Source organism: Microtus oregoni, unplaced genomic scaffold (assembly GCF_018167655.1).
Source record: "Microtus oregoni isolate MIOR12 unplaced genomic scaffold, Mior012 000032F_ref0000030, whole genome shotgun sequence".
Lineage (NCBI taxonomy): Eukaryota > Metazoa > Chordata > Mammalia > Rodentia > Cricetidae > Microtus > Microtus oregoni.
In genome coordinates, this window is record NW_024543091.1 from 14,360,260 (window position 1) to 14,504,438 (window position 144,179).

General features: G+C 44.0%; 1 protein-coding gene across 2 annotated transcripts; it reads right to left on the minus strand.

The window, feature by feature from the left end:
- Nucleotides 1-10,713: 10,713 nt before the first annotated feature.
- Nucleotides 10,714-107,964, minus strand: Nedd4 (NEDD4 E3 ubiquitin protein ligase). Of its 2 annotated transcripts, XM_041679407.1 has the most exons (29): nucleotides 107,823-107,964; nucleotides 99,732-99,896; nucleotides 98,742-98,815; nucleotides 91,672-91,750; nucleotides 91,536-91,574; nucleotides 80,772-80,825; nucleotides 52,029-52,079; nucleotides 50,713-50,774; nucleotides 48,517-48,619; nucleotides 43,057-43,223; nucleotides 40,607-40,724; nucleotides 40,352-40,516; nucleotides 37,233-37,298; nucleotides 34,806-34,925; nucleotides 30,667-30,747; nucleotides 30,354-30,408; nucleotides 30,204-30,262; nucleotides 28,926-28,991; nucleotides 25,738-25,967; nucleotides 24,156-24,277; nucleotides 23,998-24,068; nucleotides 21,331-21,426; nucleotides 20,952-21,025; nucleotides 20,621-20,681; nucleotides 19,191-19,250; nucleotides 18,294-18,401; nucleotides 17,286-17,382; nucleotides 13,898-13,970; nucleotides 10,714-13,449 (listed from the first exon to the last, which is right to left on the minus strand). In XM_041679407.1, the coding sequence occupies exons 1-29, from the start codon at nucleotides 107,865-107,867 to the stop codon at nucleotides 13,347-13,349; spliced, it is 2,664 nt and encodes an 887-aa protein (XP_041535341.1). In that variant the 5' UTR covers nucleotides 107,868-107,964; the 3' UTR covers nucleotides 10,714-13,346. The 2 variants fall into 2 exon arrangements, with proteins under 2 accessions (XP_041535341.1, XP_041535339.1); XM_041679405.1 differs by lacking the exons at nucleotides 80,772-80,825; nucleotides 91,536-91,574; nucleotides 91,672-91,750; ... (1 more) ...; nucleotides 99,732-99,896; nucleotides 107,823-107,964 and adding an exon at nucleotides 71,127-72,581.
- Between the last annotated feature and the right edge of the window lie 36,215 nt (nucleotides 107,965-144,179).

Below are 144,179 nucleotides of genomic sequence, written 5' to 3' on the forward strand. Positions count from 1 at the left end.
GACGTTACCAATGAGCCACCAGAGGGTGTGAGTGCTGGGAGTGTGAGCTCTCTGCAGAAGCAGGTGTGAGCATGCGCTGGTGTGAGCATGGAGGTCAGGGAACAATCCTCAGGCATTCAGTTTTCTCCTTCTGCTATGTGTGTTCCAAGGGTTGAATTCATCCATGGGACTGGGTGGCGGGGGGCTTTACCCACTGAACCATCTTGCTGGCCATCATAATGCTGATTTTCAGGCACTGAATTTAGTCAGCAAGCAATGTAAGAAAAACCACATTCTGTTTTGGAACCCAAATGTTAGCACCTTAAATCTTGAAAATATAGAAGGAAAAGTTAGATGAACAGTTAGGAAGAGAAGCGGGAACCAGCTGGAAGATAAAAATATGAGGGTTGCTAAAAATTTAATAAAAGGAATGCCACCCACGGCATGTGGCGGGGGAGAGAGGAAAGTATTATTTAAACATTTTCAACTTTGTGTGTGTGTGTGAGTGTGTGAGTGTGTGTGTGTGTGTGTGTGTGTTAGCCTGTTTGTCTGTAGTGTACCATGTGCATGTAGTGCCTGCTAGCGTCAGAAGAGGGCCTCGGACCCCGGAACTGTAGTTATAGATGACTGTGGCCCCCTAAGGCTGTGGTGCTGGGATCTGCAGAAACAGTACATGCTCTTGTTTTGTTTTCTGAGACAGGGTTTCTCTGTGTAGCCCTAGCTGTCATGGATTTGCTCTGTAGGCCAGGCTGGCCTTGAACTTAGAGATCTACCTGCCTCTGCCTCCGGAGTGCTGGGATTAAAGACGTGCACCCCCACTGCCCAGCAACAGTATGCACACTCTTATCCATTTCTTTAGTCTCAATAGCGGCATTCCTTAAAGGGCCCGTCTTTGCTCTGTGATTTGAGACATCACTTTAAAAAACTGATGAATTTTTTCCCTATGTATTCAATCATTTCCTGACTTTCCTTTGCTTTTCACTAGTGTTTGGGTGTTACACCATCATGCCTTTAATAATAGATTAGCACTGCATTTTGATGTGGGATTGGCCTAGTCACATCTAGTAGCTTTTTTCCCCCCAAGCTTTCTCTAAATTTCTGTTTCTTATATGTGAATGTTAATATCAATTTGTCGGGGCTGGAGAGATGGCTCAGAGGTTAAGAGCATTGCCTGCTCTTCCAAAGGTCCTGAGTTCAATTCCCAGCAACCACATGGTGGCTCACAACCATCTGTAATGGGGTCTGGTGCCCTCTTCTGGCCTGCAGGCATGCACACAGACAGAATATTGTATACATAATAAATCAATAAATATTTTAAAAAAATATCAATTTGTCTTTTTAAAGGTTGCTAGTATCACACTAGATTTTAAAAAATATTTATTAATTTTTAAATTTGTGTTGTGTGTCTGCACAAGTGAGTGCAGGTGTGCATGGAGGCCAGAAGAGGGCGTCAGATCCCCTGGATCTGGAGCTACAATGGTTTTGTAATGTTGAATCATTCCCTGCAAGAATAGGGGCATCTTCCATTTGTTCACCTACTCCTGAGTTCTCCGGGAGTGTCAAATTACATTTCAAAATATACTTGCTTTCAACTCATTTCGAGGCTGTGTTGAGTGAAGTTTTAGGAATGTGATAGCCAACAAGATGGAGACAACATACGTTGTATTCTCTGTAGAAAAAGAGATCTGCATCTTAAATAGGATTCTGCCTCACACACTAAGTGATGTTTTCAAAGCCCACAGTGAGGCTGGCCGATTTCTTTGATGAGCCTTTTATCAATGTCAGCTGCGGGAGGCAGGCCGTGGGCAACCAGGAAATGCCAGGGACACAGGATTGCTTTCTTTCTTAGGTCTGCCTCTCAGTGCTCTGCAGGAAGCCAGATCTTACCACCTACACCATAAAATTTCTTGAGAAACATAAACAGCTGCTCTCTTCTTGAGGCGAGAAGGCTGATGTAACCCACAGCCAATAATCTGAGACAGACCCTTTCAGGATAGAGCGCAGGGGGAAAGAGTGTAGGGATGAGCGGCCTGGCCATGATTTGTAATAACCAGACACCAGCTGTGCTGCAGAGAACTGTGGATAGATGTGCACATATGGGCGTGAACATACAGAACACATGCACACATGTGTATACACACACATATACATGTGTGTACAGACACAATATATGGACCTATGCATACACATAGTGCACACACACATATATATGCAAACATGCACATACATGTGTACTATACAAAGTGCATGGACAAACGTGCTCACATATGAATGCACACACACACACGGACTGAAGGAGAGATATAGCAGAAAAAAATTTATCTGTGCACAAAGAATAAAGAACCAAGGGGACAGAGTGAGGTCCTTCCCTCAGCAGCTTGCATTAGAGAATCATTAGCAAATTGTGAATCACATTTGGGGATCCGAGGCCACAGCACCCCAACCCATTAGGTTTCTGATGAGTCATGTTTCCTTATGATGTATGTCATCGTTTTAGGACTCACTAAGACTGTATAAAATGCAAATCCAGTAAGGTCTAGCTGTCCTTAGTTTATCTGTGCCCTTCCCATGTGGTCGCAGAGGAAGGGGCCCTGACTGAGACTCCAGATTGAAGGGTGGTCTCTGGCCTCACCTACAGGTCAAGCATGGGAGATTAAGGTGCACGCATTAGGCCTCCTCAGAGGTGGAATCTGTCGAAAGCCGGAGTCCGGAGACCACCCAAAGAGACTGACCTCACTTCTAGACCTGCTTCTCATTTACTCAGTGGGTGAGCAACGGCGAGCCCTGACGGCGCCTAGCTTACCTTTCTAACTCCCAGATGAGAATGAGGGTGTGCGCTTTTACCAACTTCTTTGGCACTCAGTGGAATGAGACAATAAAAGGCGAAACGTGTTAAAGAGAATTAAAAGCACCATATAAATGGCTGCGCTGCATGCTAGCGCTCTTCGGTGCCGCTCTCCAGGAAGAATGACCCACAGTTGGGGCTCTCACAAATGATTGTCCCAGGGTTTGAAACTATCCACTCCCTCAGGGGCCGAGTCACCCTTTCAATCCAAGTACATAGACGGGTCATTGTGCGCCTGCACGCGGCCAATTTAAAGTGCGAACAGACCTGGATCCCACCAGTCGAAAACACTTTCCAAGCCCCATAGCTTAGCAAACAGGCTTCCGAAGGAGGCTGCCCCACACAGCTGGCAGGGCACACCGAAGCTGAGTCAAAGGAAAATGGTTATTGTCACCCTGGCAGGGATTCTATAGCCTCCAAGAGACAACATTTCTTATATTCAATTAGGTAACCGACATCGTTTCGAACCTCACATTTGCGGCTGCCCGTTAGGGTGCCAGGCGCATTTGCTCTCTGCACCCATGCCCGCGAACACTAAGCATCTTTGGGGTAATTCAATATTCAGGAAGGTTTTGTGGTGTTGAATTGTGAAATACTTCTCCCACTCAGAAGCCCTAGGGGAGAGCTCAGGCAGATGGCACAGTCCGGGGTCCTGCGCTGTGTGGAGAACACACCGCTCGCCCGAACCTCTGTCCTGGCTGTCCCTCCCGGCCCAAGGTCAGCTTCAGGAGCCAAGACAGGGTGTCTGGGGTAGAGTATGGCTCCCACAGACCTTGGGGGCTCTTTTCCAACTTGGGCAAGTGTCTCTCTTCTAATTAACCAACTCTGGAACAATAGTTGACTATGGGTACTTTTGGGGCCAGGAAATCTGTTTTCCTTTGGCTTCTAATTTCTTTCCTTTTGCTCCCTGACAGGGTCTCACGTCCAAACGGATATGAATTCAACAGGCAGCCAAAGACGACCTGACCCTCCCCCCCCCCCCATGCCGTAGTAAGAGGTGCATATTGCCACGCCCAGTTTACATAGTGCTGGGGATGGAAGCCAAGGGAGGGCCTGGTGCATTCTAGGTGAGCTCCCTACCAGCTGAGCCGCATCCTCAGTCAGCCCTGGCGCGTAATTTCAGTGTGGAATTGAAAGACCTTTTCTGTTCAGGTCAGCTAGCAGTAAATAGGTGGGAGTGTATACCCTAGCTCTCAGATCTCACCCTTCGGAGGCCTTTGCGTTTGTACGGTTACCATAACTCTTTTCCGGGCTCGACTTCTCTTCTGCAAGACTTCCTAAAGGCTCCGAGAGCATCTCATTGTTCTTCCCGCCTGGGCCACCTGGCCTGGTTGATTTCTCTATCTGCCCAGTCACCTCATGGAGGTAATAATATGGCTGTGTCTGTGTGCCTTCTCCAAGTCCTCTGCAGGTGCCGTGTCCACGGACCCTCCCTAAGTCCTCTGTAGGTACAGGCTGGGCTTCCCACAGCAGCGACCTCCTAGCCTTAGACACTAAACAAGACTGTCTTTATCTGGGATGCTCAGGCCCAGGGGTTGGGGGGTGACGGGCGGGGGTGGGGAGTCTCAGGTCTGGATAGGGGGCCCAGACACCCTTAGAGGGGGGTGAAGAAGCACAGGAGACTATGAACACTGGCAGTCAGTGGACATCAGGCTGCCCAGGTGTTGAGGTGTGTGCACAGAGGATGTCTTACCGGCCTAGCGGGAAATTCTGACTTCGTTCCTGCTGCCCTTAGGTAACGGGAGAGTCACCTAAGAGGTGAACAAATTGCCCACACGCACAGATCGGCTGTTTCCATAATCGTCTGTTTCTATTTTTCCTCCCCAAGACAATCTCTGCTCTTCCCCCGCTGGGAGGAGCTCATAATTATCTGTGAGCAGCCCCGCGTCTTACTTCACAGGCCACACGCGCCGCTGAGAATGACTGAGCGGTTCCAGTTCAAAGCCTCCAGCTGGACCCAGCTCCCAGCCAGCGCTCCATCTGCACCCCATTAGCCCTCCTGGGCTGGTCGCATCTTGTTATTATCCTCAGACCCAAAAAAACAAACAGATGTCTCTCCCACAGCCTCTGCCTTCCCCTGCATGTCAGAGGTTTGCTCCCGGGTGACCCCTGCCACCCCAGTCTCCAGGAGCTCGGGCCTCAAACAGTTGTTTTCACCAGGCGTTCCGTCACTGCCCTCTGTCTCTTGCTCCTACAGACAAACCATCTCCTTCCTGGACACCTCTTTCCCTGAGGCCCGTTTCTACCCACCATGCCCCCTGCCCTAAGCATGGCTACTGAGGACAACCACAGCTCAGCATCTCTCTCTCTCTGAATCGCGTGTAGCCAAGAACACGCTTGCTGTATAGCCAGGGATGATCTTCAACCTTGGATGCTCCTGTGTCTGCCTCTTGAGTGTCAGGATGGCGGCAGCGGTGTCCACCATACCCAGTTGGCACTGAGGAGCAAACCCAGACTTCCCTGTGTGATAGGTAAGCATCCCATCAACTGAGCCGCACCCTCAGCCCTAGAAGGCTTCTGGGGAAACACGAACCGCTTCTAACCAAATAGCCATTCTGAGCCCTCTCAGTGTAGATGTTGAAACTGCAGAAAGTGACAACCAGTTGAGCTTGGCTTAGTTCTCAGCATTTGGTTTTCCTGGAGCCTAAGGGAAAAAGTGGGTCCAGTATATCAGCTTCTCGTTGTCTCTCTCCCACACAGTTCCGCCTTCTTCATCAGCGCCAGGGCTGTTTGATCCACAGCACTGGGCACACGTGGCTATTTGGAACGTGGCCAGTCTGAACTGAGATGTGGTATGGTGGGAGGCCATACTGAATTTTGAAGGCCTAGTACCTTAAGGTGAAAACCAGCTAGCTCATTACCAACTGCATATGGATTACATATTAAAATATACAGTATACAGTGGCTTCAATAAACATTGCAAATGACTTTCCATTCTATTATTCACTTGCTTGAATGTGGCTATTAGGAAATATAAAATTATATATCGCATATACGCCCATGGGTTAGGGCTGCAGTTTGGGACCCTCACACAGGTCTCGGTAAAGCTTCCTTCCCAAGCCTGTGTTATTTCTCTTTTCTCCCTAAGGTCCCTACCTTGGCAATGCCTACATGACTAATCACAAGTCTTTTTCTATTGGTTTTGAGACAGGGTCTTATGTAGTTCAGGCTGCCCTAGAACTCCTTATCAGTTAAAGGTGAGCTTGAACTCCTGATCTTCCAGCATCCACCTCCCCAGTGCTGGGATTACATATGTGCACCCTCATGTCTGCTTTCTGACTAGAGGTTTTGACACTAATCCTCACGTTCCTTTCTACACTGTCCCCAGAGAGCAATGCAACAAGCAAGCAAACAGAGCTCCTGGTGAACAATAGACGATCCTAGAATCCTGGTAGTGACTGTCTTCCTAGAATTTTCTTTTTTTCTCTTCTCACAATTCTTTTGAAGAGGCAGATGAGGTGACAATGTCTCTGAATCCTCCTGGCTCTAAAAACCACATATCAGCAACACCAAATCGCAAGCACTTCAAGCAACAGCAACACTAAGGAAGCAAACGCAGCGGGTGGTTAGCCATTCATCACCAAGAATGTGATTATTCCATCAGAGGCTAAACATAAGATATCACACTGTCATCAGCTGGGAAGAATATTTATGCTGCTCTTGGACTGGTGCCCAGGGACAGAGTATTAACAAAGTCCTTCATCTGGGCTATGCTTTCAAGTCTATCATCAGTGAAAACCCTGTTTGTTTAAATGAAGATTAGCTGTGGTTTGCTGTGCTTACTGTCCTTAGTAGTTTGAGTGACTATTCTTGACTTTCTCCTGTGTAAAATGTACTTGTTTGGGGACTGGAGGGATGGCTCAGCAGTTAAGAGCACTGACTGCTCTTGCAGAGGACCCAGATTTGGCTCTCAGAACCCATGTAATACAGCTCATAGCCACCTGTAACTTCAGTTCAAGATCTGATGTCCTCTTCTGGCCTCTGTGGGCACTGCACACAGGTGGTGCACATACACAGACTCTAGACACACACACACACACACACACACACGTTTAAAAATATTCTTGTTAAAAAGAAACTATGTCCAGGAACACAGATGACTTACCTTGATAATTATTTACCACTGAACTTAAGGGACTGGATGGTGCTGCTGTACCTACAGCCATGCATTTAGCCTCTGGCTAACTGGACTAGGAGGAAGATGTCTGCTCCAGAGCCACTTGGCTGCATGGATGGTCCAGCCATGCCAGGGCTGGAAGTCCACCACTGCCCTTCTCCCTCATGCTTTCCTCCTTTCTGGACTCTTGTTTTGACTGGGACCCACCAACCAATCCTGCAAAGAATACCAATCTCCAAATAAAAAAGGGACATCTCTGGCCTTTCCTTTCCCTACATAACAAGGAAGCACCCGAGAGTTAAGTTGAACCTCAGGTCAACTTACCCTCCGTGGTACTGAGAGCAAGCGTCAGGGGCTTTCTTGGGAGGAGTGAGTTGAGCATGCAGTGTTGAGTCCCAATTGTTGCTGTTCGAGTCAGTTCATGCAACCTTGAGTTGACAGCGGATGGGATGCCCTGGTTAGGGTTTCTTTTACTGGGACAAAACACTATAATCAAAAGTAACTTGGAGAGAAAGGGTTGATCTGGCTTACTCTTTCTCATCACTGTTCATCATCAAAGGAAGTCAGGGCAGGAACTGAAGCAGGGCAGGGACCTGGGGGTGGGACTGATGGGAGGGTGCTGCTTATTGGTTTGTTCAGTTTTCTTTCTTACAGACCCCAGGACCACAAGTCAAGGGTTTCCCTACCTATAATGGATGGGGCCTGCATGTATTACTCACTAATTTAAGAAAATGCTCTACCGACTTGTCTACAGCCTGATTTTTTTGTTTATTTGTTTGGTTTTGATTTTTTCAAGACAGGGTTTCTCTGTAGCTTTAGAGCCTCTCTTGGAACTCACTCTGTAGATCAGGCTGGTCTTGAACTCCCGAGTGTTGGGATTGAAGGCGTGTGCCATCACCCGGTTTACAGTTGGATCTTATAGAGGCATTTTCTCAGTTGAGGCTCCATCCTCTCCAATGACTCTAGCTTGTGTCAAGTTGACATAAAACTAGCTAGCACACTGCATATTACTGGATTGTGAGCCTAGCTAATGGCTGACCCACCATCTTTCCAGTCCGATCTCTGTATTTCTAAAGGAAAATCTTCAATCCTTCCCTTCCTTTTTTTTCTTTTTAATTGTGGGGAGGCAGATTTTCCTAAGAACAGTCTAGTAAAGTGTCGCAGTCAGGCATACCCATGGTTTGCGATGAAGGGTCTTACTTCCGACCATGCTATGCAGATGGCTTGGCTAATCTGGAAATGCCGAGTGCCCAGCCAGGTGGGCCACATCTGGCCAAGCCCTGAGGGAGGGGACTTTCCACATTTGTGGCAGAGAACAAAGCAGAGACTAGAAGTTTGAGATGCATCCTCTTCTCGAACAGAGACGGACCAGTGATGAGCGACACAGATGAGAGTCCCTCCCCCAGCTAACTGCCACCACAAAAGAGGGAATCCAGACTCAAAGACCCTAGAGGGATCCTGGAGAAGGAAAAGCCTGGCTACCTGACACCTGGGTTTTGATGCCAGCAGAATCCATGAAGACTTCTGAACTATAGAGCTGAGATCAGGGCAGGTCTGGTCTTTGATGCTAAGTTTGCAGCAGCTTGTGTAAAAGAAGTGCAATACACCTGGGTAAGCTGTCCGGTTGTGTCTGTCTTTTCTTCCATTTACTACTTTGTGTTAGGGTTTCCTCACAAATGCAGTTATTACCAATGGTAATGTGTTATTTAATCATCAATGCCAGCTTCTTCACCAGGTACAGCTGACAGGAAAAAATTCCTGCCTGCTTCTTGGGAAAACAAAAATGCAATAGGTTGTGAAAAAAGATTTCAACTATCACTTATCAATATATCTGAAAGAACTAGGGAATGGAAAGATGGCTCAGTGGTTAAGAGCACTGCCTGCTTTCCCAGAGGACCCGAGTTTGCTTCCCAGCACCTAAACAGTAACTCACAACCATCCGTTTACTCCAACTCCATTTCGGATCAGCTGACCTGAGCTTGTGGGAGCTCATGGATTCTAGACTAACAGTTAGGGATCCTCCCTGGTACCAACCTAGGCCCTTTGCATGTGTGAGACAGTTGTGTAGCTTGGTCTCTCTGTTAAGGCTCCCAGCAGTGAGGTCAGGACCTGTCCCAGGTGTTTAGTAGGATTTTGGGAACCTGTTCCCCATGCTGGATTACCTTGCCCAGACACGGGGAGGAGCTTGGTTCAGCTTGAACTTGATGCCCCATACTCTGCTCAAGCCCATGGGAGTCCTGCCCCTTTCTGAGTGGAGACAGAGGAAGAGTGGAAGGACAGGAGGGAGGGGGAAACTGCGGTTTCATGTAAAATAAATGGAAAAAAAAGTGTTATTTAAATAAAATAAAAAACTAGTACAATCAAAATAATATAGACTAAAACCTAGCCATAGTTTTCCTTTTTAAAATAAAATTTACATTTAAAATTTTTTAACAAACTATTGACTTCAACAGAGTAGCTTTTTTTTGGAGATGGGAGGTTATTTCCTGGAGCATGGTCAACATATCCGTGCCTACACCACCTCCTCCCCAGCAGTAACTATCAGGAACACTCGTTTTTGCAGAGGACCTGGATTGTTTTCAGCACTTACACCTGGCAGTTCCCAACTGTAACTCCGGGGCCAAGGGATTTGATGGCCCCTTCTGGTCTCTGAGGGCACTTGCTCTCAGGTGTGTTCTACAGAAATAAAAACAATTTTTTTTTAAAAAGAAAAAGATGCACGAAAGCCTTCTTTGTCCCTAACTGGCCCAAATGTTAGCAAAAATCATGTAAATAAATGTTAATTGGGTTACTGGTACTAGTGTATACCAATGCTGAGCTCACTGAGCCCAAAGAAGTGATGGAAAAAAAATAGGAGGTGAGTGTTCCAGGAAATCCAAGCACTGAGGAGCTTCTGTGATTGGGGTGGAGCATGCTCAAGTGAGGTCTGATATATACTTTTCAATGATTTTTTTTCTTATGAGCAAAGACAGTACTGTGAAGATTGACAGGGGGCCATATGAGCCAGAACATTCAAGGGCCCAGGCTTCAGTCTGAGGTCTTTTTTTAAAATTGGATCTAAAGGAAGGAGGGGCTGGCAACTAAAAGCTGTAGTTTGGGTGGGTCCCTACTTTGATTGACAGATTAGGTCATATATTCATTTTCTCACTGTGGTATCCCATCCTATAATGCATCTGACTTTAGTCATATCATATGCACACCCAATATATATAGACATAGAAGGTAAATAGGACATTCTCCCCAAAGTTTACTAGAAGACAGTTTTGCCTTCCTTACTGCATGTGCACCCCCAAACCAGCCCAAGCTGGGCCAGCCCTTCTAATCGTTGCACTTGAGCATGTTGGGTGTACATGAGGATATGGACTAAATCTGTTACCAGGAACAGCTTACCCTTTCGTTCAGAGAAGCGAGAACTCAGTGTGCAGCCCGGTGCAGGTGAGGCTCCCAGGGGGTCCTTGGGTAGCTGGGGGCATCCTTTGGAGAGTGGTTTGCACACACAGTACATGCAGAAGGAACTAGGCTGCCGAGCTCATTATTAAAGGCAGCTGTGTATACCCCTAAACCAAATGGGGAGCCCTAAACTAAACTGCCTCCTACACTTGGCTGCCTGCGGTCAGAGGGCAGCTCTGGACAGCGGAGATAGGCTGTCTATCAGAGGGTCAGCAACTGCAGGCGGTGTTCACATGTCAAGTCTGTCTTGAGAACCTGAAGCCACCCCTAAGCAAACCAGTCTGAAGACATTTCCAGGTAAAAAACGAGCCACAGCTTTGTCTTTAAAATTAGAATAGAACTTTATTTGTGGAATTGAGATTTTGAAAATGATTTCATAGTTTATGCAATAAATTTTGATACATTAATCTGGATATACATTTACCATATAAGAAAGAATTTAAAAACAATGTCAAATAGCTTATCATCAAAACCAATTGTGTTTAACTTGATATTAGGAATAACTTGGGCGTTATAAATAAAAAGCTAAAACAATTATCATTGGGTTTGCATCTGTAATGCAATTTTGTGTTTCATTTGTTGGGGGGAGGAGAATTAGAGAAAAACAAAGGCTAAAATGCTTTTCTAGAAAAGCACAAAGCCTTCGCCTCGTGGTGAAAGTGACTCCACAGCCCCCCGGCAGCAGAATGCCACAGATATTTTCATGTGAACTGGCCTGAGGGCTGTGGTGCTCTCTCCAGACCACTGGGCCACCAGACTCACGTCAAGGCACCGGACCACCCCCAAGGACAGCGGCCTGACAAAGGACAGCTTGTGTTTTCTAAGCCCTGCTGTGATGACTTCTCAGAGGCGGGGCTCAATGACCATGCACAATTCTATTTCACATGAAGTTTCGCCCTTAGTTCCATACAATGGGGACATTCCAGGTAAGACACCAGCCAGTATTAGTGTTACTTTGTACTGTAGAGGAAGCGAACTTGGATGCTACAGTCCATGCGTGAATCCGTATCTATGCCAGCACACTGGGGATCAGCAGGGTTCTTCGTCCTCACCTACTCTAAATCACTGGGAGGAGAGCAGCTTGGGTGCCTGACTCAGACCATGGTGGTTGGCAGGAAAGCCTGATCTCTCAGCATTTCAGAACTTACTATAGCCTCAAAAGACAAAAGGGTGGGCACAGCTATTCATACCTGACAGATGAAGAGACTGGAGCCTGGCAGTGCAGGTTCACAGATGGCCAATAATAAAATCAGGACTGCACAGGCGCTCATGCCCGGCTGACTCAGGAAAGACACTTGGGAAGCATGCTCTGGCCTGGGGTTACTTTCCCTGACCCAAGTGATGATGTGGCCTATGGAACTGTTTTTGCTACTCTCACCGAAATCTCTTCCACGGGCTGACAGGCACTTGTCAAGCCAACAAGCTAAAGCCAATGGCCCCATACATTTCTGACAGCTCCCACAGGGCATTTATATGTATCTCAGAAAGTTTATAACATATGCTTACATTAATTTATAATACCACATTGAAAAGCAGGCTTAGTTTTTTTCATAGGTATATATATATAATGGGCATTTTCTGTATAATCACACCAATGTCAGGATGAATAAAAGGAGTCTTGGCACACATGCCCTCTGCAGGTGGAGTGGGACCTCGCTTCCCTTTCCTTCTGCCTTGGTCTGCTCACCCTTCCTTTCCACTGTTTACTAAGTCATCAACATAGCTCTAGGTTCCTCGAGGATGAAGACAGAACTGGATCTCACTGCTGACAATTTTCCCCCAGGAACCGGTACATAGCTGGCACTGTCTGCGTGTGCGGGTTCACGCATGGCTCTCTTCCTAGACTTACTTCCATGTGGTTTCGGTGGGATTCCACCTGTAGCATCGGCCTCAAGGAGTTTTGACTTTTAATAAAACATAATTTTCATAGTAAACAGTATTTTTTAGAAAGCATAAGAAACCTGGTAACAAATTTATACAAATTATGCATTGAACTACTCTTTGGTTATTTTAAACAAATTCTTTTATACTAATGTGGTACTAAAAATATAAAAATGCAACTACAGAAATTCGCTTAACCTGTAAACATAATGAACTCCGTAAACACGTATGTACTACGTGACTGCAAGCGTGAAGAGAGGCTGGTAAGGGCAAGTCATACACGTAACTTGGTTCTTCACGGCATGCTTAGAAACACTGCTTTGTGGAGCTTGTTTTATCTGAAGGAATTCTACACACACTAACACAAAGTAACTGTAGCCTGTGATAAGCCTTGAGGATGCACAGGCGAGAGGGAGGCCTAACACTCTACACATTGCAAAGAAAAGCTCGCTCCACTCGTCTTCTGAATCGCTGGACTAAGCGGCATGCTAACAAACGCGAGATACATCCCGAGTGAAGGGGAACTTTTTTTTCCTTTTTTCTTTTTTTCTTTTTTTTTTTGCAAGTGACTCAAGTGACTAAAAACATAGGTGACACATTTTCCAAAGTTGTTCCAAAGATCTAGGCAAGAAGGTACACTAGGCAAGTTCTACAGGATATGTAGCGACAATAGGGCTAGACTGTCGCAGTTTACTCAATAGTAAAGACTTTCTTTGTCCAAATTTCATCTCAAAAAAGCATCAAATTTTCCCCACCAGATACTCATTACAGATATTTCACAGTTGGAATCTCAGTAGTTTCAGAAAGATGTGCCTAGCAAGATGAGATGCGGTCAGCATTCAGACACTCAGGACTCAAACGCCCTGTCGTGTGAACCCCAGCGACAGGACGAAGTAACGGGACAAATGAACACTTCAGGATGGTGGTGGCTGAAACCATGGATAAACCGCCCTCTGGTCTCCCGGGAAGAGCCAGTGACTATCTTTTAGAAGTACTCTGGAAAATGTTAAGATGCAATTTTGCTTTTGCTTAAAAGCTGTGGTGTTTAAGACGCCACAGCTTGTTCCTAGTAATCTAATCGACCCCATCAAAGCCCTGAGTGTTTTCAATCGCCATCTGAAGTTTATCCCAGAGTTCTTCAAATGATTCATAGGGTGGCAGGTCCAGGCGATTAAAGCTGAAAGGACAGAGGATCAGGTTAGAACTGACAGTGATGCAGGAGACATACCGTCGCTACTTGTCAGGAATATGTTCCATCATTGTTACAGAGGTCACAACAGGCAGAGAGCTCACCGGACTCCCTGTGCAGTCTTATCCTCAAACCCCACCCCTCCAGGTAAGTGGGTTCCTTGACTGTGTTGGCAAGATGCAATGTTCTAGCATGTTTTGGGGTAGAGGCCATCACCCATGGAAAGGGAGTAATATATACAGCCAACAGTTCAGTTGGGGTCTCTGTCCTTAGCTACCTGGATTTTGAGTTCAAGCAGCATGAGTTTCTGGGTTTGTGTTTGTCTCTTCCTCTTCTCTAAGGCTGGCCCACACCCATCCCAAGAGGGCCTGGCAGGGGTGCTCCTAGGCCAAGAGGGAAGGGAACCCCGCCCATCAAGGATAAAACAGCTACTCACCAGGTATGCGCTCTTGGCAGCTTATCAGGGGTGCCCCACTGTTCGACTGTGAAGGACTGTGGTCCATTCGAGCCTACGGGAAACACGGGTTTCTGTGGTTTAATGTATTTACCCACAAGACCCTAAACATTGCAGAAACACTTTTCCTATATGCAGAGCTTGCACACACAGAAGCCCGTCATCTGACCTGTGAGTGCCATGCCCCTCTGTCCCACCATGGCACACCTGCCATCTGCTAACCCTGACCCAGATGCATCTCCAATTAGGATTTTCTTCACAGGTACACAGAGGAAGTGAGGACTCTCTTTCTGCTTCTGATTCCTATGGAAAAGTTTTTTTTCTTTTCCCTTTTCTGATCACATCACTGTAAAACTTGAAAATAACAGAATAAAATGGATCTGAAGAATATAAATCATTCATATCCTAGCTCATAAGTTTGAAAAGGGCTTTTTGGGTGGTTTTTTTTTTTTTTGTTTTGGTTTTTTTGAGACAGGGTTTCTGTGTAACTTTGGACCTTGTCCTGGAATTAATGCTTGTAGACCAGGCTGGTCTTGACTCACAGACATCCTCCTGCCTCTGCCTCCTGGGTGCTGGGATTAAAGGCGCGCGCCACCACCCATCTGGGTGGTTTATTTTCTTTTGTTGTTTTCCAGTATTAAACTTAGGTCTCACACATACCATAAAAGCACTTGACTACTTAGCCACAGTCTCAGTCTTGAGCTTTAAAACACTTTAAATTAGATTTACTCATTATCATTTTCTGGTGTATCTTAGTGTACATGTGTTAAGTAAGGTGCGCGTATGGAGGTCAGGGAAGAACGGTGGGAATTCTCTCTTTACCCTTGGCAATTCTGGGGGCTGAACCAAGGCCATCTAAGCTGACCAGTGCTTTGATTGCAGTTTCAGGGGCCCTGTTTCTTTGTTCGTCTATTGGTTTCACTCTTAGTCCAGGCTGGGCTTGGACACATAATATAGCTGATGCCGGTTTTAAACGCCTGTCAACCCTGGTGCTTCAGATTCCCAAGTACTGGATTACAAGTGTGAGCCCACATACCCGATACAGGAATCTTTCTGAGCATGTGCACACTCGTATAGGGCCGTGGTTCTCAACCTTCCTACTGCTGCAGCCCTTTAATACAGTTCCTCATACTGTGGTGACCCCCCAGCCATAAAATTATTTTGTTGCTTCTTCATAACTGTAATTTTGCTACTGTTATGATCATAATGTAAATGTCTGATATTCAGGATATCTGATATTCCACCCCCAAAGAAATCAAACCCACAAGTTGAGAACCGCTGGCATCGAGCATTTTATGTACACATGATCCTGTTACATGATCTACAATTGTTCTCGTTATGGACATTTTAGAAACTGCCTTTCTTTTTCTTTCAGAGTTCCCACTTAGCTCTCTCCAGCCCTCAGTACCCCAACCGCCAGCTAATGAGGCTCTCATCCTGATCTGTGACTTTCCATTCTTCTCACAGCGCATAATCTCTTCCAAATGTGCGTGCAGCTGCCAGGGGCAGGGAGAGAATATTCTCAGAGTAAGTTTCATAACTCCAGACCTCACCCCCACAACCAGATTCACAGCTTAACGTTTTAGTACCGGGCCGGGGAGAGCTCAGCTGTGAAGAGCCCACACTGCTCTTGCAGAGGACCCGAATTTGGTTCCCAGCACCCACACTGGGTAGCTCTAACTCTTGGGGATCTGACATTCCCTTCTGGCCTCCATGGACAACTGGCAAACATGTGATGCGCAGACATACATGAAGGGAACACACTATTACACATAAAATAACATGAAAAATTAAAAGAGAGGGAGTTGTGTGTGGTCTTCTCTGGGGCCCTGCCATGTCCCACAAGAATGAAAAACCTACTGACAGCCTCTACCCCACAGTTCACATCAAACCACACAAGGAAAAATAAGATTCCAAGATTTAGAAAGCTAAAGCTTTGGAAAACCTGGCCCCCACCTCTTTTTAAAACAAGTTGCAAAGAAATCCTTTGAGTTCCTCTTTATCTGTAGAAAAAATGCTTCAAGTCTGTGGATGCCTGGAATAGTGGGTACTACTGAACCCCATATTTGCTGTGTTCCACAGATATACACATCTCACACTAACAATTAACAAAGTAGTAACAACGAGCAAAGAGAACAATGTAACAAATTAGGGTAACCAAAGGCCTGAGACTGCCATCACTGCTTTTTTCATCTGTTGTTATTTGAGACAGGGTTTCTCTGTGTATAGCCCTGGCTATCCTGGAACTTGCTCTGTAGACCTGGCCTCAAACTCACAGAGCTCTGCCTGCCTCTTGCCTCCCGAATGCTGGGATTAAATGTGTGTGCTACCACTTCCTTGCTGTCCCCTCAGCTCTTGATTGAAATATCTTATTTTTTTTTTTTTTTTTTTTTTGGTTTTTTCGAGACAAGGTTTCTCTGTGGTTTTGGAGCCTGTCCTGGAACTAGTTCTTGTAGACCAGGATGGTCTCGAACTCACAGAGATCCACCTGCCTCTGCCTCCCGAGTGCTGGGATTACAGGCGTGCGCCACCACCGCCCGGCCCGAAATATCTTATTTTTGAAGTGATGGCTGTGGCTGAAATAGCAGGAAGTTAATCTTTGGACAAGAGGGATAATTTAACTTCCTTATCCTCTGAGGCCGCTATTCATTGCTTAGATGTCGGCTAAACTCTGTCTTACCCTAGAGCAGCGGTTCTCAACCTGTGGGTCAAAACTCTTGGGGAGGGGTCACCCAAGACCATCAGAAAACACAGATGTTTACAATTCCTAACAGTAACAACACTACAGTTATGAAATAGTAATGCAAGGGTCACCAAAACACGAGGAACTATAATAAGAGGTCCCATTATTAAGAGTGGAAAACCACGGCCCTAGAGGCACTACTATTTCTGGGACCACAGAGAGAAGAGAGCTCAGTGCACAAGAATGGAAGGTAACTCAACCGGTTCCCAGTGTATCCTTCACTCAATTCTCCGTGCGTGCATATTTGCATGTGTGCACTGGAGGACAACCCCAGGGGCTGCTCTGCGCCATCCACTTCTTCCTTCTGGGTCCCAGTCTCTTATCTTGCATCTTGCCAAGCAGTCTGAGCTGGCCAGCCAGTGAACTCCAGGGACCACTGCCTCTGCCCCAGGACTGGGATCACAAGTGTGTGCCTCCAAGCCCAACTTTTTAACATTAGTTCTGGGACAGACTCAAGTGCTTGCCAGGTATGCACTTTACCAACCAAGTTGTTTTCCAAGTCCTCAACTTAAAATTTTTTAAAATTAAGCAAAACATCTTGAAAATGGCGGAAGCTTGAAGACCCTACCACCCACGAAAATGACAGTCAGTATCTGCATTTCTGAGAGAACTATGCAGAATCCTTACCATAGAGTTCGGCAAATCCGTTCATAGGCACGCGGGAGGTGCCAGTAACAAACTGAAGCAAACGGATTCTTTTTTCTGAATCCATCATTAAAACGGCCTGAAAAACAGAAGACTTCTCTTAGAGAAGAAACAGCAGACAATTATCCCGGAAAAAAGCGGCCAGAATGCAGAAAATCAATAATCACTAAGGTTTTGTTCTTATTCTCAAAAAACTTGTTTCCAAAACTTTTCTCTTGGAGCCGGAGAGATGGCTCAGTAGTTAAAAATGCTTACTGCTTTTGTACACAACCTGGAATCAGTTCCCAGCACCCACATGTTGGCTCACAACTGTCTGTAACTGAAGTTCAAGGGAATCTTGATGCCTTCTTCTGATTTCTGTAGGCAGCACATACATGTGATGTGCGTGCACACACACACACGCAAGCACGCACGCACGCACACACACATACACACCTTTAACAATTATATTTGTTGGTATTACAGAATGGCATATGTGTACGAGTTTTGTTTTTTTTTGGTGGTTGAGGAGGATTTTATTGGAGACATGAGGAAAAGCACAGCCAGACAAGAGACATTTGGAAGAGTCCAGAGCAGGGAGAGAAAGTAGTAGATTAAACAAGGCCAGTAGACTGAACTGGGCCATCAGAGGAGGAGGAGAAAGAAGAGGAGGGGAGAGGGAAAGAGAGGACCAAGATAGAGGGGTCTGAAGAGAAGGGGTGGCCAAGGACATGTAAGAGGATTTAAGGAGCCACGTTGAGGGTTATTACAAGCTCTTACAAGTTCTTACAATATTACAATTATTATGGTGGTGGAAAGCTAATGTTTCTATTTCGACTCCTTTACTGAATGCTTTCCCTACTTACGTCTAAGTATCTGGGAGGGTGGAACCACACTCAAAGGCACATCACACATCGCTGGTGTGCTTTTCTGGGTTACCCCTGTGCCATGCACTCCGAAAGTTATTCTAGAGGTATAATTGAATCTACCGAAAAGCAGGTTTCAGATTACCTTCCAGAACCACTGGATGACCTGGTGGTTGACACTGTAGCCATTTTTGTACTTTGTGTGTTCCTTCCAGTCGCTCACATCCACATCTCCCAGACCACACATTAGAAGCTGCAGACAAAATGTACAATCAGAACTTCAAGCAGGAAAAACGGGGTACAAAGCTCTGTTTTTTTTGTTTTTCTGAGACAGGGTATCACACATTATGTAGCTCTGGCTGTTCTGGAACTCATTAGATAGATCAGACTGGCCTCAAACTCACAGAGATCTGCCTTCCCCCAAGTGCTAGGATTAAAGGTGTGCACCACTATGCCCAGCCAAAACTCTATTTTAACATAAAATATTTCTCTTTGCTAGTCTTTTTATTCCATCTGTTTATTTAGCTGGTTATGTGGGTGTGGCATGTGTGTGCCATGTCATGCCTGAGAGTCAGAGGCACGCTGGCGGGAGTCGGTCTCCCTCAGGGATTACTCAGGCTGTCAGGCTTTTTCCACTGAGCCATCTTGTTGGCCCTTCAGTTCTCTTTTTAAAGACAGGGTCGCCCGTAGTCCCAGGTTAGCTTCAAACTTATAACGTAGCCGAGGAAAATAATGAAGTATTGATCTTGATTCCACCTCTCAAGAGCTGGCTAATAGGTGTGCATCACCACACCTGCTTAGGCTGTGCTGAGGGCGGACCCAGGGCCTCAGGCATGCTCAGCAGCACTCTCCTTCCTCCCCACCTCCTCTCCATAAACTCTACCACTCCACCAACTGAGCTGTATCCTCGCCTCCCCTTCCCTTTCCACTCCTCTGCCTTCTTTCTCATCCCCAACCCCATCCTGTGGTGCTGAGGACTGAACTCAGGCCTGGAGTTCTTGCCACTGAACTACATTCCCAGCCACACACAAATACTTCTTACCTCCAATTCATTTTCATCGAATATCTTGATGAGATCCTGTGGTATCAGCTCAAAAAATCCCTGGAAGGAAAGGAAAGTGTAGAGCAGGTTAGCAGGCTTGGCTCCTGCGCCTGAGCATCTTGAAGCATGGGCGCACTCTCAGGTCTACAGATGCCACTACATACGAGCGTTTCACTGTGGTCCCAATGTGAGAAAATGGACGGCCCTAGTCTACTCTCTGTCTTTATTTCTCAAAGTGTCTGCATTAAAACATTCCATTACTTCTCAAGCCCTCATCATTCCTTCTTCACAGTACTGAGAAGGAAGACTGAGACACACAAAGCCCAACCCCCACCCTGGCCCACTGCAGAAAAGGGAGGGAGGGCCTCTGCGGACCTCAGCATCTTCTGCTGCTTTCTCAGCTCCCTCCTAACTATCCTCCACCCACAAAAGTCTGTCCAAGCCACACTGGCCTTAAAAACACCCCTCTCTGCATGCCTTTAATCCCAGCACTTGGGAGGCAGAGGCAGGCGGATCTCTGTGAGTTCAAGGCCAGCCTGGTCTACAGAGTGAGTTCCAGGACAGGCTCCACAGCTACAGAGAGAAACCCTGTCTCGAAAAACCACCACCACCACCACCACCAAACAAACAAAAAATAAAACAAAACCCCCACCTCTCTCTTCTTCCTTTCACAGCCAAGTACATACAGTATGTAAAGTTCATACCCCACTGGCCCTCCACTATAATGCCATCTGCACGGCTGCAGATTGAACAAGGTCAGCTTTGCAGCAGTTTAATAAACACTTGGTATTTCTATCCTGTCTCATTTTGTCTGCTTCTAAAATATTACAATTGTGTGCACATGTCTACATAAATGTATGTGCATACCATCTTAAAAACATAACAGGGAGTCTTGAGGGGTGGCCCCCATTTCTACCTAACAAGGCTGAATTACAGGTGGGCTGCCGCACACACCCAGTGTTTACATGGGTCCTGGCATCAGAACTCTGGCCCTTGCACTTGAATGTCAGGCACTTTTGATGGCTCGGCATCTCCACAGTCTTCTCAGTGTTTGCTGCTTAGAATGATTGTATTTTAACCATTTATCTACCCCAGCAATATTTTGTTAATTTAAATATATGCTCAAGGGGGCTGGAACGATGGCTCAGTGGCTAGAGTAAACACTCTTCTCGCAGAGGGCCTTGAGTCTGGCTCCTGGCATCATGTCGGGCATCTCACAGCTGCCGGTAACTCTAGCTCCAGGGGACCCTTTACTGGTCTCCACGGGCATGCACGTGCACATCATTTTAAAAACGTAAAATTAAACTAACACATAACTGTATAAACATACTGAGAATGGCTTTACAGAGCCCACCACATCTTATCTGTCTCAGACACAAGGGGGCCCAAGGCTTGAAAGTTATGGGCAGCAAGTGGAAGACCAAGCGTACCTCTTTAAAAGCAGCCATTTGCTTCTGGATTCGGTTCACAAATCGCCATTGTATTACAAGGCTAAAAGAGAACAAATAAAACATTTTCTCTCCACACACAAACCAAGAAACGATTTTAAGACATGTTTATTTCAGTTAGGAACAGACAGACTAGCTGGACTACGGCAAAAGCTGAAGAGAAACAGAGAGGGCTGAGGTATACCTTTTTCTAAGAAAACTGAGATTCTGGCCATGGGAACAAGGAACAAATTAAGGAAAATCTCAAAACAAACAAACAAAACAATAACAAAGACGCACAGAACTGTTTGTAGGAAATAAATGAAGTACTCACTAAATGTACTCCTTCTTGTTCTTATTGGTGACAACGATCTCTGTTCCACCAGTTTTCAGTTCATGCTGATGTGTCTAAATTAAACAGGATATGTTGTTTTAGTGAGGAAAATGAAAAAAAGTATATGTGAGTTATACCAGAAGCCTGGCGCTTTAATTTAAATCTATCCAAAAGGTAAAAACTAGGAAAACTTAAATATTAGTCCTACTAAAATAAACATGGAATGAGTCAAACGTCAAAGCAAGCACAGATGCCGGCTGAGCAGCCGTTGCTTCCAGAGTAAACAGAAAGCAGAGCGCAGAAGTCTCTGTGCGCAATGGCGCCTACACTTAGGGGACAGCGCCGGCTTTGATGATGTGTTAGCTGAGAGTCCACAGACCTGTCCAAAAAGCTCCTCATCTATGATGAACCTGAGGTCCAGCTCTGTCGGGTCATTTTCAAGAATCCATCGCAGTGAACTGTAATATTCACTGTCCTAGAAGGGAAATGATATTTTAATTAACTAATTTTGCAGTGCTGGGAATTGAACTCAGGACCTTGTACATCCTAGGCAAGTGCTCTACCACAGAGCTACATGTAAAAGTTGCACTTTGAAAAAAAAAATCTGTATACAGAGTTACTTGAACATGGCAGTCAGTAAAGTGCTTGCTTACAGGCTCAAGGACCTGAGTTTGGGCCCCTGGCACCCATATGAAAAGCCGGGCACAGGGCATAGACCTGAGATCCCAGGCTAGGGAGGCAGAGACGGGGGTCCCAAGAGCTCACCGGTCAGCTGGCCTGGCCAATCAATGAGCTCCAGGTTCAGTGAGTGAGTGCCCCTCTCTAAACAAATAAGGTGGAGAAAAATGGAAAGAGACACTGACATCGGCCTCTGCCCTCAAGAAGTGCACACCATATGCAAACGCATGCACACACACACACACACACACACACACACACGCACGCACGCGAGCCAGTGAGCACAGACATGCACACACGGCACCAAGGATCTAGCGAGTTGGGGAAAAGATAAAGTGCTACTCACACATCTTTTCCACTCACATCTAAGCACATTTCAAGGGACGGATGGAGCTAAGCTGCACAAGAGAAAACAATGCCAGCTGCTAACACGGGGCCCACTTCTCTGTGTGCAAGCAGCGGTCGTAGAGATTTTATTGTCTAATCATAGGGCTAAGTAAAACATCTTCCAAAGAAATCTAATTTTCCTGGATTTCCAGACACCTCCCTCCTAGGACTGTGAGACTGTATTCGAAATGTCTAGTTCATTGCTGGCTCACGCTAAAGAAAAGTTTTGAATTGAATCATGCTGGAGTTGGGGCTCAGGGGGTGGAGTACTTCCTAGCATGTGCAAAGTTGATCCTGAGTTTGATCCCTAGGAAAGCACAAATCCGGTGTGGTGGCACACACCGTGACCCCAGCACCCAGAAGACAGAGGCGGGAGCCTCAGAAGTCACCCCTGGCTGGGTACATAAGGAGTTTGAGGCCAGCCTATGCTCTATGAGGCACCGTCTCAAACAACAAAAAACACAACAAAGAATCAGCTGGGACCTGGAGAGGTGTTTCAGTGGCTAAGAGCTCTGGCTACGCTTGCAGAGGCCTGAGCTTTGATCTCTAGTATCTACACTGCAGCTCACAACCATCTGTTACTCCAGTTTCAGGGGACCCAACATCCTTTTCTTGCCACTGAGGTCACCAGGCATGCACATAACACACATACACACATGCAGGTAAAACACTCATATGCATAAAACCATACTATATATATATATCAAGAAGGAACAACAATGGACATAGTGCTAACGCACTGACATTGGAGCCCATGTGTACCCACAATGCACGGGCCACCAGCAGCAGAGACAAACTTGATTCTTCGGCTTCTGTTTTTTAAAGGAGCCCACCACAACACCCTGTCTTTGGAGTGCCAGCTTTAAACTTTTGCCATTCATCACAAATAATTATAACTCAAAATCTGATGTAAAAGATAAACAACTATTGTACGGCGTAAAGAACTAGTGGAAGTCTGGCAAGAAGCCCCAGTGGGTACAGATGACTGTCCCCAAGCAGGACTTGACTTCAATTGCTGGGGCCCACAACAGAACAAGCAAACTCTCCTTTGACCTACACAGGTATCTCATGGTACAAGCAATGCTCCCCTCCCCCAAATAAATAAATGTAATAAAAATAAATACACATAAATTAAAAAATTTAGCAGCAAGCCGGCTACGGAGATGGTTCTCATTAGGTAAGCCTGATGAGCAGAGTTCAAGCCCTAGAATCCGCACGATGGAAACACAGGACTGACTCTTTATATGTGGGTGCCTAAACACACACAGAAACTAAAAACATGTAGATGTGAGAGATAAATATGAAATAATTCAGCAGAAGGTGTAACTAATATTTGCAGTGCATGAGAAATCTAAGATGTACTGATGGGCACAGGCACAGGGATAAAGTCAGTGTGTGGCAGACACAGGTCTGAGCTAGGAAAAAGCCATCGCAGAAAAGGTGCAATCGATACACAAGCACTCACTACAAAGGCCTTCCCACTGGACTGCACGCTGGGAAATGCTCATGTTTACATTTCTGTGTGTAAATGACGGTGTATGTGTGTGCGTGGAGCAGGCGTCCACTGAGCACACGTGTCCAGCGTCCTGCTCTGCCATTCTCCACTGTACCCCAATGACAGAGACTCTGGCCGACCCTGGAACTGAGCTCGTGGGCAGCAAATCTCAGAAACCACAGTGCTGAGGTTACAGATACACACACAGCCATGGTCAGCTTTCTATGTGGAGAGAAGATGTAAACAAAGCCCCTTATCCACTGGGCCATCTCCTCAGTCCCCATTTGCATTTTGAAACATTAAAATTTATTAATTTCTGTTTTAAAAACAACGTATCTGGGCTGTGTGAATAGCTTAGTGGAACAGCACTAACTCAGCATGGCCCTGAATCCACCCCAGCACTGGAACAGCCACCACCCCCAAGCCCCAGTCCGCCAAGCCTATTAAGCTGTACATCTTGTAGTATGCGCGCGGGGCAAGACCTACCACGGACTCCATGTCATGCAGGGTTATCAGTTTCTGAAGCATCATCTTGTAAAAGGGGCGGATGAAAAAGCCTTGTAAGAAACAAAATATATGTAAGATGGATATCAATTAAAAACCAACAAAACCCACATCAGAAAAGTTTGCTACTCGATGCTAACCATCCAGCAGCTTGCCATGGTAAACTGCCATCCCAGCCACACGACCGATGAACTTGAAGTACGAGAGGTGATCTTCGTTACATAAGCCCGAGTTTGGATTTATCTGGAGGGTGTAATTATCCCTGTGAAGACAAACCACATTTGTGATCCTCTTGCTATTTCATAGAAAAATAATTTACCTAGGCAAGTGATTATGAAAATTTTCCCTTTTGTTATTTTTCTCTAATAATGGATCTAATAATGGTCTTAAAAATCTCCACTTTTGTCAAAAGATGGAAATAACCCCAAAGGACAGGCAAATGAATAGGCAAAATGTATCCATATTTATGTTCAAAAGACATGGCTTGGTATTAACACGGCTGGACTCTGAAGACAGGCTGTTGCACAACAATTTCCTCTCAATTGAATTAAAATATTCCTTCTGGAAGGAGGGCAGGGCTCATAAGACTCAGGAAGTGGGGCTGTGGAGATGGCTCAGCAATGAAGAGTACTTGTAGAACCCACATGATAGCTCACAACCACCTGTAACTCCAGTTCTAGGGATCTGACGCCCTCTTCTGGCCTGTGAGGGTACTGCATGCATGTGGTGCATAGTCACACACGCAGGCACCTATACACATTAAATGAAATGAAAAACAAAGAAAGGCCCAGGAAGTTATCAAAGCTTACAAGATCCACAAAGCCCTCTCCTGGGCTAGATAAGCAGCAACAACTGTGGGGAGAAGAACACCAACCAACTGGACTACCTGAAGTCATGCAGGGAGCTCCAGCGGCATAGCCTTTGTGGGTCTTCACCCAAGCTAGGGTGGCCTTCTGTTACCCAGCTGCCTTTGAGTCATCCCTGCTGCCAGGAGACTCCCCTCCTGCTTCTGAGAGTAATCCAAATAATTTCATTGGTTTGCCTAACTTTGTCTGTTCTTGGCCTCCTATCTGGGGTGAACAGAGTTTGCTCATATTTCCCAAGGAAATGTCACTTAACATATACTAAGTGAAATATCGCATAATGAGGCCAAATGCTGTATCGAATGGTCCCCTGTATCTAATGTAATGATAGTAGTCAGAGAGAGCAGACTGGTGGCTGCCAGGAGGTGCAGCGACAGGTATTTAATGGGTGGAAACTTATTTCAGGAGACTGGGAAAGGTACAGAGTTCAGTGATTCAGTGTGTACCTAAAATGCCAGCCAAGTAGCCATGTGCATGCTTACAGAGGGCTGGGGTGGGAGCTCTGGAGGGCCTGCCAGTCATGTGCAAATCACAGTGTACACACACACGCACACACACACACAAAGTTAACATGGTAATTTTTATGTTATATACATTTAAACACAATTGTAAAAAGTCATCTCTGACAAACCAGTTAGAGTCCCTCTGTGACACGGATCACTTTCTAACATCAACCTGATTTTGGAGATTGTGACTTCCCCCATCTTCTCTACATAGTTGTTTAGAGTACTTATGCCAGGTGTGGTGGCACGTGGCTATAGGATTAGCTAATCAGGAGGTGAAGCAGGCTGATTGCCTAAGGTCACGAACTCAAGGCTAGCCTGGGCAACACAAGGAGACCTGATAAAAAGGAACTTACGTAGCAGAATACTCGAACAGCCCGTAATAAGGGTTAAACATTTCCTTTGAAATGAGGAAGAACCATTCCCGAGCAACTCCTCCATAATCAAGTCCCTTTTCACCATCGAACTCAATCCAGAGTCGAGCCTTGAGGACGTCGGCTCTCTTCACACCCATAATTCTCCGGTAAGAATCCTCCAGAACATTTGCGCGGCGGAGTTTCATCTCAAATTTGTTTGGAATGTCATTCTGCAGAGCCAGGAAGAAAGAGCCATGGTGTAAGTCAGCCCAGTGTGCTCACCACACTCCGCTCTGTGCCCACAGCCGTTTCCTTTAGTAAAACCGTCAGGAAAAGCCCCACCCTCCCTGCTCAAGAAACAGGGTCCATTCCTGTTACCCAGGTTAGTCCTGCACTTGTTCAGGCTAGCCTAGGACTCAAGATCGACTCAACAGCACCCTCCTCCTGGACTTAAAGGTGTGCACCCCCACATCTAGCCGTATGGTCTTAACATTTTTCTACAGGGACAGAATGTAGGCTTTCTCCCCGAATTACATCTGATTTTTATGTCCACAGAAGCTACAGCCAGTAAGAATAAACCCTAGAAAGTATTTTGCCAGTAGTGCATTCCATGTTGTTATAGGTTTGACCATACTGCACCAACAACCCACCTACTGCTTGGCCACCGGCCTACTGCCGGCTCCTCCACCTCCCAGTCCTTACTACCGTCCTAGGCTCAGATTCTACATGTGATGGGTTCAATCATCCACTCTTCACAACAACACTACGATAGACTACCATCTCTGCTTTAACAGGAAGAAACTGCAGACAACAGAAGAGGAAAGTCTAGCTTTTCAGCCTCTCTCTTCCTGTAGGAACACTCAGCTCCTTCATCTCTCGTACGTCCTGTGCTTCAGAGACACGTGCAGGTAACTATGCCTCAGCTCCCACTGTAAATACTATAATGTATCTGAGTGTTTTATCCCTGAGTGCACAACTGTCCAGTGGGTACATTCTCAGTACTCTGTGAGCTCAGAGAAAGACAGACAAGCGCTTAGGAGAATACATCACCCTGCTAGTGTATTTAGGGAAAACAGAAACTTAATAGAAACAGCTCACAGAAGCCACATAGGCACCGCACCGGTCTCTCCTGCTGCTCGTGCAAGTTAAACAGTGTTAGGACTGGAGAAAAGTGGTGTTTAAAGACTAATACCAGGGGCCTGGAGAGATGGCTTAGTGGTTATGAACACAGCTGCTCATCCAGAGGGCCTGGGTTCAATTCCTAACACCCACATGGCAGCTCACACCTGTGTGCAACTCCAAGATCTAACACCCTCACACAGATACACATACAGGCAAAACACCAATGCACATTAAATAAAAATAAAAAATTAGTTAAAAAAAAAGACTAATTACCAGGGAACTGGTGCAAGTGAGTACCCTGTTCTGGGACAGGCCCCATAGTTGGGCTAGGGATGGGAAACAAGAACTAAAATTGGGGTGTCAGATGTACGTCCTCAAGGACGGTGCAGTATTGTGTACGTGCATGTGCAGCTGAAGTCAGTATTCGATGCCTTCCTCACTGCGCTCCACCTTATTTATTGTTTGTGTTTTTCCTTTTGAGACTCATTCTTACTATGTAGCCCTGCCTGGCCTGGAAGTCTCTATCTAGACCAGGCTGGTTTCAAAATCACAGAGACCTGCCTGTTTCGGCCTCCTAGGTCCTAGGATTAAAGATGTGCACCACCAGGCAAGTTCCCATCTTTTAAGGATATTTTGGGTTTTTTTTTTTTTGAGATACAGATTCTCTGTATAGTTCTAACTATCTTGGAACTCTCTATATAGACCAGGCCAGCCTTGAACTGCCACTGCCTCCTGAGTGCCCAGCAAGCACTTTAACAACTGGACTATATACCACCTTTCCTGTCAAATGCTTTAAAATCAGAACACTTAAAATACAAAACGATTTTTAAAATAATTAAACACAAATTAACACAAAGCTATTGTTTAAGTATATCACCAAAGTTCTGGAGAATTTAAAAGTCCTTTTCTATTTTAAAAATTCTGTTGGAAAACATAACATAACATAAAAATTTTTGTTAAATTTGTGAAAAACTCTGGTATCCAACCCACCATTTTGAATCACTTGAGGGTCACCAGCTTGGAACCCTAGAAAGTACAACACAACATTGCCACCTAGTAGCCATGCTCCTGAACTGCAGGAAAAGGAAGAGGGTACCAGCACATAAGGAAGGGATTTAAAATATTACACCAAAGGATGGGCAGATGGGTTAAATTGTAAACATAATTGAAGTCTGATAATGGGGAAAAAAGTGTAATGAACGCAGCCGACAAACATAAGAAAATAAGTAGCAATACCACCATTGTCACCTCTGTTCACTGTTAATTTTTATCCATCCTGGGGGAATCTGATGTCTCAGGTCACCTCCGGACCCCCCACAATTAAAAACTTAATTTGTTGTTTTGTTTTTTTTTGAGACAAAGTCTCACTATGTACACTTAGCCACTCTGGAACTCTCTCTATAGACCAGGCTGGCCTTGAATTCAGAGATCTGCCTGCCTCTGCTTCCTGGGTGCTAAGATGAAAGACTTTGCACCACCATATCCAGTCTTTAAAATAATAATCTTTGAAAATCATGAGATATGACTGAAGAGGTGGCTCAGAGGTTAAGAGCACTCACTCACTATTCTTCCAGAGGACTCAGGTTCAATTCCCAGGACCCACACAGCAGCTCACAACTGTCTACAACTCCAAGATCTGATACCCTCATATAGACTTACAGGCAAGGAAAACACCAATGCACATAATTTTTTTTTTAAAGGAAATAGGCACCAGATCAGGCACATATGTGGCGTGCATGCATGTATATAGGCAAAACACTCACAGATACAGAATAAATCAATCTTCAAAAAAATAATTTAAAACTCTTTAAAACACATACACCCCTTTTCCCTATGAGAAAGTGACCGCTGAGTCCTCAAACATAGCAACTGTATCTGTGACTGTGTGTCCCGTGTAGTCCCCCCTCCTTAGAGAACAGCAACTGTATCTGTGACTGCATACCATACTTCTCCCCTCACCCCCCCTCCTTAGAGAAGAGCCCCCTCTCTTTCCCCAGAAGATGGCTCCCTCTCCTCCCCCAGAACACCCCTACCCCCAGTTGAGTGGCAGTTACAATGTCACTAACCTGCTTCTTCAGCTTTCTTCGGAAGAACTCGTACTTCCTTTTGTAATCCCTGGAGTAGGGCACTGCCTTTAGTTGAAACATTTGGAAAAACAAAGTTTAGATTGGTTTTATACTGGAACAGTGTTATTAGCTCCCTCTGGATAACTTATGAATATATACAAAGGAAAAACTATTTGGAAATTAGAAGTTTCATTTGAAGAAGAGCACACAGAAGGCTTATTATTTTAAATTCTCTTTAAGATAAAATTGAAGTCAGCAGTCATTGTGGCAATTTTCTTCATGCATTTTTTTTTTTAAAGAGTCGCTCTATGTATCAATGGCTGGCCTCAAACTCTATGTAGACCAGGTTGGCCGCGGCTCAGAGATCTGTCTGCCTCCGCCTCCCAAGTTCTGAGATTAAAGGCGTGTGCCACCATTTCCAGCTCATTCAGTATTCTTAAAATGCGACATGCCAGAGGCAAAATAAGTCTTTCAGGTAGAGACAATTTAGAAACAAAATTTTCTACTTCTGAAAAGGCTTTGAAAGTGCTTTCTCTATTAAAGGAACCAATTGGAAAATGCGTTTTCCCTTGGACTTCCAGGCGTTCCCTTTCTTTCTCATTATTTTAAAAAGACTACATGCCGAGATACTAGACACTAATCTAAAAAACCTTACGTTCATTTTTATTAATTTTTGTGAATTAACCAAGTCTGAAGGACAAAAATGGAAAGAGCAGCTGTAGAAGAGAAGTCATTTTTCTGTAGTTAACCCGATTCAAGGGCAGTGTAACTATGGTACAGTGTAATATTTCTATAAAATATGAGTAAGGGCCGGGCAGTGGTGGCGCACGCCTTTAATCCCAGCACTCGGGAGGCAGAAGTAGACGGATCTCTGTGAGTTCGAGACCAGCCTGGTCTACAAGAGCTAGTTCCAGGACAGGCTCCAAAACCACAGAGAAACCCTGACTCGAAAAACCAAAAAAAAAAAAAAAAAAAAAAAAAAAAAAAAAATAAAAAATGAGTAAGGCTTAAATAGTGGCTCTTTGCAATGACTGACTAAAAACCATTCATCCTGACTCTGGCTGGCCCTTCTGTGGTTTGCACTGTTTTAGATGGGCAGGTGTCAACCCAGGCTGAGCGGCTTACTGCCCCAGATTCTGATTGAATCTCACTGCCCAAGCTTGTGGTGTGCAGTAAAACGGCGAAGAGCAGGCACAGTGAGGAGGGAGGGGAGGCCTGCAGAGGCTGTTCCTTTGAGTTCCACCTTTGACCTAGAGCACCAGGATGCCGGGGACTTACTGGTCCAGTTGTTGCCACGTTCTGGGTCCGAGGATCTTCCCACTGTGTCTTTTTTGTATCTAGGAAGGAAAAGAGAAAAGATGTTCCTCTTCCTCATGTCTACAACCGAACACTACAAGAACTGCAATAGAGAAGTCACGAGGCACGTACTGTGGTTTATATAGAAGACTCGTCCGTCTGTGTGGGTTCTCTCTTCCCATCCTGGCTGTAATGAAACATTTGTTGCAATTATTTTATTTTAGCACCAGACCTTAGATGATTATTAAAAAAAAAAAAAAAAGAACCAGAAAAGAAAAACTAACCCCCCAATACAAACAAAAATTCCCCCCAAAATAGCATTAGTTATATGCTTAACTTTCACATATTTTTAGCAGAAAGAATCAATAGTTTAATAACAATGTTAGTTATAGTTAAATAACTCCCATATTTGAAGGTATCAGGTTAGCTCAGCAATAGAACTTACAGGTAAAGGTCCCAGGTCATTAGATGAGTCGACTGGAGTCTTTGCTTTCAGATGAGCAGGGATTTTCGATCTTGGGTCATCCTTTATTTGGTTAAGTCACAAATAAAATAACACACGTACTTTAAAATAACGACAGCCACTGTGTTATAATTGCTTTGTAAAGTTGACAGATATTTAAAATACTCTCTTTGGAATGGGAGAGACAGCTCAGTGGGTAAAGCATTTGCCAAGAGAAAGTGAGGAACGGAGTCTGGATCCCCTGAACCCAACAGGCACCATGGCCTGTTGTAATTGTAGCCTTGGATGGAGACGGGATCCCCATGGCAAGCTTGCTAGGCAGAGCAGTGGCACAGACGAGCTGTGGGCTTGAGTGAGAGAGCCTGCCTCACCTAGTTATTACAAGAGCAATGCAGGATGATTTCTGGCATCAGTCAGGCCTCCGCATGCACACGCAAACACACACACACATGCAAACACACACACACACACTGTTTCTCACACATACATGCACAGAGGCAGCAAGTACATGTGTGGACACACACACACACAAAACATGCACGCACACACATGTATACATGAAAATGGAAAAATAATGAAATTAAGTATTATATGTTTTTGGCTTTCTGAGGCAGAACTCAAACAGGCCAGACTGGCCCTGGAGCCCTGATCCTCCTACTTCAGTCTCACGAGTGCTAGGATTACAGGCACATGCCATCTTACCCACTTAGCCTTAATTCCTTCGCCTGTGACTTACTTCTCCTCCTAGCAGATAGCGTGGTGAGGTCGTCCCATTGAGAGGTAGATAAGGTCACTTCCCAGGGGATCAGCACTGATGTCTTGCACTGAGACCACTTTACCCCACTGAACCACATCTGGGCCAGTGAGATAACTCAGCAGGCCTGACAACTGTGTTCAATACCTCTGCAAGTTACCCTCTGACCTCCACACACATACATGTACACATACAGGATAGAGAAATGCATGGCTATAATCAAACAAAGAAATGAATAAGTAAATAGGACCACATGTTGTGTTATTTGTTTGAGTACTGGTTATTATTTTTTTTTTTTGAAAGATCAGAGGGTAGCTTAAAAAAAGAAACTAAGATAAACTCACATCTTAAAGAAGAGAACAAAGTTCAATTTACTTGGATTAATGAATGTATAATTACTTCAATATTATTATATTAGTCAAGCTCTTTTAAATTTGTTTAAGCTTTGCTGACCTTTTGAAATAGTTACTAAGTCTCAAGTGTTATGTTTGGAGAACTTCTTGTTGGTGATGAGCTAAATACCAAACAATTTTAAGGCTTAAACTAAACTGATGAGGGCTCTGAATTAAAAGCACTGGCTGTTCCTTCAGAGGACCAGGGTTTGGTCTCTGCTGTGGCCTGGCACATTAATTAATTAAGTCATACTGTAAAACTATAGAGACCTCACAAATAAAGAATATAATTAAAATAGCTAGTTTAACCTGTGGCCCACAACCATCTGTGACTCAGATTCCAGGGAATCTGACACTCTTCTGGCCTCCATGGATGCACAAGCATATATGTAGGCAGTCATACATAAAAGAATGTAACTAAATTCTACCAACGACAACAACAAAATATCTGTCCTTCATGGAGTCTTTCTGATAATATTAATAAATGAGATAGAAACTTGAAAGTGCTTTGAAAATAGAAAATATAAAGGTAAAAACCTATTACTAAAAATCTTTCTAAGCCTTTGTGACTAATGAGCCAGAAACTAGAAACAGAAAATAAATACGAACACCTTCATAAAATCCAATATAATCTCAAAAAGAAGCATAAATGTACGCTGAGCACAAATAATATTACTAAGGCTCCCTGGAGCTGGGCAAGTGGCTCAGTTGGAGAGCAGTCACCTCCGTGCACAAAGCCCTGGCTTCCATTCCCAGAAGAATGGGATTCCTACAGAGCCTCGTGCGTGGGACTTCGGAGGTGGAGGCAGGAAGATCAGGAGTGCAAGTTCTAGGGCAGCCTGGACTACATAAGACCCTACTTCAAACAGAAAAACAAACCCACCCGAGACTTTTACAGGTAACTCATGGACTATTAGGAAAGCACACTACACTAACACATGTGACAGATGCAGAAGCAGCTCTTGCTATGATGTAAACTGAGGCGCGTGGAAGTTACCCAGGTTGTGGTTTTGGTGTTGTGGTCAATAAAGAAAGGCCTCCCATTTGGTGCATGCCGGACTTCCCAACCTTTAGGAAGGAATCCTTGCCCAGTGTCAGACGCTGAACTCGCCTGCTGAGTTGGGTCACTGGGGGGGAGCTGTGGCAGAAGGCCTGCTGAACTCTGGCTCGATGGCAGCTGACTGGTCTCCGCTGTGGCCTGGCACATTAATTAAGTCATACTGTAAAACTATAGAGACCTCACAAATAAAGAATATAATTAAAATAGCTAGTTTAACCTGTGAAGAGAACTGTTTGCACACTTGCAAACCAGTCCTAAACATATGAGACTAACTCTTTTTTTTTTTTTTTTTTTTTGGTTTTTCGAGACAGGGTTTCTCTGTGGTTTTGGAGCCTGTCCTGGAACTAGCTCTTGTAGACCAGGCTGGTCTCGAACTCACAGAGATCTGCCTGCCTCTGCCTCCCAAGTGCTGGGATTAAAGGCGTGCGCCACCACCGCCCGGCTTGAGACTAACTCTTAAAGACTTGTTTCTATTATGTGGAGGGTGTGTGTGTATGAGTGCAGAGACGAATTCCCTTGCTGGAGTTACAGACGGTGGCGAGGCCCTGATGTGGATGCTGGAAGTGAACTTGAGTCCTCTGGAAGAGCAGCAAGTGCTCTGAAATCACTGAGCCATCTCTCCAGGCCCAAATCACGAACATTTTAATTTTTTCCCTGAATTTTAAATAAACTTTTCTATAAAACTGTTTCTTATAATAATTTAGCCAACTAATTTATAATAATTTTCTCAGCTAATTAACACACAGTAAAATGACTGCCCCAGGAGCTACGGGGCAAGGAGGGCACAGAGCAGACAGCAAGCACTGCCCACGAAGACTCAGTGGGAACATCCCCCAGCGCAGGAGTGGCTAAAGGGCCAGTGAGACAGCTGCATGGGCAAAGATGCTTGCTGCCAAGCCCGAGGACCTGAGTTTGATTCCCCAGAACCCACATGGCAGAAGATGATCAAGTCCTTTAAGTTGTCCTCTGACTGACACACACACACACACACACACACACACACACACACACACACGCACTGTGGTGTCCATCTTCCATAAAAAAAGAAAAAAATTTCAGTGAAAGAAATGGAAATAAGATAGAATAAACATATTATCAGTCTGCTACATGGAAGAGGTCACAATTATAAACTTCTTTTAAAAGTTTATTTATTTAATTTTATATGTGGGTTTTGCTTGCATGTATGGCTATGCACCAAGTGCATGTAGTGTCCATGGAGGTGAAAAGAAGGCATCGAGTCCTTAGAACTGGAGTTACGGATGGTTGTGAGCCTCCATGTAGGTGCTAAGTACTGAACCTGTGTCCTCTGCAAGAGCAGTCAGTGCTCTGAACCACCGAGCCAAGGCCCCAGTCCATAATTACAGATTTCAGGGACACCCATCACCAAGACCACCCATTAACAAACTATCTGAACAAGGGCTCAGGGAGACAGCTCTGTGGATAAAGTGCTTGCCATGGCTGTGCAGACCAGAGTTCAGATCCACAGCACACAAAAAAGCCAGGAGGACATGGTGGCCAGTTTACAATCCCAGTGTCTAAGAGATGGAGACCAGATCCCAGAAAAAACTCCAAATTCAGCAAAAGAGCCTGACTAAGCAAATAAAAGGGAGAGCAACTGAGGAACAGACATGATGTCCTTTAGTCTTCCACACACGCATGCACTCTCAAATTCACACACACACACACACACACACACACACACACACACACACCAAATGAAACAGCAGTCACTGAAAGTAGTAATCATGCAATGGACTAGATTATGATTTTGCTCTCCTAGCCCCGATTAGATTTGCCTCATGTAATAACACACACTGGAGTCCACAGGAGACGGCAGAACAAACACAAGACACCAAGTGTGCAGTCCGAGCTCACCCGGGAAGCTGTAAGAAGACAAGCTAACGGTGCAGAGTACCTGCATGGTGGGCTTGGCCCACGTGGTTGTTCTAGAATTGTGGTCTACATAGTATGACCGTCCTCTTTCATCTTGTTTTTCTTCCCAACCTGGCGGCAATCCAGATGAAGTAGGCAAAAGCTAACGCATAACAGAAAAACTCCGTGTTAACCGGGGAGAGCTCCTGATGGAAGCTCAGGGCCTTTCTTCACGGCCAGTGCTCTAAAATGACCCGTAATTTATTTTGAACTAAAACTCATCACAACAGAAAATGGGCAGATGATACATTGTAAATTTAGAACAATGAACTTCATTTTAAATCATCTTTTAAAATATATACAAAACAGTAATTCATTTGGAAAGAAGGAAAAGAGACAATGAGCATGATAAAACATGTCAACACCAGAAGCCATATGCTTAGGGACACACGCGTGCACACACACACAAACTGAGGAGATTATTGCGAACGCTGGCCACTCTGCAGACGGTAAAGTGAGACTTTGGAAATGGTTCCTAAGAGAAGCAGGTGATGTCTGAACTGAAGCACACTACCCCAGAAACCACATTTAAGTACAGAGGCAGGGATCTTGGTGAGTCTGAGGCCAGTCCGACCTACTATGTGAGTTCCAGGCAAGCCAGGGGCTCCACAGTGAGACCTCATCTCTGCTAACATATGTTCTGGCATAATCAGACAAGAGAGGATGTGGATCCCAAAACAGGGTAAAAGGGTAGTCCCCTGTGCCCTCTATGATTTGGTGTCATGTGACCAGGCCAGTGGGCTTCAAAGTCAGGTGGGCCCTTATCCTCAGCATAGGATGGAAGGAATCTATCGTAAAGATATGTCTCTGCCTAAGGCGCCTTTTGATTGGTTTTAAAAAGAGCTAAACAGCCAATAGCTAGGCAGGAGAGAATAGGTGGAACTTCTGGGGAGAGAGAGGAACTTAGGAAGTATCCAAGCACGCGGGAGATGCCAGTGAGACATGGAATAAGTTGGATATACAGAATGGAAGAAAGGTAAAAGCCATGTGGCAGAAGACAGATTAAGAGAAACAGGTTACATAGATGAACAGAAATGGGTTAATTTATGTTATAAGAGCTAGCTGGGAACAAGCCTAAGGCAAAGGCCAATCTTTCATAATTAATAATAAGTCTTCATGTCATTTGTGGGCTAGTGGTTCCAAAAGAAAGTCTGACTACAGGAATCTTTTTCAGTAGGGAACCATCTTTTTAAGACAGATGAGCCAGTTCCCTAGGCAACTCTCGAGCTGATGATGCTGCAGCTTCAGCATCCCCACGATGTCATCCTCCCATGAAGGTACAAAGCTCTTTTCTCCTAACTGATATACAGACTCAGCATCCCCACGATGTCATCCTCCCACGAAGGTACAAAGCTCTTTTCTCCTAACTGATATACAGACTCAGCATCCCCACGATGTCATCCTCCCACGAAGGCACAAAGCTCTTTTCTCCTAACTGATATACAGACTCAGCATCCCCACGATGTCATCCTCCCATGAAGGCACAAAGCTCTTTTCTCCTAACTGATATATAGACTCAGCATCCCCACGATGTCATCCTGTGAACGCACTAACCTTGTTTCTCGTAACTGATACACAGACTGCCGTTCAAAGGTGGGATGATTGGTGGGAAAGCGAGGTCCTCCCAAGAGGAGAAATGGAATGTGCACACAGATGAGAGAGGAAGAGAATTAGGGTTTTGAGAATAGCCAGGCGTTTGGAAGAAGGCAGACAGGAGCCAAGGTGGCAGGCAAGGGGAAGGGAGGGCTGAAAAGGCAGGCGCCTCAGAGTTTAATTCTATTTGAAAAGACAAGTGAGGCTGGGGATATAGCTCATTGGTAGGGTGCTGATCTAGAAAGCACTCTGTGCCTGTAGTTCTAGCGCGTGGGAGGTGGAGGCAGGAGGACACATGAGATCCTGTCACAAACAAAAGTGACTACGCAAGGCAGTGAGAACTTGGCACAGTAAGAGGGGAGCCAGGAAGAAGACGGAGTGAGAGATCACTGTTCATCAGCACAGGTCTCTACTGAGTGTGGACTGAGACCAACGGGAAAGGAGGCGCCAGGAGATGAACCTCGAACCTGGCCACTGGTACACACACTGGACTGAGGGATGACATCCCTCATGGGACAACATACATAGGGCAGGTCTGGCTGTTGGGTGCCAGGTCGGGACACAGCTGGTGCTGTGGATCATGTGTGCAGTAGCAGGGGCCCAGCACCTCCCAGCAGCACGGAGAAGCCAAATTCCACCCACCATCATCAGCAGGGGCCTGCTTTCCATGAGAGGCAGTTCTCTTAGGTTGTACCCCGCGTCTCCTCAGTCCCCTGCTGGGCAGTCACTCACACTCAGGGTTGTGATATGCAATAATTAAAAAACAACTGAGCTTTCTATCTTTCGTTCTTGGCTAAGGGGAGAGGAGAAAACTCACCACAGGAAGTGCAGGCTGTTCCTCAAAGATACAGGCTTGCGAGCTGCCTCTCTGGTTGGAATGATTCTTGAGGGGAGGAAACAGTAAGGCTTTTAGGTCTCCCCTCAGGGTGCAGACAAGGAGCAGGGTGAGGGTGATGCTGGGAAGGATGAGGCTAAGAAACAAGGGAAGACCCATGGGGGATGCCTCCTCTCTCCTCCCTCCACCCCCAAAAGGGCGAGTTCTGTGTGCACGTTCTCTGCTCGCTGGCTGTCCACAGATGGGCTTGGGCTCTCTCTGTGTACATCTATGCTAACTCATCCTTCATCCTAGTTGGTCTTTCTAACTAGTGCTCAATACATTTACCTTTCCTGATGGTTACAGTGTGGTTCTTGTTCTTCCTAAATCAAATTCTCACCATTTGCCACCTTAGTTACTTCAGCAGTGGCAAGGGCTTCCTACTGCAGCCAGAGGGCTAGATTGAGTCCCCTGGTTCTCTGGCTGAAGCCTTCAACGGAGCTTCAGCTACCACTCTGACGTACAGCACCAAACACAGTGCTTCTGCCCTGGGCCCGCCTCTTCCTCAGCTCCAGTCACTTCCGGCCTCACAGTCCACCACTGGGCATTCCACTTCAATGACTTACTTCCTGGAAATCCCATAGTCTCTCTTCCCCTTTCTCTTGATATACAAGCTCTTACCACTGACTGAAATATCTTGTTTTTGTTATTAAATGACATCAAAACTTATAAACACACATACACAAAATCAGAATATCCCAAATTGTATTGTTTATACAGGTAACAAGATGGCCAAACAATCTAAGTTCATCACAACAGGAAAACAGTGGATACTTTTAGGACAACTTGTACATAAGCCATGCCAAAAGCTGAAGATTGGCTTCGGTGACTTTAAAAGAAGTACATTGGTATTCATGGAAACAGTCCAATTAGCAAGTGAAAAAAAGTTACCAAAAAGAATATATAAGACGATAGCAAGGGGACAAGAGTGAGACACATGCTCTGTATGCAGAAGACTGAGTTTGACTCTCACACCCCAAACCAACTAACACATCAACACAAATGAGAAACACATATACAAGTAAACCATTTACAGTTATGTCCAGAGGACCAGATTTTGGGATTCAGCACCCATCCGGTAGTTCACAAAGACCTGTAACTACAGTTTCAAGGGATCTGGTGCTCTCTTCTGGCCTCCATGGGTATGACACTCATGTGTACAAACCCGTATACAGATACATACAGACGTATATATACATTATTAAAAATAAATCTATAAAAACCTTAAAAGTATATATGTGTGTACATTTATGTTTACGAATATATACAAAATGTTTAGGACACTATATCCTGAGCCAGTAACAGTCACGGAGGAAACATAATTTATTGTTCTGTAGGCCTCAGTTTTGTCTCAGGTTTAAACACAAGATGAGAATACTCTTAACTGGTGACACCTATACATGGCCTAAGCATGACTCGTGTATGTCATCACACCTGGTTTTTTATTTGACATTGGTTCTGAGCATCATACTCAGGGACTCCTATTTGCAAGGCCAACACTTCACTGACTCATCTCCCCATACCTGGTCTGTAAACCTGATAAGTCCTTGACTGGTTAATTAATTAAATCAACAGGAAACAGAACAGGCTGCTGGAAGAGGGAAAGGGAAGGAGGCGGCAGGTGAACTGACGGATATTCATATATGCAGGTACATCTAACTGTGGGGTGAAGCGTCTAGAATAAGGTGCTGGAAGTCTGCAAACACTGTCCACTGGGGGCCAACACTGAAGCCAGTTCCTCTAACCGCTCGACTCCGAGATATGGTGTGAACGTGGCTACGGACAAGTAGGAATGGCTGCATTCCAATGACACCTTATTTATGGCAACAGGCAGCTGCAGATTTGGCCCGCAGGACGCAGCGATGACCCCTGCACTAGAATGGAAGTCTTGTGAAGCAAGGGGTTCTGTCGCTTTATTACAGAGGGACTCCCAGTGAGTGATTAGTTATGGTGCCTTCTTTAGGTCAGCCCACAGGAAACAGTCACTTACTGAATAAAGCAGAGAGTGACTAGAGCAGCCACGGAGAGTAAACTGCCTTCTACTGAACCTGCCTCATGGTACAAATTAGAAAAAGCCAGGCAGAGTTCTCACAAGGGTGGTGTACGCTGGGATGCTTTGCTCTTGAACCCTGCTGCAGACAGCAAGAGAAACCATCGCCTCTCTTTAACATGGCTCTTATTGACACATGTACCGCAACAGCTGTGATGTAAGGGTAAAACCTCATAGAGGGGATGGAGAGATGGCTCTATGGTCCAAAGGACCTGAGCTCAGTTCCCAACTCCCATATGGTATTTCTCAACTGTATCTAACTCTAGTTCTTGGAGATCTGTTACTTCTGGTTTCTGAGGATGCCAGGCATGTACATGGTACACATACATGCAGTCAAAACACTCATACACATAAAAATAAATTAGAAAACAAAACAAAACAAAATTCCTCATATAATCAAGAAGACAAGTAGCCTCTGTCACCCAGGAACCGGCCTGGCACACATAGGTAGGGTCATGGCAAACTTGAGATGTCTTCTAATTTGTACCTGAACCAGGCAAAATAAAATAACACTAGCTAAGCCACAAAACGACAAGCAGCTGCCACATCCTGGCAAGTAAGTAACTGCTCTTCTCCGCTACTCACTGAGTTAGTGTCACGCCAGATGAGATGAGATACCCAGCACACAGGTCTCTCCTCTTCCTGACAGCATCCAGACTGTCTCTCCGGACCCTCCTTAACAGTTACCCAACAAGGAGCCCAAATCCACTGTCCTGACACCCTCTCACCGACCATGTGTGCTTTCTCTTGCTGAAATGTTTAAGGAACTCGGCTTCTGGCTTCCACGTTTCTGGTGGGTTTGCCAGGATAGTAAGGGACCCTGTGACTACAGCCAACACTGGGGTTATCCATACCCTGCTCCATACTGTTAATAGGATGTTAAGTTAAAAAAAGACGGCCACATAATAAAGACCCAACATGTCGTCATTACACATGACTTAAGACAAAAGTTTACATAAAGCATATTTATGATATGAAATCACAAAGCATCACAAAATCTAAGACATCTTACCGAGCTGGTGACTGGCTGGCCGGTGGCCGGATTTCCATACACAGCAAGTCTGGTATCTAACTCTTCTGCGAGGTGAGCCTGCGAATCTACATGACCCGACGAAGGTGACTGGAAGGCCTGACTGCTATACACAGTGTTTTCTTCATCTCGTATAATTTCCCAATTCTAAAAAGAACAGAATCCACGTGAGCCACAAGTACACTCATCCACTGCTTTAGGATGTGCTGGAAACAGGAACAAAAGAAGGGTTCATACCTCAGGGGACTCCCGGTTGTCAGCACTGTCCACCTCTTCCGAAATCTGCCGCCTGGTGGTGAACGCTCGCTGCGCCTGCAGCTGAATATTACCGTTTTCAGCATCTGAGAGGTCATCCCTAGGGAGAAGTATAAGAGGGTATCACTCCTGCCTCATCACAGTTAGAACCATAATCAAAGAGTCTGCAGTCAGTAAATACTTCGATTGAATTTATTGGCTTTGGTCAAAAGCTATTTCAATATGCTGACCATATTGTTAGGAACCGGGGCAGGGGAGAGAAAGTCTCCTGCAAATGTGTAACTAATGGCTGATATTTACTACATCACTGTGCCTAGGACAGTGTCCTAGTCAGTTTCCTGTGCTGTGACCAAAGGTAACTCAGGGAGGAAAGGGGGAAAGCCTGTCTCAAAAAACCAAAATAAGTAAATAAATAAAATTATTATTACTATTTGGGTTTTTTTTTGAGACAGGGTCTGACTATGTAGCCCTGGCTGTCCTGGAACTCACTGTGGGTTTGAATTCAGAGATCCACCTGCCTCTGCTTCTCAAGTGCTGCGATTAAAGGCGTGTGCTACTATGCCCGACTCCTAAATATAATTATTTTAGTTGACACATAAAAAAAATGCCTATCCTGGGGCTCAAGAGACAATTCAGTGGTTAAGAGCACTGCTTCTCTTTCGGAGGGCCCAGGTTCAGTTCCCAGCACCCACAGAGTGCTCACAGCTGTCTATAATGCCAGTCACAGGAAATCTCATAGTCTTATGCACAGACACACATGTAGGCAAAACAGCCACATGCACAAAGTAAGATAAAAATTGCGAAGAAGACGACACTGGGCAGTTTGGGATACCGTGTGATTCACGGGTGCACACAGTACATGACCGCGTAACGAGCAGAGCAGAGCTCTTGGTGTGTTATCAATTCATTCGCCTGTCTCTTCTGGGTGGCCTGAACATGGGGGAGCTTTAATATTCAATACAGTCATATCAACCACAGCCATCTTACTGGTCCACAGAGCACAGTTACTGTGCCTAGCTGTCCCTCTGCCCACAGTTGTTGCCTCCCTAACCTGCTCAGCCACTAGAAGATCATTTCTTACTCTGCTGTGGCTGGTAAAGACGTTAACTGTGACTTTTGATTCTAAGGGAATGTTTAAGACATTTTTTCCCACCTAAATATTGCCACCCGATTTTGACACTAGCCACAGTGAAAGACAATTCTGCTTGGCAGGTCTGTCTGTCAAAGACAAGAGGGTGGTTTTACAGAATCTCCTACTTTGTGGTCAGAATGAGATCGCACAGATCCTGATGCCTCTATGCTGGACAGTATGACCACTGGTCTACTTTGGAGGGACTTGAGACTAGACAGGACCAAAGTTCTCAGTAAGTATCAGATGTACAGTATCAGGAAGTTAATGGAGTGGTAAGAGAAACTGTAAGTGTGTGTCAAACATCCAAAGACCGAAAACAGCTATGGGAGGCCACATGAAAAGAAAGAAGGGCATCCGATATTGAAAAGTCTGAAAATATATGCACAGTTTTTGTTGGTTTGCTCATTTGTTTCGGTGCTGGGGATTGAACCTAGGACCCTGAGCTTTCTAGTCAAGCACTTTATTAGTGAGCTAAACCTTTAACCCCAAATGAAATCATTGCACAATTCTGTACCATTTCATCCTTGCTCTCCGCATGACCAAATCAGAGAAGGGTCTTTAACATGGGATCTTTATTAGTGGTTCCTCTAGGACTTAAAAATAATTTATATTTTAAAATTGAAGTACTGGGGTTATAGTTCAGTGGTAGAAAGCTTGCTTAGCATGACCGAGGTACTTGCTCAATCTCTAGCAGCACAAAAACATTGCAGAGAATACAGATCGAATATTTTAATAGCCCACCACAAAAATTTCCATGATAGGTGGATAAACTTGTTGCACAGACATACAGTTGCAGGCAAAACACCCATACACATAAAATACCTAAGCCCAGGCTCGTCTCAACCTTGCTGTAGTTAAGAACTCCTAATCCTCCTGCCTCCACCCCTCAAGTGCTGAGGGTCCAGGTGTGCACCGCCATACTCCATTTTATGTGGTGCTAGGGGTGGAACTCAGGGCCTCCTGGATGGCAGGCAAGTATCTATCAACTGAGCCACAGCTGAACGCTCAAGTAACTTTTGTGTGTGTCTATAGGCGAGAGCCTGGCGTGGTAGATTTGCGGCGGACGGAAGACAGCGTTTGGATTTGATTCTCTTTCCACTATGTGGGCTGTCAGGCTTGCTTGCCCTCAGATAATTTTAAATACTATCATTTTTTTTTTAAATAAAAACCTCAGCCAAGGTAGCAGTTTTTCAGGGACAGTTATCTTACAGCTTAGGGATCCCTGTGCCACTATGAACCAGCTCGAGACATGGCATCAACATGCAAAGTGGCGGCAAAATATATCCAGATGGGCACATACTCAGGGCTTGGTCTCTTCCACTGTGTTCTTCTAGACTCATGGTTTACATAGTAGGTCCTTCCAAGGATATCCTGCCTCTCTTCCCATCCTGGAGGTAGGGGAGAAGGTTCTGGTGGACGCTGCAAGTGGCTAGCAGCATCTGGTTGGTCCAAAACAACCCAGCCAGGCTGAAAAACAGAATGGAAGCAATTAAGTTACACTTGACATTTTTTAAAAAGCTTTATAAATTATAAATAAAGGAAACAAAAGAAGGATTTCACATGTTCAATTCCAGAAATTATGCATAAACAGAAGTAGTACATGCTCAACTCTCGTGGCCAGAATGTTAATATTTTGTAACCAAGGCTTTCCTGCAAAATGATAAGCATTTAAACTGAGGACGCTTTAAAACCTGCCAAAAGTTTAAAATACAAGACAGAAATAAAAAGAACAAAACAATAACAACCCCCATCCTGAAAAAAAAATGAACCAATAACAAAAACCAAACCCCAAACCTTTTAAATCACTAAACAAGGATGGTGACGTTGGAAGGTACTAGGAAATGAGAAACGACTGAAACCAGCTTGACCCTGGCTGCTCTCGAAGGCACAAGCAACTGAACAAGGCATCATCTCTCCCACAGAGAACGTGCCTTGCTCATGGTGGAAATCAGCAAACACCACAGACATGAAAAGAGCTGTCAACTGAGGTCAGATCCTGAGAGGACCAACAGAGACGAGATAGTCACTGAGAAACACTCACCACACAGGGGTGTGTGGTGACAGATACAGCGCTCTGATACTCATGTCTGCATTTTCAATTTCTCCCCAGTCCAGGGGAGAAATACAGGCCCACTACAGGCACTGTGGTCACGTTGTAAAACAGTCAAATAAGGGATTTTAAAAAAGAAATGCACAGAGATTTGGTTAAGACTAAAAAGAGACAAAATGCATACATCCCTAGGGCAGTTAAGTAAAGAATTAAGAGAAAAATATTAAATATTAATGGCATACTTTGTAATAAAAACCTGGTAACAGAGCCTAGAGAGATTGCTCAGTGATTAGGAGCATACTGTTCTCGAAGCAGGCCTGAATTTGTTTCGGAGAATCCCCATCAGGTTGTTAACAACTGCCTGTAACTCCAGTTCTAATACCTTGGGGCTCCGTATGCATGTGTACTCAAGTACTTATACCGACACACTGACACACACCCCTAATAATAAAAATAAAACTGCAAAATTTCTCTTGCTAGCTGGTGGTGGCACACACCTTTAATCCCAACATTTAAAAGGTAGAGGAAGGTGGATCTCTATGAGTTTGAGGTTAGCCTGGTCTACAAGAGCTAGTTCCAGGACAGGCTCCAAAGCTACAGAGAAACCCTGTCTCAAAAAAAATCAAATAAAAACAAAAACAACAAACAAACAAACAAACAGAACTCTGAATCCTCAACAGAAGCTGGGGCATATAGCCCAGTTAGCAAACCCGTGTCTACCACACATGAGGCCCTGGGTTCCATCCCGAACACCACATATATCAGGTATGATGGAACATCTCCGCTGGCCAAATTTGTCAAAATTCTGATAAAAAAATTATTGTATGTTTTAGACTTTTAAAAATAGTGAGAGTCAATTCTCAAGTTCAAACAGAAATACATATAAGACATAACCAGTATCAGTCTAAGGAAGGAGCGAGGCATGGAGACGAGTCTGGAAGAGAAAACACTCTAGGCTGCGGTTGCTGCGCAGAGAGACGTGGTACAGACAGCTCAGAGCAACAGACTAGGAAACCCAGAACGAACAAAGCTCAGAGGAATTCAGCACATAACAAACACATTTTCAATCGCTGGGGAAATAGGAAGGTTATTTAGATAATGGGTACCTGTCGGAAAAAAAATTAATTTGGATCCCTATCTTCTACCAGGATACACTACAGACCGAGTAATATTCAAATGCTAAAGAAATAAACCCAAACGGTAGCTGAACAAAATTGGAGAAATTTAAAGCAATATATTCCAAGAGCAGAAAATGACAGTAAATCCAGAAAGCACAAAAAAGAATTATACATTTGACTTAAAATATAACAATAAACATATACGTACCCATGCCCTACTAAACCAAAACAAAGCAAGAGACACTGGAAAAGTCTTTGGTACTATAACAGATAAATACTTTAACAGACACTGGGCTTTTATTCTGGGTCCTAAAGACCCTGGGGGCACGCATGTGCAGGCAGATGCAGGCTGGGAAAGGGACACGGCCCTGGCACTGTTGGAAGACTGCACTGGACGAAAGGGGGTCAAGAAAAGATGTGGGAGGTAGGTGCTGAGGAGGAAGAGAGGAGGAGGGTTGGGGGAAGGAGACAGAATCACTTAGTGGAGGACTTTACCTGTAAAGCTAAAGTAAGTCCCTTCTAGCTTACTCCTCTCTGTTTTTCTTTTTACTTCTATGGAAGCTGATGCTTCATTTTTTTCCCTGTTGCTCAAATTCCGTTCTCTTCTTTTCCTCTCTCACTTCATCTTCATTTTTCCTGTTTCCTTTCTGTATGTGATGATAACATTGAGCCTTATAAAGAAAATCTCGGGGCTGATGGCTCAGGGGTTAAGAACATTGACTGTTCTTCCAAAGGTCCTGAGTTCAATTCCCAGCAACCACATGGTGGCTCACAACCATCTGTAATGGAGTCTGGTGCTCTCTGCTGGCCTGCAGGCATACACACAGACAGAATATTGTATACATAAATAAATAAATATTAAAAAACTATTTAGAGGTAGGAAATAGTACCAATTTTTCTCTTTACTTCATGAGTGTGTGTGTAGGGGGGGGCGCTTGCATGCCATGCATGTGGAGATCAGAAGGCATGGTTTTGGAGTTGGTTCTCTCCTTCTACCTCACTGTGCAGGGTCTTTCTTGCTATTTCTGCCACTGAGGTGCACACACTGGCTGGCCCTGGGGCTTCCAGGCTAGTGTCCGGTTTTTCCCATCCTGCTGTAGGAACACTATCGCGTGTATTCTGAGGATGGAGCTTCAATTCGGGTGGTCAAGCTTCACAGCCAGTGCTTCTACCCACTGAGCCATCTCCCTGGCCCCAGAATATTTCCCTTTTTAAAGATCTGCTTTAGTGTTGTTCACGTAAATTCAATAAGAATAATGAAAAAAATGTAACTTAATTTAGGGCTTTAAAAAATGAAATGGTTTCAAGTTTGAGAAAGTACAATTGTACCCCAAATACTACTGGGAAAGATAATGTTTTCAGTTTTTGGGTAAGATTCCTAAGAAACATGGATTATCTATTTTCTCATAAAATAATTTTCTACAAGTCAAGGAATCCTAATTACTAGTCTGAAAGCCAATATGCAAATACCTACAATTTAATGCAGTCAGCGGGGCCGGAAAGCAAACACAGAGTGCTGAGACAAACATTTTACACTAATCATGTAAAACCCCGAGGCGCAAAGAGCACAAAGGAAATGCATTACATAACTGCTCCTCAGAGCCACTCTGCCCAGAAAGCAGCTCCTCCAGCACTACAACCGTTTTCTTCAAATGCAGAATTTTAAATATTTAGTCACAAACTAGATGTCAAAGAAGCAGGCAAGACTTCTCTGGTCTTTGGCTGCCCAGAAGATAAACAAGCACATTTGTGTGTCTGAATTCCTTGGCCTTTCCGTAAACAAACGACACGCTCCCATCTCCTGAAATTATAAGGTGGACTCTGAAGGAATCCAAACATTGCGATGGGAGGCCACAGCATGAAGCAAAGCCAGTCTACACCACAGGGGCGAACCGTGCATGAGCTGCCTGTGAGCCATGTGCAGGTTCCCCAGGAATGAAAGCTGCAAAGTGTTTCAAGTCTCTAGGAAAGTCTTTTCTGTCTTCATAGCAGACACCCTTCCTTTCAAACAGAATTATACAATGCAAGATACCCTCTGCACTACTATGCCACGTACAGACTTAGATACCCCACCCCCAATCTCTTGAGAGCTTAAAATCTGGGCCAGTGAGGTGGTTCCAGAGATAAAGAATCTAGCTGTCAAGTTTATGTCTAAGTTCGGTCCCCGGGACCTTCACAGGGGAGGAGAGAGAATGGACTCCTGTCAGCTGTCCTCTGACTTCTACTAGTATACCATGGAACACGAACGAACACACACACACACACACACACACACACACACACACACACACACACAGTAAGGGAGAGAGGGAGGGAAGGAAAATGAATGAACAGGGGCTCAAAAGATGGCTCAGCAGTTAAGTGCACTGGCTACTCTTCCAGAGAACCCGGTTTAATTCCCAACACCCACATGGCAGCTCACAGTTACCTGTAGCTCCAGTCCCAAGGGATCTCAAACAGCTCTGACGTGTACATTCATGTAAGCCAAACAATCACACATAACAAACACAACAAACAAAATATTTAAAAAGTGTACATCTAAAAAATTATTAGAAGGAAAAAAGAGACAAACAGATGAGAAGCAAGGTTAATCAAAGAGGTGGATGCATATTTCAGAGAGGGTACGTAACAAGGTTCAGTAACCAACTTAGGGGTCACCTGTGTTTTGTGACTAGAAAAAACAGCTATTTTCAGACATCCCCCCACAAAACAAAATTTCATTATTGCATTTGGTATTTATTATACCAAAAGCTTTGCTAATTCACTCCCTGCTCCAGACCGTTCTTCACAAGGCATCCAGGCACGTGAGCTGGAGTCCAGGCCCCAGGGAGGTCCTGGTTTCATTGCTCTGGTGGCATTCAGAGCCAAACAAAGACACGACTGAGGAAGAAAGCACACACAACCAAGAACCTTCTTGAACAGTTAGGCAACACACACACACACACACACACACACACACTACGTGTGGCTGAATAGATGGTGCTCCCTTCAGATGAGCTCTGCCTTCTAGGGGACCCCAGGAAGGCAGTACTTTGTACCCCAATACTCTCTTCCTCCACACACCCAAGGGTGTGGAGCTCTATCCAGGCTTGGACTGTCTGTTATTCTTGCAATCCATGAAAATCATGAACTTATACTTATTTCAAATAAACACAAGAAAAGCAACAAGAATTACATATCCCAAGAGTTTCTTTTATAATATGACAATTCAATAATAACATATTATAGTAATTTTAATATAGTCATATGTCTACATATTTAGCTTTACAAATACTAAATTATTTTCTTATTCTTAAGGAGACTAAGATATGGTTTTGAAAAACTAAAAATAGTTAATGATATAACTATAATAAACACTTATATTGTTAACTATTGCATTTCCTATTTTCTAACCTTTAAGACCAACAACAGCCACTCTACAGAAATAACTCCAGCGGGAAAACTGCTTAAGGAACATTCGGTGAAATCAACATCCCAGTGACTTTTACTGCATGTGTTGGTTTCTCTGAACAACATTATTTTTCCACCAAGTATGTAGAAAGACAGCAGACAGCTCCTTTGGCAGCGTAAGCAAACATCTCTGGACTCTCACCTCTAGTTCCTCAGCCTGATCTGCATTGTCATCTTCTGAGCCGTTGGATTTAGGTAAATAAGTCATCTTCAGTCTCAGATACCCTTTAACTCTTGATTTGTGGCTGTGGAAAAGAAATAATTATTCACGGAACTTGAATACCAAGAAGAAAGTATTTGTTTGGGGATCTACTAGTTGGGGCTCAAGTTCTGTGAAGAGGATATTTGTCAAAGAGAACAGGGGTGGAGAAAGGAAAGGGGTGGGGTGGGAAGGAGGGGAAGAGGGACGGAGGAGAAAGGGAGGCCACTACATTACAGGTAAGGGGCTTGGGATGGCTAGAGGTAGGATCAGAGACAATCCAGGACCTTCAGTTGGGCTCTAAGCTGCGGGGGTTGGGGGGAAGATGACATGGACATGATCCGTGATCAGAGACATAGCGGAAGCCCAGGTGGCTTTGCAGCATAGTCAATGCAGACAGGAGACAGAATTTTTGTTGCTGTTGTTTTGTTTTTTAAGAAAAAGGTAGTATAAAGAGTTTCTAGCAGTTGAAAGGCCAGCTATCAGGACAAGCAAACAAGGAAGAAAATATCTCCTTAGCTATTCCCGGTATGCATACATTGCAATCAGTCCAAAATTAAAGGAAGAAAAGAGATTGAACCCCAAGATTTCTACAGGAATTACATGCAGGACTGTTCTCAAAGAGAATAAACAGCAACACAACCATAAAGCAAGGGCTCCTTTATTTTGTTTTAATATTTGTATTATAAATAAAAAGTTTAAGGAGTCATTTTAAATGAATTTTTTTCAAGTGCCCATAACACAATGCTCAAATGCATTTCTTATTTTGAAACAAAAATAAAGCAAATGCTATGGTTTTCCCAGATGTCCTTGATCTGCTATTTGGACTCATGATGGTAAATCACACATTCTAAATCGATTTTACTTGGGCTATGTGGCACAAAAGACCAAAAGGAATTTCATTTACAACCTAAAATTTAAATTTTGGAAGACTGGAGAGACAGATCAGTGGTTAAGAGCACTTTCTGCTCTTGCAGAGAAACCAGGTTCAGTTCCCAGCACCCACATGGCAGCTCACAGCTGGCTGTAACTCAAGTCTCAGGGGATCTGACGCCCTCTTCTGGCCTGCCTGAGCATTGTATGGATGTGGGGCACACACACATAAATAAATCTTAAAAATATTACACTTGACTAGGTGGGGGTGGTGGCGTGCTCCTTTAATCCTAACACTTGGGAGGCAGAGATAGGTGGATCTTTGTGAGTTCGAGGCCAGCCTGGTCTACAGAGAGAGTTCCAGGACAGGCCCCAAAGCTACAGAAAAACCCTGTCTTGAAAAATCAACAACAAAAAGATTAAATTTTTTTATTAAAAAAATAATAAAGGGGCTGGAGAGATGGCTCAGTGGTTAAGAGCATTGCCTGCTCTACCAAAGGTCCAGAGTTCAATTCCCAGCAACCACATGGTGGCTCACAACCATCTGTAATGAGATCTGGCGCCCTCTTCTGGCCTGCAGGCAGACACACAGACAGAATATTGTATACATAATAAATAATAATAATAATAATAGAACCATGTAAATCATGTAATCCAGTTCAGAAAAAATGGAATAATTATTATGTTATTTGGGTTTTAAAATCTATGCTCTCTTCATGATGTTTTCTCTGAATATATGAGTCTTCTAAAATATTTTTAATTAATATTTGAACAATGTAGTTAGATTTTTCCTTAATTTGCATTTGTACATATCAAGTTGGACGTTTGTTTTACAGGAATTACAGTTATCTATGTGATAAATATGGGGGGGCTTTTCCTTCCTACTTTCTATATCTATTTTAGAATTTTATTTGCAATGTGAACCAAGTACTTTACATTTTGTAAAGAATTATTTTCTTTTTATTTAGATGCACATATCTGTGTAGGTGTGTGCTTTGTATGTATGTGTGTGTGTGTCACCACAAACACCAGAGGAGGGAATCAGATCCCTTGAGACTCATTGGTTCAATTCCCAGCAGCCACATGGCAGCTCACAACAGTCTGTAATTCCAGCCCCAAGGGCTACAACACCCTGTTCTGGCCTCCTTGGGCACTGCACACATGTAGTAGTACACATTCAAGTAGACATGCATATATATAAAATAAAAAATAAATAAAATCTCAAAAATATTATGCTTAATATGCTATAATTATATATTTACTGACCTTCTTGGATGAAGAACGAAATCCTTAAATGTATATGGTCTCTCCATTCTTGGGTTCTCTGTCTAAAATGAGGAAAGGGAATCAGGTACTTTTCAAGAATATTTATAAACCATAATGAAAGACATAACTGCAGAATGAGAAAAGGCAGCGTGAACTTGTTAAGAGGGTTAGCTGGTAACCACGTGGTTTTGCTTCCTGCACAGGAACTGCAGCAACACCAGAACTAGGTTGTGACCCAGCAGAGCAGGAAGATGATGGGTAGTAGTCAGGAGAGAACAGGGCAGTGTGGGCAGAGCCCTGGCATCAGAGAAACATGTGATATGCAGAATGCCAGCCCGAAAGTCAGAGTAGGTCAAATGTAGTCACGAACGCTTATGAGCACTAAACACTGCACGGAGCTACGAGTCTCCCTTCTCTTACTTAAAAGTTCATCAATCCTTTGCTTTTTATTACGTCTCTGCTTCTTTGCATTAACTAGTCTCTATGCCTTGTAACTTATAGGAAAGTTCTCACTATGAAGTCAGTTGTAATCCTCTGGCCTCAGCCTCTCAAATGTCACAATTACAAGGATGGACTACTACACATACTATGAAACCATTTCTTTTCTTTGGTTCTGTACCCCTCTACCTTCTGACTTACCTTTGATCCACCCATGCTGACTAAGGCTTTCCATCTGGTTCTTTATTTTGCTTATTTGGACGGTGAGAACAGAACCCTGCCTATTTCTTTCCCTACACAATTTACTTGTGTACTGCTACTAACTGCCTCTTTAAACGCTCATTCCTCCGACTTTAAATGTGCACCACACATGCGCAGGATCCATGAGAAGCCAGACGAGGGCACTGGATCCCATAGACCTGTGGTTTTTGGCTGTACCAGAGGCGTGCTAGGAACTGAACTCAGGTCTTCGGTAACAGTTCTCTCAACTACTGAGCCACCTCTCCAGCGCCCCAGAGACGTTTGATTCTAAAAGGCTTCCTAAGCCCTTCCTCCGGCTGTATCCAACTCGGTTCTTAGGGTTTCACATTTGCAGTGTGGCACAGTCTCTTGCTTCCCTTCCGTGAGCCTAGGCTCTTGCTGCTCTATTTAGTAAGGTGATTCCACCCCCCCCCCCACTTTAAACCCTGTTTCCATCTTGCTAACCAATCCCAGCAGTTCTGTTTCTTGTTGGAGCTCATGTAAGGAAATCTTATAGACAAGTGAATAGAAAATTGAGATGAATTTCTGGAAAGAGCTCATATATTTAAGACTCATGTTGGTCATTATAATTAAAAATTATAAACACAAAACCCAAAATTATAAACACCTATACTAACCGGTAAGGGATAGAGTGGGACATCCACTTGACCAAGGAAATCATCTCTTGTCTGTAAAAGGAAGGAGAAACAGCATTACAGATACATTCAATTTCATTATTATGCTTTAAAGAGAAACTCATCATGCCCCTACAATAAAGTAAGATGTTGTTTAATCCATTGCAGCATCGAGAGAAAGTCAATGAAAACAATTCAAGTAATGCGGCGCAGCGTCTGGTGATGACGGGGTAGCAGCAACAAAGCAGCCCTTCTGCAGAGAAGGACTACGTACTTAGACAAAGCAACACACGCAAATGCAGAACAGAATGGCAGCGGCAGCAGGAGGGGCCACAGTCACACAACTACACAGACCACGTGGAACTGTTTAATCCTAAAGCGCACATCTGCAACATTCTGGCGTGAGGGCTGGGAAACCCGAGTGTAGAGCTAGCAATGTTACTGCAAAGTGAGTGAGGGTGTCTCAGAAAAAGACAATGACTCTCCAAATCTCTGCAGAAAGTCTACCTGACCCTCGCTGATCCCTGGACGGCCGCAATTAAAGGACCGAGCACAGGTAGCAGGCAATGCTCGTCTGAGCGGAGGCAGCATTTGTAATCCAGCTGGGTTCGACTGCTAGCGTGACAGTGAGCACAGCGCACTCTCTCCATTAACAATCATGAGCAGTGAAGTTTACCAGGCGTGAAACAAAGGGGAGGAATAAGGCAGGAAATCATTTGTAAAACTAAAAGAAGGCAAAGTTTCTCCATGCTTGGGAAAACAGAAGCTTAAGTTCCAATAAACTCAGCAAACCTACACCTGATAAGTATGAAGATGGAATGAAAAACGCACATCTTTATTAAATGCTTGGAGATATGGGGAAAAATTGAAAGTTGCTAAAATAAAACAAAAAACACTGTACACAGGGAATGAAAACATACACGGTGGGGCTGAAGAGGTGCTTGGTGGTTAAGAGTGCTTGCTACTTCTCCAGAGGACCCAAGCTTGGTTCCCAGCTCCTATACTGGGTGGCTTACAACTGCCCATAACTCTAGTTCCACGATATCTGATGCCTTCTTCTGGTCTGCATGGCCACCTGCACTTACAGTATATACTTCCCTACACACACACACACAATTTTAAAAAATTGTTTTATTTTAAGCATATGGTTGTTTAGCTAGCATGTATGTAGCGCACTGTGTGCATGCAGTGCCTAGGGAGACCAGAAGAGAGCGTCTATTCTCTTGGAGCTGGAGTTGCAGACAGCTGTTAGTTGCCATGAGGGCCATGGGAACCAAATCTGAATCCTCAGGAGAAGCAGACAGTGCTCTTAACCATTTGAACCATTTCTCCAGCCCCCATATACATAATTTAAAAAAATATAAAATATAAAAAAATATAAATGATGGCAGCCCCCTGAACTTGGGGCTGACTCGGCCTAGGCCAGCCAACATACTCTGGGGCTCTTCCTGTCTCTGACCCCTCAGTGCAGGGATGACAGGTGCACGCTGACACACCCAGCTTTTTATGTGGGTTCTGGGTTTCCACCTCAGGTCCTCCTGCTAGTACCCCAGGCAGGCACTTTACTGATGGAGCCATCTCCCCAGTCCCATGATCCTCCTTCTTTAAAACAAGTAATTAGGACTGAGTTTCCTTTGTCTGCGCATGCGTGCATGCGTGCGTACTCAAGTTTCTCCAGAGCTGTCTGCCTCGTTTTTTCGGTCAGCCTTTCATTGGTAGGTCTGGAGCTCCCTGGCTCACACGCCTAAGGAACCCACCTGTCTCCAGCTCCCCTGTGTAAGGGCTGTAAACCTGTGCCGGTTTTTCGCTGGGGTTCTGAGGACCAAACTCAGAACTCCATGATTTCATAGCAAGCGCTTTCACGACTGAGCCGTTTGCTCAGCCTGAATTGAGGTCTTAAGTTTTTAAAACTATTATTGTACATATGTATATGTATGTATATTACTGGAATGGAGTGAGCACATGCAGGTACACGCACACCACCGCACACAGCGTGGAGAACAACTCTGTGGAGCGGGTTCTAGAGACTGAACCGGGGTTTCCCAGCTTATGCCGAAAGCGTCTTTAACCCGAGCCATCTCTCTGGCCTCTGAACAGTTTCTGAACTTCTATATAAAATAAAATAGTTGCAAAGAACTGGACTTCCGATACCAGAAGAATGAACAATTTCCCAAAACTAACGATCTGTTTGGTGGTCTGAGAAGGATATGAACCAGAGGCCTCCCCTGGAAAGTACAGGCACATGGATGCTATAAATACAGGGCAATCCGAGGCGTTTTTTCCATTTACAAAGGAAAAATAACTGTTCCTATGAGGGCCAATGCATCTGTGATCTTCATTACCGTGTCCCTGGCCAAGCAATTGTTCCACACCCTGAGTATCAAGTATGTCTCTGTGGCAGTCATTTCCGACATTTGAGGGGCAAGCGGCTTGCTTCAGGAGCAAGCGCACACTCAGGCAAATGTATTATTTGGGAAGACCTGAAAATATGAGCAAGAATCCAGGATGCAGGTGACCCTGAAGAGTGTCGTTGGTAGTGGGCACAGTCTGGTCACCAAATAACACTCAAAGATGATTCCAATTTTATGTTCCCAAAAATACTTTTTAGGACATAAAAAAGGGAGAAATCCAAATTCATTTTTAAAAGCAAATTTCTATTATAATTATAAATGCTTTTCTCTTTCTGTGTAACTGTGGTATATGTGTACATAGCATTTTGCTATATGTATAAAACATTCTCCACTTTATTCCTTTGAGGAGGTTTCTTGCTGGACCTAGGCTAACTGTGGTAAAATGAACAGAAGGTGAATGCTCTTGATTCAAGAGTATCCAGTATAATTTTTTTCAAAAATCAGAATTTTAAAAGTTGTTAAGTTGAAGTGTCACAGTTTTGAGGAAAGCTGAACTTGAAGAACCTATGCAGGTGCAGGAGTGCAGGCCTGAAATCCCCATACTTGGGAGACAGAGTGTAAGGATTATGAACTATATCTTAGCCTAGTTCAAAATCAGTCCAAGGCATACAGTGAGACAGTCTCAAAACTCAAGGACTAGGAACCTAGCTCAGCATTGTAGTGCTGGCCTAGCACACACAACTCTGGGTTTGAATTTCAGGACAGAAAAAAGTTTCCAATAAACCTCAGTTACACATAACTTTCTGCACTAAATGAATTCTACAGAGTGGAGGCTTATGGGAGCATGGGAGTAATCAGTTCTCACAAGGCCAGCAACACTCCCTGTGCCTCCTGATAAGACACTACACTTTGTTACAATAACTGGTAAAAATTAAATATAGGATAGTATGTTGGGTTTTCAAATGTCAGTACTTTATAAATCAAAATTTTTAAAAAGAAAATTAAAAACACAAGTAACAAGAAGAACATAGATGGATGGTTCAGCAGTTAGGAGAACTGGCTGCCCTCACAGAGGACCTGGGTTTAGGTCCCAGAACCCACATGGTGGCTCACAACCAACCAGCTGTAACTCCAATTCAGGGGCTCTAAACGCCATCTTCTGGCCTCTGTGGGTACTACACACATGTGGTGCACATACAGATAAGCAGGGACACATTTATATATGTAAATTAAAAAAATTTTTTTTAAAGCAACTTAGAGGAAGGTGGGTTTCTTTAGTCTCATGGTTTGACAGGACACGGTCCATTGTGGCAAAGAAGAAAGGGAAGCAGATGGCTGGGACTCACACATCCTGACAGTGTGGCAGAACAGAGAGAGAGAGCCCCCATGCAGGGCCTGGCTATAAACCTCAAAGTCCGACCCCAGTGACTCACTTCCTCTAACTAGGCTCCACTTCTTACCGGTTCTATAGTCCCCTAGCCAAGGCCACCAGCTGGGGACCAGATGACGTGCTCGTGAGGGCATGGGACATGACAACCCATGGATAATGACACGACACATTTCAAAAACCATAAAATCAAGGAAAATTAACTTCTTCTTTTGCCTTTCCTTTATACTCAATTCTTAGAGATAAACAACAAATTATCAAGTAATTTTGCTTTGTTTTTTGAGACAGTGTTTTTCTGTGTAGTCCTCTTGTTATCCTGGAACTAGCTCTTGCAGATCAGGATGGCCTCCAACTCACGGAGATCTGCCTGCCTCTGCCTCCCGAGTGCTGGGATGAAAGGTGAAAGGTGTGCGTCACCACTGCCTGGCTTAGTTTTGTTTTTGTTTTTGTTTTTTTTTTTGAGACAGGATCTTACTGTCTATCCCTCCAATGGGTAGCCTCAAAATCACAGAAATTCAGCTGCCTTCACCTCCCTAGAGCTAGGATTAAGGGTACCATGCCTGGTTTAAATAGTTTTTAAAAACTTAAAGGGTGTGACAATAAAATCTGTCTCAAGGTAGCCCCTCCTTTGCTAAAACTAGCTACTTTGTCCCGAATGAGGCATTTTTCATTATGGACAGAAGGCACCAACAAGGAACCAGTGATCTGAGATTGTAAAGTCAAATCAGCACTTATGACAGCAAGTGAGACCAGGCAGACAGGAGGCACTGGGTCTCCCCGAGGTCTTAGGTGCTTTCTGCCTAAGCCCTACTTGCCCAGTCCAAAGTGTCAGAACGTTCAGTAGGGCTGGATCATCGAGGCTCACATGGCCTGATCCATTCTGGACATGAACGAGGACCTAAGATGATCAGAGTAGCTTACCAAGCCTGGCCATGCTCCTCACACTGCCTGATATGCTTTGGGATCGTTTTCTGGTTTTTGCACTTCAGGGTTGGAACTGGGTTTCATCTTTATAAAGTGGTCCATGTGTTCCCTAGACATACCCATCTGTTTCTGCTGGTGACCGGGAGCCACGCTTCTATACTAACACATAGAATCCACCGTACGGAGTCTGCAGATTGTTGGTGAAGCTGGACAGATTAGGTTATACGTGAAATTATACATGAAGTTGATATATAATACACTGAATATCAAGTATGCTAAAATTATAACCCTGACCTCCTACTGATAAGACCTCCAACTAAAAAGTACATCATGGCCAGGTAAAATCTACAGCTCAAGAGATCTTACACTGAGATAAAACATGTAACAGTTAAATGTCATCTAAGAAGACTTAAATCATATTTTTCAAAAAGGTTGAAACAATTATTTAGACTTGAGAGATAGCTGAGTTGGTAGAGTGTTTGCATGAAACTCTGAATTTGGAGCCCTGGAGCTGACATAAAAATATGGGCAGGTTGGAGTAGCAAGATGGCTAGACCCAGGTTGGGTTCTCAGAAGCTACATGGTAGCTCACAACTGCCTGTAACTCAAGATCCAGGGTTATGGTGCCTGTTTCCAGTCTCCATAGGCACTGCACACACATGGTACACAGACATGCAAGCCAAACACCCATACACATAAAAAATAAATCTTAAAAAGGAAAAGAACTGGATGTGAACAGCACTAGAGACTTAGAGACATAAGGGTCGCTGAAGGCCACTGGCCATTCAGTCTAGCCCGATAGGTGAGCCCCAGGTCCAACGGGAGCAACAGAAGACGACATTCGACATCGCCCTGTGGCCTCCAAATGCATGTGCACCCTAAAAACAGGAGCTCACTCGTGAACACTGCACATACAAAAAGTAAAACAAAGAAACAATCTGTCAGCCTCTCTGCACTGTACATGGTATGACCTCATTGTTTAACTGTGGAGATAACTACACTTTAATCCACAGTTTACAGGAAAACAAATTTGAAATCCATAAACCACTGCGCTACAGTTCACACTAGCAGTCTACACGATGCTGTTAATTTAAGAGATTGCTATGTGGACCGGTTCAGCTTTCTGAGGGCTGAGGTTACAGGCACAAGTGACCTGCCAATCTACAGCTTCATGAAGGAAACGAAGGAATTCTCTTCAACTCAACCTTCCCTGGTTTGGTAACATTCAATGTTTAATATATATATTATATACAATATTAATATATATTAAACACTACATGTCAGCAAACCAAGAATGAATAAACACACACATGTGCGTGCACACAACTAAGCAACCATACATTTAAAATAATAAATCTTAAAAAAACCAAACAAGATGACTTTTTTTTTTAATGCAGGCTGTCCTATCAAAGTATTCTATAACAAATATATTAAAAAGCACAATTTGTTTGTTTGGATTTGGTAAGGTTTTCCCTAACCACCAACAAATAGAAGAAGGATATAGGGGAGCTGTAAAACAAAATTAATAAAATAAGAAAGGAAGACATGAGATGGGACAAAATGACTGAAGATGTTAACAGTGTCTGAAACTGAGAGGCGGCCACTCACTACATTATCCCCTCTGCTTTTTTTGTGTATGTCTGAAAATTTCCAAAATAAAAGGTTTTACATAGTGGTGGAAAATGGTTTTTAATGACACAGGCAGCTTTTTTTAAAAAATATTTATTTATTTATTTATTATGTATACAATATTCTTTCTGTGTGTATGTCTGCAGGCCAGAAGAGGGCACCAGACCTCATTACAGATGGTTGTGAGCCACCATGTGGTTGCTGGGAATTGAACTCAGGACCTTTGGTAGAGCAGGCAATGCTCTTAACCACTGAGCCATCTCTCCAGCCCCAACACACACAGGCAGCTTTTATGAGGCACTAAGGGGCACGAGGATGAAATTAATAACTGGTGTTATAGGAGGTGAATCACGCTGGGTGGATTACAAGGCCAATAAGGTAATCGGAGGGCTGGGAAGGCGGCTCGGTGGCTGGAACGCTGGCCTGCAAATGTGAGCCCATAGTTCCAGTCTCCAGAACCCACCTGGAGTTCCAGCCTTGAGAAAGCGGCAGAGGCCTCTTCCAACACTCCCCTACCCAAAATGGCTTGTAAAACTAGCCATGCCAGCAAACTCCAGGCTTGACTGGGAACCCCCATCTCCAAGAGTAGAGTGGGAACCATTGAGGATGATCCCTGACACCAACCTCAGCCCTCACAAGCATGCACACACGTGTGCACGCACAGATGATTTGACACCAACCGCAAGCCCCCCCACAAGCATGTGCACACGTGTGCACCCACAGAAAAAGTAATCAGAGAAAACAAAGCAATTCCACACCTTTGACCACAAGTTGGGGAAAGAGAGACAGGTAAAAGGGAAACCGCCTCTCCAGGAATGCCAGGTAATACTCTCCAGCCTTAGCTGTCACTCAACAATGGCAGTACGAATGGATGCTACTGGCTGGGAACATTATTCATCAGGCTGTAGTCATCCTGATGGAATTTTCCCTCCAGACACTTGTTTTTTCCTTTTGGTGTGATTTTTACCAAAATAACCTTTTCTAAGCAGCTTCCCCAGTTGGGTTTTCCTACTGCAGGGTGAAAGTCCTGTCAGCCTGTGGTAGAGCAAGGGCATATTAGAACACAACGGTACTGAGCTTCAGTCCTTCTTTCTCATGCGGAAGCATCTGGCCGGTTTTTATGGCATATGAAATCTATTCACTGATTAACTCTGTGGAAGAACACACTAAGCTTTCCTTCAAGTTAAAAGTCCTAGTTGAGGCTTTTTTTAGACACAACGATGAGCATCCCACACCAAATTCCACCAGGAGGCCATTGTGATATCTTCTCCACCTAGCCCTCCTCTTGAACACACTTTGGGGGATGCACATGTATGCACAAGCATGTGGTGCATGTTTCATGTGTGCAACTATGTGGAGACCATCGGACAGCATCCGTGTCATTCCTCAGGCACTACCCATCTTCGGTTTTTCTTTTCTCTGCAGGCAGTATCTCTCGTGGAATCCGGGACCACCATTCGACTAGGGTAGCTGACCTGTCTGTCTCTGCCTCCCATCCATCATAAGCCACCATGGCCAGCATATTACATGGGTGCTGGGAGTCGAACTCAGGTCCTCATGCCTGCTCAACAAGTATTTTACTGACTGAGCCATGTTGCTTCTCTCTTAAACGCATACCCTTTCCTCCTGAGACAGGGTTTCTCTGTGTAGTCCTGGCTGTCCTGGAACTCAGAAACCTGCCTGCCTCTGCCTCCCAAGTGCTAGAATTAAAGGTGTGTGCCACCACTGCCCAGCTCTAATGCATTTTGAATAGGATGGTTCTATGTCTGTGAGAGACAGGAATGCATGCTTAGAGTTAGTGTATTGTCAAGAACGTGCACACTTAAGTCCTAGGACAGCCAGGGTTAAACAGAGAAACTCTAATCTCAACACCCCTCACCCCAAAAGAATGTTAAAAGGTCACTGCATGTGTTAAGGAAATAACATTTTATATTATGATATATGTTTGAATTAGTTGCTGCAGGAGCAGATATGCTTCCAGAATGTGCCTAGGTATATCAGACAATAAATGTGAAGGCCAGGCAATCTTATTTATTGCAAATTAATCCCACCAAAACCTCGAGAATCAGATTAAGCAAATATCACTTTTAAGATTCTGTTTACTCTGAGTTAATAGTTATAATCTCCCAGAAAGAAAGCACCTCTCTGTGTCTATCACTGTGTGTATAACACGGGATAACAATACGAGGTGTCTTCTCTGAAGAAAGAAAGTGACCAGAGCGACAAGAGGCAGATCTGCAGAGATTACTTCCTGAAGAAGCGCTCCCCTCCACCCAATTTGAAAAACACCACATTACAGAACCTACAAGCAACTTCAGACTGATTCTCTTTCAAAAGTAAATAACGGCCTGTCCTGGTAACACAGGTTTTTCATCCAGCACTCAAGAGCCACAGGCAGGCAGAACTCTGTTAGTTTGAGTCCAGCCAGGTCTACACACAGTGCATTCCAGGACAGCCAGGGCTACATAAAGGAACAAACAAATAAACAAAGAACAACAGGCACTTGGTGAACAGTGCCCAATAAAGAACTAACTGCAGTGAGCGTAAAGAAACAACGTAGCACCCCAAGCAAAACCAAACAAAGACTCTTGAACTGAAAGATTCTCAGGGATAGAAGCGATTGTACAAGCAGTAAGTGAAGTATCAGAAAATAAGAAAGACAAACATGGTGCCTCACACCTGCACCCCCAGGCTTGAGAGGCAGAGGCAAGAGGACCGCTCTAAGTTTGCAGCTAGCTTTGTGTACACAGTGAATTCTAAGCCAGCCTGGGCTAGAAAGTGAGGCTCTGTTTCTAAAAGGAGAACCAGGAAGGAGGATGTAGCTCAGTTGGTACACTGTCTGACTAGTGAGCAGGGAGCCTAAATTTGACCAGCAGCACAGCAGAAACAGGTGTGCTGGTACACGTCTGGTTAAAACCAACGCTCAAGAGGTGGAGGCAGCAGAATCCAGCTCAAGGTCATTCCTGGCTACACAATGTCATGCAGGCCGAATAGGAGACCCTGTCTCAAAACAAACAAGAAGAAACACCAACCCCCTCTGAAACTTTAATAATTAAAAATAATAAAAATGAAACCATCAAAATTTTGGAATTAAAAGGAAAACTTGGGAAATTTTCTGGAAAATAGAATAATAAATAAACTTAAAAAAAATGAGAGGAAAGTCAATTATATGATCAATCTAAAAAGTGCCAATTTCAGTCAGGAGGAATTCTAGAAACACAACAGAAAATTCTAAAAGAAGTATCATTTAACTTTTCAATTAAGCATGTTATAATGTGATAAACACTTAAAGTCTATGGGCCATCACACGGTCAGCTGTTTGAATTAGGCATCTGGAGTTTACTCTATATAATAGCATTTCCCCCCTTCTGGTGGTTTTCTGTAAATTTTGTTGTCCTCCCAACTCTCAATTAAAAGCTCTTCAAACCCTAGAATAATTTTTGCTACTTAGGTCAGGCTCATATTCTGTTTCTGGTAAATATTTTAGTTAAATTCATTTGCCATGGACTTGAATGTCCACTAAGCTCCATGACCCTGTAAGAGGGCTGAGCCTTGGTCATGAGGAAAGGCCATTCTTAGCTAAAACAGTCACTCGAAGCCCCAGTCAAAATTAGAAGGATCCCAACTTCAGGCTCAGGAGGAACTCATTAGCTATTAAACAATGCTAACTGTAGGCTAGCATGATGATCGTTTGCAATGCCCTTTAAAGTCTTTCTCCATTCAGTTTTCCTTGCAGAGAACTTGATCTGTGCCTTTTGCTCAGACACGGAGCGCTAGGGTACCAGTTGGTGGAATGTGTAGGCTATGAATCACAGTCTACTGCGGAAACTAATCCTTGAGTCAGGATCACAATATTCCACTGGCACTCACCCCGGGACGAGATATTCATTTAGGAGGGCCGTTCAGTCATCCTGAATAGCCTAGTTTGGTTATCTGTCCCTGCCAGGCAGTCAGGTCACCCTCAGCCAGCAAGATCCTCTCTACCTCATCCCAAAGGGGCCACGACTTTATTCATTAAAGTCAATTGTGAACTACCTGTTGTGAGCTGCCTGGTGTTGGACCAAATGTGTCCTCTGCAAGGGCAGCAAGCACTCTTAACCCATGAGCCACTTCTCCAAGCCCTGGATAAAGTTACTTAAGCTGCACAAAGGAAAAAAACAATCCTAAGATTTTTTTTAAAATGTCAATTTATACTTGAAAAGCAATATACAGCTTTTGGAAGCACTATGAAGGTATGATGCAGGACAATGGTCTGTATTCTGTCAATTATATTTTAAATAAATGCTGATTGGCCAGTAGCCAGACAGAAAGTACAGGCAGGACAACTAGGCAGGAAGTAGAGGCAGGGAGACAAGAACAGGAGAATTCTGGGAAGAGGATTCTGCTTTTTGCAGTCCTGACCCGGCCAGGACTGAGCAAGCAAGATGTAACTGCCTCACCGAAAAAGGTACCAAGCCACGTGGCTAACAGACAAGAATAATGGGCTAATATAAAAGTTAATAAGAAGCCTCAGCTAATGGGCCGATCAGTTTATAGTTAATGTAGACCTCTGTGTGATTTCTTTGGGAAATCTTAACGACTGTGGGAACCGGGCAGGGCAGAAAACTCAGTCAACAAAGGTATAGAAAAATGACTTTCAAACTTTCTCCTTTAAGGTAGCAAAAGAAGTCACAGCACATAATGTCTCAATTAATCACACTGTGCAGGTGAAGAGTCCAACAGTCTCAATAGTGTAACTGGCATGCCAGAAGAAGTATGTTCTGAGGATTCGAGAGTTGCCAGAAGAGGTAAGGACAACAGATGACAGCTGTGTGGGAAAACTTAACATAAGAACCATTTAAAGTAACACAAATAGAGGTGGTTCAGTGGACACCAGGCATGGACATGGTGCACTTATATACATGTAGGCAAATCACTCATACATATAAAATAAAAACAAATATTTTAAAAATAAAATAACACCAATGTTTCTGAATGGCAGATCTTGGCTAATGACTAATTATTTCCATGAACCAAAGCTGTGTGTATAATACTGTTCAACACCATTTGGTAAGAACTCACATCACCACTTAGGAATGTATAAAGTTTGAATGCCATTATTTCCATTAAGATACATAGCATACTAAACACAAAGGCAGCCTCTCTGTGGTGTGTTCACTTTTCATGATTGAACTCAGGGTCTAAACATCTAGGTTAAAAACTGGGTGTCAATTATTTTACACATAGTATCAGGAAACCAATCTAAACCATGTCTTATTTCCCACAGGAAATAATAAAATTCAAAAAGTTACAAAGGCCGGGCGGTGGTGGCACACGCCTTTAATCCCAGCACTCGGGAGGCAGAGGCAGGCGGATCTCTGTGAGTTCGAGGCCAGCCTGGTCTACAAGAGCTAGTTCCAGGACAGGAACCAAAAGCTACGGAGAAACCCTGTCTCGAAAAATCAAAAAAAAAAAAAAAAAAAAAAAAAAAAAGTTACAAAGGTTCCGTTTCCTTTCAAATTCCAGCTCTGGAATCACTATTGACTCCCATGTCTTAACAGATTTGAACAGTAACAATCCATTCTTTAAATCTAGTTTCTCTCTTCTGTGAAATTGTTTTGTGTTCGATAATGAATTCCAGCCTCCCACATCCTAACATCTGTAATGTAGCCAGTACTATATGTTGACAGAAACAGTAGATTCACTCCATCCTGGTGAGCCGAAGCAGAAGTTAAGCACTAAGAGATATCTTTTTGTTTTGTTTTTTTTGAGATGGGGTCTCTCTCTATAGCCCTAGCTGTCCTGGACTGATCTACCAGCTTCTGCCCCAAGTGTGATGATTAAAGGTATATCTCATCTATTCTTCGGTCAAGAGGCATTTAGGTTGTTCAGAACCTAGGAACAGTTTAAATGCTCCTTGGCCAAAGAATGGATAAAGAAAATGTGGTACATTTACACAATGGAGCACTATGGGGGGGGGGGGGGTGTGGAGATAATGACATCTTGAAATTTGCAGGTAAATGGATGGGATTTAGAAAACATCATATTAAAAAAAAGAAAAAATCATATTGAGTGAGGTAACCCAGACCTACAAAGACAAATATAATATGTACTCACTCGTAAGTGGCTTTAGACATAAAGCCAAGAAAAAACAGCCTACAGTTCACAAACCCAGAGACCCTAGACAACAAAGAGCTCTCTAAGAGTGACATACATGGAACTAATCTACATGGGAAGTAGAAAAAGACAAGATCTCCTGAGTAAATTGGGAGCATGGGAATCATGGGAGAGGGTGGAAGGGGAGCGGAGAAAAATATATAGTTCAATAAAAACAATAAAAATAAATAAAACTCATTTCTATTAGAAAAAAAAGGTATGTCTCATCACACCTGGCCTTGAGGAACATCTTTTTCAAGGGAATGCTCTCTCCCCTACTAAGAGATGTGCATGGTACCATCTGCCAAGCCTGGCTCCTTCCAGCTCTTCCCACCTCATCCCTACCCTAAACCTTTCCAGGCCAGGGGCTGGGCTTCCCTTCCCCCAGCTTCCGATTCCCTAATTTACACATTCTGAGTTTGGCTCTTTCTTGGTCCTCTTTTGCTCTGCCTCCTCCCTTCCCATACTGGCCCAGTTCAGTCTGGACCCTTTCAGTTGCCTCTGGCTGAGCTCTCCCTCGTGTTTACAACACAGCCCTTCTCCTCAACTATACCTAGGTAGGGCCATGTCCTCATTTTCATTGGCCACTAATAGTCTTTGCTTGGTAAGATTTTTTTTTTTTTTCTAGAAAGCACCATGGCTCATGGCTTTGCAGTATCCCTAAGTCCCAAGAAGGCCTGGTCCTTTCTTCCTCCCACAGACATCCAACACCCAATGTAGAAATGCCGTGGGTTCACTTGGTCAAGGTGTTCTCTGTAGCTGGTGAGCTGAGCTACAGGGTTCAATGCCACACAGGCACCTTTCTTTTCACGTTCAGACCTGCTGCTGGGGTTACGTCCCAGTGGTCCCAGTGAGTTTTTACATCTTAGCAACGGTGAGACTGTTGTCAACAACCGCCCCTGCACTGACCGACCCCCTGCCCAACCAGATGGGTCACAGATCTGCTCCTCTGCCATTCTGGGCATTTTTCTTTGCTCTCTAAGCCCCTATCATCTTCTGACTCCAGCCTTCCAGGCTCCAGCAAGGGCCGACACCAGAGCCTGAAGCAGACACCAGCAATGCTTCGGATATTCTGGGGATATGCTAAGACACCTGCTTCCCCTTCTCCCAGTCTTCCCTTCCGCTAATCACCTTTCCAACTTCAGCACGTGGCCTGGCCACGCCCAGCAACTCTGCCAAGCCTCTGCTTGGCCCTGCTCCCAGGCCGGGCCTCTCCAGATCTAATCTTGTCTTGTCACCCCTCCCGATCCAGAAGGGTTTACAACAGCTAGCTCAAGCAGGCTCCCTATCTTACAAGAAACTGACGCAGCTGCCTATTCGCCACACAGTTTCTAGGAAGTAGCCTTAAAAACCTTGGCTCACTTTCTACAGAGAGACTCTACTTTGTTCTATTTTCCACAAATGTTTTATTATATTTATCTATGTGCATGATTGTGCACACATGTGTGTGCCACAGTCCATATGTGGAGGTCAGAGGACACTTGTGGGAGTTGATTCTCCTCTTCTACCATGTGAGTCCCAGGGATTAACTTCAGGTCATCAGGCTTAGCAACAAGTGACTTTACTTGCTGAGCCATCTTGATGTCAGGCAAGAGGCTGAGAATGGCAGGCAATGCTGTCGACCCACACCCATTGCCATCAGTGGGTTATTAAAAAATAAAAAAGGCACAAAGTTATGAGGGGGAGGGGTAAGGGTGGGTCCAGGAGGATTTAGAGGAAGTAGCAAGGGATGAATATGATCAGAGTACATTGTATGAATGCATGAAAATTTCAAAATAGTAATAAAATACTATATTCTTAAAGATTGATTGTGGCTATGCGCAGCAGCCCTGAGCTCCCACTGGAAGTTTTCTGTTCCCTCACACGCCATTGCTACAGCATCCAGTCTGGATTTTACCAGCCACACTCTCTTATCTAATTCCAAGGTGAAAGAACAGAGAGCCCTCCTATTCCTGGAAGAGAGAGAGCACTTCCTTTGTATTTCATTTTAAAATCACCCCAAACTGAGTCTTCTAGGTAACAAACAGTCTACATTACATCACCCTCAGACTATAGCATGTAGTCGGCTCCTACGCTTGTTGTTCTTAGCTCTTTGATTATTTCAACTTGGGCTTTAACCCTGGGGTTTTCCTCGCTGTCTCTTGCTCCTAACTACTCCATGGAATGGACAGTTGACTTGTCTGTTGGAAGTGCATGCCATCTTCTGGCCCTTCCCTTGATTCTAGTTCACCAACTTTTCCTGGCCTGTCTACTGACTCACTGAGTCTCTCTTTTACCTTCATTCACCCTCTCCTCAAAATCAGCAGTCCTCAGGATCCCATCTTGTCTCACGTGATGCATGGCCTAGCTGAGCTGATCCTTACCTGAGGCTCTCGAGCACACTCCTACCTATCAGTCTAGGTTGCCGGCTCCTCTCCAGGAGCAGCTCCTGTTACTCCAGGAGTCCTAGCCGACAGCAGGACTGTCTCTGTGTACTGGTAACACTTCCTCTCACGTTCAGTCTGGTCCTCCAGCTCCTGAACCCCCATCACGTGACAGTTCATACCAGTGTTTACCCAAACACACATGGTAAGAAAAGTTAAGATTCACTTAAAATCCATGGTGCCACAAATAATTATCTTTTAAAAACACAAGAGTGAACACTTTTGAATAAAGATGCCTATCGATGGGGCTGGATAGATGGCTCAGTAGTCAAGAAACAAACTGCTCTTACAGAAGATCTGAGATGGGTTCCCAGCACCCACATCAGGTGGCTCACATTCACCTCTAACTCCAGCTCCAGGGGAGTTGAGATCACTGGTCTCTCAGGACACAGGCACTCACATCCACACATCCACACAGAGACACACATCCACACAGACTGAGACACACACACACACACACACTTATTTAAATAAAACAAATATGTCTACTGACAACGCACTGTTAACAGGATACAAAGGACTCTCAACTCCTACGCTAACCCAAGCATCACCTCCTCCCACGCCCTCTGTGCCTCTCATTTGAGTCCTACTGAGCAACAGGCACATCTCTGGCCTTCATGCACCGAGGCTTCTGCCTAAAGCACCATTTCTTACCAGAAGGCATTTCCTATGGCAATGCCTGATACATTTTCAGCCGGTACTCTGACATCTAGTGTGTGATAGGCCCACTGCAGTACACAAGACAGCCCCACCCCCAACAAGAGAATGATCCGGCCCCACACATAAACAGTACTGAGATAAGAATCCCCGCCCTAGAATATCAGTCTAGACTTTCCTGGTAAACTTCAACTCACTTGTCCAGACCCAGCTCTTGTGTTACCCAGCTCCGCTGTGCAGACCCCTAACAGGTCCCTTCAATGCCATGCTTCCTTGTCACACATTCATCAGTGACATAGTTATATTTTACTGTTTGTCTCTGTTACTATAACGTTGCTGTCCCCTTAAACAAAGATCATACTCTATTCACCTTTTATTGTCAATGCCCAATATTTAAATGTATGCTAAATGAATGTGAAATGATATATCTGCAGAGAATACATAGTATCTCCAAGCAAATACTCCAGGCCCAAATACCTCTCAAGTCATTATTATAACTCTTCACTTCTAAGAAACATTTTTTTGACCAAATTCCTATGTTGCATCATAGTTCCAGCATTGATATTTATTTATACACCCCCCCCCCCCACACACACACCAGAGTTTCTCTGTAGCTTTGGTTCCTGTCCTGGAAACTAGTTCTTGTAGACTGGGCTGGCCTCGAACTCAGAGAGATCTGCCTGCCTCTATCTCCTGAGTGCTGGAATTAAAGGTGTGCACCACCAACTCCAGGCTATGTCATTTTATGGGAAAGATTAAGTGTTTTTTAAGCTAGACATAATGTCCATGAAATTATGTAAAATATAAAATACTGCAAAAAATAATGGATGCTAAAATATGCAAATCTTTAAAACATTGATCTTAAGAGTAATTACTGAATTATATCATCTTGAGATTAATAATGATAAAAATTAAGACATAAAAATATTTTAAGATCTACTCCTTTAGGCTTAAGTGATATATTTATCTAGGGTACTTAAGTACTAGACAACAAGCAGAAAACCTTTATTTAAAAAAAAAAAAGAAAAACAAAGTTTCTAACAGAAACATGAACACAAATGGACAACGGAAGGCACAGCCAAGCCAGGGTTGAGTTCGAGGTTCACTAAACAGGGCAATGGAGCCTTTGGGCATCCTAACAACACAACAACAGAGATTCAGAACATAACACACAGGGAAAGGGAACTAAAAACAAACAAACTCCAGATTTTAGAATCAAAACTATTCAGAACTGTCCTTTAGCTCCTCAATCTATTTCTTGATTAAGCTGACAGACTACTATAGTCATCAATGAAACACCAAACCTCTCTTGGTGGGTCACGGGCCATCATTATTGCCTTTACCTACCTAAGACTGTATTTCAAATGCACTCAGAAAACACAAGAGCCATCATGATGAGGTTTCAAGAGCCCATCTCTAGTCTAGGCTGTAAGGACAAAGGATAGCCTGTGTCTTAGACACAGGTTACAAGTCTTCCTTGGACAGTAAACATTAGTCATTTACGAGCTGGGATTCTAAGAGACCTATAAACTCCACACTAGGCTGCTGGAAACTGGTAGCTGAACACACGAGAGGAGAAACTGGAGGCCTCTCTACCTCAGACACCAGGGTCTCTGACCAAAGCAGTTATTTGATTTCACTGCTGCTCAGTATGGAGAGCTGACATTACCAAGAGCGGTTCCAGTATCAACTTGTTAAATGTGAATGCAGACTCAGCATCTCTGAACATGAACCCAGACTAAGTGGAGACATGAGAAATATTTTGGGAGTTGTTTATTTATAAGCGAGTTACAATAAACCACTATAATTAGATTAATATATCATTATTGATAAACACAGTATTACTTCCATGTTTAGAAAAGGAATTAGTATAAGCCCTCAATTTGCCATTTATCAGTGAGATCAAATTAGACACAGTAGACAATAAGTATAACTGTTATACTGCTTTTAGGATTTTTATGAGGAAATTGTTCAGTGCATGTTGAAGAACAATTTAAAGTTCTCAGACACATGATACTTTCTGGATTCTCACAACCAACAGAGTTTGGGCAAAGCTAGGCATAAGGTGTCACAAAGCAGTATTTGTTAGTTTGCTAGAAAGTTTAAAGGTCCATGAAAACATACGCTCTTAGCAATGCAACAGCACTTAATGCTTCAATGGCTACATTTAAAGTGCCCTTTGGAAAGCGTCCTTAACAAATGGTAACGTTTCCATAAGGACAACTGTCTTAGGGTTAGTTCTATAATTTTTTCCAGGTTCATGACTTCTTCAGATTGCTTTTAAATAAGTTTGAAACACTGATTGAGTCAACAGATTATAATGTCGCTTCAAGCCTCCAGTTCTCCTCCTCTTTTTGGTGTGGTGGTGGGGAATTAAACTGACTATCTGTAACACAGGTCAGAATTTGGAATGTAACCCCTCTTTACCACAGTAAAGTAGCTGCAGAGCTTAACCTTGGGAACAGTGATTGGACTTAACAGATTTCCAAAGAGAAAAACCAATTACCTAATTCTCTAACTCTACTTGTCTAGTAGTTATCTGAATTCCCCCCTAACATTTAATATAGATATTGGGTATTAGGAAAACAGATAAGGTGTTGTCCCCCACCTTCAAAAAAATAAATAAATAAAAAAGAATAAAAAAAAAAAAACCTATGTGCTGTCTGTCAATCTAGAGTTAATGTAGTCAGAAAAAACAATTAAATTTCCTGGAATTTAGCAAGACCTTCCAAATACAGAATTTTTAAAGGCAACTTTAGTTCAAAACACTTTAAATGCTTTGGAAAGGCCAAGTTACATAGAGAGCCAATCTGGCTCCGATCTGTTAAATTACTAATAAAATAAAGCAACACTGTCAAAACAACAAACTAGGGTAGTAAATAGGAAATTACAGGAATGACCTAGTAAGTTTAAACCAATTCAAACTCATAAAACTTAGGAATCAATAGTGTTGAAAAAGTGAGTTACATTTGGGAGGCGGCACTAACCGGGAACTCAACAAAAACAGGGTGGAACAACGTTCCTGTGGTTAGGGTATATATAAACGCAAAGCCCAGTTATTTTTCCTCTTCTAAAACACGCAGTATAACAGACTTTTTATCATCGATCTCACAAATACATACATTTTAAAGGCATTTATTTCTTCTGCGTTCGTGCATAAGCAGGCAGTCACATTTTTGTGTTTGGGGCTTACATTTTTTTGAAGGAACTCTATCGTGGCTTTATTTCACAATGATTATGGAGGGGAGAGAAGGAAATGGTGATTTCTTAAGGTTGGAAGAGCACATGGGGCCGTGCATGAAAAAAAAATACACACCAGAATTGAGTGTTATAAGACCCAGCCAGTTCTAGAAGAATTTCATGATTTAAATCAGCAAGGAAAGGTAATTTTTTAGTAGTCTATCCACTGGTTAAAAAAGAGTGGAAAACAACAGAGAGTTCTTCAGATTTACAAATAGAAAGTTGATACTTTCCACATACTCCCACGATAAGGGCCAGAAGGTAAGAACAGACACTGTTATAACCAGTTATAACCAACAGTTTCAGTAAGTCACACGAACGAAATCAGTGTTTAGCAAGACCGAAAGACACTTACCTTGCCAGACAGCTCGTTTGCCGAGTGTCCCTTTCTCCACAAACTATCAACTTTACCGTCATTCCCAGACGCAAACTTTATGAGTAATTGAGATGGTCCCCCCTTGGAACAATTGTGCTTCAGGCTGGACAGACAGGAAACATTCGGGTACGTCCCTCCCAGTGAAACACTTCTTTGTAAGGCAGCATGGCTTTTGCTTATCTGTGCATTTGGTCTTTCCAACTCTCCACGGCTATTTCTATGGCAATCCACGTCTGGTGTGGCTGGTGAGCAGGGGGATGCCCTCTGCGTGAGTATGGCATGGTCCGAATCGGGCTGGAGCTGGAGCTCTGACCTCTCAGATATGCAGCCACCACGTGAGTTTTCACAGCCTGACACGGTTGGTTTTTGCTGGGTCCAGTGCACCGACACACAGGAAAATCCCTCAGGCAGCTTCTCACACACAGTCTGTTTGGGCCTATTGTTCGAAATGACAATTTTATTTTGCAGTGAGCTCTTGATGTGGAGAGGCCGTACATCTCTGGCTTCTCCAGGAGTACAGACCATTTTAGACAATCGAACCCCATTGACAGCTGTCGACAGAAAGCCTTTGGTGCCAGTGCCATCTTCATGATGTGCAGTTTCAGTAGGAGATACAACCAACTGGTGTGAGGTCTGGTAGGCACCCCTGTTTGTCGGGGATGCTGGCGGGGTGTTTGAAGGACTCCTGGGGAAAATGACCAAGGACGTGCAGCGTTTCAGTGGGACTTTTGGATTCCTGCTCACCGGCAGTTTCATAATCTCTGCTCCATGATCCAGGTTCTCCTGGGTGAAGGGAAGGCCACTGGGACTTCGGCACAGAACTTCACGGGGAATAGAGCTGACTGGCACACTGCTGTTGGAGGTGCTGTCGGAAGGTAAATTTCCACTAAAAAAGGTCTCATAGCTGCTACTGTCACTGACAACACTGCTGGTGTAGGAGCCTCCACTTGTGATGCTTGCACACGACCCATAGTCACTGCCACTGCTGCTGTAAGACCCACTGTCGCTGGCTGAGAAGTGACTGATGCTGCCGCTGCACACAGCAGAAGCACCTAAGAGGCTGCCATCACTGGCACTGGGCAGTTCCCCATCAACCCTGGTGCTGCTGCAAATACCATCCTTCAAAACACCGGTAAAGGAAGCGTCATCCCTGTCGGCCACGGCAGTGCTGGATGGAAGATCCCCTCCGTACCTGGGCTGCAGCGAGATCTGCAGGCAGCTGCTTTTTTTGCCACTGCTTTCAGAGGATCTTTGCTCTATCCACGGAGCCAGTGGTGTCTGTCTGGGGGTCAGCCTCATTTGAACAACGCTGGCCACTGAGATTCGGGGCGGTCTCTCCAGGTCATCTCCGGAGGGCTCCGACAGTGGGTAAGTCTTGCTTCTGCTGGCTGCGAAGTGCAATCGTAAACTCTGTGCCATTTGTTCTCATTTCCAAGCATGTTCAGGGCTGAGAGTCAAAACAAAGATCTCTGTCTGTAGACGTGTTAGCAGCAGCTGCGCTGCACCCAGAGGAAAAACCATCGGTGGCGTGAGAAAAGCTGGTCAGGAGGCGTCTTGAACCTTAGGACAACGTGAGATACCCGATTTCATAGAAAAGGACGACCCATGCCGGGCACTGACATTTCCCAAGTGTCTAGAATCGCCCGTAGTCAGAACGCCTTCACTGACAAAGCACTTGATTTCCAGCGACCTTTAAGCTGAGCTCAGCTGCAGCCCTGACTCAAACACAGCCAACCTTGTTTCAATTATACCTTCGCCAATTTGCATGAATGAGTAACGCAAGAACAACAAGCTTCTTGCATTTCAACTTGAAACCGTGTTTTTCACCCCAGCCCTACAAAACGAACATTTAACTCCAGAAATCTCAGTGCCTGTGCTTTCCCCAGCGATCCTGACCACTAATATTTTCACCCAAAGGTATAGGATTACAGGAAGTGGGTAGGAATAAAACCCGTGTGATTGAGTATCAAATTGAAGATTGAATTTCCAAATAGTAGCCATACTGAGGGATTTAGTCAGGTTAGTTAATGCTGGGAATATGAACTGTAATTTTTTTTTTAAAGAGTAAGTGCAAACAGTTAAATACATTTGGAAATATGAAAACTTTGGGGGGGAGGAACCTTAGTGTTAAATTAAACAGATAAATATTTTAGCAAAACACAATTATGAAAGTGAAAGTTGACAGGCTGAACTACAAAATGAGCCTCGTAACACTGCCGTAAACACTGAACAACCTCCTCAAGGGGGAAATTTTAAAAAAAGGCCAAAGAGAAGCTGTCACCAACCATTTTGTCCTGTAATTTTAAGGCTTTTTGCAGCCAAGTAGTACAGTCTTTAAATGATGCCGTTTATATTTTGACTATTAAAATCCTGCCAAGAAATGGCCTAGGCAAACATTCCATTAAAAATATATGCAGATTAGACAGAAAATCTATACCCCAATATAGTTTGAACACATTGGATATTTTATTCCTCTGTGTGCAATTCATTCACTTAAAGAGAGAGTGTTGTGGTAAAGAAGTCTAAAGAGGATTTAACACGTCAAATAAACATATCTCAATGCCAATTCTGTTCTGAAGGAGTTCTCTGCTGGCCCCTACCGGTGCTTTGAAACAAGCCAAGCAACTGTTAGATACCTATAAAGAAATAAAAACCACGCCACATATTTCATTACATAAACAAAGCGGCACTTGTTTACATTTTTGCGTGCTGCTAGCACTGCCTTTGAGGTAGAATTACAAGTGCTGATAAAACTCTCACAGCAGCGAACAGTACATGGCCTGTCCTCCAGAGGTTGTGATTCTGTGTATATATAGATATATATTTCTGATCTGTGTTTACATAACCTTTACTGTATTTTCAGCTTACTCGGCAATAAAAGCTGAATATTTTAATCTCTCTCCCAAATGTCAGAGACCAAGGTTGGTATTCTATTTGAAAGAAACAAATTTATTTTTAAATAATACTCTAGGGTATATTTAAACCCCTTACCTGAATTTTATAGCAAGAACTCCAGCAATAAATATATACTGGCTCATTCATAGGAAAAGTAAAAGGAAAATGGTTCGGTTGTTTACACCACATGGTACTACACCCAAGTTGTATTTTTCTAAGTAAGTTTTTTTTCCTAAGTAAAAACAAATATGTAAAACATATACTCATACTTTGTTTGAAAAAGAAAACTGCTTAAGTTAGATCTGTTTTTAATCCAAATTTTCTAAGAGTATTTTTAACCAGTTAAGACATAACAAACTAGAATTTGTTAAATTTTATTTGACTGGAATAACACACCACACTTTAGAAGGTGCATAATAGTTTAATAATACGATAATTATGCTGTAGTTTAATACAAGCCATTATGCCTTACAGACTTCAGTAAATACTCCTTTATTATTACTCTTTCTGTAACAAAGGAAAAGTCCTAACCTTGCTTCTTCCTTCTAACTTTCTTTTTTGGATTAAATTAGGAGTTTGCCATCTTAAATGGTTCACTTGTAATTGGATAATCAGTACGATCGAAGTACACAGGCCTCGGGACAGTTATCGAGAAAAAAGTCTGATTATTAATATGAAACAATTCCAGATGTTTTCTCCTTGACAAACAACTTAGCAATGAGATCTTGAGCTTCTAGACTGTGAGGATCATAACCAGGCTCCCCCTGCCCCTTCTGATCCTATTGAGCATAAAACAGGCACCAAGTTACTCCAGCAGGGGTGGAGGATGATGGGTAGATACTGTCACGGTAGCCACCTTGAATACCCATTTTTTTTTCTCTTTTACTTTGGTGGGTTTTTGTTTGTTTATCAGTTGGTAGAGTGCTTATCTAACATGCGTGAAGCCCTAGATGTGATTCCTAGTGCCCTATAAACCTGGTATGGTGGCAAACAAAGTAATCCCAACACTCAGGAAGTGGAGAGAGAAGGATGAGGAGTTCAAGATCCTCCTCCAGTACATGGTTAGTTTGAGGACAACCTGGGCTACATGAGATGTCTCAACGACAAAAAGACAACCCAGCTGCAACTTCTAAAGCTCTACAGGCAGATGAGAAGCAACGAATGACTGGCACGTGACGAATCCAGAGAGAAGTTAGCCAAAGAAGAGTCGGGGAAGACAATCATGTGTTGAAATCCCAAAATGCTGAATAGCCTGCATCGTGAGCTCAGGTCTAAAGCAGAGGGAGCCACACAGCACAGTTAGAAGAGCCAGTGTCAACTCTGACCTCAAGCCAGGGAACAGGATGTGCTGGCAGCCTCATCTGGGAGGACCCTGAACTTGTCCTGTCGAAATCCAGTCTGGAAAGAAATGGATGGTGCCTGAAGTCTGGAGCTCGGATGCTCACTTGGAGCTGTTTGGTCACTGACAGGTGGGCAGTGCCGAGGCTGGCCCCGCCTCTGAGCTGTTTGGTCACTGATTATTTCCACATAGAATAAAGTTATCATGTACGCTGTGTGGATGGGCACTAGCGAAGTGACGCTAACTGTAGATGAACCTTGAGGACTGGGATCTACTGTGGCAAGTAGTGGTACCTATCCTTTGACCGCATTCTGACACTTGGCTGTTTGGCTAAATTCCAGTCTACACACTGCTGAAGATGTGCAGTTGAAGACCAGCAGCCTTTTAGTAAAGCAGACAGCCTTCCAGTGTGAGCGAGCCTTATCTATCAGCTAAAGGCCTCAACACAGAAGGCAGGTTTCTCAAAGAGGCAATTTTGTTTGTGTGTTTTTAATCTTTTTGTTTTGTTTTGTTTTGTTTTTGCTTATGGAGACAGGGTTTCTCTGTGTAGCCCTGGCTGTCCTGAAATTCACTCTCTAGACCAGGCTGGCCTCGAACTCACAGAGATCCACCAGCCTCTGCCTTCCGAGTGCTGAATTAAAGGCTTGTGCCAGCACTAGCTGGCTTGTTTGGGTTTTTAAAGACTTATTTTTAATATTTTAAATTCGGCATGTGTGTGTGCGTGTTTGTGCATATGAATGTAAGTGTAGTATCCTCAGAGGCCTAAGAGTCCCCTGGAGCTGGAGGGACAAGCAGTTGTGTGTTGCCTGACATGGGTGCTAAGAGCTGAACTCAGATCCTCTCTGTATCTACTCCAAACCATTAAGCCGTTTCTCCAGCCTCCAAAAGGATCTACTTCTGCCTTCAATAGAAAAATTCTATCTACATTCAGCTCCCCTTGTCAGTTTGTACAAGCCTGTAAACTAGTCCCTCAAAATCTCCCCCTCTCAGACTTCAGTGAGAATAACCACTAAGGTCTTAGCACAGGTGTGCTTTTGAGACTGCTGACACACAGGTTCCTGCGCACTGTCTTATTTTTGTTTCTTGCATTGTCTTCAGGCACATCATCCTGAAGGCATATCGCCCTCCAGATATAACTAAGAACATGAACCGCCATGACCACCATCACCCCAAGCCTTAAAACCAGCTATATACATTCATATATATATGAATGTAGCCCTATTTTTTCTCAAAAGCAAGTGTCATGTATAAATGACGTTTACAGTGGTGGAGGTCCGTTGCTGGATGCCCAACCTGGTGGTTATGGCTCCCACCGCACTGTAGGTGACGTCTGGGCTTCAGTTGTGTGCTGAGGAGGGAGTGGTGCTCAGCACAACTCTAGTTTTTTCCTGGCCCTGACAGATGCTCACATTCACTTCTCGAGAAGTACCTATTTCCAGCACACATGAGGATCGACACCACAGATACACAACACAAAAGCAGGTACCATGCTAAATGTTAAATGACATTTTAAATCTGTACTTTCGTGAAGAAATTTCTGAGGCTGGGGATGAGACTCAGCTGGTGGATTGCTTGTGTAACATGCTAGAAGCCCAGAATTTGATCTGCAACTCCACAAATGCCACCTATAATCCCAGCGCTGGGAAGGTGGAGACTGGAGGAGTAGAAGTTTAAGATCATCCTCAGATACCAAAGGAGTCTGAAGTCAGCCTGGGATAGATACATGAAACCCTGCCTCAGTAAGTAAATTAAATTAAACTGCAACCGCTGGGACTATTAATACATGTCTTTAATCCCAACACTTGTTGGGGAGGCAGAGACAGGCAGATGTCTGTGAGTTCGAGGCTAGTCTGGCTTACATGACTTCCAAGACAGCGAATGCTATATAGCGTGATCTTGTCTAGGGGGAAAAGGAGATTTTTCTGAGTGCTTTTAGAGCCATTATCTTATGTGAGACAGGCAGGGCAAATACTGACATCTGCATTTTTATTTTAAATAATTAATTCTGAAATTTTGATTTTTTTTTGGAGGTAGGATCTCCTATGGGCCCAAGTTCGCTCCATGGCTCCTTATGTAGCTGAGGATAATCTTGAAATTTGTATCCTCCTGCCTCTGCTTCCCAAAGGTAGGGATGACAGGCATGCACTTCCATATCCTGTTTCAGGATCTTAATTTTCCAAAGGGAACACTTTCTGATTTGTCTGGGGTTACCACTAATGTGCCAATCAGAGCCAAGACTCTAACGGTACTCTAGAGTTCTTGGAGTGGATCCATTTCATCCTCATTAATACATGGCTTTGGTTTTACCTTCAATTTTTAAAAGATTTATTATGTATATTATGTATGTACTATGTATACAGTGTTCAGCCCACAAGAGGGCACCAGATCTCATTACAGATGGTTGTGAGCCACCATATGGTTGCTGGGAATTGAATTCAGGACCTCTGGAAGAACAGCCAGTGCTCTTAACCTCTGAGCCAACTCTCCGGCCCCTTACCTTAAATTTATTAATTATTTGGAGCTGGCTGGAGAGATAATGCACCATTTAAGACTGTACACTGCTTTTGCAGAGAACTAGAGTTCAGTTCCCAGCACCCATGCTAGGTAGCTCACAACTGACTGTAACTCCTGCCTCAGGGGATCTAATGCCTTCTTCTGCCCTCTGAGGGCACTGCACATAGCTGTACAAACGCACATAATTAAAAGAATAAAAACATTTTTTAAAGTGCTAAAGTTTTAAGTGCCACATTTATCACCTAGAAGTGTATAATCACTAATACCAAAGGTAGTTTCTCCTCCCAGCTCTGCACGGCACACAGTAGAGCACCAAACACAAAGTGTTTGACAAACAGTGATGCTGGGAGTGAGGAAACAGTTACACCCTGTGACAGTCCCTGGAAGTAAGGACTAGACAACCAGGCAAAGGGGAAAGCAGGCACTGTCCTTCCTTATGGACGACATCCAAATAACTTAAATAAAGTATAAAGTAGTACATACCCAAGGACCAGGCAGAGCCACTTCAGCATGAACACCAGCAGGGAAAGGAACAGTGATGTCAAAGTAATCAGAAATTCAGCTCCCAAATCCCCAACCTAGAGACTCACTCAGAGCTGAGCCAAGAAGACACCAAGGACGTCTATCAATCAGTGACAAGGAAAGCACATCGAAACAAGACTCAATTCTCATTTCTTGAAAAGGAAAAAAAGTTACACCATATAACAATAGCTTTTTTTTAAAAAGCAGTTTCATTTAAAAATTATTTATTTGTATACGTGTGTCTATGTGAGTTAATGATACATGTATGTGCAGATACACACAGAAAAGTGATGTCCTCTATCATCCTCCACTTATTCCTGTAAGGAGAGTCTCCTCCCTAGTCCGGGTCTCATGGCTTTGCTGGCAGACTGGAAGTCAGCCATCGGCAGCAATCCTCCTGTCTCCACTCCCCTCTGAGTAGGGCACTGGCCTCCGCACGGCATCTGCAGGACCCTGGTCTGCTATCCCGGTACTGAGATCCACACTCTGGCTCTCACAACTCTACAGCCCGCTCTTTTAACACTATGCCATTTCTCACATCCTTTGTTAGTTAAAAAAGTGAGTCAGGTTATTTAATTCCTCTTTCGGTGTTTATATGATAACCAAAACTGACTACTTGACCCTACTTTTATGTGTGTTAAGGTTCGTATCTGAAGTGTGTCAAAAGCTCATGTGCAAAAGATGGATCTTCTGCACCAGTGTTCAGAGCCGGGATGTGACCCGAGCATGCACACCAGTGTTCAGAGCCAGGATGTGACCGGAGCATGAGCACCAGTGTTCAGAGCTGGGATGTGACCCGAGCATCTGCACCAGTGTTCAGAGCCGGGATGTGACCGGAGTATCTGCTCCAGTGTTCAGACCTGGGATGTGACTGGAGCATGCGCACCAGTGCTCAGAACCGGGATGTGAGGGGGCATCACAAGAGCACTGACCTTATCAATGGATTCATTTACACATTCACAGCTGAGTTCGGAGGTAGGGACTCCATTAAGAAAGTAACCCTGCCCCCACCCCTCATCTCAGGCCCACGAAAGCAAGCCGTTCTGTTCTAGCAGACGTTTCTCCCATGATGCTCCCTCTCATCACAGGCCCCCAAGCAGTCCTAAGAGCCCATGGACAAAACCCCTAAAAGCATGAGCCGAATAAGCCTGTCCTACTTTTGGTAGATTTTCTCGGATATTCTGTCAATGAGCTGGAAAGCTAACTAACACAATCCACATGTTCAAAACCTTACAGGTATAAAATATAAATGTAAGCCACCCGGGGGAAGGTCTGAAAAGGCGTCCTAAAGAGGGAAAAAGAGGAAAGTTACAGAGCATCCAGATGTTTTCTCTGGAAGGCAGGAGGCAGAGTGATCATTTTACAAAAATGAAACCAGGCTAAGCACGGAGATTCAGGCCTGTAATCCAGCACTTAGAAGGCACAAATAGGAGAGTCATTGCAAATTCATGGCTCGTCTAATCTACAGAGTGAGTTCCAGGACAGCCAGGGATACTTAGGGTGGAGTCAGGGTGAAGACATGTAGCCCCACTGGACACAGACGCTGGAACTTTAGCCAGTAAGCCACAGTCACCTGGCGAGACACAGATTACTAGAAATGGGTTAAATAAAGATGTAAGAGTTAGCCAATAAGAAGTTAGAGCTAATCTTGTAAATAATATAGTTTCTGTGTGGTTATTTCAGGGCTGAGCTGCTGAGCAGTCGGGAACCAACAAGCAGCCTTCCTACAACAGGTAAACTCCAGAAAAGCTACCATCGGAGCTGCGTTTTAGTCCTAGTGCCTGTATAAAAGGATGGGTGTAGTGGTGCACACTTACAAATCCAGCACTGGAAGATAGGAGGTGGAACTGGGCAAGTTCCAGGACACTCAGAAGTATAGCTAGTCTTGTCTACCTAGCAAAGCTCCAAGCCAACAGGACCCTGTCTCAAAATAAAAAAGTTGTGTGGCTCCTAAGGACTGACTTCGGAGGTTGTTCTCTGACCTCCACTGAAACTGGTGGGGACACACACTCACTCTCACACAGGGAGGTGGGAGGAGACAGCACTGTAACATTGCATAGATACACAACTGCAGAGAGTGTAGGAGTCAGCAGACGAGGCATGGAAAACAGAAGAGGGGCTTCCCCTTCTCCGTCTTCTGCCACACAGGCTTTCAGGGAAACTTTATTGTCTAGATAGCCAAGAGAGCAGCTTAGGAACAGAATGGAATGGTAGGATCAACTCCAGGAAAGAGGAGAGAAAAACACTGCACCTCCATAAGCAGCCCTTCCGTCTCTCCATTCACAGGCTCCTGAACCCTCCTCCCCCACCACTCTCCCGCATCCTTCACACTCATGCGGCGTGACTCGACTTACCAACCGATTTTCATCAAACACTTCGAAAAGAAGCCGGTGCTGCTGTGGAAGGACCTAAGTGAGAAAAACAGCTTTTCATTAACGCCATGGACATCAAGCCCCAGAGGCCAAGAAACATCTTCAAAAGTGGCAGCTTGGTGACCCAGTTATGCAGTTAAATTACACAGACAGTCCAGACTCACGTCACCCACAGTTTCCTGAGTTCAAACACTTTTGTTGTTGCAACAATATTTTTCAAAGCTAATGTCTTCCATTTTTGCTGAAATATTCCAATAGTTAAAATCTACTTAACATCAAACATAAACAAAACTATTTTTTTAAATAAACCAGAGGTGATGTTATATAAAAATACATTTAGGCAGGGCATGATGGTGTATACCTCTAATCCCAATACTCTGGAGCAGAGGCATACAAATCTTTATGAGTTATGGGCTGGCCTGGCATACAAGGTAAGTCCCGGGCCAACTCTGTCTCAAAAAGCAAACAAAAAATGTATTTAGGAAGGAGTTCAGTGGATACAGTACTCGCTACACAAGCATGAAGTCCTGGACACTATACTTACACAGACTAAGATCCCTTCATAGGACACGATGACACTCACAGTGGGATGAATCTTCCTGAATCAATTAATCATCAAGACAATCTCCCACAAACATGCCCACAAGCCAGCCCAATCTAGATAATCTCTCTTTGAGACACCCTTCCCAAGTGACTTTAGATTGTATTGGGGGGGGGGGGGAGTGCTTAGAGACAGAGTTTCTCTGTGAATCCTTGGCTATTCTAGAACTCACTCCACAGGCCAGTCTGGCCTCAAACTCAGTTGATCCTCCTGAGTGCTGGAATTAAAGAAAGGTGTGTGCCACCACTGTGCAGCAGACTTAACGTTTTATTAAGTTGACAAAGATAACAATCACATCAAAGAATGAAATGTTAAAAATGAAGGGGGTCCCTTCTACAAATGAGAGAGCATTTCATGTAATATCCTTACCTCTGGATGGTCACACGGCTGCACATACACACGTGCACAAACACGCACACACACGCAAACACACACACCATGACGTGAGATCTCTTTGTATATGATTTCAGGAAGGTAGTCAGCTCAGGATACACAAAATATAGACAGCAACCAAAACTGTAAAATGTAATCTCTGAATGTATATGCACTTTATATACAGAAGCAATGTGAAGTTTTTCATTTTATAACTGCTAAGTATGATTAGATCATCAAAAATCATAGCTGTTAGGGGCTGGAAAGTGGTTCGTGGTTGGTAGAGAGCACTCGATGCTCTGCCAGAGAATTCCAGTTCGCTTTCCGGCATACACGTGGCAACTTACAACTGCCACAACTCCAGTTCCAAGGATACAACACCCTCTTCTGGCCTTGCAGGCTCCTGCATGATACCACGAACGTACACAGGCTCACCCACATACACATAAGTAAAATAATAAAAAGTAAAACTAAACCATAAATGCTTCCCAAAGGGAAGGAAGTAGCTAACATAACAAAAGAAAACTATAAGCAGCATCCTTAGAGATGCTTAGGACACTAACAAGCATAAAACAAATGCAAACCAGCACACTACAGAGTGAGTTTCCAGAAAGCAAGGGCTGTTGGGCTCAAATAGAAATGGTTTAAGGTGAATTTGTGGTGGTCTCTCAAAATACAGAAGAAAATAAAAAGCTGAAGAAGAAAAAAAAATAAAGGAGTTGGGGATTTAGCTTGGGTAAGGCCCTGGGTTTTGTTCCAAGCTGGGGGTATGGGGTGGGGGAGAAAAAAAAAAATAACAAGTCTGGCCATGGTGGTGCAAACCTTTAATCCCAGCACTCGGGCAGAGGCAGGCAGATCGCTGTGAGTTTGAAGCCAGCTTGGTCTACAGAACAAGTTCCAGGACAGTGAAGGCTATAGAGAAAAACCCTGTCTCAAAAAAAAGGAAAGAAAAACAAAAAAGAAAGAAGGAAGGAAGAGAAAGACTTTCTGAATAGATTCTAATCAAAGAAGGGTCTTACTGATCTAAAACAAGGGCTAGGCAAAATATAACGTGTGTATCTGTGCTGTATGCATGTATGCATGTGTATGCAAATGTGCTTACCTATACCATGTCTGTGGAGGTCAGAAGTGGATGTCAGGCACCTTCTTCAAACACTTATTTTTTGAGAAAGGATCTCTCGCTGAATCTGCAACTTCCCATTTTAGCCAGGCTGATCAAGCTGTTTATGCCCCTAGCACTGGGGTTCCAGGGATATGTCATTGTATGTGGCAATAATTATATTTTTAAATGGTCTTATTGTATCTATTTACATGTTTGAAACGTGGCTCTGCTATGTTGGACCGACTAATCTCAAAATCCTAGGTTCATGTGATCCTGCTGCCTTAGCTCCTGAATAGCTGATTGTAGGTGTACCATCACATTCCAGCCCAAGCTGGTCTTGAACTTCTGATCCTACTGGCTACACCTTATACCTCCTCCTCTACCTAACACCATCAAACCAGGTTTACACTTACATTGTATATGTACATACAAGCAACTACACTAGAGCCTTGACTTTCTCTCCCAGCCCCAAGAACCTACATTTTTATATCCTGGACCTTTAGGAAAAGTTTTCTGGATTGCAGAAAGAGCTCAGTCAGTAAAATGCTTGAGGACCTAGACTCAATTCCTAGAAGTAAAAGAGCCAGTCTGGTAAGGTGTGCTTCCAATTCCAGCACAGGGCAAAGGAAACAGGCAGATCCCTGGGACTCAGTGACCAGCCAACCTAGCCTAACTGTACACTGTAAGCCAGAGACAGATCCTTTCCCAATGAAAAAGGGTGGATGCCTAAGAAACAATACCCAAGATTGTCCTTTGGTCTTTGTGTGCACATGTACTAACACACAAAGTGATGGGGGAAAGCAAAATCTGTTGACCCACCAAGGGATATTAGCTCCAGGGATCTATTAAGTTCTTTCCTACCTATCCAGATGGTACTGGTATCTGTAAGAGATATGAAAAGTCACATTAAAGTGACATTTTCTGATTTTGTGGATCCACGAAGATGTCAGACTAAAGACTTGAAATCATTTGGGACAGATTGGCAATAAGACTGGACATAAACTCAGAGGTACAGTGCTTGCCTAGCATTTTCAAAACTGAAGATTCAATCCCCAGCAACACACACACCCACCAGCACCACCACCAGTCCACTGTGGGCAGTGCCATTCCCTAGGCTGTGTACCTGAACTACAGAAAACAGTAGAAAGTTAGATGAGAGCAAACAGCATGGCTACTTCATTTCTCTCAGCTCTTGAACATGGGTTTTATGTGAACAGTTATTCGAGGTGTAAGCCAAATTACCCCCCACCCCCTTAAACTACTTTTGGTCAGGGTGGGTGATCACAGCAACGGAAATGAAACTAGAATACTAACAATACTCAGTCCTATTCTCTCATTGTCCACATCTGGTTTTGGTAACAGAGCACTGCTGGCCTCATGTATGAACAAACTGCGGGACGTTCCTTCCTCTTCAATTTTTCACCAGACACTGGTTGAATGTGTGACAGAAGTTAACAGTGGAACTACTGGGATTGAACTCCTCGTTGAATGCTTTTAACTTAAAGTTCAATTTCTTTAAGAGATAGAGGACTATCTGGACAACTTATTTCTCTGTAAGTTTTGATAGTTGTACTTTAAAGTAACTGGCCCACTTCATCTAAGTTAACAAATGTACGGGCAGAGAACCGCCAGCTGGCATCCCACATCATCTACTTTTACACTGGTGAAGAAATAAGGACATTTCCGTACAAGCAATTCACAATCATCAAGCCAGTGTTACAGAAGATGCTTCAAGGAACACCTTACATAAGAGGTGGAAAGAGAGTCACTCATAAGAGCACAGGAAAAGCTGGGCAGTGGTGGTACATGCCTATAATCCCAGCACTTGGGAGTTCGAGACCAGCCTGGTCTACAGAGCTAGTTCCAGGGCAGCTAGGGCTGTTAGACAGAGAAACCCTGTCTCAAGAGCACAGGAAAGAATACTGTCAAGAGAGAACTAGATGAACAAAGGAGAGCTAGGAAGGAATCCATCATGTCTAACACGGTAACCAGGGAGATCTGATAGGAACAGAAAAAGAAAAGAACAAACAGTAACCCAACCAACCACAAAAACAACCTTAAAATTACAGGACTCAGTACAGGTCACTCTATTATGACCTTAAATGTAACTGGCTTCAAGTCAACAATAATGAGACATAGACTGGCTGAGTGGTTTTAAAAACTAGATCTAGGGCTGGAAAGATGGCTCAGAGGTTAAGAGCATTGACTGATCTTCCAGAGGGCCTGAGTTCAATTCCCAGTGACCACATAGTGACTCACAACCAACTATAATAAAATCTGATGCCCTCTTCTGGCGTGCAGGCAAACATACAAACAGAACACTCAACACTATACATGATAAGTAAATCTTTAAAAAAAAAACAAACATAATAAATAAATAAATCTAAAAAAAAAAAAAACAACCTAAATCCAATGATCTGTTTCTTAAACAAACAAACAAATGCCCATGTCCTTTGTGAAACCAAGGATGGGGCACAGTCTACTGAGTGAGATGAAACAGACTGGAAGCTGGCAGTTCTTCCAGTGTCTGACAAGGTAGACTTCGCACCAAAATTAGTCAGCTTTTTTCTAAGATGACTACATACTAAAAAAGGGAACAATTGATCAAGGAGATGTAATACTTGTAAATATATTTACAGCAAAGACCAAGGTTCCCAATTCTACAAAACAAACACAAAGGACATAAACTGTCAGACAGTAATAGTGGGTGATTTGGTCAGTACTGAATCCTCACCTCTGGAAACATTGTCCAGACTAAAAATCAACACAGATAGCTCAGAGTTAAACTCTACCACTGATCAAATTGACTTAGCTGATATCTGCTGGATATTCCATCCAAAAGATACAGGATACACATTCTTTTCAGCAGCCCATGGAACCATTTCTAAAATAGATCACTTTCTAGGCCATGAATCCAGACTTACCAAATACAAAAGAATCAATATAACCTCTTGCATCTTATCAGCCATAGTGCAATTAAACTAGAAATCAGCAGCAAAAACACACAGAGCGATTACACAAACATTTGGAGAGTCTCTTGAATAACCACTGTATCACTGAAGAAATCAGAAAGCTTCTGGAGTCAAGTGAAATTGAAAGCCCAGGCCGGGCGGTGGTGACGCACGCCTTTAATCCCAGCACTCGGGAGGCAGAGGCAGGTGGATCTCTGTGAGTTCGAGACCAGCCTGGACTACAAGAGCTAGTTCCGGGACAGGCTCCAAAACCACAGAGAAACCCTGTCTCGAAAAACCACAAAAAAAAAAAAAGAAAGAAATTGAAAGCCCACTTTATTAGAACCTCTGGGGTGCACCTCGGGCAGGTCTAAGAGGAAAGTTTTCAGGTATGAGCGCTTACATTAAAGAGTGGGGCGGGGGGGTCCTCGTTTGGCTCAGTGGCTAAGAGCACTTGCTCCACTTCTAGGACCCGAGCTCAGTTCCCAGCACCCACACCAGGTGGCTCACATGCGGTTGTTACTCCAGCTCCAGGGAATCCTCTGGCCCATTCAATTTCCCATATATACCTATTCATAATTTAAAATAATAAAAATAAATCTTTTCTTGAAACTCAGAAAGAGGCTGGTGAGATGGGCAGCTCAGCAGATAGAAGGGCTTGCATGTAGGTCTGACAGTCTGGCTTTGATCTCAGATGGCAGGAGAGCACTGACTCCCGAGTTGTCTTCTGACTGCCACAGCACACCTACAGTGTGGAAGGCATGGGCACATGCGTACACACACACACACACACACACACACGCAAATAAATAAATAAGCATTTTTTAAATCAGAAAGATCTGAAATAAACTCATAATTCAACAAAAATTTGGTACAAAATGGATAAATTTTTAGGCATATCTGATCTGCTATTATTAAATCATGAAGACATGAAGATTTAATAATACTCAAAGCCATGTAATCAAGAGTGAAGGGCGATAAACAGTCACCCACCAAGACAGTCCAGAACAAGACAGACCAACTGATGAATTCAGACAAACCTTTAAGGCAAGTCAATATTAGTGTTCCTCAGTCTGTTCTATAAAGTAGTCAGGGAGGGAACACCACCAAACTCATTCTGCAGGGCCAGTGTTATCCCAACACCAAATCCAGAAAAGGATAAAACAAAGAAAGTTATAGATCAATTCTGCAATGAATATAGACAGACAGGCAGACACACACAGCACACATACACGCACACCCCTAAAATATCTATAAACCAAATTCAAGAATACGACAAAAAGGTGCACCATGGCCAGGCTGATTTCATTCTGGGGATACATGCTTAGTTCAAATCATGCAAATCAATGCGCTTCATCAGAACACACACGCAGAACTAAGGGTAGAGGTTATAAAATCATCTCAATCAATGAACATACACAGAGATAATGGCAGAAATCATGTGATCCTTTCAACCAATGCAGAAAGGCCTTTGGCAAGGTTCCCTGAAGAAACCGCGAGAAAGAAGATACCCTAACATAATAAAGCTGTCACGACAAAACTACAGCTGACATTACGCTAAACTGATAGCATAGTCTCTAAAATCCTGAGCCAGACTCGGATGCCCACTTTTCACTCTTACTCTATTTAGAGCTAGAAGTCTCAGTCCCATCAGTAAGAGGAAGAAAGAAAAGGTGAACAGTGAAGAAGTCAAACTGTGGCTCCTTGCAGGTGACTGACCATTACCTAAAAGGCCCTGAAGAGTGCATCAGAAAATTCTTAAACCTGGTTAACACTTCATCAAAGCAGCAGCTACAAAAATCAACATGAAAAAAAACAGTAGATTTTCTAGATACCAGCAGAAAATTAAAAAAAAAGGAATAAAAAAAAAAAAAGTGGAGCTAGAGAGCTGACTCAGCAGTTAAGAGCATGTGTTGCTCTTGCAGAACCTGGGTCCAGTTCCCAGTACCTCCATGGTGGATCAAAATGAGTTCCAGAGGATTCTAGTGCCTTCTTTTGACCTAGGGGCACCAGGCACATGTGTGCTTTACATGCATACATGCAAGGAAAACACTCGAACATATAAATTGAAATAAATAGATCTAAACAGAAAAATTTAAATACCTATAAGGTAAAAGGCCTCTACAATGAAAAGCTCTAGACACCGAAGACACTAGAAATAGAAAAAAATCACCCATATTCAAAGACCAGAGACGTAATGTTGTGAAAATGGCTGTTACTAAAAGCAATCTTCAAAAATCAATCCCAGCCCCACCAAATGAAATTCTTCACAGAACTAGAAAAAAAAAATCCTAAAATCCATGTGGAAATAAAGACTTCAAACAGCTAAATCAACCCTACACTGAAGGAATACTGTTACATAACAAATCGCCATGGTACAGGCACCTAAGCAGGTATGCAGGTCAAGGGAATGGATCAGACGACTAAACCCACACAAAGAGCCACCCAATGTTTGACTAGAGTTGAAAACATCCTCTGGAGAGAGCAGTTCTTTAATCCTGGGTGGACTCCCAAAGCAGAACAATGAAACAGGCCCTTATCTCTTGTCTTGTGCAAAAATCAATTCAAATATCCATTACAGACCTAACGCAAATCCTGAAGTGTTAAAACTGCCCAGGGAACATACTTCAAGGTGCAGGCCAGGATCTTCTGGTGATCATAAAGATGCTAAGTATGTAAGAAATAATCAAAAAAATTGACAAATGGGATTCTATGATGTTAAAAAGCTTCTGCACAGCAAAGAACACCATTGCCAGAGTGAAGAGATCCTGTGGAGCGGGTAAAATGTGTGTCAGCCACATATCAGATGACACCAATAACTCACACATAGAGCCCCAGAAAATTAAACTCCAAAGAATCAACTCGTCCAGCCAGGAAGTAAGAAGAGATCTTAAGGGGAGTGGGAAACGGAAAAGGCACTAGAAACCCTGCATTCAGAAAGCAGAAAGGGAAAAGGGAGAGTAACTGGGGAAAGGAAGAGTGTCAGCCGAGCAGTGGGCAGGGGCAGGGAGAGCCATGGAAGGCCGTGGGGGATAAAAGAAAACACAGAACGATGACACATGTTTGAACATACCACTATGGAATGATTTATTTTGTATGCTAACCTAAAGCATTAATTTTAAAAAAAGATTGTCCTATATTCTGAAGTCATCAAGGATATTTTTATAGTCAATTTTCACATTTTCTTGTGGTTAAAAAGCAAGAATAACAAATAATCTCAAGACAAGTAGAGATGAAGATGAACAGAAGAATTTTAGTTTTTAGTTCATTCCTTTCTGTAACATCTTTATGTTAGCGCTTTCACGGAAATAAATGAATCAAAAATAAAGAAATTGCTTTTAATCTACACAGAGAAGCACTGTATCTAAAAACCAAAATAAACAAATAAAATTCATCAAAACCATGACTGCCATTATGAGGCCAATGAGAAGTTAATACTACAGAAGGGCAGAGCAAAGCATGGTGACACACACCCCTAATCCAAGAACTCAGGAGGTAGAGGCAGGCGGCTCTCTAGGGGCGGAGCCTGAGTGACATTCTCTCTCAAAAAAAGGAGAAAAGCAACGTACAAAGAAAACTTTTGTACATTGAAAAATGCACAAACTTCTGAGCAAAATACAGTAAGGAAAGTAATAATAAATTTTAAATAAGTAACTGAGCCACTTGGGAGGACTTTGAACATTCCTGAGCCATACACATGCCAAGGAATCCGTCCAAGGCAGCCTCTGGCTGAAAGAGGAAAACCAAAAGTTAGTTTCACTTTTCTCCAAATGGCTCTAACCAAGTCTGTGCCACTTCTTAAAGAATCCAAAATCTGAGACCAGTTTCAAATGCTGGTCCTGCAATGCTGAGTGGAAGGAGAGCTGTCTCTCACCATGGACACCAGAAGCACGTTGTTGGTGAGGCCTTCAGAGAGGCTCCCATGACCATCCTCAGCAAGTTCTTCCCTTCCGTCTCCCTTCATGAGAACTGAAGAAACCGCACAAACCTCGGCCTGTCTGATGCAGACAGGAGGCTTCTTGTCCCTGACTGAAACCGTGTGCTCCACAGCTGCAGCCACATACATTTTTTTCTTGTTTTAATAAAACAAAACAAATATTTACCCAGAAGAGCACTGCACCAAGGGGAAGGGATTAGAGGAGCCTGGCAGATGAGAGTCACAGTGACCCTGGGTGTGAGCTAGGTCAGACAGGTGAAGAACACATTGGAGAAGCAGAAAGAAAATGGGAAAATGTTTTTTTAAGAACACCGGCCAGGCGGGGGTGGCACATGGCTTTAATCCCAGCATTTGGGAGGCAGAGTTTAAGGCCAGCCTGGTCTACAGAGTGAGTTCAGAGTGGGTTCCAGGAGAGCCAGGGGTGTTACACAAGAGAGACCGCCTTGAAAAACCATTTAAAAAGCAAATAAATAAACAAAAGAACACTAGCCACATGTGAGTTCACAAGCAATGGGGAAACTGAGGCAGGAAAATTATTTTAATTAAAATACAAGCAGGAAGGATTCGCCAAGAGATTACAGGAATGCACCTCCACCTTGCGTGGAATGGTAAGGACTTGAGAAACAAGTCCCTCAGAGTCTCCTGAGAGCTGGGGCAAAGGGCTGGAATCTGAGGTGGAGTGAGAAGGCTGGCAGGTCAGGAAAGGGCCTGCAAGGCAGCGTCTGAGCCACAGGCCTCACAGCAGTCTCCACACCCATGGCTCTGTGGAGTGGAGGAAGAGCACTGTGTCTGCTTCACTTGAGTTGATGAGGACGGGGAGGTCCAGCCTCACGATCATCTCTCACCACTATCGCCTCCTCTTATTTCTCACAGTAAGATTAGTGGTCCTACCATGTCTTCAGAGGGTTCCTAATTTTAACTCTCTTTTAAAAGATCTATTTTTACTTTAGGTGTATAAGTACATGTGTGCCTGGCATACTCAGAGCTGAGAACAGGGCACTGGATCCCCTGGAACTGGAGTGACAGCTGGCTCTGAGCCACCATTCGGGTGCTGGGAATTGAACCCAGGTCTTCTGCAAGACCAACAAGTGCTCTTGACCCCTGAGACATCTCTCCAACCCCTAATTTTAACTCTCCTTAAAATATTTGCTGGGGCCAGGCGGTGGTGGCACATGCCTTTAATCCCAGCACTCGGAAGGCAGATGCAGGCAGATCTCTGTGAATTCGAGGCCAGCCTGGTCCAGTGCCAGGAGAGGCTCTAAAACCTACACTGAGAAACCCTGCCTTAAAAAAAAAAAAAAAATTGCTGGGTATCTGGGCATGGCCACACACACCTTTAATCCCAGCACTCAGAGAGCAGAGGTAGATAGATCTCTGTGAGTTCAAAGCCAGTCTGGTCTATATAGCTAGTCCCAGGCTAGACACAGTTCACAGGGAGACCCCGTCTCAGAAAAAAAACCTTAAAATTTTCTTTTAAAAATTTTGGGCCCAGTGAAATGTCTTGGCAGGTTAAAAAAATTTTTGTATGCAAGCTTGGAGCTTGAGTTTGATCCTGGGGACCCATAAAAAGGGGGAAGGAGAGCACCAAGTTCAGGGTTGTTTTCTGACCTCCACACGTGTACTGCATCAAGTGCATGTCCTCACTCACACACACACACGAATAATAAACAAAATTCAAAAGTCTAGGCAAATTCCAAGATGTATTTTAGAATATTGTAAATGAGTATTTAATATGGAGAAAAAATATTTTTTTCTTTTATAATAAAATAAAATGCATACTTACTCTGAATAGTATTTCTTCATTCCATTTTGGATTCAAAGACTAAAAGACAATAAACATAGTGTAATTTATTTTTTAATAATTTGTCATTTAAAAAACAAAGTTTATTAAAAACTTGTGGAAGCTGGCTAAATCTAACCTTTTTGATGGTTTTCGTCTGAACGCTGGTGAGGACTCCGCTCATCGGGTCGTACAGCGTCACTCTCACGTAAGGGTCGCTGTTAAAAACAGAGGCGTTTAGCGGCGGCTCGGCCCAACCGTTCACGTGATCAGATTTCCAGAGTTCTCCTTGTTAACAGCTGCTACTATTTTATTATTTCTATTACTTCGTATCCTTAAAATTCAGGGATCTGTACACAGGCTAAGTATTTGCAGAAACTTACATTTTGTTAAAAAGTTTACATACCAAGTCAGTAAAACAGGCAGGAATTTAGAATGCAGATCTCTGACCCACAGTTCTGGTGTCTTACAAACTTTTTCGATATTTTAAAAATGTCTTTGATCCTTACCGTCCCTTTTGAATGCAGGTGGCTAATTGAGGGGTTGTAAAACTAGCTTTTCAAGACCACAGATGTTTTCAAACCTCACAGCATAAAACTTGTTACACAGGAAGGACCTGCACACACGCGGTACACGTCAGCTCACACACACATGCACAAATACACATAACTGAAAATAAATAAATCTTAAAATTTTAAGTCTTCAAACTAAGTTAAATCTTTAATTACATTAAAATAAGACGAACTGCAGTTAAAAATGATTACACCTTTCCAAGCATGGTGGGATACACGTATGTGTGTGTGTGTGACATATGTAGGTCCCCTGGAGCTAGAGTTACAAAGCTCCCTGACAAGGTACTGGGAACCAAACTCAGGTTCTCTGGAAGCAAGAGCTCTTTACTGCTGAGCCATCTCTCCAGTCCCGGGAACCCTACTAAAGGAAGACATGAAAGAGGACATCTTGTGACACATGGGCTTTGAAGAGCAGAGACGGAGTGAGGACATCTTAGCCAGTCGGTCAAATCTCCCTTTCTCTCCGAGTATCACAGAGCTAGTGCTGACCCTTCTCACCACTTACTATACACCCCCACCACGTCTCCTCATAAACTTTCTCATTTTGATTTACAAAGCCCACTCCCAACACTGGCACTAATTAGAACCCACCTCCTTCTGGTCCTCCTCCTGTGTGGGGCGGATTCACTTGTCCAGTGCCCTCCACCAACTCCTTTATCCGCCAGTTTTCCCTTTGACCTAGTTTATCGAGGTATATCAATGTGTTTTGACACTCCTCCGTTCCTGACTCCCCCTCCTTTCTCTAGCAAAGTGGAACATGTTTTTTCTTCCTTTCTCAGCTAAACTTTACAAGAGAATGTTTGGTAATAACACTTAGACAGCAGTTACTCCGCATCAAACACTGTTCAAAACAGCTTTTGTGGATCACGGTCAGCTATTATTTTTCTCTCCAAGTTGTGCAGACTACACAGCAGGGGGATGGCCGGGGCTGAGACTACAGCACCTGCTCCACAGAAAACAAGTCTCAACCAACAGTGACCTCCCCCTTCCTCCCTTCATGCCCATGGCTCTCTAGAACCACAAGGTCTAGATTCTGTCTCTGTCCTCAGATCTATTCTGAAAATGCTCTGAAACACTCATCTCTCGGTTCTTATACCATTATGAATTCCTTTTTTCTTCTTCTCTTCCTGATGGGTTATTTGTAGCCCAGATGGCCTTAACCTCTCTATGTAAGTGAGAAGGACCCGACTCTCCTGCCTCCATCTCAAGTGCTGGGATTACAGGCGGGCATCACCTCATCCAGTTCACTTGGTGCTGATGGGACCAAACTCAGAACTTGGTGCATTCTCAGCAAGCTGACCTATGTCCTCAGTCCTTCTCTGTCTTTTCTACCATCTGCTAGTTTCACAGTGATATCCCCTGGCCTCCTGTTTTCTACATTTCCCTTCTAATCTTATCTATAGCTTTTACAACTAATTATATAATGTTAAATAAAAACTATAAAAATTGCTGGGCATGGTGACCTTTAATCCCAGCACTTAGGAGGCACATCTCTGTGAGTTCAAGGCCAGCCTGATCTACCTACATAGGAGCTCTAGGTCAGCCAGGCTACATAGTGAAACCATCTCAAAAGAGAAAAAGAAGAAAAATCTAACTCTAACCTACCCCGACAGAGATTGTTATTTAGATATTTTATACTGTCTGTCGCATTCAGTGATTCTGCTCATTTTTAATTCAATTTTTTATTTTTATTACTATTGAGTTATATGACATAAAAGATAGTTAAAATTAAAGGTCTTGTCAGATGTGTGACTGGTATGAACATTTCATCTGACCTACCTCTTAGGTCTGTTATACAATACATTGGTAATAGTCTGGGATCAGCGAGAGGGCTCAGTGGGTAAAGGCCCTTGCCAAGGTTGACAACTTGAGTTCAGTTCCCCCAGAACTGATTCATATGAACTGTCCTCTGGCCTCCATCTACATGCTATGGCATGGCATGTGCATGTTTACACATACACAGAATATAGTAAGACAGACTTCTATTTCCTTCCTTTTCCTCAGTGTGGCTGATTTACATATTTACTTTTTGGGGACCACACACCGCAGTTGGTCAATACATGAGCTCCCACTGAACCCACACTCAGTATGGAATGTGCAGACCCGTTACAGCGACCACAGCTCAGGGACAGAACACCATGATACTCAGGGCAACTTGCTCGAAACTCCATCACTTAGAACTCCGTGATAGGAATTAACGTGGGTTATATATGCCCTGAACCGCAAAGTCCTCAGTCTGCAATGCCCTCACATATACACACTAATACAATCTATACTCCGAGGGCCTCCCCTGTTATCGCTTCCCAGGTGAGGGCCACTTCATTCTTCCCTCTGAGACCTTTTAAGCTATAAACTGTGTCTGTGATTTTGGTTTTTAATGTATCTGGTTTAACAATTTTGAAAGGCATGAGTGTTGTTATCCATTATTATAAACTTTGTATTTTCCCTTTTATTCTGTCAAATTTTGAGCTCTACATCTCCAAGTTCCATTGACAGGCATATAGCCATTTCTAACTATTACAAATTTCTGATAACAGTTTCATGTTGAACCCTTATTTCATTAGATTTCAATGTACTCACTTTAATCTTTATCATCCCAGTTTTGGATTCATTTCCCCCAACTTAGGTGTGTCACTGTTTGTATATCTTTCTTTAGAGTTTTTTTTATTATTTATATGTACGCACACACAGTGCCTGCAGAAGCCAGAGAAAGCAGTGGATAGATCTCCTGGAGCTGGAGTTATAGATAGTTGTGAGTCAGCTGATGTAGGTGCTGGGAACCAAACTCCAATCTCTAGAACTCTTACCCTGAGCCGTCTCTTCAGCCCCTCAAGTTCTCCGACACACCCTCTACTTTGTGGCAGGACCCTTCTGCACTCCCTGCCCCCATACATCCCTCACTACCAGGAATTCAACAAAGACCACGCCAGCCCTGGATTTTTGAAGTTGTCACTATATAGCACAGGCTGGCCTAGACCTCACAATCCCACTGAATGCTGGAATTATAAGAATGGGACACCATGTCTAATGAGACTTACTTTCTAATTTATTGCAATAACCTCTACTTTGTGTTTATTTCTTTCCACTAATGTTTCATGTAATTATTGGCACGACTGGGCACAAGCCTGCAACTCCTTATGTCTTCCTTTCCTTGTCCTGCCTCCTGTATAAAAAAAAATGATTTGTTTTGTACTGGCTTTTTAATTTTTTCAAGAATTTTATTTTTAGGGGCTGGAGAGATGGCTCAGTGGTTAAGAGCATCGCCTGCTCTTCCAAAGGTCCTGAGTTCAATTCCCAGCAACCACATGGTGGCTCACAACCATCTGTAATGAGATCTGGTGCCCCCTTCTGGCCTGGAGACATACACGCAAAACAGAATATTGTATACATAATAAATAAATAAATATTTTTTAAAAAAAAAAAGAATTTTATTTTTAGCCGGGCGGTGGTGGCACACGCCTTTAATCCCAGCAATTGGGAGGCAGAGGCAGGCGGATCTCTGTGAGTTCGAGACCAGCCTGGTCTGCACGAGCTAGTTCCAGGACAGGCTCCAAAACCACAGAGAAACCCTGTCTCGAAAAACCAAAAAAAAAAAAAAAAAAAAAAAAAAGAATTTTATTTTTAAATTTTTGCTTTAACAGCCAGGCACAATAGAGCACACCTTTAACTCCAACACTCAGGAAGCAGAGGCAGGCAGATCTCTTGAGTTTGAGGACAGCCTGGTCTACAGAGCAAGTTCCAGGACAGCCAGGACTACAAAGAGACCCTGTCTCGAAACCAAAAAAACAAAAAAAATTTCTGCTTTTGGGGGCTGGAGTGATGACTCAGTGGTTAAGAGCATTGCCTGCTCTTCCAAAGGTCCTGAGTTCAATTCCCAGTAACCACATGGTGGCTCACAACCATCTGTAATAGGGTCTGGTGCCCTCTTCTGGCCTGCAGACATACACACAGACAGAACATTGTATACATAATAAATAAATAAATAAATAAATAAATATTTAAAAAAAATTCTGCTTTTGAAAAACCTTTAATTCTTTGCATTACTGCGGATGGTTTATGTCTTCTATTATATGCCCTTAATGACTCCCTTTACCTATGCATTCTATCACAACATTCTTCCATACAGGTTCATAGCAGACACACGTACAATGTACAGCCCAGTAGTATAAGCTGTAATTGCCATAAGTACTCCTTTAATCTATAATACAAATCCGTAAGACAAGATTGTGAACCATGATTCCAATGGGCCCAGTATAAGGTCTTACAAGGAACCCAGATTTGATTCCAGCACAAACACGGCAGCTCAAAACCATCTGTAACTGCAGTCACCCTTGGTGACCTCTGTGGACATCAGGCACATATACGTACATACACAAAGACAAAACACCCACACACATAAATCAAAATTTTAATTTAAAAAAATGTGGTTCTAGATATTTATTGTTTTTGATGCTCTTTTCCTTTCTGAGAATCTGAGTTTCCATCTGGCATCAATTCTCTTTACCAGGAACAAGTTGTTTTAACATTTCTTCCTTAGAAAGACTTAAGTTGTGCATGTGCATGTGGGTGTAGTGCCTGTGGAGGCCAGATGAGGGCGTCAGATCTCCTGGAGTTGGTCACAGGCAGTACACTGGAAATGGTCTTCTGTAGGAGCAGTACAGGCTCCTAACTGCTGAGCCATCTCTCCAGCCCGATATTTTCGATAATAAAAAATTATGTGTATCACTGATTTCACTTATTCTTTTTGTTTGTTTCTTTTTCCAGACAGTGTTTCACTGAGTAGCCCTGGCTATCCTGGAACTCACTCTGTAGACTAGAACTCAGAGACCCACCTGCCTCTGCCTCCCAAGTGCTGGATTAAAGGCACGCACCGCCACTGTCTGGCTTGAACACTTACTCTTCAAAAATTTTGTACTTCATTATTTAGCTCTCCATCCTTTCTGAATCTTAGTATGACAGATTGTTCCTTTATATCTACCATCTTCTAATTGGCAAAGACTCCTCTTGATGTAAGCTCAGTTCATCTTTGCTCCACATTCTGCTACCACAACCATCCGAGCATTTTGATTTCAGATACTGTACTTTAGCTGCAGAATTTTCCTTTTATTTCATTATTTATTTATTTAGGCCTCTACTTCATTCCTGAGACTTGTAATGTTTTGACTAACAATGAGCACATATTCTTTCTTTCTTTTCCCTTTTTTTTTTTTTTTTTTTTTTCCTGAGACAGTGTCTCTCAATGTAGCCCTGGCTGTCCTGGAACTCACTCTGTAGACCAGGCAGGTCTCAAATTCAGAGATCCGCCTGCCTCTGCCTCCCGAGTACTGGGAACAAAGGAGTGTGCCACCCTCCTGTTCACATGTTCTTTATTGACTCAGTGTGTTCCACTTCCCTGGCTCTTTACAGATCAGGTGATTACATGCTGTACCATGGACACTGTAAACTGAGCTACAGAGACTCTGGGTTCTGTGATTTTCCTCTGTTTATCTATCTTATTTGGACAAGGGTCACAAACTCTGTTGGGCAATGACTCTCTGCTCAGATCTTTTGACATGAGCTAAGAGTCCAGCTTCTTTTCTTGCAGAATCCTCACTACTGCCACGCTTACTTCAGATTCATTCCTGCCGTTTCTCCACCACAGGCCCCACTGCTCCAAATCTCCAGATCTTCAGGCTATGAAGACGACAACCACTGCTCCACTGCTCCAGTTTGTGATTCTATGCAGCTTCAGAGTCTTTTTTTTTTTTTTTTTTTTTTTTGCCAGACAGGGTTTCTCTGTGTAACTCTGGCTGTCCTGGAACTCCCTCTGTAGACCAGGCTGGCCTCAAACTCAGAGATACACCTACCTCTGCCTTCCAAGTGCTGGGATTAAAGGCGTTCACTACCACCGCCTGGCTCAGACTAATTTCCACAATGGGGAAGGACTCTCCACTTCTTTTCTGCAGGTGTGGATCCCCACTAGCATTGCCCTGCTCTGTTCAGTCTATGCTCAGAGAACTACTTTTTATATTGTATCCAGAGTGTAGGGCCCGGGTCTACCCTTGTTCCTGGGGTTCATCTTGAGGACAGTTTCTGGTCAGCTAACTAAAGCATTCTGTTTGTTCCTGTGCTCCCCTTGCCCCGCCTGGTGATTAGCTGTAGGGCATTGACTCCATCGTTGGTATGGTAATTTCCCACCTGCCTGGGCGGAAATCCTTGTGCAGCAGCTCGGTATATAAGGATTTCCCCAAGTTTGAATAAATGGCATTCGGCTGATCTCCTTTCAAATGACCCAGGTCTCTTTGTGTGTTCTTTCAATCTCCAGGCCCTTGCCCGACTGGCTTATGGTACAGTGGCACGCGAACTGTACAGAGGGTGTAACACAGAATCGGGTGTTACACCAGAGATTATGGTTGCTATCGGCTAAAGGATTTGGAGAAACAGAATCTTATAAATTTCTGGAAGCAGAACTCAATAATAAATCCATATTTATCACTGTCTTTAATTTGACAAATTCAGTAATTCAGATACCAAGAAATATAACTTCACTGTGCATCAAAATTTGCTAATATTATCATTCAAATTTTCATTTAATCGAAGTTCAAGAAAAAAACTAAGAAATGTCAAATTAAAATCTCAACTCATATACTATACTTACCTGGCCCCCAGGATGTCCTTCTTGGCCAGGCCTATGCCAGCTATAACCTTCACTCTCACAACTCGCGTGTTATCCTAAAATACACAACGTTCTGTTTTAGTTTTTGATAATTATGAGTTATCAAATACAAAATAATCTAATACAATAATAATATTAAAATTAGAGAAATCTTTTAAAATAACCTGATTAAAAGTACATAAAAGAAAATAAAAACAGAAATTGCTATTTTTAGCTATAGTTGATCACATACAAAAGAGCTAGTTATTACGTTCAGTAAGAATTTGACATTTTTACAAGAAAATCTAACGACAAACTATAACTAATGAAGTTATCACTGTTGCTGTGTTCATAACATAAAATCAAAAGCTCAGTCATTTGTAATAACGACCAAGAAAAGGTAATTATTCTTAAAGTCTCATCAAATAGGTATAAATAATAGCATAGCAAACACACTGTAATATGTCAAATACCAATTACTTTGTATATCATAGTGGAATGAGATCTTATAGGAGAATGTCTTCATCTTAAGAAGAACATATCATCTGAGGGAAGCTGGGGGAGGAGTTAGTGGGGTAAATGTGATCCAAAGATAATACAAATATATAGCTGGGTGTGGTGGTATACCACTTTAATCCCTAGGAGGGAGCATTAGGCAGATCTCTTTGAAATCTGAGACCAGCTAATCAGACTAGCCAGGATTATACAGTGAGATCATATCCCCAAAATTATAAATAAGGGAAGAAACAAAAAGAAAACTATGGGGCTGGAGAAATGACTGAGCAGTTAAGCTCAGAAGTTAAGAGCATTAACTGCTCTTCCAGAGGACCTGAATTCAATTCCCAGCACCTTCATGGTGGCTCACAACCATCTATAACTTCAACTCCAGAATCTGAAGTCCTCTTCTGGTCTCTATGGACACTAGGAACACACACGGTATACAGACATACATACACACAAAACACCCATACACATAAAAATTTAAAAACATACATTGTGGGGCTGGAGATATGGCTCGTCGGATAGGAGCAAGTGATCCTCTTCCAGAGAACCTGGATTCAACTCCCAGCACCCACATGGTGGCTCACAACCGTCTGTAGCTTCACTTCCAGGAGATCCGACACCGTCTTCTGTCTTATCCAGGCAAAACTCCCATACCCATAAAAATAAAATAAAAAGATTGCATGAAATTCTCAATCAATTAATAAAAATGTTATACTTTCTAAAGAGATACATATCAAAATATTTAGGAAGAAACAACACAAATTCTGTAACTTACTCTCAAATGGCTTATCAAATAAAGTTGGATGTCTGTCCATGTGTAAATAAAAAGGAATGAATACAATGTTACCATGCTGTGGCCTGAGTTCATGGCTATAGAAACATGTGTCACATCCCTTGTAGCTGTCCTACAGGTTAGAAATAGTTCAAATCTAAAGAGGGTAGATATGGATTCACTTTGGCTACTGGGGAAAAATACCCCAACCAAAAGCAACTTAGGGAATTTACTTGGCTTACAAATTCCTCAGTCCATTGTGGAGGGGAAATCAAGGCAGAATTCAAAGCAGCTACTCAACACATCACATCCACAGTCAAGATCAGAGACAGGGTAAACACGGCCTTGCATGCCCTGGGCCACCTTTCCCACTGTCACACTGTTTGGGACCCCTGCCTAAGGAATCTGCACGACAGTTTGGTATAACACATACTTCCATAAACTTGGTGCACAGCCTGGTAACACTGTGTTCATTCTCTTTTATTTATATACACACAGACATCACATCTAACTTTTTTATTTGCTATGTATGCTGGCTAGTTTTATGTCAACTTGACACAAGATACAGTCATCTGAGAGGGAACCTCAATAGAGAAAATGTCTCCTTAAGATCGGGCTGTAGGGCCAGGCAGTGGTGGCAGCTGGGCAGTGGTGGCAGCTGGGCAGTGGTGGTTCACACCTTTAATCCCAGCACTTGGGAGGCAGAGGCAGGTGAGTCTCTGTGAGTTTGAAACCAGCCTGGTCTACAAAGTGAGTTAGTTACAGGATAGCCAGAGTTGTAACACAGAAACCCTGTCTTGGGGAGAGGGGGAGCAGTCGGGCTGTAGAGAAGCCTTTAAAGTATTTTCTTAATTAGTGATTGATGTGGGAGGGTCCAGCCCACTGAGCGTGGGGCCAACCCTCAGCTGCTATAAGAAGGTGGTCCTGGGTGCTGTAAGAAGGCAGGCTGAGCAAGCCATGAAGAACAAGGGCAGTAAGTGGCCTCTACAGCTCCCGCCTCCAGGTCCCTACCCTGTTTATGTTCCTGCCCTACGTCCTTCACTGATGGACTGTGATGTGGATTATTGTAAGCCAAATAAACACTTTTCCTCCCCAGCTTGCTTTTGGTCATAGTCTCTTCACAGCACTAAGACAGTAACTAAGACACTAAGCTGTTTGAGAGTAAGTTATTAGAGATGTGAGCCACCAACAATGGGCCGGGTCTTCTTACAATAACTAACAGTCAAGACAACCCATACAGACTGTCCACAGGCCAACCTGATCTAGATCATTCCTCATGAAGAGCCTTCCCCGTGTTAGTGCATGGCTTTAATACCAGCACTCAAAAGGTAGAAGCAGGCAGAACTCTGTTCAAGGCCAGCCGGGGCTACCCAGTAAAATCTAGCCTCCTCACCCCAAAAGTACTTAAATTGTACAAGAAACAGAAATAAAATTAATAAAAATGCACAGACTTTAATAAGGTTACACATACTGTTGAAGGACACAAGGGATATAGTAAATGGAGATATTCTCTCTGCTTGTGGGTTCAAGTATTTAATAATAAGTTGTCTATTTTCTCCAAAATAATATAGAAATCCAACACAATTTCAATCCCCAACACCTTGAATTTTTTGTGGTCTTAACAAATGATTTGAGAGAAAACAATAAGTTAAAGATGGCACCTGTTCACTATCTCACATAACATGCATAAGAAACAAAATTCGCAGCCGGGCGATGATGGCGCACGCCTTTAATCCCAGCACTCGGGAGGCAGAGGCAGGCGGATCTCTGTGAGTTCGAGACCAGCCTGGTCTACAGAGCGAGTTCCAGGACAGGCTCCAAAGCCACAGAGAAACCCTGTCTCAAAAAACCAAAAAAAAAAAAAAAAAAAAAAAGAAACAAAATTCGCTGGTCAGTGGTGGCACATTCTTTTAATCCCAGCACAGAGGCAGAGACAGGCAGATCTCTGAGTTATGAGTTCAAAGTCAGCCTGGTCTACAGAGTGTGTGCCAAGACAGTCAGGACTGTTACACTGAGAAACTCTGTCTTGAAAAGAAAAAGAAAAGAAAAAAAGAGAGAGGGAGAGGGTGAGAGAAAGGAAGAGAGAGAGAGAAAGAAGGAGGGAAGAAGGGAGGGGGAGAGAGGAAAGGAAGTAGGGAGAAAGGGAGGGAGGAAGGAAGGAAGGAAGGGAAAGAAAAAACAAAATTCACTGGTCAGTGGTGGCACACCTTTGATCCCAGCACTCAGGAGGCAGAGGCAGGAGGATCTCTGAGTTCGATGCGAGCATGATCTACAGATTGAATTTCAAGACAGCCAGGGCTACACAGAGAAACCCTGTCTTGAAAAACCAAAAAAGAAAATAAACAGGGGCCGGAGAGATGGCTTAGCGGTTAAGAGCATTGCCTGCTCTTCCAAAGGTCCTGAGTTCAATTCCCAGCAACCACATGGTGGCTCACAACCATCTGTAATGAGGTCTGGTGCCCTCTTCTGGTCTTCAGGCATACACGCAGAAAGAATATCGTACACATAATTAATAAATAAATAAATAAATATTTTTTAAAAAAGAAAATAAACAAAATTTCAGTTAAGACTAAAGTGAAAAAGAAAACGTTAAAAGTTCATAAGAGCTGGCAAAATGGCTCCATGGTACTGCTGCCAAGCCTGACTTGAGTTCACATCCTGGGTGGGACCCACACTGTGGGAGAAGAGAACTGACTCCCCACATAAGTTGTCTTCTAACTTCCATGCGTGCACCATGATACATACACACACACACACACACACACACACACACGTTAAGTTTAAATTCTAAAATGTCAGAAAAAATTATGAGAGTTTTGTAATATTTCTATGAAGTTGAGTGGGAAGGAAGCAAGGCTGGAGACACAGCTACACTGGCAAAGTGCATGCGGACACGCAGAATGCAACCCGACGCATCCTGAGCTTTAATCTCCCTGCCACTACTCCCAGACTACAGGTGTGCACCATCACCCCCATAAACCAGGCAGGCACATGGCCAATAAACCAATATCTCTAGCCTCAGACACTGGCATTCTTTTTTGCTATGGTCTACTTTTATTATTTTTAATTATTTGTGTGTGTGTCTGTGTGGGTCCCTTTGAGGGCCAAAAGAGGGTGGTATGGGGGTCCTCTGGAGCTCAAGTCACGGGCAACTGTGAGCTGTCCTATGAGAGTGCTGGGAACTGAACTCAGGTCTTCTACAAGAACAGCAAGGATCTTACTGCTGAGCCTTCTCCCCAGCCCTCAACACTGTAATTCTTTTGTAGGAAAATTCAATACTCACACATGGATGCCTGTCAGCAGAAAAAGCCAAGAAACAAAGTGGTGACCTTTTTGACTCCATCTCCATCCATATCTGTAGTAAGTACATCTAAAAGACCTACTGCTGAGGAATAATCCTTTTGTACACTGTAAAAATTTGTCACTCAAATTTAATAAAAAGCTGATTGGCCGATACGATTTTTTGGGACAGAGGGAATGCTGGGAGAAAGAAGGGTGGAGTTAGAGGAATCACCAGCCATCACAGAGAGAAGATGGACATGCCATACTGAAAAAAGGTACCAAGCCATATGGCAAAGCATAGATAAGAAATATGGGTTAATTAAAAATGTAAGAGTTAGCTAGAAACAAGCCTGAGCTATTGGCTGAGCATTTGTAATTAATATTAAGCCTCTGAGTGGTTACTTGGGAGCTGCTGGGGTACAGAAACTTCCCTACAACCTACTTCTCACAAACACTAACTAATGAGGAAACAGTTACCAACTTCAAAAGACCTGGCAATGCCCCTCTGGAAGAAGGCTGGAAGGACATCAGGTAATAATCCCCAGGTCCTCTTCCTTTCTCTCCGACCAAAGACTGGTGAGAACTGCCTGGCACCTTTAATCCCAGCATTCTCATGGGAAGCTCTCTAAATTCAAGGCCAGCTTGGTCTACAAAGAGTTCCAGGTTACATAGTGAGACCCTGTTCAAAAACGAAAAGGGTGATGGGAGTTGTTTTCCACTGCTGTTAATTCCAAGTGACCATCGGAGCAAGCTGTGCAAATTACATTACACTTCTTCATGTAGGCTAATGCTCCAATGGTAAAATGTCTGCAAACAGGACCTCTTTCCACAGGAGATACATGGAAGACCTAAAACTCATAAGCCGGGCGATGGTAGCGCACGCCTTTAATCCCAGCACTCGGGAAGCAGAGGCAGGCGGATCTCTGTGAGTTCGAGGCCAGCCTGGTCTACAGAGCTAGTTCCAGGACAGGCTCCAAAGCCACAGAGAAACCCTGTCTCAAAATACAAAAAACAAAAAAAACAAAACAAAAAACTCATCATAAAGTGGAAGAGGAATTGGATCCAATTTCAGCATGCTTTAATAATCACTGGCCATAAGTCAGTGCCTAATCGCTGTGGAAGATTAAACTACAATTCTCTACATTCCATGCCATTTCTATTCATTTTTCTCCTTGGTTCAAATCCATTTCCTTTTTTTTTAAAGATTTATTTATTTATTATGCATACAATGTCCTGATTGCATGTATGCATGCGGGCCAGAAGAGGGCATCAGGTTTCATCACAGATGTTTGTGAGCCACCATGTGGTTGCTGGGAATTGAACTCAGGACCTCTGGAAGAGCAGCCGTGCTCTTAACTCTGAGCCATCTGGAGACGGCTCACAGTAAAGCTCTGGTTGGTCTTACAGTCAGGTGATTGGCTCTCAGCTTCCCAAGTGCTGCAATTACAGATGTGAGCTACGATGGCCCACTAGATGACCTTAGACTCCTCCCCACCCCCGAGGTGGGGAGGTCTCTCTATGAAGCCCAGGCTGTCCTGGGCCTTGCTATATAGACCATACTGGTCTCAAAATTCACAGAACTCCTTGTGCCTCTGTCTCCCTGGGACTGGGATTAAAAGCACGGCTACCACATCTAGTATATGCAGTATATCCATGGCTTCGGGCACACCAAGCAAACACTCCACCAACTAAGCCCAACCACTTTTAATCAACAGCAGAGGGCTGCCTACTCCCAGACTTGTCTATGAGTTCAAAAGGTAACCCAGCTGCCATGTTTCCATCCTTAAATAAAGTGGGGGTGGGGAGGGGTGTATGGTATGTGTTCCAAGCCCCCTTTTAGTTTTGTGATAAACCAGAAAATCACTGTCAAATGACATCAGTGAGCTGCCAATTACAACCAGAAAGCAAGCCGTCTTCTGTCTTCTCCACCAGACAGTAAACTCCTTGGAGGCCTGCAGTCTTTTATTCCCTCAGACTCCCTGGTGCTTGGCACAATGCACACAGAACACTTAATGAACGTCTGCTGAGTAAATATTAATAACCCAATTACCACCGCAAAGGAGGATGCTCACCACCGTGTCCGTCTCTATCCTCCTGCCTCACTCTCTTCCTTAATGTGCACAAAGTAGACACAAAAAGATGGAAGGAAGAGCCGGGCGGTGGTGACGCACGCCTTTAATTCCAGCACTCGGGAGGCAGGGGCAGGCGGATCTCTGTGAGTTCGAGGCCAGCCTGGTCTACAAGAGCTAGTTCCAGGGCAGGAACCAAAAACTACGGAGAAACCCTGTCTCAAAAAATCAAAAAAAAAAGAAAAAAAAAGATAGAAGGAAATCTGAGTCACGGGATGCACATCTAGACCTTCATCGTGGGGCTATCAGAGTCCTTACTGACAAAGTGGAGTTCTCAGCCCCAGTTGCTGCTAAGCAACTATAGCTGCCGCCCCGATCTTTAGTTCAGCTGGGCAGATGAAAGTGATAATGAGGAATACAGATACTGGGCCAAGAGGGGGAAAAGAGATGGCGAAGATAACTTAAGCAGTATTTAGTCTGTGATCAGCTGGCTCTGCTGGAAGGAGGTGAGAAAAGCAATCTGGGAGAGCCAGCCTCCAAGAAGCAGCAGAAAGCCCAAGGATAGGGTGGGATGCCAGCTTGAGGTCCTCCACACTGGATGGTTAGGCAGCAATGCATGATCTCCTTCTAACTCCTTCGACACAACAATGGGGACAAGTCAGACTGTCACACCTAGCTAGAGCAGGCTGAGCACTGCTTCAGGGACTACGGAGCTAGTAGAACCATCCATCTGCCTGCCATCGCCTGAGAATTGAACTTTCTTCTAAAGGTTTACTTATTTGAGTGGATCCACATGCATCGCGTCCATGCCTGACTTCCACAGAGGTCAGAAGGGCATCATTTCAGATGGCTGGAAACCACCATGTGGGTGCTGGGAACCAAACCCAGGTCCTCTGCAAGACTAGCAACTGCTCCTAACCACTGAGCCATCTCTACAGCCCTTCCTGGTACATTCTGAAGAATAGAGACATTCAACCCAGCATGCATTTAACAGTCTAGCAGAACTAACTGTTCCCAACTATGACTCAATACCCACTATTTTGCCTTTGCCTGCCTCTCTCCCCCACTGCTCTTCTGGGTCTCTGGTAATCACAAATCTACTCTTCACTTTTTAAATAGAGAACTATTCGTGTGTGTGTGTGTGTGTCCGCGCTCTTGCACAGGTGCTAGAGAGAGTGGAAGAAGGTATCAGATCTCCTGGGGCTGGCATTACTGAGGTGCCCCATGAAAAGTGCTGAGTACTGAACTCTGGTCCTTTGCAAGCGCTCTTAACTTCTGAGCCATGTCTCCAGCCCCTCTACTCACAATTTCTACGACAGAAACTTTTTAGATTTCACGGGAGTAAAATCTTAAATATCCATCTCTCTAAGATGGCTTATCTCACTTAATATGGCTTCCATCCCACCCATGTTTTAAAAAAAAATACAATCATCGTCTAAGAAATCAAATTCTAACTGCAGCACAAAAAAAGGTTCTCAAAATACCCTGCAATAATTATTAGACATTAATAAAGTGCTCTCTGTTTATAAACAAGAAGCTTTCAGGGAAGTGGGGGGAATTGGAAGGCGCCAACCATTACAATGGTGTTTGGAGGTACCTGAGAAAGGAACAGAAATTAGGGGGTTGGGGGTTTCCAGCTAATCGGGTTCAATCTTGATAAAAAGCTACATGTGATCGCTAGATTAAGTAACAGGAATTCGCAGATTTGATTCACGTACGCCACATACACACACACACACACACACACACACACGCAAGCACGCACGCACAATCTGAAAGGGTCACTGTTAAACACACGAAGCCTTTAATGCCCCACCCATTTGAGACAACCGCCAGCTCCATCGAAGCACTCCCCAAGAGGGCCTCACTTTTAGTAAGCGCGAGGCAAAGTCGCGATTAAGTTGTTCGACTGTAAGAGACTGCTTTGCCTGCTTCAAATCCTGGGGCTGCAGTTTTCAAAGCCAACAGCTGTGGGGGGTTCTTTCAAGTATTTCTACTTATTTTGCCTTCATTTTTTGAAAAAACCCTAACAAAGGCCTGAAACAAAGTGTGAACTCCCCACATCTGACACTTGCCGCGGAGTCGAAGGAATCCCACCTCCCCGCGTTCCCACCCGGGCCTCTGGGAAGCCATCGTAGGAAAGTCGCTAAGTTCCATCGGTTCCCGCTGCGGCAGGAGCGGGATGCTGGGCCCCGGGATGTCGCCCCACCCAAGCCCTCGCCCTCCCCGAAAGGCTGCGCGCGCCCAGGCCGCAGCCAGGGCCCCCGGAGGCCGCCAGGGAGGGCGATGGCCCTGATCAGCGGGGACCTGCTCCCCGCAGCCGCCTCGTGCGCGCCTCTCCCCACCTCTCCCTCCCCCCGTGTCCCGCTCCAGAGCGAGCGGTCGAGCCCGGGCCCGGATCACCGGCCTCCCACGCCTCGATGGGGGACCCCCGAGCGGCCCGCAGCCGCCCCGCACCTCGTCCTCCGGGAGCCCCGGCACCTCCGCCTCTTCGGCTGCCATGTCCGAGCTCACGCTGGACGCACCGCCCCTCCCAGGCTGCAGCGGCGGGAGAGGAAGGGGAGGAGGCGGCCTTGCGGCTGAGGCCCACCCCGAGAACGCGCGGGGCTGCAGGGGCGCGCGGCGGGAAGGGGCGGGGCGCCCTCCGCGGCTGCGCGCGTGGCTGGGCTGGGGCGCGGGGGGCTGGGTTGGAGCAGGCGTGGCGGGACTCCAGACACAAGGAGCTCGGCCGGCGCGCGCGCGTGCGCGTGGCAGGGCTGCGGCGGGGGCGCGCGCGGGCTGGAATGGTTGGTGGCTGAAACCCGCAGCCCCCGCCTCTGCAGGCGCGGGGGGAGGCCGGGGATGGGGGACGTCGCTCTTCCGCAGAGAAACTACCTTGCGGTTTTGCTCAACAACAGGTCTCCCTGGGAGCCCGCCGCCACTCGGGCCTGTGTTTAGAGCCTAGAGATTAGGCGCATTTAAGTCCCATCCTAAATCCACGTCTGAAAGCGTGCTCTTGCGGATCAAAAGCCACTTTAGGACCCGGGAGAGAATGCGCAGGCCTAAATGTGGGGGTGGGGGTGGGAGTGGGGGTGGGGTGGGGGAAGTCTGCTCCAAGTCCAGCCGCCAGGCTTAGTTAGCCATCCAACGTGCTTAGCTGAGCCTCTGCACCGCCGAAAGGCCCTGAAGAAAGAAAGGGTGGGGGTGGGAAGGGAGCCGCTATGTTTTGCGACGGGCCTTGGTGTGTCTCCCAGGCGAGCCTCCAACTCAGTTTCCTTCTGACTCACCCCCCTGATCCTAGATTACAGGCCCAAATGATATCTTGTATTTCTATAGTTGCAAAATGTTGCGGAAATATAGACTCTCAAATCTGATTTCAGGGCCCGCGAGATAGCTCAGGAGGTAAAAGCTCTTCGTCACCAAGCTTGACAACAAGGGAGCCCGAGGCCCCACACCCACATGGAGGAAGGAGAGAACTGACTCCAGCCAGCAAGTTGTTTTTTAACCAACACGCATGTCCACAAAATAAATAAAATAAATGCTTTTTTACAGATCCCAAAGAGAATTAAACTAATCCTGAATTACTAGTCGCCGTTTAAAATGTTGACGGGGTGAGCGATTGATTGTTTATATAATATTTCATTGAACTTTGACAGAGTCCGTTTCATTCATATTAGCTGTCAAAATTCTGTTAATATGTAACCCACACTTTATCATTTGTGTTAGGACAGATGTGACAGGTAAATATGGGCGCAGTATTCCTGAATTCTCAGATTGTTGGCTTACTTAAATCTAAACGCTATCACGGGGCTAGCAATGTACATTCCTGGGAGAATGATGCCTAGCATGGGCAAGGCCGACGTTGGAGCCCCAGCCTGACAAGTAAGTAAACAAATAGACACTTGTAGAATCAATTCTTTCCCTTTATCAACTCACCTATCTGTGTCCTTAGGTGTTAGGAATAAAATAATCAACAAATGATAAATAAATAAGAATAAAATAATCACAGTGGTCAATGCACTCAAGAGGCCAGCTTGATCTATGTAGTGAGTTCCAGAACACCCAGAGCTACTTCATGAGACCTGTCTCAAAAGAAGGAGGGAGAAATATATTCTATATGTCTGTTATTTTGAGAGTAATAATTCCTCCTAATATCTCATTGTGTTATTTTTTTTTTTTAATTAAGCAGGGTCTCACTGTGTAACACTGGCCTGGAATTCACTACACAGACTGAGAATCCCCTCATAGAGATCATAAAGATCCACCTGCCACTGCCCTGAGTGCTGGCATTAAAGACACGCACCATCGTGTGTACATGTACATGGCACTGTGTACATTTTTATATTTAATGTTAAGCAGGTCATTCAAGTTATTTCTTTTTTTTTTTTTTTTTTTTTTTTTTTTGGTTTTTCGAGACAGGGTTTCTCTGTGGCTTTGGAGCCTGTCCTGGAACTAGCTCTGTAGACCAGGCTGGTTTCGAACTCACAGAGATCCGCCTGCCTCTGCCTCCCGAGTGCTGGGATTAAAGGCGTGCGCCACCATCGCCCGGCCATTCAAGTTATTTCAAACAAGATCAGAAATAATTCCATTACTGGTGTTAACATGTAATAATGGAAGAATCGACAGCTTGAAATTGGCAATAGGATCATTGAGAACTCCACATGAGATTCAGAGCTGCAGCATTTGGTAATGATAACTCCAAATCCCAGTTTTTGAATCATGGTTCTTTTCTTTCTATCCAATGAAAATCACAAGGAAGAGTTAACCTGGCAGGTGCTTCCATATGATGAACAGGAGTGATTACTATCGCCCCCCCCAGAAAACTGGGAGGGGCCCCATGAAGCCGGCTCCTGAAAGAGAGAAGCTCTTACCTGGTGGTCCAATAACTACACTGAGAACCCCTTTCTCGATGTATTCTTCCTCAGCTCTATGGGCTATTCATGGAAGTGGTGAAGGGTGTGTATGTTCATGCTTGGGGTGCTACAGCGAGAATGTGGAAGTCAGACTCAACTTTGTGGAGGTGCTTCTCTCCTGCCATCTTTATGTGGGTTCTAGGGATTGAACATGGGCCTCTGGAGTCTCCATAATAGTCCCTTTTACATATTCATATACCCTTTGAAGAACCCTAATGTATGTGGTAATCGGTTATGGTAATTGTTAATAGAGTGATGTAGATACTCTTGACTCAGGTTTTTCAGATTTTTAACTCAAATCATTCTTTTTTTATTCTCTTAGAAGTGCATTGAAATCAGTACTTGAAAAGCTCCAGCTCCTTGCCTTTCTAGGACGCAAACTGCAACCCACTGGAACCTGGGGGATAGAACCTCAGCTTACCTGACTGGAAACCAAGCAATCTCCACATTGGTATTCCCATGTAATCATTCCTGTCTAGCGGCAGGGATGGATTCCCAGCTTCACACTGTCACCTGCAGCAGCCTGAGGTTTTTTTCAGAGACCTGGCTTCAGGCAAAACCAGATCCTCAGCCATACCATAGAAAATAGTTTCAGGATTAACCTGTATGAAGCAGAATTGGTGTTTATTAAAAATAGAAAGAAGAGAGAATAAAGCATTCTCGAGAGCATGGGTGTGGGCTTCTCAAGGAAAGGACTGCGTAAGTGTCTGAGCTGTAGACATATCATGCTGGTAGTCTCAAGTTACATCTCACAGGGTTGGTAAGAATTTTTTTCCCTCTCTTTTTGTTAAGTGAGATTCTAGGGTGGTTCCAGAGGTGCCCTGGATGGGATTCCAGTCAGGTAAGATAAAATCAGGAGCCACTAGGGTTGCACAAGGAGTCGGGACATGTCCTTCCACTGTCTGTCACTGGGGTTTCTGGTGAGAATCAGAACAAACTGCAGGGAGGTATGGGAAGGCCTCAAGCAAATGTTAGTTGTGTTGGATTTGTGTGTGTGTGTGTGTGCGTGTGCGCATGTGCGTGCAATGTGAGTGCTGATGTACATGGTGTATGGAGACCATATGTTCACCTTCAATGTGAAACCCAACAGCTTTTCTTTCTCCTATGTCCACCCCACTTCTTACCTTATTTTTTGTTCTCACTGACCTGGAACTCGCTGGGTAGGTAAGAAAGTAAACTCCGCGTGAAGTTTCTTTTATGTACATTGTCTTCTCAGAAGTTTACGGAAATCAGATTGAGGTCCTCATGCTTGCAAAGCAAGCACTTCAGCCACTGAGCCCATGCTCTTGTACTAGAATTCTCCATTCTTGGCTGGTACGTGGCTTCACTATTCCTGTGTCCGTAATCTTCCATGTTTCTGTTCTGTCTCAGTTCCCACATAATGCAGACGCCTAGCTGAAGTCATCTAAGTCGTTTCTTTTGCCATGGATTGATTGTTTGTTTGTTTGATTGATTGATTGATTGAGCAGATGTGTGAATGTGCACAGGCGTGTAGCCGTAGCAGTCAGAGAACACGTGTGCACAGGCGTGTAGCCGTAGCAGTCAGAGGACACGTGTGCACAGGCGTGTAACCGTAGCAGTCAGAGGACACGTGTGCACAGGCGTGTAGCCGTAGTGATCAGAGGACACGTGTGCACAGGCGTGTAGCCGTAGCAGTCAGAGGACACGTGTGCACAGGCGTGTAGCCGTAGCGATCAGAGGACACGTGTGCACAGGCGTGTAGCCGTAGCGATCAGAGGACACGTGTGCACAGGCGTGTAGCCGTAGCAGTCAGAGGACACGTGTGCACAGGCGTGTAACCGTAGCAGTCAGAGGACACGTGTGCACAGGCGTGTAGCCGTAGCAGTCAGAGGACACGTGTGCACAGGCGTGTAGCCGTAGCAGTCAGAGGACACGTGTGCACAGGCGTGTAGCCGTAGCAGTCAGAGGACACGTGTGCACAGGCGTGTAGCCGTAGCAGTCAGAGGACAACTCAAAGCATCAGTTCTCTCCTTCCACAGTGTGGGCCCAGGGATCAAATTCGGAACGTCAGGCTAGGTGGCAAGAGCTGCCTGTGGAGCCCTTCTGATGGGGTCATTGTTGACTCTTAGTTCTCAAAATCCAGGCTATTAAAAAATAAATAAATAAAAATAAATAAATGAAGGAAGGAAAGAAGAAGAAGAAGAAGAAGAAGAAGAAGAAGAAGAAGAAGAAGAAGAAAAGCCTTCTCTTGAACTTACTTTACCAGGAACTTCAAAGGTTCTTATCAAAACTGACAAAGGGAGCCACCATTCTCTTCTCTGCCCAGAGGGTAGTAATTCAGGAAGCCCTGCTGCCTGGTGGGAGGGGAAAGCTGGCAGGGTATTCCCAGAATACTAAATCATTGTCAAAAAACTTTTACCATGCTTGATGGCGCATGCCTTCAATCCCAGCCCTGGAAGACAGAGACAGGCATATCTCTGTGTGTTCAAGACCAGCCTGGTCTACATAGTGAGTTTCAGGACAGCCTGGGCTATGTAGAGAGACTCTGTCTCAAAAGATTAAAAATAAATAAATTAAATAAATAATAAATAATTGAAATTTCACAGCAGGACTGAGGAGATGCTTGCTGCTGAAGCATTAAGACCTGAGTTCATACACACAAGCTAGTTAGGGATTGTATCTAGTCCTGGAGAGGTGGAGATGGCAGATCCCTGGGCTTGCTGGCAGGCCACCTCAGTCTACTCAGTGGGCAAATAGAGACCTTGTCTCAGAAAACAAGATTGATCACTCCTGAGGAACAACCCCTGGGGCTGTCTTCTGGCCTCCTATGTGCACCTACACACACGTGCACACGCGCACACACACACGTTTTCACATTAATATCTTGCCTCCCCATTTTTCAATGTATCTCTTAAGCCCCAGGGCTGTGTTTCATACTAGCTAACCCTATCAGAATCCCATGAAGAACCCTCAAACCCAGAGCATCTGAAAATTCCATCAGTCTTCTCCCTGTCTCTGGAGAGGGTGTTCTTTCTTTTTGTTTGATTGTTTTGTTTTGTTTTTCAAGACAGGGTTTCTCTATGTAACAGCCCTAGCTGTCCTGGGACAAGCTCTTGTAGATCAGGCTGGCCTTGAATTCACAGAGATTCGCCTGCCTCTGCCTCCCGAGTGCTGGGATTAAAGGCGTGCGCCTTTAACCCACTGGAGGTGGTGTTCTTACCTATTACATTCCCAAAGATGAGTAACCCTCAATTCATGCTCCCTGCCCTCCCTCTCTTCTGCCCTCCACCAGTTTACTGCACAATAGAAAATGAACCGGAGCATCTCTCTCTAGCCCCTCTCCCCCACCTTCCACCTCCATCTTGCTGAGTTCCATAGCTAATGTCAGTTTGTTACTGGTTCTATTTTGTTTTTATTTTTTTAAGTATTTGTGTGTGTGTGTGCGTGCCCATGTACGTGCATACCTGTATACCTGTGCCCGTAGAGGCCAGAAGAGGCCGTCACATCCCCTGCAGCTTGAGTTACAGGCTGTTTTAGATGCCAATATGACTTGTAGAAACTAAACTTGAGTACTCTGCAAGAGCAGCAAGGACTCTTAGTCCCGGAGCCATCACCCCAGACTTCCAATGCTTTGTTTGTTTGTTTGTTGGAATAGGGCTTCTCTGTGTGGCCCTGGCTGTCCTGAAACACCCTGTAGACCAGGCTGACCTCAAATTAACAGAATATCCAACTGCCTCTTCCTCCCAAATGTTGGGATTCTGGGAGTGCACCACCACTGCCTGGCTTTTGCTCTCATGGGCGAACATAAAAGTTACAATGTCTCAGTTTTCTCTGCTACACCGTTCCCATCAGTAAGACACTGAATCTACTTGCACTGACTTCCAAGGGCAAGGGCCAGCTGCGCATCTTTACTCTCCAAGTTGCAGATGTGGTAGAAGCCTGTAATCTAAAGTTCATGCCGCCAGTGTGTTTACAGTACTAGGTAGACCCTGCAAACCATGACGGTGTCCACACAGAGTATCCGTAACTAAACGATTATCAGCATGTTTTGGTGCAAGCTCCAGTAGAGGACTGGGATGAGTAGAGCAGGGCAGAGAGCCACCCTGGTGCAAAGGTTCTGTGATATGGAGCTTGTATTCTTGAGCGGAGTTGAGATTTTTCAATTAGGTCTAGAACATATCTCCGAACCGTCCTTCCCAGGAAGAATGTTTGCTGGTTACTTTCCATCTCTGCTGGACTAGGGTGTGAACTCCCTAATATTTCCAATGTTGCTTATGTGTAGAATGGCTGAGCAGGCAACTGCAGGCATCTTGAATGGCAGAGGCAAAGAGGCCCAAGGGCAAAGAGGAAGAAGAGCTGGGCTGAGCAGTGCAAGTGAGAGGCTTCCAGATTCATCCTCCACATAGCCGATGTCCTCAACAAGGGCCTCAGGAAGTTTACTGAGGGGACACAGCAGAGTGACAGAGGAATCTGATACACCCAGTTCTGCTCTGACTTAGTCCAGCCGATCACACAGCCTGTGTCCTAATGGACTCAATAGGCTACGGTTCAGGGGATGAGCTGCCGTATCCCCCATATAAACTGGTCTCAGGGCAGCACTGATACGCTTCATCTCCCTTCTATTCCATCCATTCCAAGCGTCCCCACCCTTGACCAGCATTCAGCAGATCTGGGCTGCTGCCTATTGGTGACTCAAATTTTCATCCCCAGGGGGTATGAATCATTAATTGTGCTTGCTGCCATCCGTGTTCGTTTACAGTTAGCACTGGACATGCAGGTACTGAGATATGCCCGCAGAGCGCATCCTTCCCCCACCCCCTCCACTACCACCCCCCCCCAAACACACACCCCGAGTTCAGCACCTCTTCTGCTGGTCTTCTTTAATGGCACAACCATTACCCGTCATTGTAGCCAGCATCAGCTCTTTATCTGTATACAAATGCCTGCAATAAATGTAAAGGGAAAAGCTTCACGGTGTTGATGGCTCCATCCAGGACTGGATGGGCCTGTGGTTTGGGCTGTGTTAAAGCAGCACATGCGGTGGGAAAGCATGGTGGAGCGAATCTACTCAACTCATGGTCAGAAAGGGAAAAGAGAGAAAGGGGTGGGTGTCCCACAGTCCCTCCCCCCAGGAGCTCATCCCTAGAGTTCTAAAGACCCCCACTAGACCCCACCTCCCAAAAGCTCCTCCACATCCCAGTAATCGTACCCTGGGGACCAAACCTTTACAATGGCACAAGACTGAGGATAGAGACCCAGCCTGACCACATAGTCCTGTGGGAGATGCTTAAGACCCAAAGTACAGTATAGCCCTGGCAACATGGTAACGTTTTGTGCTTTCCCTGAGACAAGGTCTCATGTTTCCCAGACTGGCCCACAGCTCCCTGTATAGCTGAAGCCAACTTTGAACTTGTAATCCCCCTGTCTCCACCATTGAGGGCTAAGATTACAGCTATGTACCATTATACCCACTTTATACTGAGGAATGGAACCCAAGGCTTCATGCATGTTGGACAAGCGTCCTACCAATTGAGCTATGTCCCTGATCCAGTAATTCTTTGTGTGCTAGCACACAATATGGGAAAATGTTTGGGTAAATGGTTATAGCTTTTAGCACAACAGAACCCTCATGCGTCTCCAGGAAGACACGCCTTCTCTATTCCACACCAGGAGGCAAGATTCCTAACCCAGCAAGCAGTACCTGACAGTGTGAGAACAGAAAACCCAGTCTATGGGCGAGTCTATCACCAACTTATCATGACGAGTCCCCCAAGTCTCTGCTCCTCCAGAATCTACCATTTTCTTTCTTTCTTTCTTTTTTTTTTTTTTTTGATTTTTCGAGACAGGGTTTCTCCGTAGCTTTTGGTTCCTGTCCTGGAACTAGCTCTTGTAGACCAGGCTGGCCTCGAACTCACAGAGATCCGCCTGCCTCTGCCTCCCGAGTGCTGGGATTAAAGGCGTGCGCCACCATCGCCCGGCTTCTACCATTTTCTTAATCTTTTGGGGGGATGGGAGTTCAAGATAGGGTCTCTCTGTGTAGCCCCAGCTGTCCTGTAACTTGCTCTGTAGACCAGGCTGGCCTCTAACTCAGAGATTTGCCTACCTCTGCCTCCCAGAGTGCTGGGATTAAAGTTGTATGTGACTACCACCTGGCATTTTTTTAATCTTTAAAAGATGTATTTAGTTATTATGGGGAGTGCACACTTGCCATGGCACACCTGGGAGGACCAGAGTCTAACTTAGCCAGTTCTTCCCTGCTTGATGTAGATCCCAGGGGTCAGACCAGAGCTTTTTATCAGATGAACCATCTCAATGGCCAGAATCCTCTCATTTTTAATAAATATGACTTCATGAAAATATTCACTATTGCTTTCTCGCCCTCAGGACAGTCAAGGAGCTGCTCTGGATGCTGCCTCCCCCCCGCAGCCATGCTTTTCCTATTGCCTTTGTGAAGTGAGTATCATCTCTCTCTCTTAGGGAATAGAATTGGGGAGGGGGTTGGTTCTCTGTCCCATGTAACAAATCAATTCTAACACCCCAGTCCTGTTTTTTTTTTTTTCTTTAAGGACTACTGGTACAATCCAGACACCTCTGTCTCATTTGCTTTATGCCGTACTTCTGTCCAAAGACTTCTCAGCAGAGTGTTAAAACTGGATCTAGGCCTTGCCTGATGTTCATTCCCCATCACTACCAAAAACAAAGACCAGAGCTAGGCATCCTTACCAGGATATTAAACCAACTCAGAGAGAATTGCCGCTCACTCATTGCATTTCCCTGATTTAACATCGCTGGTTGGTTGTTGCCAATTTGACACAAACTTAGAGGCATTTGAGAAGATGGATCTAAACCAAGAAATGAAGCCATAAAACTGGCCAGTAAGAAAGGCTGTGGGACATTTTCTTGATTAACGATTGATGTGGGGGAGCCTAGTTCAATGTGGGAGATACCACCCCGATCCAGAGTGGCTTAAGAAAGCAGCTTGCGCAAGCCGCAGAGGGCAAGCCAGTAAACACTCCTCCATGGCTTGAGCTTCAGCTCCTGCCTCGGATTTCTGCCCTGCCCGATTCCTGCCCTGACTTCCCTCGGAGCAGCAGTGGGACCTCAGAGCTGTGAGCTAAAATAAACCCTTTCTTCCCTAGGGGACTTCTGGTCATGCTGTTTGTCACAGAAATAGACTCCTTAACTAGCAGGCTGGGCCCAGACCCTTGAGATCTATATATGACCACATAACATAAACTCGGTTTCTGTTAGAGTGATTCTGGGGTGTTTACAGTATCCCTCCCAAAACCAGAAGAATGGGTAAGAAAAACGTGCTTCACCAAGCATGGTAGTGCACGCCTTTGATCCCAGCACTCAGGAGGCAGAGAGAGGCAGATCTCAGTGAGTTTGAAGACAACCTGGCCTACAAAGTGAGTTCCAGGACAGCCAGGACTGTTACACAGAGAAACCCTATCTCTAACACACACACACACACACACACACACACACACACACACACAGAGAGAGAGAGAGAGAGAGAGAGAAAGAAATAAAAAGAAAGAAAAGAAAAGAAAAAAGAAAAATGTGGTACACAATGGAATATTACTCAGCTGTAAAGAAAAATGAAATAGTAAATTTGCAGATACATAGGTGGAACTGGAAAAGTTATACTGAGTGAGGAAGACAAACACCACACATCCTCTCTCTCGTGCAGATCCTACCTTCAGAGCTTTTGTCTGTTTAATTTGGAGCATAATTGACATCCAAGAAACCAGAAAGGGGCCATTGGCAGGGGGATATGCTGAAGGAGGGGAAGCAGATTATACAAAAGCACTGGTAGTGAAAAGGCTTAAGGTGGGGGTTGTGGAGGAAATTGGGATGGGGAGGGCTAACTCAGTGGGTTATGGAAAAGCCATACTGAAGGCTGCCATCTCGAACCCAATTAGAAAGATAATTGGTAGTAGAATATGTTCAATGTAAGAGAAGAAGGAGTACTGGAAGCTAAAAGGCTAAGTGGGGCTGGGGTCTAGGGGAGGGAGAAGAGAGAGGGCTGACCTACTTGATCCAAAGATGTATGAGAAAAAGCCATATGGAAGCCCACTAGTTAGGAAACTAATTTTCAAAGAGTTCCAACAGGAGAGCCTCCCAGACGGCATAGATGGTTAAACAGAAGTCACAGGAAGAAGCATGGGCCACTTGCCCTTGAGTTATTACTCAGAAGCCTCAGAAGCACCCAAACTGCACATACATTGCCTCTGCTCTGGCTGCCCACCATAACTATTTGGCAAGACTCCTTTGCTCAAATACCTTTCACTTTGGCTGCAGGACATAGAAAAATCAATCCAAACCGACCAGGAAACTTCCCCCTTGCTGGCTAGATTTTTACCTTGCCAGAGGGTGCTATGCAGGCTGCTGAGGGGGGAAGAAAGCATCAATGATTTTAGCCAGCAGTGGGCCTGCATCCCGCAATACTGACCTGAGAGGCAGGATGTGTAACAGTGGCCTGACCCGACACAGGACAGTAACTAACCACTTTCTAATTGAGTTTGAAGTTCACAGAAGGGAACTTCATGCCTGGTACCACACTTCTGATCAAAAGCCCATGGCTGGGAAAGTCTTAGGCCCTAAGGTAGAGTCTTCTATTGCCATTTTGCTAAATGGTCACATTGCTAAACTGCCTTCTAAATATTTGAACTTACACTCATGGGCCTGGGCTGTGCTCAGCCTTGGTCAGAGAAACCTCCTTATGCAGCGGACAGTGATAAGGCAGAGATGCGTGACAGGACAAAGTGTCGAGAAGATGTGCAGTGCCCAGCTTGAATGGAACATCTTTGTCAACTCCCTGCCAAAGCTCAGGCACCATCACAGAAGAGGAGGCAGAAAGAATGTGAGATCTGGCTGGGTGGTGGCACCTTTAATCCCAGCACTCGGGAGGCAGAGGCAGGTGGATCTCTGAGTTCGAGCCTAGTCTACAAGAGCTCGTTCCAGGACAGGCTCCAAAGCCACAAAGAAACCCTGTCTCGAAAAACAACAAACAAACAAAAAAGAATGTGAGATCTGGAAGACAGGGAGGGACGCTGTGAAATGCCGTCTCCCAGATGTGATGCGGCTATTGAACACATGAACTCAGAGCAGCTGCAGTTACCTGTCCCAGACCTAGGGAAGATCAAATCAGCCCAAATTCCTAGTAGATGGAGGAGATGTTCTCCAGCCCCATGCCTTACTGAGGAGCAACTGCAGTTGATTGTAGCAGAGGGAGGGAGAATCATTTTCCTTTGAGAGTGTGGCCGCTGGTAGCTTTTCCATGCTCCGGTGGACGGCTCCACACCATGAGATATGAGCAGCACTGGCGGGACTTAGTGACCTATTAAAAATAAGGCATAAAGTCAGGAGGGGGTGGTAGGTGTTGCTGAGGGTAACAGGGGAGTTGGAGAGGGGAAATGGGAAGAGTATATGATCATCTTTCATTGCATACACGTATAAAATTATCAAAGAGTAAAATATAAAAATAGAATGAGCAGCAGTTAGGTCTAGTCTGTGAGTTATCTCTTGAAACATTAAGAAGTTAGGAACGAGCCGGGCAGTGGTGGCACACGCCTTTAATCCCAGCACTTGGGAGGCAGAGGCAGGCGGATCTCTGTGAGTTCGAGACCAGCCTGGTCTACAAGAGCTAGTTCCAGGACAGGCTCCAAAACCACAGAGAAACCCTGTCTCGAAAAAAAAAAGGGGGGGGGGGACTGGAGAGATGGCTCGGTGGTTAAGAGCATTGCCTGATCTTCCTAAGGTCCTGAGTTCAATTCCCGGCAACTACATGGTGGCTCACAACCATCTGGAATGAGGTCTGGTGCCCTCTTCTGGCCTGCAGGCATACACACAGACAGAATATTGTATACATAATAAATAAATAAATATTAAAAAAAAGAAGTTAGGAACGAAACATTGGCAAGAGGCTGAAATCTGAGGCAGGAGGATTATTGTAAGTTTGAGACTATATATAGAGCTCCAGACCAACCTGAACTATAAAGAACCTGTCTTCATAAAAGAAATGAAGAAGGAAGGATGGAAGGAAGGAAGAGAAAGGGAAGCAAAAATTCGAGAGGCAAAAATCCCTCATATTGTTCCCTAAAAGGGTAAAAGCTGCTGTGAGTGGGTTCTTTTTCCCTGGCCGTTATTTTTATTCTTCTTCTTAATCTGGTATTACACGTTCATCTGTTTTACTAATTTAAAATTAAGCATTTAAGATCCTTGCTTTTGCTGTATTGTAACATAGAGCAAACACATTATAAAATGATTCCTCCTAATGTTCTTGTGTTTCCATGTTGTTATTTGAAGTAATTTAAAAGTGTCAATAAAAACAACATTATCTCCAGATAAGGCTTTTGCCATTGTTCTATAGGAAATGTCTATGGGGTGTCTCTTTCTTGGTGGGGAAAGGTTGAGACAGGGTCTCATTCTGTAGCCCTGGGTGGGCTAGAACTTACTAGGTAGAGCAGGCTGTCTTTGAACTAGTGGGGATCCTCCCTGCCTCAGCCTCCTGAGTGCTGGGATGGCAGGTATATGCCATTATCAATGGCTTCTTTCTGTGTATGTAGCTTTAATTAAGATGAAGAGGACATTTTATTTTATTCTTTTTAATATATATTTTTTAAACGATCTTTTCTCATTTTAAATACCTATCCCAGTTCCACTCCTTCCTCTCCTTTTGCTCCTCCCACCTTCCCCACCCCAGCCCCCATCCGGTCCTCAGAGAGGGTGAGGCTTCCCATAGGGAGTTAACAAAGCCTGGCACATCACTTTGAGGCGGGATCAAGGCCTGTCCCCCTATGTCTAGGCTGAGCAAGGTATCCCTCCAAAAAGAATGGGCTCCAAAAAGGCAGTTCAAGCACTAGAGATAGATCCTGGTCCCGCTGCCAGTGGCCCCACAGACTGCCCAAGCCATGTAACTGTTACCCACATTCAGAGGGTCTAGTTTGGTCCTATGCAGGCTCCCCGCCCCCCATATCAGTCCAGAGTCAGAGAGCTCCCACTAGTTCAAGTCTGTTTCTGTGGGTTTCCCCATCATGATCTTGACCCCTTTGTTCATATATTGCTCCTCCCTCTCTTGGACTGGTTTCCAGAAGCTTGGCCCAGGGCTTAGCTGTGGATCTCTGTATCTGCTTCCATCAGTTGCTGGATGAAGGTTCTCTGACAATTAAGGTAGTCATCAGTCTGATTACAGGGGAAGGCCTATTGTTTAAGGGTCTTAGCTGGGTTCATCCTTGTGGATTCCTGGGAATTTCCCTGGTGCCAGGTTTTACACTAGCCCCATAATGGCTCCTTCTATCAAGATATCTTTTCCTTATTCTCCCTCTCTGTCATTTTCCCTTCTCAATCATCCTATTCCCTCAAGTTCTCCTTCTCCCCTTTCCCTCCCCTTTTGCCCTGCCTTCTCCCACCCCACCGCACCCCCACACTCCCAATTTTCTCAGGAGATCTTGTCTATTTCTCCTTCCCAGGGGATCCATGTATGTCTCTCTTAGGGTTCTCCTTCTTAGAAGAGGACATTTTAAAGTTACATAAGCTTCTAACGTCTAAAAAACATTAGAAAACTGTCTTCGAGTTTTTTGTTTTTTTTTTTTAACCAAACATAGATTAAATTCCAGTTTGTTTTTTGAGAGGCGTTTTGTGATCAAACTGCGTTAGGGTTTTACAGGGAATCACAAATTCAGCTGAACACCCTATCTAGATGCTCAAACTTGGTTGACGTTTGGTGGGAGAGATAGGAATAGATAAACACTTCACAAGCTGCTTGTTAAATTTGTTGTACGTGAATTCTTATTCCTCTTGACTCATTTCTGAGATCCAAAATAAGGTTACTTATAAGTAGAAGCAGTTTTTTTTTGTTTTTTTTTTTTTTGTTTTGTTTTGTTTTGTTTTGGTTTTTCGAGACAGGGTTTCTCTGTGGTTTTGGAGCCTGTCCTGGAACTAGCTCTGTAGACCAGGCTGGTCTCGAACTCACAGAGATCCGCCTGCCTCTGCCTCTTAAGTGCTGGGATTAAAGGCCTGCGCCACCACCGCCCGGCAGTAGAAGCAGTTATGACCTTTTACCTGACTTGCATCCGTGGAGAAATGAGAGTGTTAGACAGGGAAAGACGCCCCTTGTAGTCTGTGTCTCTGTTGTGGGATCCCTCAGAAGAGGGGCACAGTTGCCTTCAGTCTTCTTTCTGAAAACCATCCTAAAAATCACGTTTATTTATTTTGTACGCATGTATGCTCGTCTGTATGCCTGTGTACACCAAGGTGCATTTGTGAAGGTCATGTCAAGACTTGTGAGAACACGTTCTCTCCTTTCACCACGTGGTCCAGGGGCTCCAACTTGGGTCATCGGGCTTGCCAGTAAGCACCTTTGTCTGCCGAGCCACCTCAGTAGCCTTTCTTACCAAAATTTCGTTATCGAGGAAAGACCAAAATACATCATTAAGAAGGACAAGTCAGGCCAGGCATGAGGACACACGCTGTTAATCCCAGCACTCAGGAAGCAGAGGCAGGCAGGCGGATCTCTGAGTTCAAGGCCATAATGAGTTCCACGGCAACAGAGCTACGGCAGGGCCTGTCTCTAACTAAATAAATAGACAGAAAAATAAATAAATAAATAAATAAACAAACAAACAAACAAAAAGAGAGGCGGGGAGGGAAAAGTCTGGGGGCTGGAGAGATAGCTCGGCTGTTAAGCACACTTGCTACTCTTTCAAAGCACCTGGACTCAGTTCTCAGCACCTACAAGGCTCAACCTGCCTGTAACTCCAGCTCCAGGGGATCCAGTGCCCTCTTGGGCTTCCAGGGACATTGCAGGCACACAGTACACATATACGTTAAATAAATATAAAAGAGAGAGAGAAGGCGGGGCAGAAAGAGAGACAAGCCTGTCAATGCCCACCACACTCTTTCCTTTTCCACTTTTGTTTTGTTCCATATTCCAGAGAAGATTATTTATAAAACCACTATCTGTTCCATGAGCTAAACAGACCTTTTAGATGGATGTTCTCCAAAGTGCTCACATTCCTCTGAAAAAAGTCATTCCCTAGCCCCCTAAAAATCGCTTATGCTGGGCAAGAAAAGGAGTAAGGAAGATAAAAAAATGCAGCCACCCATTCTAAACAAACACATATATTTTATTTTTTATTCTCTCTGTCAAAAACATCCATGCCTGTTTATATAGAAATGTTATATATATATATATATATATATATATATATATATATATATATATTTGTTTCATAATTCAAAAGGCTACTACTTTCCCAGTGAATGTGGTTTTGCAGGACTCGGCAGTAGGGAAAAGGTCCATTAAACATCTCTGACATCCTGCCTGTACTCTTCAAGGAAAATAAAGAGGAAGAAGAAAACTATAATATCGGCAATAATTTCAAAGCAAAGCTGTAGTCAAACTTGTTTCTAAAGATATCCTGGGATAGTGTTAGGAGATGTCAGAATTTTACACTTTAAAATGTGTTACTGTTATTCTTTCTGTAACAACAGTTACTATAATGTGTGCATGTCCGTTCAAGCACACAATGTGCACATGAGGCAGGGGACTCACTGGCAGAGGCGGTTTTCTCCTCCTACCTTTATGTGGGTTTCCGGATAGAATTCAACCCGTCAGGCTTGCTTGGCAAGTGCCCTCTATCATCTGAGCCATCTCACGGGGCCCCTTAGAGAGGATTTTTTTTTTTGTCTCCTAAAATCATTGTGCATATTTCCACCTACTTCACAATGGCACTCATTGTTTGGGGAGAGCAGACGCTGTCTACAGAGAAATCACTTCATTGGAAAGAAGGTCTGAGTGGATTTTTGTATTCACACCTGCCAAAGGAATCTCAAATCACAGCACTCTGGATTTGTATGAGTCAAGCTTTTGAAAGAAAAGAAAAATAAAAGATCTTATTTATAATTCAAAAAAGGCTTGGTTGCAAAGCTTAAATCATATTAGAGGATCGAACTTTTCAACTTTAGGAGAATTTACCACAGAGTAAGGACAATGAAGTGACTCACAGACAGCTCCCCTGCCTTCTTCTTGGGCAGGAAAACCACAGAAGCATTTCCTGGGTTGGGAGGGAGAAATCAGGAAGTCAAGGGAGCTGAAGCACCTAAGAGGGACTGTTTCCAAGGCCTCGCTGGTCAAATCTGCGGTGACAGAGAGGGCTGATGGTTTAGCCGTCATCTGCCTGCTCTCTACGTGAACTACCCAGGGCAGCACACTCCTAGGCGCAGCTCAGAGGGTTAGGAATGGCGTCTAGTGAATCTTAGATTCGGAGACCCTGAATGAGTGTCCCTTGATCTGTGTGACCCAGATGGATGAGACCCGTGAGTTCCTGGAGCAGCCTGGGGTGGGACGGAGCAGAGGAAACGCACAGCAGTGTGCCACGTGGGACAGACACCAGAAATCTTGCGGAAGAAGAACTTGGATTCTGAACAGCTGGAAATGCTGAATCTTTCCAGAGAAAGTCATGGAAGCGCCAGGGACAGTCAGAGAGTAACCTGGGCCACACAGCTGGAGGCTGTGGGGAGATTAGAGGGCTGGGTTCAGAGACAGACAGACAGACGCTCCAGCAAGGTTTGAATGAGCAGCCTTCATCGTTGAGAGGGCAGCTTGGGAGACTGGGCCATGGAGGAAAGAGGCCACATGAATGTTGGAGAAATGGGCTTAGTTGCCCATATCCTTTCTCTAGCCAGCAGGGAAGAGATTCAAGCCAAAGAGTCAGCCTTGAAGGGCTTCTTGTTGCTGTTAGAACAGGAAAGACAGGGACTGGGGAGTTGGCACAGAGAGTAAAGTTTGCCATGCAAGCATGAGGAGCTGACTTGGAATCCCCAGCACCCACCTAGAAATCCAAGCGTGGGTAGTGTGAGCCTCTAATTCTATCACAGGAAGGCAGGGACGGGATTTCAGGAGTTAGCTAGCCAACGAGCCTAGCACGATGGCTGAGCTCCAGACGCAGTGAGAGACACCACCTCAGAATAATACGGCGGAAAGCAGTTGAGGACACCAGTGTCCACCTCTGCCTTCACATACATGCACAGGAATGTGTATCTATACACACATGCATTTGCACACAACTACACAACGGGAAAGACAGACGATAGCCTCTGCTTACTGCTGTTGATGTAAAGGTGAGGGCCGTGTTCACCAGGGAGGCCTCTGAAGGAACATTTCATAAATGGAGCAAGAAACAAATGAAGGTCCTACTACCATAGGTGAGGATCCAGCATGCACCTGCCTGAGGTCCTCCGAAAGCTGCACAGAGGCTATCGCCATCAGCGGAGGCTTTCTGTTCTGTGGTTGAGCTTCCTAAGGGCTCGTGGCAGCTGCAACAGGAAAGTGAGCCACCGATGAGGCAACAGGAGAATTTTACCGGATTCCAAGGCCTCTTCAGTGAACCTGCAGAGCTTGGGAAAAGAGACATAAAGGATTCCACACAGAGGCCCCCTGGGAAGTGGTCTAGATCAAATGTCTTTGTGAGGCTCACGCAGTTTGGGATGACACTTAAAAATTTTAAGCCAAAGCCGGGCGGTGGTGGCACACGCCTTTAATCCCAGCACTCGGGAGGCAGAGACAGGCTGAATCTCTGTGAGTTTGAGACCAGCCTGGTCTACAGAGCTAGTTCCAGGACAGGCTCCAAAACCACAGAGAAACCCTGTCTCGAAAAACCAAAAAAAAAAAAAGTGTGTGTGTGTGTGTGTGTGTGTGTGTGCACGTGTGCTCATGTGTGTGTAAAGTTCTCTGTGTGTGCTTATTATGTGAGCACATGTATGTTCATTGGGATTTTTGTTTCAGGTGGCATCTTACCATGTTGAGTAGGTTGGCTTTAAGTGAACTTTAGGAATATCTGGGACTAGACATGTGCACATTGACACAGCTGTGTGTGTGTTTAAATTCAGGACCTTGCTGGGTGGCGGTGGTGCACACTTTAATCTCTGAGTTCAAGAGTTTGAGGCCAGCCTGGTCTACAGAGAGAGTTCCAGGACAGCCAGGGCTACACAGAGAAACCCTGTCTAAAAGAAAGAAGAAAGAAAGAAAGAAAGAAAGAAAAAAAGAAAGAAAGAAAGGAGGGGGAGGGAAAGGGAGAGGGAGGGAGGGAGGGAGGAAGGAATCAAAAAGAAAGGAAGAAAGAAAGAAAGATTAGGTTCAGGGCTAGCATACTTGCCCAAGGTGTACACACACATCGGGTTTAAAGTATATGGTTAAATGACCCATGTGCAGAGATATTTATTTTAACTTGGGTTTGTATGTCAGTAAAAACAGAGAGCCCCCCAATTCTATTTTATGGAAAGTTTCACCTTGTTCTTTTAAGGACTCCTCTAGTTTAGACCTTTTCTCTTAGAAAAGCAGCCAGGACTCCTATTTAGACAGTTCAGATTTGTCTGTCTTTAGGTACTCCTGGGTTGTTCTTTCTCTTTACACCTCAGACTGGGTGCAGGCAGCAGACAGGTGATACACGCCATCACCTGGTTCTGCACCATAGAGAGGAAGGTCTGCTTTACCTTTTGCCCTCTGCCCCTTGGAGGCAGAGGTGTTTTCTCTACTGTGGGTACCATTTGCTGCAAGACTGCTATGTCCTGCTGTGGATGCCTCCTGTGCTGGCCTCAGCTTCTCGCTTAGGGTGTAGCCCTCCTGGACTGAATCCAGTCCCTTGGGTCTCACAGGTCCTCACAGTCATTGCGGAGCCCTCTCAAAGACACCAGCCCTGTTGTAACCAGCCTAGCAGGGATGGCTGACATTCTAAAGAGACCCTGTGTCTTTCACTCCGGTCATCAGACTACTGGAAGAATGGGCCCCAATAAACTGGAATTCCCCCAGGAACCTCATGCTGGGAGAAGAGAAAAATCTAAAGACTGGGCCAGGCAGAAGGAAAATTTCAGGAAAGAGATTAGCAATTTGTCAGCCAGGCAATAACAGGACCGTGGTTACGAACCACAGCCTGCCCAGGACTGTTTAGCTTGGCTTCTACTTAAAACTCAGCCTTACTTCAAGACCCCAATGCAAACTTGAGTGGGTCACTAGATCCCTTTGTCTCTTTTTTCAACGTGGCCACATTAAGTAAAAATCTTTTCCCTCGGCTTTTATCATTCATTTGGCTGCTTCAACTGGCTTATTGAGGATAGGCAGCACAGTCTGGCTTGCTGAGGCATAGGCTGGGATCTCAAACCCAGTAACATTGTGGGCCTTATTTAGGATACTCGGGACCTTTAAAAGCTCACGAGCCCCAGCCACGCTCCTTTCTGCTCACCAAGCCCACTCCAGCCCTGCGGCTCTGTTTGCAACAACACTACTTTGGTGTGGGGTGTTTCTTCCAAGTCCCCGAACAGAAAGAATGCCTGAGCTGCCTTTCTTCGAAGGTTCCCTTTCACCCAACAGGAGAATTCCACGCTGCTGGCCTTCTCTCTAGGCTCCTCCTTCCTAACCAGGAAGGGTTTTTATTGCCTTTTTGTGTGTGTGTGACAGGAAATTACCATGACCTCATGTCTTATGGTTTATATTAAAAACTATACTACTCCATGCCTCAGATATCTCCAGATATTTGAGGATATTTTGTACATTTCAAACAGGACAAGTTGGCCCTTCTACTCAGCAAGCATGTTCCGAATCTGTGTGCTGCAGGCCAATCCTGCCCTTGGCCTACCCAGCTCTCTGCTCTGGGGCTTGATGTTTGCAAGTCACATGATCTGTAAGCTGTAACCCAGCCCTTGGAGACACCAGTGTGAGCGGGCTGGGAGAGGTCTGGAGCTGGAGCGGTACTTGTTGGACGCTGCTGCGCTCGCCGTGGATGCACGTCCTCCTAGGATCACCTCCCCGCCTCTCTGATCTTGCCGCTGTGACCGCTTTTTAATAGAACTTCAGCAGCCACTCTGCCTTCTCCCTGCCTCCATTTCTCGTGCATCTAATTATCTGTTCACTATTGCCCTCCTCTATAAGATTTCTGTTGTTGCTGTTTTGAGACAGTCTTCTGTATCCAAGGCTGGTCTCCACCTCACTAAGGAGCTGAGGGGGACTGATCTGGTCTCCTGAGATTACAAGTGTGCACCACTGCTGGTTTATACAGTGCTGGTGCTGGGGAATGAACCTAGGGCTTTGTACATACCGGGCAAGCAGTCTACGAGCTGAGCTACATTCCCCAAAGTGTCTTCTTGGTTAGAATCTAATGGAGAGATCTGGCTTTGAAGATCTTTCCTTTTGAAATGAGGTTCTAGAGGAAAAGAGTAAATCTTTGCATTCCTGTTGTAAAAATCCTAAACTTTTGAAGACAGTAATGTTAAACTAGGGGGAAAGACACGAACAAGACATACAAAAACAAAAAGCACATCAACGTATTTCAAAACCGCTATCAAAGCCCCCAAGGGTACTGTGTTCATCATGTTGCAGCCATTTTGCTGGCCTCTCTGCTCGTGTGCAGTGTTCTTAGCTATTATCATGTCTTGTACATGATAATATGTACATGATAAATGTATTAGGTCTTGTACACCTACACCAGATCCCAAGAAATCAGTTTTTAATTTATATTGGAGCAATATACATTAGATGCTCAGGTAATACCATCTTTTATTTTCTTTTTTCTTTTCTTTCTTTTGATTTTTTTGAGACAGGGTTTCTCTGTCAAACAGCCCTGACTGTCCTGTGATGGAGGAAGGTCATTGGTTAATTAATAAACAAACTGCTTGGCCCTGATAGGTTAGAACATAGGTGGGTGGAGAAAACAGAACAGAATGCTGGGAGGAAGAGGAAGTGAGGTAAGACGCCTCAGACAGATGCCAGCCCGCTGCTCTCCAGGGCAGACGCGATGAAGCAAGCCGCCAGGTCAGACATGCTGAATCTTTCCTGGTAAGACTGGTGCTACACAGATTATTAGAGATGGGTTGATTGGGATATGAGAATTAGCCTGTAAGGGCTAGAGCTAATGGGCCAAGCAGTGTTTAAAAAGAATACAGTTTCTGTGTTGTTAGTTTGGGGCATAAGTTAGCCAAGTGGCCGGGAGCTGGGTGGCAGGAATGTAGCCCGCAGTTCCTACTACAGTCCTGGAACTCACTTTGTAAAACAGGTTTTCCTTGAACTCACAGAGATCTGCCTGACTCTGCTTCCCAAGTGCTGGGATTAAAGATGTGAGCCACCATACCCAGCAATATTGGTTTTTTTGTTTGTTTGTTTTTTGTTTTGGTTTTTAGAGACAGGGTTTCTCTGTAGCTTTGGAGCCTGTCCTGGAACTCCCTTTGTAGACCAGGCTGGCCTCGAACTCACAGAGATCCGCCTGCCTCTGCCTCCCGAGTGCTGGGATTACAGGCGTGCGCCACCACCGCCCGGCCCCAGCAATATTTTTTAAGCATCTCCAATTAATAGTATGAATACCTTTTATAATGAGGAAAAGGTAGGGAAAATCAGCTTGGGATTGGATTTTCTCTCATCTTCTGTTTATTTTGACACATCTGAGCCTGCCTTTCACATGTCTCTGCATCATCCCCATTGCAGCCTCCTAGTTCAATCAGTCATTACGTGTTACCCTCTACTAAGCTGGTCCAATGCCTTCTCACTTCTCCAGCCTCCCAGGCTCTGCATCTTCCTTCAGAGCAGCTACTATAACATGCCTTCAGACCTTAGCATGACTGACTCCATGATGGGGAAAGTACCATTCAGGCCATAAAATTCAGCATGTAGACAGCACCACCAGCCAAAACAAAAACAAAGACCTAATCCGCCAAAGTCCATAGTTCTGGGAAAGTCTCTAAATGAACTAACCTTGCTTGTTGGCATCTGTAGTTCTGTTTCTGGGAAACCGTTATTGCTAACGGAAGTATGTCAACTCAGAATATGGCCTTTATGCTTAAAACTCACCCTGAGAAAGGCTCAGGGCTACACTGGGATCCTGAACACCCAGTGTGGTCACCAGCTGGCTAACAAAGACTTGCTATTGCCTTAAACCCATGTCGAAGTGGTCTTCTCCGGTTGATATCCATCATACCACCATGCAGCAAGCACAATGCTAGGAACTCTCTGCCCACAAGACATCCACATCGTAGTCATTCCAGTGGGGAGTGTTTGACGCTGTGTGGAAAAGGCAGCTCCTAGTCATCCAAAGGATGGAACATGGAAGAGCAGGGCCCGATCATGCACTGGTACCTCACAGAAGCCTTCAGCAGCAGTTCCACGGCTGACTAAATTAATTACAGTCTCTGCACCTCCAAATACCTACTATTTGTCAAATCTCACTCCTACCCTGAAAATGTATGCTCATGCTCTCTCTGATGGCTAATCTTGGTTGTTAATTTTACTACATCTAGAATCAACTAAAACCTAAGTACCAAACAAAGCACTCCTGGGAGGGATTTTCTTGACTGGACCATTTGAGGGGGGAAGACCTACCCTAAATTTGAGTCATACCTTCTGATTGCAGCCTATGTAAAAGGATATGAAAAAAAAGAAGCTTTGGCTTTTTGCCTGCTTGCTTTCACGCTGGCTGGCAAGTTCATCTGTCTTGCTGCTGAGGGTTTCCTGAGGTAGTATTAGAACCTACTTCTTTGGGATCCCAACCAGACTGAAGAGTGATTGAGACATCCAGCCTCACTGACTGAACAACTACCGGTTCTTGGCCTTTTTGTCAGGAGAAAGCCACTGTTGGTTTACTCAGGCCACAGATGTAAGTCACTTTAACGAAACTCTAACAATTCCCTTTTAATATATATGCTCATTCTACCATGTCTGAACCCTGACTAATACACTCTCTGCTCTGTATTTTTTGTGACAATCTTTACCTCACCCCACAGGAATACTACTTGACATTCAAAACCAGGTATGATGTCATCCAAAAGTCTGCTAACATTTTGGAATTGTTCTTTTCTTCATTGTATATCTTGTTTACATTTTGCATTCGTAGTACACACAGAAGCTGAGTGTGTCGGCACACACCTGTCCATCCCAGCTATCCAGGAAGCTGAAGAAGGAGGATTGTATGAGCCATTCAGTTTCAAATCTGCCTGGATAGTATAGGAAGAAAAGTACCAAAGTCTTAAATTTAGAAATAGATTGATGTAAGCCAGGAGTAGTGGCACATGATTTTAATCTGAGTACTCAGGAGGCAGAGGCAGGTGGATTTTATGAGTCTGAGGCCAGCCTGGTATAGTGAGTTCCAGGATAACCAGAGATACATATTAAGACATATCAAGACCCTGTCTCTTGGCCGGGCGGTGGTGGTGCATGCCTTTAATCCCAGCACTTGGGAGGCAGAGGCAGGCGGATCTCTGTGAGTTCGAGACCAGCCTGGTCTACAGGAGCTAGTTCCAGGTCAGGCTCTAAAGCTACAGAGAAACCCTGTCTCGAAAACAAACAAACAAACAAACAAAAAAAAGACCCTGTCTCCAAGAAAAAAAAAGAAAGGAAAGAAAAAAGAAAAGAAATAGACTAATGTAAATTAAAATATAAAAATTGCAAATTTAGAAGTGTAAAGTGAGAATTTTAAAACTCCAGGCTGCTCTGAGATACAGGTTCTTCAGCTCCCATCTTTCTCTGCTGACTAGAATGTCACTCTCGCATTGTCTGCATCGTGTATTTGGTCAGGAGCAGCCTCCAGTACTGCACTAGACAGACACAATTCAAGATTTGTCTTGGCTGATAGAGAAGATACATTCTCCATCTAGTGGTCAAACTGAAAAACAGCGTGCAGCTCTGTACTTAACTAATACAACTGTGAAGCAAAGCAAATGGCAGCCAAGCTGCAGAAAAACTAAAGCAGCGCGTACCCGACACCACAGGCTCCTTCAGCTGTGGCCTGTTTTGGAGAGCTCAAACAGGTACAAATCCCTCTTGATGCATTTTCCAATAAATTTCCTACATGATAAAAGACATCCTTACAATTATTTTCAATGGCTTTTCTCTTCCCCATTTCTTTTTCTTCTTTTTCCTCCCCCCTCCCCGCCCCACTCCTCTAAGAAAAGGATTCAAGTATCTCAGGCTGGTTTTTCACTCCATATATAGCTGACAATGACCTTGAACTTCTGATCTTGGTGCTTCTACCTCCCAGTTCGTGCAGAGACTGAACCCAGGGCTTCGTCAATGTTAGGCAAGCAGTCTGCCAACTGAGCAGTATCCTCAGGCCCCAGAACCTGGAAACAACCTAGATGCCCTTCAATGGAAGAATGGATGAAGAAAGTATGGAATATATACATATTAGAGTATTACTCAGCAGTAAAGAACAATGACTTCTTGAATTTTGCATACAAATGGACGGAAATAGAAAACACTATCCTGAGTGAGGTAAGCCAGACCCAAAAAGAGGAACATGGGATGTACTCACTCATATTTGGTTTCTAGCCATAAATAAAGGACATTGAGCCTATAATTAGTGATCCTAGAGAAGCTAAATAAGGAGAACCCAAAGAAAAACATATAGGCATCCTCCTGAATATTAACCTTCATCAGGCGATGAAAGGAGACAGAGACAGAGTCCCACATTGGAGTACCTGACAGAAATCTCAAGGTCCAAATCAGGAGCAGAAGGAGAGAGAGCACGAGCAAGGAACTCAGGACCGCGAGGGGTGCACCCACACACTGAGACAATGGAGATGTTCTATCGGGAACTCACTAAGGCCAGCTGGCCTGGATCTGAAAAAGCATGGAATAAAACCGAACTAGCTGAACATAGCGGACAATGAGGACTGCTGAGAACTCAAGAACAATGGCAATGGTTTTTTTTTTATTTTATTCATTTTTAAAATTTATTTATTTATTAAAGATTTCTGTCTCTTCCCCGCCACCGCCTCCCATTTTCCTCCCCCTCCCCCAGCCAAGTCCCCCTCCCTCGTCAGCCCAATGAGCAATCAGGGATCCCTGCCCTGTGGGAAGTCCAAGGAACCCCCACCTCCATCCAAGTCTAGTAAGGTGAGCATCCAAACTGCCTAGGCTCCCACAAAGCCAGTACGTGCAGTAGGATCAAAACCCAGTGCCATTGTTCTTGACTTCTCAGTAGTCCTCATTGTCCGCTATGTTCAGCTAGTCCGGTTTTATCCCAGGCCTTTTCAGATCCAGGCCAGCTGGCCTTGGTGAGTTCCCGATAGAACATCCCCATTGCCTCAGTGTGTGGGTGCACCCCTCGCGGTCCTGAGTTCCTTGCTCGTGCTCTCTCTCTTTCTGCTCCTGATTTGACCTTGAGATTTCTGTCTGGTGCTCCAATGTGGGACTCTGTCTCTGTCTCCTTTCATCGCCTGATGAAGGTTAATATTCAGGAGGATGCCTATATGTTTTTCTTTGGGTTCTCCTTATTTAGCTTCTCTGGGATCACTAATTATAGGCTCAATGTCCTTTATTTATGGCTAGAAACCAAATATGAGTGAGTACATCCCATGTTCCTCTTTTTGGGTCTGGCTTACCTCACTCAGGATAGTGTTTTCTATTTCCGTCCATTTGCATGCAAAATTCAAGAAGTCCTTGTTTTTTATTGCTGAGTAGTACTCTAATATGTATATATTCCATACTTTCTTCATCCATTCTTCCATTGAAGGGCATCTAGGTTGTTTCCAGGTTCTGGCTATTACACACAATGCTGCTATGAACATAGTAGAGCATATACTTTTGTTGTATGATAAGGCCTCTCTCGGGTATATTCCCAAGAGTGGTATTGCTGGGTCCAGGGGTAAGTTGATCCCGAATTTCCTGAGAAACCACCACACTGCTTTCCAAAGTGGTTGCACAAGTTTGCATTCCCACCAGCAAGGATGAGTGTACCCCTTTCTCCACAACCTCTCCAGCAAAGGCTATCATTGGTGTTTTTGATTTTAGCCATTCTGACAGGTGTAAGATGGTATCTTAAAGTTGTCTTGATTTGCATTTCCCTGATTGCTAAGGAAGTTGAACATGTCCTTAAGTGTCTTTTGGCCATTTGAACTTCTTCTGTTGAGAATTCTCTGTTCAGCTCAGTGCCCCATTTTATAATTGGGTTGATTAGCCTTTTACGGTCTAGTTTCTTGAGTTCTTTATATATTTTGGAGATCAGACCTTTGTCAGTTGCGGGGTTGGTGAAGATCTTCTCCCAGTCAGTGGGTTGCCTTTGTGTCTTAGCGACAGTGTCCTTTGCTTTACAGAAGCTTCTCAGTCTCAGGAGGTCCCATTTATTCAATGAGGCCTTTAATGTCTGTGCTGCTGGGGTTATATGTAGGAAGTGGTCTCCTGTGCCCATGTGTTGTAGAGTACTTCCCACTTTCTCTTCTATCAGGTTCAGTGTGTTCGTACTGATATTGAGGTCTTTAATCCATTTGGACTTGAGTTTTGTGCATGGTGATAGATATGGGTCTATTTTCATTCTTCTACAGGTTGACATCCAGTTTTGCCAGCACAATTTGTTGAAGATGTTCTCTTTTTTCCATTGTATACTTTTAGCTCCTTTATCGAAAATCAGGTGTTCATAGGTTTGTGGGTTAATGTCAGGGTCTTCTATTCGATTCCATTGGTCGACTTCTCTCTTTTTATGCCAATACCAAGCTGTTTTCAATACTGTAGCTCTGTAGTAGAGTTTGAAGTCAGGGATGGTAATGCCTCCAGATGATCCTTTATTGTATAAGATTGTTTTGGCTCTCCTGGGTTTTTTGTTTTTCCATATAAAATTGATTATTGTCTTCTCCAGATCTGTGAAGAAATTTGATGGGATTTTGATGGGGATTGCATTGAATCTATAGATTGCTTTTGGTAGAATTGCCATTTTTACTATGTTGATCCTCCCAATCCAAGAGCAAGGGAGATCCTTCCATTTTCTGGTGTCCTCTTCAATTTCTTTCTTCAAAGACTTAAAGTTCCTGTCAAATAGATCTTTCACTTCCGTGGTCAGAGTTATCCCAAGATATTTCATGCTATTTGTGGCTATCGTGAAAGGTGATGCTTCTCTGATTTCCCTCTCTGTTTCCTTATCCTTAGTGTATAGGAAGGCCACTGATTTTTTGGAGTTGATCTTGTATCCTGCCACATTACTAAAGGTGATTATCAGCTGTAGGAGTTCTTTGGTAGAGTTTTTGGGGTTGCTTATGTATATTATCATATCATCTGCAAATAACGAGAGCTTAACTTCTTCTTTTCCAATACGAATCCCCTTAATCTCCTTATGTTGTCTTATTGCTATTGCTCGAACTTCAAGCACTATATTGAAGAGGTATGGAGAGAGTGGACAGCCTTGTTGTGTTCTTGATTTTAGTGGGATGGCTTTGAGTTTTTCTTCGTTTAATTTAATGTTAGCTGTCGGCTTGCTGTAAATAGCTTTTATTATATTTAGGTATGACCCTTGTATCCCTAATCTCTCCAAGACCTTTATCATAAAGGTGTGTTGAATTTTGTTGAATGCTTTTTCAGCATCTAATGAAATGATCATATGGTTTTTTCTTTCAGTTTATTTATATGGTGGATTACACTGATAGATTTTCATATGTTGAACCAGCCCTGCATCTCTGGGATGAAGCCTACTTGATCATAATGGATAATTTTTCTAATGTGTTCTTGGATTTGGTTTGCCAGTATTTTATTGAGAATTTTTGGTTCCAATATTCATGAGTGAGATAGGCCTGTAATTCTCTTTCTTAGTTGGATCTTTGTGTGATTTTGGTATCAGGGTGACTGTAGCTTCATAAAAGGAATTTGGCAATGACTCTTCTGTTTCTATATTGTGAAATACATTAAGGAGTATAGGTATTAGCTCTTCTTGGAAGTTCTGGTAGAATTCTGCATTGAAACCATCTGGTCCTGGGCTTTTTTTTGGAAGGGAGATTTTTGATAACAGTTTCTAGTTCTTCGCGACTAACAGGTCTGTTTAGATGGTTCACCTGGTCTTGGTTTAGCTTTGGTATATGGTACTTATCTAAAAAAAATGTCCATTCTTTTGCATTTTCCAGTTTTGTGGCATACAGGCTTTTGTAGTAAGATCTAATGAGTCTCTGAATTTCCTCTGTGTCTGTGGTTATGTCCCCCTTTTCATTTCTGATCTTATTTATTTGCATGTTCTCTCTCTGTCGTTTAATTAGTTTGGATAGGGGTTTGTTGATCTTGTTGATTTTCTCCAAGAACCAACTTTTTGTTTCATTGATTCTTTGGACTGTTTTCTGTGTTTCTATTTTGTTGATTTCCACCCTCAGTTTTATTATTTCCAGTCTTCTACTCCTCCTGGGCGCGTTTGCTTCTTTTTTTTTTCTAAAGCTTTCAGGTGTGCTGTTAAGTCCCCGATGTATGCTTTCTCCGTTTTCTTTAAGTGGGCACCTTAGTGCTATGGACTTTCCTCTTAGCACTGCTTTCATAGTGTCCCATAGGTTTGAGTATGTTGTCTCTTTATTTTCATTAAATTCAAGGAAGACTTTAATTTCTTTCTTGATTTCTTCCTTGACCCAGGTGTGGTTCAGTAGTTGACTGTTCAGTTTCCATGAGTTTGTCGGCTTTCTAGGGGTAGCATTGTTGTTGCCTTCTAACTTTAATCCGTGGTGATCTGATAAGACACAGGTGGACACTGATATTTTTTTGTATCTGTGGAGGTTTCCTTTGTTTCCGAGTATGTGGTCAATTTTCAAGAAGGTTCCATGAGCTGCAGAGAAGAAGGTATATTCTTTCCTATTTGGGTGGAGTGATGTATAGATGTCTGTTAAGTCCATTTGCTTCATTACCTCCAATAGTTCTCTTAATTCTCTATTAGGTTTCTGTCAGATTGACCTGTCCATTGCTGAGAGAGGTGTGTTGAAGTCTCCTACTACTAGTGTGTGTGGTTTGATGTCTGCCTTGAGTTTTAGTAATATTTCTTTTACATAAGTGGGTGCTTTTATATTAGGGGCGTAGATATTCAGGATTGAGATATCATCCTGACGAATTGTTTCTGTTATGAGTATAAAGTGTCCATCTCGGTCTCTTCTGATTGATTTTTGTTTGAAGTCAGTTTTGTTAGAAATTAGTATGGCCACACCTGCTTTTTTCTTAGGACCATTTGCTTGAAAGACCTTTTCCCAACCCTTTACTCTGAGTAGATGCCTGTCTTTGTGGTTGAGATGTGTTTCTTGCAAACAGCAGAATGTTGGATCCTGTTTTCGTCTCCAATCTCTTAGCCTGTGCCTTTTTATAGGTGAATTGATACCATTAATATTAAGTGATATTAATGACCAGTGGTTGTTTACTCCGGTTATTCTTAGTGTTTTTGGTAGTAGAGTTTGTGTGTCTCCCTTCTTTGAGTTGTGCTGGTGAAGGGTCACTAGATGCCTCAGTTATTGTAGGCAGTGTTGGCAATGTTGGATTCCTTGGGTTGCGATTTTCCTTCTATTACTTTCTGTAGGGCTGGATTTGTGGCTACTTATTGTTTAAATTTGTTCTTATCCTGGAATGTCTTCTTTTCTCCATTGATAGTGAACAATAGCTTGGCTGGGTATAGTAGTTTGGGTTTGCATCCATGGTCTCTTAGCTTCTGCAGTACTTCTATCCAGGACCTTCTGGCTTTCATGGTTTCCATAGAGAAGTCAGGTGTAAGTCTGATCGGTTTACCTTTATAAGTTACTTGGCCTTTTTCCTTTGCAGCTCTTAATATTCTTTCTTTAACCTGTATATTTTGTGTTTTGATTATTATATGGCGAGGGGATGTTTTTCTTTGATCCAGTCTGTTTGGTGTTCTGTATGCTTCTTGAATATTCAAAGGAATATCTTTCTTTATGTTGGGAAAGTTTTCTTCCATAATTTTGTTAAAAATATTTTCTGGGCCTTTGAGCTGTGACTCTTCTTCTTCTATTCCTATTATTCTTAGGTTTGGTCTTTTTATTGTGTCCCATATTTCCTGAATGTTTTGTGATGAGAATTTTTTGGCTTTGCTGTTTTCTTTGATCAGTGTGTTTATTTTCTCTATGGTGTCCTCAGAATCTGAGATTCTTTCTTCTATTTCTTGTATTCTATTGATTATGCTTGTTTCTGTAGGCTCTGCTCGTTGACCTAGATTTTTCATATCCAGCTGGTCCTCAGATTGTGTTTTCTTCCTTGCTTTCATTTCAGTTTTCAATTCTTGAACTGTTTCCATTACCTGTTTGATCGGTTTTTTCTTGGTTTCCCAGGGTATCATGTACGTATTTACTCATTTCTTCAAACTTTTGGTTATATTTCTCATCCATTTCTATAAGGGCATTTTTCACATGATGTTTAAGGGACTCTATTGCTTTCATAAAGTCAATTTTTTCCACTTCTTCTGTGTTAGGGTGTTGAAGTCCTTCTGTTGTAAGATCAATGGGTTCTGGTGTTTTCATGTTGTTTTTGAGATTATTGGGTGAATTTTTGCCTTGGCGCCTGCCCATCTCCTCTTATCAATGCTATCTAATGGGTCTTTTAAAACCGGATCAGGTTTCCCTGCTGGCCAGAGGCTCCTCTTACAAAATGCCCTCGCTCTGTTTCCTGGCTCCTTCCGGCGGCCAAGATCCCTCTCACCCCTCAGAAGGGTCTTCAGGAACAGGACCCAGCTCCTCCTTTGCCAGGGACCTCGTCAACCAAAGGCCTACCTCTTTGATTTAATTGTAGTGGGGTGATCTGCTCTCGGTGTTGTCGTCTGCCCGGCAATGGGTTTTTGAACCTACTGCACGTACTGGCTTTGTGGGAGCCTAGTCAGTTTGGATGCTCACCTTACTAGACCTGGATGGAGGTGGGTGGTCCTTGGACTTCCCACAGGGCAGGGAACCCTGATTGCTCTTTGGGCTGATGAGGGAGAGGGACTTGATGGGGGAGGGGGAGGGAAATGGGAGGCGGTGGCGGGGAGGAGGCAGAAATCTTTAATAAATAAATAAAAAATAAAAAAAATAAAAAAAATTAAAAAATCAAGGGTAGTTTCTGATCCATGACTAGAGACATGATCTCAGACTCCTCTAATTCAGCAATTTTTGTGCAATTTGTGAACTAAAGGTTTCTCTATGACATCTGATTTTCCACGTTACTCTAACAAGCATTCAAGGGAAAATCTAGGAAATCAAGGCTAACACTATGATATCACAGACATCACCGAGCAGGCCTGTGAATTGCGCGGGACCTGACCATTGACCTAAAAAGGGGTCTCACCTAGCAGGGCTTAGGTCCTCTGCTGCTCTCTCTCCTGCTCAGTCCTCACTCTCTAGTCCTGACCCTCACCAGGATTTCAGGTGAGGGCAGCTCTTGCCTGCAATGGCTTCTACTCTGCTCAAGAGACATGAGGCTGAAGGCCAGAGCTGAGGAAGGCGCAGCACAGCATGAAATACTTCGCAGATTCTGTTACCTTGCTTGGTGTTCTTTTTAAATTGGTTCAAAAGATGTGGGGGGTGGAAGGGATGGAATAAGAAAGGAAAGCAGAAATCAGGATGGGCTAGAGGGAGGAAGGAAGAAAGAGGGGAATTGAAGGAGAGAGAAACTGAAGGCGGTTTGACATAAACAATAGGATAATGCTCCCGGGAGAGGGATCTGTTTCCAGTGCTTGGGAATGAATACAGGCCTCACACATGCCAGACAAACACTCGATCACCGAGCTATGTTTCCTGTCCATAAGGAGGCTAATTTTTCTTTTGTTTTTTTTTTTTTTTTTGTTTTGTGCAACAGTCCTGGATGGCCTGGAATTTACTTTGTAGACCAGATTGGCCTCAAATTTATAGAGATGCATCTGCTTCTGCCCCCTAAGTGCTCAGATCAAAGGTCTGTGCCACCACTGCCTGGCAAGGCTAATTTTTATTTATCTATTTTTATGTGCATTGGTATTTTGTGTGTGTATGTCTGTGTGAGAGTTTTGTGAAGTCGGTCTTTTTCATTGGGATCTATGGCTCTCCAGTAATGACATGACATGGAGACCAATATTATTAAAGCTTGGCCATAGCTTAGACTTATTACTAACTAGCTCTTATAACTTAACCCATTTCTATTAATTTACCTATTGCCACATGGCTAGTGGCTTTACCTGTCTTCCAGTATATCTTGCTCCCTCTGTGTCTCCTGGCAACCCTGACCTTCTTATTAGTGTTCTCTCTGCCCTGAAACTCCTGCTAGCTATTGGTCGTTCAGCTTTTTATTAACCAAACAGAGTGACACATATTCTCAGTGTACAAAAAGATTATTCCACAACAGTGTCAGAACCACTGGAGATAGAGTTACAGGCAGTTGAGAGCTGCCATGCGGGTGCTGGAAATTGAACCAGGGCAGAACAGCCAGTAGTCTTAACTGCTGAGCCATCTCTCCAGCCCCCAGACTACTTTTTCAAGTTATCTATTTTATTTTAATCAATTCTGTCCTGTTTAGCACTTACATTGCTTTCTCTTTCCTTTCCTTTTTTAGCAAAAGGAAGAATTTAATTAGGTTTATGGTACCAGAGGATTAGAGTCCATGATAGTAGGACAAAGGCAAAGCAGCAGGAGCAGCTGAGAGTTCACATTTGGACCTACAAGCAGTGGGGAAAGCATGCTAGGAATGGCAGGAATCTTTAGAAACCTCTAACCCCTGCCCTGTGACACACCTCCTCCAGCATCTTCCAGTAAAGCCACACCTCACAATCCTTCCCAAACAGTTCCATCAACCGGGGACAAAGCATCCAAATACATGAGCCTATGGGGGCCGTTCTCATTCAAACCACCACAGGCCGGTTCATTCTGTAGGTTGACAAAGTGAAGAGCATCTGCTTTGCTGGGTAGAACCTTTGGACGTAATTCCAGTTGTCAAGTTTTGTTTTTCTACTTTTGAAGTCTTATCTGGAATATCTACGTGTGCCAATACCTTGAGATGTTTTCCTTATGTCTTACTTTGTCTCCAGCATGGTTTTGCTTAGGTTTCGTTGATTACTTGAAGTCTTTGTGCTCTGACATGAATTTCGAGACATTTTCTCGAGTTATGCAAAATCATCCTTGGTAATGAAGTTACCCACTGTTACATTGTAGCCTAAACTTACTTTTTATATCCACTAGCATTTTGTTTTTATAAAATTAGGTGCTGTTCCAACATTTGGCATATACATTTATATCTCATGATATTCTTCATGTAGCTTTGAATATATTTTGCTTATTTTTTCCTATCTATCTCATAAATCTGATGGTTTACTACTGTATTAGTAATATCTCTTTCTTTCTTTTTTTTTTTTGTTTGTTTTTTTGTTTTTCGAGACAGGGTTTCTCTGTAGCTTTGGAGCCTGTCCTGGAACTAGCTCTTGTAGACCAGGCTGGCCTCGAACTCACAGAGATCCGCCTGTCTCTGCCTCCCGAGTGCTGGGATTAAAGGCGTGTGCCAAGTAATATCTCTTTCCTAGTGGGATTTATTCATATTCTTAATGACAGTGCTTACTAAATTCCTTCTTTTTTGGGAATAGGGTTCCCTTAAGGATCTGCTGCACTTCTGGTCTAGTGGTCATGAATTCCCTTAATTTATTCCTAAAATGGAAGGTCTTTACTTCTCCTTCAACTGGAGTATAGCCTTGCTGGGACAATAATCTTGGTTGGTAGTTATTTTCTTCTGGGACCCAAAATACATCATTTCATGCCCTCTTTGTACTTGAGTTCTTTCTAAGAAGTCTGCTGTTAATCTGATGTATTTGACTTTATTACTTGACATTTCCCTCTTGTAGATTATATTACTTTCTTTGTCCTTTTTTTTTTTTAAATATTTATTTATTATGTATACAATATTCTGTTTGTGTGTATGTCTCCAGGCCAGAAGAGGGCACCAGACCTCATTACAGATGGTTGTGAGCCACCATGTGGTTGCTGGGAATTGAACTCAGGACCTTTGGAAGAGCAGGCGATGCTCTTAACCACTGAGCCATCTCTCCAGCCCCTGTCCTTTTTTTTTTTAACAATTTAACTATAATATGTCATAGTGATGTACTTTTATGGTAATGTGTGTTTGAGGGTCTAAATGCCTCTTTTACCTGGATGGTCATGTCTTGCCAAAAACTTGGGGAGTTTTCTACTGTTATTTTACTGAAAAGGTTTTCTATGCCCCCATCTTTACTTCTTCTCTCCCTCAAGTATGCCAATGATCTTAAATATTTTAATTTTTAAAGGGTATCCCAAAGCTCTTGCATTTTCTCATCATACCTTTTTTTTTTAACCTCTCTTTTGTTCTTTCTGTCAGACACTAACAACTCAAAAGATCTGTCTTCAGGCTGTTTTTTTTTTTTTTTTTTTTTTTTTTTGTAGGAGGCTCTAGGTCCTTGTGCTCACACATAGGTACTAGGGAAACCAGGAATGTTAAACACACAGGGCTGTTCCTTCAAAGAGAGATGTACCACCCGTTTTCTGCCCAGAGAACTGGAAACAGATGTCTTTAAGTTGGGTAACCTTTGCATTATCTGTATAGCCAGGCCATACCAGCGCCCCCAGATCCTTATCTTAGGGTTGTCTCAACCAATCTATGGCACTATCCTTCCCAAGACCCTTATCATGAGTTTGTTTATCTTGAGCCTGTTTCCTCTGTTAATCTATAGACCCTATCTTTGTGGAAGATGTCACTTGTACTTTACAAGAGTTTCAATGTAATCATGTTTTAAGCTTTGTTGTGCATATGGGACTGAATTAATTATCACCAGGAAACTTTTTTCCAAATTGTGCTGTGCTTAAATATGGCTAAAATAACTGAGCTGGTGTCAGGCTCTCAGAGTTTAAACCACTGCTGTCTACTGAGTCTTGCTGAGCTGGACTTCCTTCTTGCCTCTTGTAATCAACACTCTGCTGGCTGTGGTGTTTGCAGAGACCCCCCCTCCACATTTTTCCCTCTGCCTGATATAATTTGTTATTGAGGCTGCCAACCAACTTTCCCATCTGACCTTTACAGTCTCTTATTTTCTTTGTGATTCTTGTTCAGATCCTGTGTGGCCTTTTTAAATTCATTTATCTGTTTTGGTTATGTGGAGAATTGTTCATTGTTAGGTTGGGCATGTTATAGGATATTATGTTGTAGAATATTATTTTAAGATACGTTACATCTTTAAAGCTATGGAGCACTTGTTTAATGATGTAAAGATGGGTTGCTTTTGTGTTGCATTTGTTTAACTCTGTAAAGCTGTTGATTCTTTGCCTGTCCAAAACACCTGATGGTCTAATAAAGCGTTGAATGGCCAATAGTGAGATAAGGGAAAGGGTAGGTGGGGCTGGCAAGCAGAGAGGATAAATAGGAGGAGAAATCTGGAAAGAAAAAGAGCAAGAGAACAAGGAGAGGAAGATGCTAGGGGCCAGCCAGAGTTAAGAGTGAAAGTAAGATATACAGAAGAAAGAAAAGGAAAAAGCCCAGAGACAAAAGGTAGTTGGGATACTTTAAGAAAAGCTGGCAAAAAACAAGCCAAGCTAAGGCTGGGCATTCATAAGAAAGAAGTCTCCATGTGAGTGATTTATTTGGGTGCTGGGTGATGGGCCCCCAAAGTGCCAAGAATAAAAGAGTAAAACACAACTTACTTCAATATTATGGGATGGCCTCCTTAGTGATGTTTACTTGATAAAGTCTTGGGAGGTATCCATTCTGGGTTTAACTCTTAGATATTCTCTTATTCTTGCCACAATCTCCAAGGCTAAGCATTTTTCTCCACAGAGAGTATCTCTTTATGTAGCCCTGGATGGTCTGGACGATGTAGTCCAGGCTTGCCTCACAGAGATTCACATGTCTCCTTCTCCAAGTGCTAGGACTAAAGGTGGGTACCACCCACATCTGGCCTAGCACTTACATTCATAAAAAACAAAACAAAAAATAGTTTGACAAGCTGGGAAATGACAAAGCAACTGAGGTAGGTTTTTACATAGAAGTAGATAACTAAAACTAAATTAGTACCTGAAGTGGGGTATATACTAAAACTATGAATTTATATATATATATATGTATATGTATATATATACATATACATACATATATATATATATAATTCCTAATTTTCCTAGTCCTTTTAGAGTATTGGTTCTCAACTTGTGGGTTGTAACCTGGGCTCCCTGAGGTGGGTAACAGGTTACTAAGAAGCAGGAGGAAATAGTTTCTTACTTTGAGAGCCCATTCAAA

Coding starts and splice junctions, on each gene's coding strand:
- Nedd4 (XM_041679405.1), bottom strand. CDS start 72,566: ATGGCACAGAGTTTACGATTGCACTTCGCAGCCAGCAGAAGCAAGACT. Junction 21,427..23,997: donor TGCATGACATGGAGTCCGTG/GTAGGTCTTGCC, acceptor TTTCCCTTCTAG/GACAGTGAATATTACAGTTC. Junction 13,450..13,897: donor CTGCCAAGAGCGCATACCTG/GTGAGTAGCTGT, acceptor CTGTCCTTTCAG/CTTTAATCGCCTGGACCTGC.